The 134,377-nt window shown below is 40.7% G+C and overlaps 2 protein-coding genes across 5 annotated transcripts; both read left to right on the forward strand.

The window, feature by feature from the left end:
• Positions 1-12,772: 12,772 nt before the first annotated feature.
• LOC307103652 (guanylate-binding protein 6-like) lies at positions 12,773-27,694 on the forward strand (the record flags this gene model as incomplete). The annotated part of the gene is made up of 10 exons (XM_079778100.1): positions 12,773-12,977; positions 13,918-14,045; positions 17,751-17,860; positions 18,066-18,262; positions 21,488-21,733; positions 24,029-24,309; positions 25,222-25,434; positions 26,338-26,440; positions 26,758-26,951; positions 27,467-27,694. Exons 1-10 carry the CDS (start codon positions 12,788-12,790, stop codon positions 27,692-27,694), a joined length of 1,890 nt encoding a protein of 629 aa, XP_079634226.1. The 5' UTR covers positions 12,773-12,787.
• A 22,429-nt stretch (positions 27,695-50,123) lies between these two features.
• On the forward strand, positions 50,124-115,404 carry LOC307103643 (guanylate-binding protein 6-like). 4 transcript variants are annotated; one of them, XM_079778085.1, is made up of 22 exons: positions 50,124-50,335; positions 53,448-53,576; positions 56,845-57,040; positions 60,409-60,536; positions 61,841-61,950; positions 62,139-62,335; positions 68,483-68,728; positions 70,587-70,867; positions 71,527-71,739; positions 73,146-73,248; positions 73,587-73,780; positions 74,831-75,002; positions 91,871-92,074; positions 92,585-92,712; positions 107,153-107,262; positions 107,527-107,723; positions 108,080-108,322; positions 110,148-110,428; positions 111,191-111,403; positions 112,151-112,253; positions 112,536-112,714; positions 114,309-115,404. In XM_079778085.1, the coding sequence occupies exons 3-22, from the start codon at positions 56,851-56,853 to the stop codon at positions 114,393-114,395; spliced, it is 3,579 nt and encodes a 1,192-aa protein (XP_079634211.1). In that variant the 5' UTR covers positions 50,124-50,335; positions 53,448-53,576; positions 56,845-56,850; the 3' UTR covers positions 114,396-115,404. The 4 variants fall into 4 exon arrangements, with proteins under 4 accessions (XP_079634211.1, XP_079634210.1, XP_079634213.1 ...); XM_079778084.1 differs by lacking the exon at positions 53,448-53,576 and having other exon boundaries at positions 114,309-115,403; XM_079778087.1 differs by lacking the exons at positions 50,124-50,335; positions 53,448-53,576; positions 56,845-57,040; ... (7 more) ...; positions 73,587-73,780; positions 74,831-75,002 and adding an exon at positions 82,038-82,153.
• The last annotated feature ends 18,973 nt before the right edge of the window (positions 115,405-134,377 follow it).

Below are 134,377 nucleotides of genomic sequence, written 5' to 3' on the forward strand. Positions count from 1 at the left end.
AAGTGGAGCCTGCATAGAGACTGATAGGAAAGCTGGAGGCATAGAAGAGCTGGCCAAGCTCCCACAGACAGAAACTGAAGTTCCAGAGAGATATTTCAGCTGTGCAGGTTTGCCACTGAGAACCCTGGGGTCAAATCCCCAAGCTGGGCCCCCCAGCAGAGAGCACCAGAACTGAGAAAGCTGTACATGTAACCTCTTGCTGTGAAAAACAGCAGAGGTGCTGTCTGCCAGGGAGTGTTTGCTGGAAATGCTGGCACTCTCTTAAAGGACCAAATCACAACATTTTGAGTGCAGCCACTCACATTAGGCTCTGGCAGAGGGAGGGCAGAGTGGACTGAAACTGTAAGAACATAAATCAGGGTTGGGGAATCTGAGGTTAGAGCTCAGAAGGCAGACACCTCCGTTTCATGTGCTGAGTTATTCCCTCATGCTATGGAGGTCATCTTTCCCAGGCAAACTTTTACTATCCTGCCATTTTTGTTTGGGAGAAAAACAGTTGACCTATCCTATTGGAAAATGCCTTGCTTCACCCTGTGGTTTCTGGGGAGCATTAAAAGACTGCGAATAATAATTAACATCCAGATAGAAGCAGTTGTCCCTTCCTATTGGAAAACCTATCACCCAAACTGTGATGATTGCTTGAGCCTACTCCAGACTGAATCCAGTCTGTAGGCAGTGGTGGTTCTCTGGAGGCTTTGAGTCTTTGCCTGATTAAATTAGTCAGAAACATCAGTTTGGGTCCTTGCCAAAAACACCATCCTAGACTGTACAGCAAGTGAAAGCCAGCGGGACCCCAAGCACCTGTAGCTGACACCTGTAGGACCTTTTCCATGGGGGAAAGAAGTACAGCTTAGAACAGGGTCAATCAAAGTGTGAGACTCAAGGCAGACTCAGATTCTGGGCTAAGGAGTCCCCAATCACTGGACAACTGGCACAATGACATTGGGATTGAACCTCATTAGCAGCAAGTCAAAGGGGGAAACCTTGCCACACATGGGACATCAACAATAAAGCCCCAATTACAACAGGAGAGCCCAAATAACACACACAAGGATATTCCTAGAGCATCCAGCTCAGATGAACAAAGAGATTACACCACTGGACTCCTCAAAACACCTTCTACATAAGGCCATCCCACAGAGACTGAGGGGCTTAGCAGTTCTATCTAATACATAGAATCAAATACAAAGAGACAGTTAAAATGGGGAGACAAAGAAACAACCCCCAAATGATAGAAAAGAGGAATCTACAGAGAAAGAACTAAATGACATGGAAGCAAGCAACCTATCAGACATAAAGTTCAAAGCAATGGTTATAAAGATGTTTAAGGAACTTAGTGAAAATTACAACAGCATGAAAAAGGAATTAGAGTCCATTAACAAGAACCATACTGAAATCAAGAATGATATATCTGACATGAAGGACACACTGAAATGGATTAAAAGTAGATTGAATAAAGCAGAGGACTGAATCAGTGATTTGGAAGACAAGGTAGAAATAAATATCCAATTAGAGCAGAAAATAGAAAAACCAATAAAAAAAGCAGGAAGATAGCTAAAGGGGGCTCTGGGACAACATGAAAGATAACATCATCTGCATTACAGGAATACCAGAAGGGGAAGAGGATGAGCAATGAACGCATAATAATCTGGCCACTCAGATATATATATATGAGGCCCAGTGCATGAATTTGTGCACGGGTGGGGTCTGGCCAGCCTGGCCAGGGGGAGGGGACATGGGTGGTTGGCTGGCCTGCGTACTGGTTGAACTCCTGGTTGAGGGAACAATTTTCATATTAGCCTTTTATTATATAGTATATACACTGAGTGGCCAGATTATTGTGTGTTCAGAGTTCATAATAATCTGGCCACTCAGTGTATATGCTGTCTATAAGAGACCCATCTCAGAACTAAAGATATACACAGACTGAGAGAGAAAGCATGAAAAAATATATTCCATGCAAAAGTAACGGAAAAGAAAACTGGAGTAGCAATACTTATATCAGACAAAATAGAATTTAAAACAAAGGCGATATCAGGAGACAATGAAGGCCACATCATAATACTAAAGTAATGATTCAACAGAAAATATAACTCTTGTAAATATACACTGAGTGTATATAAAAGCCTAAGCGACCAAATGACTGAATGACGAGTCCAATGGTTGCTATGATGCACATTGACCACCAGGGGGCAGACGCTCGATGCAAGAGCTGCCACCTGGTGGTCAGTGCAGTCCCACAGCAGGTGCGCCACTCAGCTGACTGCCTGGTGTCAGATGCAGGGCTCACAGCTGGCCACCACAGTTTGGAGACTGCAACAGAGCATCAGCAAGCCTACTGAGTGGCAGTGGTGGCAGGCCCAGTGGGACTGGGATGAGCGGGATCATGTGGTCAAAGATGGCTGCTTCCATGTGGACAAAAGATGGGTGCCACAAGATGGCCAGCTGGGGAGGGCAGTTGTGGGCAGTTGGGTGTGACCAGGCCAGCAGAGGAGGGCAGTTGGAGGTGACCAGGCTGGCAGAGGATGGCAGTTGGGGTAGACCAGGCCAGCAGGGGAGGGAAGTTGGGGGGGACCAGGCCTGCAGGGAAGGACAGTTAGGAGTGACCAGGCCAGCAAGAGTGGGCAGTTGGGGGCAACCAGGCCGCCGCCAGCCCGGATCACATGCACCCCTGTGATCAGACTGGCAGGGGAGGGCAGTTAGGGGTGACTAGGCCGGCAGAGGAGGGCAGTTAGGGGCAATTGGGCTGGCAAGGGAGTAATTAGGCATCTATCAGGCTGTCAGGGGAGTGGTTAGGGGGTGATCAGGCTGGCAGGCAGAAGCAATTAGGGGCAATCAGGCAGGCAGGCAGGCGAGTGGTTGGGAGCCAGCAGTCCTGGATTGTGAGAGGGATGTCCAACCGCCCATTTAGGCCCGATCCTAGTGGGGTCCCAAATTGGAGAGGGTGCAGGCTGGGCTGAGGGACACCCCCCCTGCACCGTGCATGAATTTTGTGCACTGGGCATCTAGTTATTAAAATAATTATGTTAATCAGGAACCTGATTACTTTAAATGAATAAATTACTTAATATTATTTAATAATAATGATATATAATAATATAATATATTTGACTACCTTACCAAGGTTTGAATTTTAAGATTTACTTTCTCTCTTTATGAAGAAAAATTATTTTGTATTTAAGATATATAAGAAGCTCTGTCAAGTAAGTAAATAATAATTATATTCTACTTATATATGCATATTGAATAAATTCTAATATGCTTTCATTTATAACTAATTTTTATAAGTTATAATATTCTGGAATATTGTGTTTTACAAAAAGGATAAGATTCCATATTATTTACATTACACTATAAAGTATCTGAATTTATAGAAATACTAGCAAGAAAAATTGGAAGAAACAACAATTTTATTATAGAGCTGAATAAATAAACAATAATTACATAGTTTTTGTAACTTTTGTTAGAAGTATTGTTAATTCTTAAACTTTTTATTTTTCAGATATAAGGAAGCATTTTTAAAGCAATTTGGTAAATTATATATTTCTCTCCCTACCTGTCGCTCCAAAATTTGGCAATTCTCAATAAGTAGCAATACATTTCTTCACATAAATTCAGTAAGACCTGTTTCTAATTATAGCTATACTAGTGGCCTGGTGCACAGATTCATGCAGATTGAAAGGAAATTAATTAGAATAAATATTTTAATATCACTAATAGCCCTTTTTCTATAATAGAAGTGTCAGAGATGAAATAAAATTAGTAAAATGTATATGAAGATAATATATAAATTGATTAATAAGTAAACAAGAACATGATATAACAACAATAAAGACATGATATAAAAACAACAACAATAAAAACAATGACTGATAAATTGATTAAAGTTATTCTAATATCTCCCTGTATACCACATTAAGAGTAAAAACACTTTCAGCGTGCTTGACTAATTTCCCTTGTGATGAAGTACTTACAACTTTAAGTATAACGTCACACGCTCTTTGAACTTGAGAGAAAGCAACATATAACTGACCATGTCTGAAAACGGGTTCTGGTAGGAATATTCCTACTCTGTCTAAAGTTTGTCCTTGTGATTTATTAATAGTCATCACAAATGCTGGCATCATGGGAAACTGTCTTTGAATTAATTTAAATGGGAGGCCAGTGTCAAAACACATACATGTGATTGGCGCCAGTGATAGTTTTATATGTATCTCACATGTGTGAGTCAATGTTTATTTTTAAAATGCCAGTGCGTGTCATATGTGAATTTCCCTTAACAACATAGCTGATCTGATCAAGATGGATGGCCCCCAGATAATGCCTGATGGGGTACAAATGTCTAGCACTTTGCTTCAAGGAGGGACAAACTCTCATGCCTCTTTTCATTTCTATTTTCTTGCCCTCTCCTGCTTCCCTTAAATCCCTTCTGTTGAAAGCATGCCCTCAATAAATCACATGAACACAAACCCATTACCAAGGCTCTGCATCTAGAGAATCTGACATAAGATTAGACAACTAACCCTGCTTTGTGGTTTGGTACAGGTAAAATTCATGTGACATTTGTTAGTGTGCTTTACAAAAAGAACATATTCTACTATTGTTGGGTGTAGGGTTCTACATTCATACATTAGGCTAAGTTGATCATCATGTTTTCAAAATATTTTCTAACTTTATTTGACATTTTTCTTGTTTTTCGTGTTTTGTGGGTTTTTTTTTTTCTTTTACTTACTGGAATGTATGAAAATCAGTTTTATGTCTCCTACTATAGAAATTGAAAACTTTCTCTGTTCTTTAACTGATTTACAGTATAAATGGCAATCTTTAGACTTAAGTCATGAAACCCAAAATTACTCACTTTAGTCTCCTCAAAACAATTCAAGGACCTTATAATATTTGATCTATATCCAGACTCTTTGGGAATTATACTATATAATGAAGAGGTAATATGCAAATTGACCATCATACCCTCACAAGATGGCTGCTTACAACCAGGCTGGCAGGAGGGTTAGTGAGAGACTACCAAATGACTGAAAGGAGGCTGTGTGGGGCGACCAGGCCAGCAGGGACTTTAGTGAAGGATGACAAAACGGCTGAACAGCAGGTTGCGTGGGGCAACCAGGCTGGTGGGGGGACCATGAGGAGTGACCAGGCCAGGAGGGGGGGGCAGTTAGTAGTGACCAGGCTGGTGCGGGGGGGATAGTAAGAGACAACCAGGCCTGTGGGGGGGGCAGTTAGGGGCGACCAGGCCAGCAGAGGGGGGCCGTTAGGGATGATCAGGCCAATATGTAGAGGCAATGAGGGGCAATCAGGCCGATGGGGGGGGGGGGGGGGGGAGAGCAGTTAGGGGTGACTAGACAGGCATACACGTGAGCAATTAGGAGTCAGCAGTCCAGGATTGTGAGAGGGATGTCCAACTGTCGGTTTAGGCCTGATCCCCAGGTTTGGGCCTAAAACGGCAGACGGACATCCCCCAAGGGGTCCAGGATTGGAGAGAGTGTCTCCCCCCTCCCCAATGCATGAATTTCATGCACCAGGCCTCTAGTTTTATGTTAATTTAATCTGCTCTTTTTTAATGCCAGAGTACATTATTATGATTTTTTAGACAGTCAACACTTATTGTTTCACATATCTATTACAGTTTTGGATCTGCATTCACTTTTATATTGCAGACATCATATTTGGCCTATCATATATGTGCTACCATCACCACTCAAGTTTAGACCATTTTTATCATCTTGAAAGTGAAACCTAGTACACTTTAGCTTTTACCTCCCTGCTCCCCCCACACTTACCCAACCCTAAGCAGCCACCTCTACTCTCATGTCTATGAATTTGGTTATTTTGGGCATTTCATATGAATGAAACACTAAAATACATGATTTTTGTGATGGCTTCCTTCACTTAGCATAATGCTTTCAAGGCTCATCCATAAAATGGATTTCCAACATGGCTCTGAGCATGCCTAGCAACCATCAAAATCTCCACCTGCCTGCACAACATTGTCCATGATCCAGGTCCCAGTTGATTTTTCTACTTTATTCCTAGTGAGCCTGCTACACTGGCTACATTGGACTTGGCTGGTATCTAGGATTTACCTCCTACTTTTGTATATTTGCTCATTCCCTTCCTTTGCCTTAAAATATCTTTCCTCCAATCACTCTTTTTTCAAAAGTTAATCATTCTTTAAGATCCAACAGAAACAAGACTTTTCTATGAAGTCATCTATAAACCATCCTAACCCTTCCTAATACAAATAATTGTTGCTTTTGTCGACACAAACACTTTTTTCTACCATCATTTATTAATAATGATCACTTCTTGCTTTATTTTATATTTACCTCCTTCAAGGTTTAGATTATCCAAAGGTGAGACCCTTACTTTGTTCATCTTTAAATATGCAAAGGCAATGGGTCTCACAAGTATATTACATGTACCATTGAAATGTACCACCAAGTATTGCTGGAAAACAATAGCAGTGCCAAAATTAAAAATCCCAAATATAGACAAGTTATAAAGACTGATAAACTAATATCACACAATATGATTACCTTACAACCCTGAAAATAAGAAGTCTAGTCTCATATTAAAAGATAAACATTCCCATGAGAACATAATCGGTAGTATTATATCACATATTAAATGAGGAAATTTCAATTTTCAGATTTTTTAAAATATATTTTATTGATTTTTTTACAGAGAGGGACAGAGAGTTAGAAACATTGATGGGAGAGAAATGATAGATCCTCCCTTCCCCCAACTGATGGACGGAGTATTATGTAAACTCCACCTGCAGCCAGACATTCCTGAACACCTTATATGGACTGTACATTGAACCACCAATCAGCACCTGCCAAATATCCTAAGCCCCTGATTCCTAAGTCCCTAGGTGCCTAATCATGTACCTTACATGAAACCACCAATCAGCGTGTGCTGAGTGCCCTAAGCCCCGTCCCCTCCTTTCCTTCCCTCAAAAGGCGTGTTCACCAGGGCACTCTCTCTCTCTCTCTCTCCCTTTTCCCCTCTGGAAGGCGGCCCAGCAGGGTGATCTCCAAAAAAGCCTGTATCCTGGTATGCCATGGTCTCCGGCCCTCTGTTTCATCTTATAAGAAACATCAATCAGCTGCCTCCTGCACATCCCCTACTGGGGATGTGCCCGCAACCAAAGTACATGTCCTTGCCAGTATCGAACCTGGGACCTTTCAGTCCGCAGGCTGATGCTCTATCCACTGAGCCAAACCGGTTTTGGCTACAGATTTTTAATTTATGTTATGATATTGTATTCAATGTAACAGCTTTCTTGGAACAAGTATTTCATTTTAGTAATCTACTTATGATAAATCTATAAAAATAAATCTAACATCTAGCTGCTGCTGCTTTGTTTTTACTATGTTGTCAAAGAGCCGATTTCAACCAAACATATTGGTGAAAGTGAAATTAACATTTAAATGTCTTTGAAACCAACTCAGAATATTGTAGGCACAGAAAAATAAGCAATGAAACTCACTAAAAATTGTTCTAATAACACAGCTCCTACCTATATCTGTCCAGAAGACAACAGGTATAACAAAAATACTTTGATTACACAGTTTTTTTTAAATAGTCTATTAGAGTAGAATCTGTACAATTACATATTTTTTCTGAGTTATTATTCAGATGAAAATGCAAAAATGGAAATGAAACTTAATAGACGATAAAACCAGAAAAAGACAATATTTGTGGCACTTGTCAACTTTTAAAAACTTGTTGATGGTTATGATTTCTTTGTTCATTTTGAATGTTCAGTTTTGAGTTGGTATTTTTATGTTATTTCATTAAAAGAAACACTCAAAATATAAACTCAGGACCCTTACAATTTCCCATAGAGCCTCCACAAAGAAAAACAACACAAAACAGTAAGTGGGAGAATATGCTACAAAATACTAGTGATTATCTCTTGATCGGAAAAAAAGGAGAGTTTTATGCACACAGTCATTGATAATGAAGAAGGATAAATTTAAAATAAGAGTTTTTCAAAAAGCCATAAATGAAAAGCAGTCTTAGCATGAAATTAAAACAACAACAACAACAATAAGAATAACCTTATTGCCTTTCAGAAGTACCTCTGAGAGACAGGCAGCAGGTCTTACTGGCTCACATTCAGCCTTGAAGCTCTGTGTTCACTGTGGGGTCAGGGGACACAAGCCCCTTGAGGAGGAGGTGCCAGCCCGGGATTCCCAAGCTGGTGTAGGATAAGCAGGTCCTCCCACCCTGGCCCATCTCATTCCTTCAGGGGGAGGGGAGAGGTGTGAAACATCAGCCAACTTCCCAGAAAAGGATGTGTCCTTTCGATTTTGGTTCTCCTCAACCACACTGAAAACAGCTTCATTGTAATATCCGGCTTGATTTTCAGCTTCTAAAGAGAAGTGTGAGCACCCTGGGGAGCCAGACTCCACAGGAGCAAGGCGAAAGGAGAGAATTTATTCATTTTCTGCTGCTTAGGAGACAGGTAAGTTGGCTCAAAGACTTGGATTTCCTTCACATGTTCCTTAGGTAACATCAACAATAACAATGCATGCTCCTTTGCAGCACACCTGGCTCTGGAGGCAAAAGTCTCCACTGTCAGCCCTGGAGGCAGCTGGCCGATGGTGGGGGCAGAGGAGGGGTGGCCTGCGGGGCTATAAGCTGGAGGCAGCTCAGCCCCTCTGTTTGGATGGAAGGCTGCTGCAGGGCGGAGGGCACAGCTTGTTCCTGGGATGCCAAGCTCCCTTTATGGCACCCTCCCAGGCTGCACCAAGAGCCCTGCCTGGGAGAAGGAGGGGTGCACCCTACATCACCTGCTTGAAGGGGCTGAAGTCCTTTCTCTGACTGAGGAACCAAACCTGTCCTTTCCTGACACTTCCTCCATCTTCCCCTCCCCATCTCAGACATTTCCCTGATGTCTGTGGGACATTGAAAAAACAGAAGGAAGATGATCCTTAACATACAATTTAAACATTAAAACATTCTTTATTGCATTCACTGTATTTGGTATTCCAAAGATTCTATAAAGTGGAATTTAGATGAAATAATTCATTCTCATATATTTTAATCAACTATTAAAAATACCTATAAGGTCTAAGCCAGGTTTTCATTCTGCAGTTTCCAAATGTTTAGACCCTACCAAAAAATTACATCAGTTATTGTTTTTTTAGGTTCAGTTGTTTTGCGGAGTCCTTTGTAAGAATGAAAAAACAGTTTCTTAGCTTTTTTTTTTTTTAAACTTCTGTAAACTAGCAACAGAAAAGTGGGAGGAGGAGAGGGAGCAAGGAGGAGTGAGAAGGACCTGGGAGCTTGTTCTGTGACACACTGACCTGAGGAGCTGTGGGACAGAAGAGAGAATTCAACTTTCTTTTGCAAGCAACTTGGTCCTGAGCTTAAACCTCTCACTTTCTGATTCAAAATGGACTGAGGAATGGAGAGGTATGAACACCTGTAGCCTGTAGCCTGGACTGCAGGGCTCAGCTGCTGGCTTTAGCTTCCCCATTAGGGGCAGTGGTAGTTGTGGGGTGACAGTTTAGTAGCACTTCACATAACCAGGACAGCAGCAAGTGGAGCAGAGAATGTGGCTGCATGGAGAGATGAGAGATTAGGGTCTTCTCCTGGCTGCTTAATGGGATGGGGTGGGGCATAGAGGCAGCTTCTTCATGCATGAGCTCAGTGTTACTCATTGTAATGTGCACCAGGTTGGACTTATGGTCCTATTCTAATTCCACATTAGATTCACTGCTTACACAAAATTTTAAATTTAATTTTTTTTAATTTATTTTTTTTCTCAAGTGCAGACTTGGCTCAGAGAGCTCTGATTTGCCTTTATTTGTTGAGTGGAAAAAGAGAAAGAGGAAGAAAAAAAGAATGAAAGAGAAAAAGGAAGGAAGGAAGGAAGGAAGGAAGGAAGGAAGGAAGGAAGGAAGGAAGGAAGGAAGGAAGGAAGGAAGGAAGGGGCCAGACACAGATGGGCTGCCTAATGATTGTGGCCTCACCCTCAGCTCCCAGGCACATCCTTAAAGGTTGGGAAAGGGGCATGCTGTCCCCTGACAAGGCTATAATTCACTGCTCAGGCTCAAACTTGCTTAGGACACCGCCCGGCTCAGCCTCATTCTTGGTATGGTCTGATAATTAGGAAGGACCAGCACAGCACTTCCTGGAATATAAGAAGTACTTTCTCCGCCCTAACAAAGTCCTAGGTCAGCCATGTCCAGGAATTATGCAAACCCACTTGATATTTTCACATGAATATTTTTAACAGGACATGGAGGATGCAGAATTTGTGAGGTCTTCTTGATATTCTTTATTGACTGTTTTATTAATATACTAGAAGCCCGGTGCACGAAATTCGTGCACGGCGGGGGGTTGTCCCTCAGCCCAGCCTGTACCCTCTCCAATCTGGGACTCCTGGAGGGATGTCCGACTGCCCGTTTAGGCCCGATCCTGGTGGGATCGGGCCTAAACGGGCAGTCGGACATCCCTCTCACAATCCAGGACTGCTGGCTCCCAACTGCTTGCCTGCCTGCCTTCCTGATTGCCCCTAACCGCTTCTGCCTGCCAGCCTGATCACCCACTAACCACTCTGCTGCCAGCCTGGTTGATGCTTAACTGCTCCCCTGTCAGCCTGTTTGCCCCCAACTTCCCTCCTCTGCCAGCCTGGTCACCCCTAACTGCCCTCTCCTGCAGGGTTGATCACCTCCAACTTCCCTCCTCTGCCGGCCTGGTCACCCCTAACTGCCCTCTCCTGCAGGGTTGATCACCTCCAACTGCCCTCCCTTGCAGGCCGGGTGACTCCCAACTGCCCTCTCCTGCTGGCCATCTTGTAGTGGCCATCTTGTGTCCACATGGGGACAGGATCTTTGACCACATGGGGGCAGCTATATTGTGTGTTGCAGTGATGATCAATCTGTATATTACTCTTTTATTAGATAGGATAGAGGCCTGGTGCACGGGTGGGGGCCAGCTGGTTTGCCCTGAAGGGTGTCCCGGATCAGGGTGGGGTTCCCTTGGGGCGTGGGGCGGCCTGAGCGAGGGGCCTGTGGTGGTTTGCAGGCCGGCCATGCCCCCTGGCCACCCAAGCGGAGGCCCTGGTATCTGGAATTTATTTTCCTTCTACAATTGAAACTTTGTAGCCTGGAGCGGAGCCAAGCCTGGGGCTCCCTCTGAGGCTGGCAGCCATTTCTGTTGGGGTTATAATTGAAACTTTGTAGCCTTAAGCGGGTGAGCCCGGCCAGGGTGTGCGGAAAGCTTTGCTTCCCCTGTTGCCGCCGGCAACCCTGGCCTGCTCTCTCAAGCTCCATTCTGCCGCCATTTGTTTGAATTTGTTTACCTTCTATAATTGAAACTTTGTAGCTTGAGTGGAGTCTTAGGCCTGCAACAGCTATGGAAAGCTTGGCTTGCTCTGTTACCTGGGAAACCTTGCTCTCTGTGGCTGTAGCCATCTTGGATTGGGGTTAATTTGCATACTCGCCCTGATTGGTTGGTGGGCGTGGCTTGGCTTGTGGGTGTGGCTTATGTAGCGGAGTGATGGTTAATTTGCATATTACCATTTTATTAGAGAGGATGATTTTTATTGGCTTATAACATAAGTCTATTTTTAAAGTTTGATGCAAACTTCATTTTGAAAAACGAAATAACTATCACATGACTCAGTTTCTCTGAACAAGGGATGACTGTTAAACTTAGTGGCCAAAAGGATTTTGAAGACTTCTAAAAAAGGAGAAAAATCAAAAGCTGTTTCTCTTTTGGAACCCCAAACTCCTTCAGTCCCTTCAGTATCATAAATGGAGCCATAAATATTACATTTTATTGGTCTGTCATATGTCAAACAAACTTGTCCAGCTAAAATCTTGGATTGTGATGAATACTAGTCATACTAATCACTAGTTCTATAGCTGTTCTCAACAAGTAGGACCATGAGACAGTGAGATGCATTGTTGCAGTCTTGTCTTTTTCTGCAGCTGCTAGGGTTCAGGAATCTGGAGAAGGACTGTGCATAAATGAATGAAGAGACTAGAGAAGAAATATGAATTTGGAAGGCATTTTGGGGAAAGCCAGATGGAAACCTTAGTTCTAGTGACTAACCCCCCGAAATCTCCGGAGCCAGGGCTTTTTATTCCCACATTTTTCCCTATAGCAAAGCAGATATACATATTAAAGGTGAGGTTTGGTAAACAGTAAAGGGTTATCAGGTTAGGGTAAATGCATACAGCTGTTCAGCAGCAAGTAATAACATGCAGATTTTCAGCCCTGCTGAAGCCCCAAGTTCCATTAGCCTTCTGATGAACTTCTTGCATAATTATGACCTGCTGGAATTAGCCTCCAGCAATGCATGAAACCTGTGACTTAATATTTCTTGGCAGTGTCCCCAGGTCACTCTGGTCCCAGGTCCTTCCTCAGCATCCTCTTAGTAGCTGGTTAAACCTTAAGTTTGGGGAGAGGTTGTTCACATGAGGTGATGGATTTTCTTCTCAGTATTGACCCTGTCATTGAGTAGAGCCACTTGACTGCATTACAAGATGTGGCTGCTCAGTGCCAGCAATAACATTCAATCTGAGATCCTCATAGCATTGGGAACACTTTGGCCCTTGCATAGATTCACTGTAAGTATAGAACCAAAAATAGATGAATTTTGTACTGCAGGGCTGGCCTATGCTTACTAAGACAGGAACAAAGTAGAACACATCTGTCTTAAGATGATGGCTGCTTTGCACAACTGTTTCAGAGAATAACATGGTAAGCTTATTTTCACTGGGATGTTCTTCTAGGTTTGCAGGTTGCCATGGCATCTAGACCCAACATGGTGGCCCCCATTTGTCTGGTGGAAAACAACAATGAGCATCTGTCAGTGAATCAGGAAGCTCTAGAAATTCTTGACCAGATTTCTCAGCCAGTGGTGGTTGTGGCCATTGCAGGACTGTATCGTACAGGCAAATCCTACTTGATGAATCAGCTTGCAGGACAGAATCACGGTGAGTGGTGTCTCAGGTAGAGGACAATTCTTTGACTCTAGCTATTTCACAGTTTCTTAGTTTTCTTCACTAGTCACATTAAGAAAGAGTGAAATTCCTTTCAATAAACCAATCTACTAATTCTAATTCTTACTAATAAATTACTACCTTAATGAGTATTATCTTAGGCCTAGGCCAATTGTTTTTACTCTAACTATATCACAGCTTATTAGTTTTCTTCCCTGGTTACATGAAGTGAGAAATACACTCCTCTCAACAAAACAAACTTCTAAGTTTAATACTTACCACTAAATTATTACTTTAATATATTCTATTACCATTTTCAGGTTTTACTCCTGTTAAGGAAAATCTCTCCTACTAATGCATAGACTCCTTCTTTCACCTGTGCCAACACTGGGGTCTTGAAATTGTGCCTCCTCTCTTGCTCATAACATGTTTTACTCTCTCTATGGAATATTCCCATGAATGTATAAAGACATTTTCATATCTATCATCATGTTTAAAGATTTTTGTGAGTTCACATCCCATTGTTGTTAATTACCTCTCCCACACCACTTGCCATTTTTATTTTTATCACTTTGATTGGAAAAATATTATCTGAATTTCTTTTTCTTTAGACGTCTCTCTTCTATCCACTTCTATTTGGCCTTTACTGGACCATTCTTTAAAATGCTCTTATATAGTATTCAGTGACCTTTATTAATTCTGATTCATGGATGCACTTCACCTCCATTTTGAGCTCTTGCTGGGTATCATTTTCACAGTTAACATTCATCTCCTCCTTTGAATAGATGACACAAAGTAAAGCATTCTTACAAAATAGAGAAAGTACCATCTTATATTCTGGGGTACTTCCATTCCAGAAAGTCTGATTATGTAGTCCCTTGGCTGCTTAGTTTGTCTATCGTCACTGTGGGTTGGGTCTACCCTTCTTTTATAGGTTTCCCTTTGGGCTCTACAGTGCAGTCTCAAACCAAGGGCATCTGGATGTGGTGTGTGCCTCACCCCTATAAGCCTGATTGCACTCTGGTCCTTCTAGACACTGAGGGCCTGGGCGATGTGGAAAAGGTAAGGCAGAGAGTCAAAGACAAGATGGTTTCATTCTGGATAGTCTCATAACGAACTCTTTAACTTAACTGCTTGATCTATTTGTGAAATCTAGAAATCCAACTATATGTCAGGCAAATTCTCAGTTGTTTGACTCTTATTTCTAGGTAAGGTGTCATGGTACATTGAGTAAATTTTCTTTTATTTCTGGGCACTCATGAATAATTTGATTCAATTTAGTAAACAATTGCTGAGCACCATATTCCCAGGTCTCTAAGTTAGTACTGTAGATACTAGTGACCCATGTAAAAGCCCTGCCTTCAAAGAGTCTTGGTCCTATGGTGAAGTTCACCAAGTACTCACCAAGCATTCTGGAAGACTTTGAGATACCTCTATAAAAGCATGTGGTTATCCTACAACATTTTAAGATGGGTCTTTGATATTTTAGTTTTCTACTAAAGGGTAAAATGAATGATTTCTCCTTTTCTGCTTTTGTTTGAGACTTATTTGGAAATAGTACCTAAATTTCTACAACTTTCTATTTCTACCCAAAGAAGACTTAAAATTTTGTTTTAATTTTAATTTTTTTATTTTTAAAATATATTCTATTGGTTTTTTACAGAGAGGAAGGGAGAGGGATAGAGAGTTAGAAACATTAATGAGAGAGAAATATCGATCAGCTGCCTCCTGCACACTCCCTTCTGGGTATGTGCCTGCAACTAAGGTACATGCCCTTGACTGGAATCAAACCTGAGACCCTTGCGTCTGCAGGCCGACATTCTATCCACTGAGCCAAACTGGTTAGGGCTATGTTTATTTTTATACTAGAGTCCTGGTGCATGGAAATTCATGCACTCGAGTGGTCCCCCAGCCCTGCTTGCACCCTCTCCCAGTGCAGGACCCCTCAGGAGGAGATGTCCAACTGCTAGCTTAGACCCACTCCCTTGGGGATGGGACCTAATCTGGCAGTCAGACATTCCTCTGGCAGTCCAGGAGCCCTTGGGGGATATCCAATTGCAGCTTAGGCCCACTCCTCTGCAGCCACCTCTGTGGAAGGCGTGGCGCCAGGACTCGACCGGCCCACACCACCACCTCGTCTGCCACCTCTGTGGAAGGGGAGCGGGGGAGCCAGGACCACCATGGCTGGCCTGGAGGCGCAGGCTCACTGGCCCTGCCCCCCACCCTCAGGTCATTCTGGCAGGTTGTTCTGAGAGGTCATTTCACTGTCCAATCTAATTAGCACATTAGCTCTTTATTGTAAATTATCCTATCTAATAAAAGAGTAATATGCAAATTAACAATCACACTGTTATACCCACCAGCCATGCCTACCAGCCACGCCCACTAGCCAATCAGGAGAAAGTATGCAAATTAACTCAACCAAGATGGCTGTGGCCATGGAGAAAGTAGGAGGGAGGCTTGGGTTTCCCTGGCGATGGAGGAAGCCAAGCTTTCCACACACCCTGGCCGGCCCAGGCCTCTATTCCAGGCTACAAAGTTTCAATTAGAGAAGATAAATAAATCTAAACAAAAATGGCGGCAGCTATGGAGCTGGAGAGAACAGGAGGCTAGGGTTGCCCCGGCGATGGAGGAAGCCAAGCTTCTGCAGCCCTGGCCTGCCTTGGCCTCCGCTTAAGGATACAAAGTTTCAATTATAGAAGATAAATAAATCCCAACAGAAATGGCTGCCACCACAGACTGAGCAGAAGGTTTGGCTCAGCTCCAGGCTACAAAGTTTCAATTATAGAAGATAAATAAATCCCAGATACCAGGGCCTCCACTTGGGTCCCCAGAGGATGTGGCCGGCCTGCAAACCACCACAGACCCCTTGCCCAGGCCTCCCCATGCCCAAGGAAACCCCCACCCTGATCTGGGACACCCTTCAGGGCAAACCAGCTGACCCCCACCCATATACCAGGCCTCTATCCTATCTAATAAAAGAGTAATATGCAGATTGACCATCACTCCAAAAAACAAGATGGCTGCCCCCATGAGGACACAAGATGGCAACCATAAGATGGCCAGCAGGGGAAGGCAGTTGGGAGGGACCAGGCCTGCAGGGGAGAACAGTTGGGGGGGACCAGGCCTGCAGGGGAGGGCAGTTAGGAGCAAACGGGCTGGCAGGGGAGTAGTTAAGGTGTGATCAGGCTGGCAGGCAGTAGCAGTTAGGGGCAATCAGGAAGGCAGTCAGGAGACCAGTTGGGAGCCAGCAGTCCTGGATTGTGAGAGGGATGTCCAACTGCCCATTTAGGCCCGATCCCGGTGGGCCCAATCCCAGTGGGATCGGGCCTAAACAGGCAGTTGGATATCTCTCGAGGGGTCCCAGATTTGAGAGGGTGCAGGCTGGGCTGAGGGACACCCCCCAGTACTGTGCACGAATTTCGTGCATTGGGCCTCTAGTATCAAACAATCATGCTGACTAAATAACATATTGTGTGTCATAAGTGCCACTTCTTATTATAATCATTTTTTAAATTGGGCTTTGGAATGTAAATCAGCGAATCAGTATTTCACTCTCAAATTTTCTGGGTATTTTCCACTTTTGCTCTGGGGAACAACTTTAGACAGTGTTCATAATAAAACAAAAATTCTGTATTGTGCCGTTATTTAGACCTGTTGTATTTTGTACACACAAATTAACCCCATCTTTAAGGTCTTTCATCTGGTTGCACAAGGCTCACTATCCAGCTTTAACTTCTTGACATGCCCTGTATTCCAGTCAGATCAAATAACTCTACTTTTATTGAAAAGACTTCTGTATGCTGCCATGTCTACTTTTGCTTCCATGGATCTTCCCATCTGCAGGTTACCTTCATTTAATCAAATTCACACACTGCTAAGGCTTTAATTTTCAATCAAGGTGCTGAGGAAGACTTCATGTTATGTAAAATTTTCCAACTTTCAGAGCTCTGGTCTTCCATGCTAGACTTGTAAATTTTAATTTAATACTTCTTAAAATTTATATTTATTATTGAAAGTATTACATATTTTTTCCTTCTTCCCCTCCTATTGACCACGTCTTCCCCCATCTATCCCCTCTGCAGGCCTTTGGCGTGCTATTGTCAGTGTCCATATTTTGTGCGTATATGCATACAAGTTTTTTTGTTGATGTCTTCCCTCCCACCCTTCATTTACTACTATAGCTAAAGTTTTCAATGCTTATATATGTTATATTAATGTAAGCATTGTATAGATATTATCCTCGTTATATTCATTGCTATAGATGTTTGCTATGCTTTGAAATAGTCATTATGAAAGTAATATTTGTCATTTTAAACTGCTTTTTAATTTAACAACAGTGGAAATATTCAGTAGCTTCCCATAAATATTTCTTGAATACATCCCCAGTTATGTTAACTATGGAATATTTTATATAGCCCATGACCAACAAATATATGTAGAATAAATATGTGCTAACACCGTTCATTTAACATAATAGCACACCAGGTGCTGCACTAAGTTACTTTATATGTCATTTATTTCATCCAATCCATTAAAAAGAAAACCCTGTGATGACAAAATCCTTTTATATATGAAAGAAGCATAGTCACAAGAAATGTCTTTGTAATTGTTAAAGCTAATATGTATATTTATGCCCATCTTCAAACTTACTTCTTTGCATGGTGAGCACATTACCTGAAATAAAAGGAAGGACTGTTAGACTTAGTGTCTGAATGAATTTCTATAGGGTAAACCCCCAAATGTCTTGTCCTAATGTACTTCCAGGGAGACCCTAAGAATGACTCATGGATCTTTGCCCTGGCCGTGCTTCTGTGTAGCAGCTTCGTCTACAACAGCCTGAGCACCATCAACCACCAGGCGCTGGAGCAGCTGCAGTATCCTTCCAGGAACCCAACCTCCATGTGTCATGGAGGCTGTGGGGATGGAGATCCAGTCAATTCCTCCTTTCCTCTCACTTAGTTGCCTTTTGTAGACCAAAAGGAACCAGAGTGAAAGAGAGAGTTTATAATACTCTTTCTTTTAATGAGAGAAATGTGGGAATTGTGGGTAGAAAGTTTACTTTCCTTAGCTGGGTCCCAGTTACGTGACAGAGCTGACAGAACTCATCAGGGCAAAGTCCTCCCCTACACCAGATGGAGTAGACGATTCAATAGAGTTTGTGAGTTTCTTTCCAGACTTTATCTGGACCGTACGGGATTTCTCCCTGGAGCTGGAGTTAAATGGCCACCCTATCACAGAAGATGAGTACCTGGAGAATGCCTTGAAGCTGATTCCAGGTAACAGAGCATGGCTGGGCAGTGGGTGGGAGGTACTAAACATCATGTCTGGAGTTGCATTTGTACTTGAGACTAGCTGTCTGCAGAAATGGTGGCTGGGAATGGGTTGAAAAGCTCTATGGACTGGAGTTTAAGTTCACTTAGAAAAGTGGAGCCTAAAGCAGAGTAAAACTACTCATGACCAATTTGTTCTTTACACATTGGAACTGAGAATCCAACTGTAACTTTGAATACAGTGGTGTTAAAGCCTTCTAAAGACCAAACACTTATATTTATTACTTTAGTTTCTGCTTTTCCGTGTTGAGGAAAACAGCTGATCAGATACTTGGTAGGCATAAAATTACAATGAAAAGCCTATCTAATTAAATATCTTTCATGTAATTTGATAGAATTAATCTAAAATGGGCATATAACTTTTTAATGTTATTATACATATGTAATCTATAAAAAAGACTTTATATTCTAATAAACCTGAAGAAATATATTTTGTCTTTTCAATCTATCCTTTTGTGCATTTTTTGACAATTATCAGAATATAATTTTAATTTATATATCATAGATTTTTTTATTTTAAAAATAATTTTCTTTTTGAATTGTAGTTTAAACTCAATATCATTTTGTGTTATTTTCAAATATACATAGCATAGTGGTTAGATAACACATAGTTTACAACTAGATCCCTGCTATATTTCAAGTACCCACCTGGCACCATGAATAGTTATTACAATTTTATTAACTACTAGAGGCCTGGTGCACAGAATTCGTGCCCTGAGGTGGGGGGTGTTCCTCAGCCCAGCCTGCACTCTCTTCAATCTGGGACCCCTCTGTGGGATTGGGCCTAAACCGGCAGTTGGACATCCCTCTCACAAACTGGGACTGTTGGCTCCCAACCACTTGTCTGCCTGCCTGCCTGATTGTGCCTAACTGCTCTGCCTACCAGCCTGATCACCCCCTAACCACTCCTCTGCCAGCCTGTTCACCCCCAACTGCTCCAATCCCCCCCTCCTGTGCTCCTCTCTTCATGCAGGCATCAGTTTTTTCTCTGGATCTATTAATCTATTTCCATTTTGTTTGTTTATTTTGTTCTTTAGAATCCATATATAAGTGTAATCATATGATATTTGTCTTTCTCTAACTTATTTCATTGAGCAGACAATTTCATTCTTTTTTATGATCGAGTAATATTCCATTGTGTATACTGTATTACTACCTATTCTTTATCTACTTGTCTATTCTTGGGCACTTAGGTTACTTCCATATCTTGGCTATTGTAAATAATGCTGAAATGAATATAGGAGTCATATTTTGTTTTGAATTAGTGTTTTGGATTTCTTCAGATATATAACCAGGAGTAAAGTCACTGGGGCATAATGTAGTTCTATTTTTATTTTTTTTGAGAAACCTCCATTCTCTTTTCCATAGTAACTGTGCAAATATGCATACCCACCAACAGTGCCAACATGTATTCTTTGTTGATTTATTGACGAGAGCCATTCAGACTGGAATGAGGTGATATCTCATTGTGGTTTTAACTTGCATTTCTCTGATGATTAGCAATATTGAACATCTTTTCATACCTATATTGGCCACGGTATGTCCTCTTTGGAGAAGTTTTTATTCAGGTCCTCAGCTCACTTTTAAACCAGATTGTTTGTTCCTATGGGGAATAGTATAAGTACTTTATAAATTTTGGTTATTAACACCTTATCGATGTGTCATTGGAGAATATATTCTCCCACTCAGGTGGTTGTTTGTTTGTTTATGGCTTCCTGTGCTGTGCAAAAACTATTTAGCTTGCTGTAGTCCCATTTGTTTATTTATTTTGTTTCCCTTACCAGAGGAAAGATATGAAAAGAAATACATTGCTAAGAAAAATATTTTACTTCCTTTGTTTTCTTATAGTAGTTTTATAATTTTGAGATGTACATTTAAGCCTTTAATCCATTTTGAGCTTATTCTTGTATATGGTGTAAGAAGGTCATGTAGTTTCTTTTTTGTGTGTGTATTTGCCCAATTTTCCCTACACCATGTATTGAATAAACTGTCTTTACCCCATTGTATGTTGTTTTGCCTCCTTTGTCATCTATTAATTGATTATATTTGTGTGGGCTTATTTCTGGACTCTGCCGTGTTCCATTGATCTATATGTCTGTTTTTATTCCTGCACTATGCTGTTTTGATTACCATAGCATTGTATTATAGTTTGATATCAGGTAGCATGATACCTCCAACTTTGTCCTTTTTTCTCAGTATTTCTGTGGCTATTAAGGGTCTTTTACAGCTTCATATACATTTTTGGATTATTTATTGTAGTGATGCGAAAAACACCATTGGTATTTTGAGAGAGATTGTGTTGAATCCATAGATTCCTTTGGGCATTATAGAAATTTTAATTATAGTAAATCTTTCTTTCTGTATCAGAGCTTTTTTCTATTTCCACATATTTACCCATGCTATAATTTCAAAATAATAAAAATATATGAATGGGTTCTATTTACCTGGGCATGTAGATATCTGATGAAACCTTGAAAGAAATATCACTTCTGATTTATATACTCTTGATTTCATGTTTCTATTTATGGTTTCTCAAAACAATGAGAAATAGGCTACACAGCAAAGCTATAAGATGAAATATAGTTCTTTACCTTAAAGAATTTAGAGACTAATGGTGATATCTTAAAATTACGTTTTAGCTACATTTACTCTTCACTCTTCAGAGGTTTTTATTTTTTTAAAAGCTAATGTTGTACACTTCATTTTTAGCATCTAAACAGTTTTCCTTAAATAATCTGGTGTTATTTCTAACATTGCCTCATTAAGTATTGTTTGGGCTCTTCATTTTGATCCATAGCTTTGTTTCCCCAGGGGATCTAATGGACCAAAAACATACGTTTGACCCATGTTTCTGTTATTCATTCTGTAAGCGATATAGACAATATACACAATACTCTACCACTTTTAGGTCTGATAGCAGCAACAGGTCATTGTTGTTGTTTTTTAACCATGTTGATGTGTTCAAAAAATTTTCTCCAGAATTGTGTAATGGTAAATTTGATGTTAAAGAAGCATTTGGATGTCCATGCTAAAAGAGTTATAAACAAGTTATACAGAGAGAATGCTGCAAAGATACAAAAATCCCTGTCATGAAAATCTTTAGATTCCTTGTCCTACATCTGCTCCTACTGTAATACCTGTTTTTGTTTTTTGTTTGTTTTAATCTTTCAGGCATGAATCACAAAGCTCAAATATCTAATCTCCCCAGAGAGTGCATCCGGCATTTCTTTCCAAGACGGAAGTGTTTTGTCTTTGACCGGCCAACAAATGACAAAAAACTCCTAGCCAATATTGAGAAGGTTGCAGACAACCAACTGGATCCTAACTTCAAGGAAGAAACAAAGAATTTCTGTTTTTACATCTTCACCCAGGCGAGGACCAAGACCCTCAGAGAGGGAATCATGATCACTGGGAAACGTGAGTCTCCATCTCACATTTTGTGGGGCCTAATATTTTTTGAATATATTATAGGATGTGTTCTTTAGAATTTCTTTTTGATTCTATATGGAATTATGAGTCATAGATGTTCATACTCCATGATGACAATTGTATACTTATCATACTTTTGGGTGTTTACAAATTTGTCTCCAAAATTACAACCTTTATCAGCAAAATCTGCAGTATCCATACATATAAAAATCTTCTAATCTTAATGAATCACTAACTGGGGATAAAAAACAGAATATGCTGTTTCCTCAGTTGAAGTTCTTTATAATGTACTAGTGGCCCGGTGCACGAAATTTGTGCACATTAAAAGGGAAGTAATTAGAGGAAATGTTTTAATATTGTTATTTGCCCTTTATAATAGAAGTTTCAGAGATGAAAGAAAATTAGTAAAATGTATATGAAAATCTTCCTCTTGTCAGAGTCTGGTGTGTGCTGCAGGACCCAGAGTCAAGTCCCTGCCCAACCGTGTGTGCCTCAGACCCAGCTGGCCCCACCCCCATTGGGCAAGATCCAGACCCGTCAAGCCCTGCCAGGCAGGGGGCATAGCCTCAGGGCCCCCACCAAGCCCTTCTGGGTGGAAGGCACAGCCTCAGGTCCCCTGTCAAGCCCTGCTGAGTGGGGGGCTCAGCCTAAGGTCCCCCTGCCTGGGGTGGGGTGCATGGCCTGAGGTCCCCTGGCCTGGGCCAGGGCAGGGGCATGCTTTGAGGTCCCCATCAAGCCCTGCCGGGTGTGGGGCATGGCCTGAGGTCCCTTATCAAACCCTGCAGGGCTGGGGGCGCAGCCTTAGGTCCTCCAGCTTGGAGCCAGGTTGGGGAGCATAGCCTGAGGTCCACTGGCCTGGTGCCAGGGTGGGGGCATGGTCTGAGGTCCCCTGTCAAGCCCCACCAGGTGGGGGGTGCAGCTACAGGTCCCCTGCCCCAGCCCAGCCCTATGTAGCCTCAGGTCCTTGCTGAATGCTCTTTAAGGCTCGTTCAGGAACTCAGCCTCCACTGTGGGCGCAGCCATCTTGTGTTACTGAATCCCTGCCTCCGCTGTGGAAGCAGCCATCTTGACCGTTATGGCGTGATGGTCAATTTGAATATTCCCTCTTTATTAGATAAGATGAGAGTTGCAAGAAGAATACAGAAGATATTTTGGACATTTACAGCAATTTAATAATGCACATTAGCCCATAAAACTCTGAAAATTTATGGGAATCTTCAGAATTCAGAAAAAAATAGGATCACATTTACCCTGCTTCATCTGTCTACAATTTGCTTCTAAGATTTTCAATGGGAAATTATGTTTTACCCTTTAGTATGTTAGATAAAGGAATATATTGAATTATTTTAGGCTTTAGTATGTTAGATAAAGGAATATATTGAATTATTTTAGGCTTATGGTCTAAAGAAACATAAAACTTGAGAGTCAATGGGACAATAGTGTTAGATACCCTTTAGTATGTTAGATAAAGGAATATATTGAATTATTTTAGGCTTATGGTCTAAAGAAACATAAAACTTGAGAGTCAATGGGACAATAGTGTTACTGGAGGAATATGTTCTTCTGTGGTATTGTGTGAAAGGAATTTCAGGTACCCTGATGTAGGAGGAGTTTTACTCGATAATGGCAAGGTTTATTAAAGTGAAAAGCAAAGTACACTCTCAGGGAGACAGAGAGCTGGCGGGCTAGAGAGCAGCTACTGCCCTGAAGTATTTGTTAAGCTTCCCCATATATATTTGGGTTTGGGAAAGAGCAGGCTTTCTTTAAAACTATCCAATCTGTTTCATGTCTTCTTCAGGGCTTGTGTCCTTCCCCTATGCAATCTTTTCCCAGGTTTTTGCCCTTCCCCACTAATGGTCTGCATTTTGGCTTTTTGCACTTGCTTCTTAGTTCTGCTTGGTTATTTGGCTCCTACTTCACAGGTACTTAGTATAGAAATTTTACCTCTGCGCCATTTTTCTCCCAACCTGGTTGTTGGGTGGACTACCCAGAGTGACTGTAAGGCTGTTTTTTCCTACGTAATCATGCTTTATCAGATTCTGGTTCTATTAGCTCCATGGTCTCTTGTTAATATCTAACTGTGTACTCCAATAATAGTAGAAGGAAGTGGTGTGTTTGTGTGTATATGTATGCATGTGTGTGTGTGTGTGTATGTGTGCATATATGTGTGTTTGTGTGAGAGAGAAAGGGACAGAAAGAGAGATTTAGAAATGTAGTTTCACATAAATGGATCCCGTTGAGTGATAAATTGATATTTATCCCTTAAATTTCCTGTCTTATTAGGTCTAAAGACTCTGGTGGTGACTTATGTGGATGCCATCAACAATGGAGCAGTGCCTTGTTTGGAGAATGCAATGACAACTCTGGCCCAAATTGAGAACTCCAGGGCCGTTCAGAAGGCAGCCGACCACTACAGTGAGCAGATGGCCCAGAGAGTGAGCTTCCCCACAGACACCCTGCAGGAGCTGCTGGACCTGCATGCAGCCTGTGAGAGGGAAGCCATTGCAATCTTCATGGAGAACTCCTTCAAGGATAACAATCAGGAGTTCCAGAAGAATCTTGTGGTAATATGTCTTAGTATTTATTTACATTTTGTGACTCTTCCCTTGAAAAATGAAGCCTAAAAGAGCTTTTCTGACCAAAGTCCTCCTCCCTTACTCATGGATCGAGTAGTCTGGAGTTTCAAAAGGCTACATTTTCTTCTTCCTCTCCCCACCAAACTTCAGGTACTTTATGTAAAAATTTCTCTGGTCTCTGATAATCAGTATAGATATATTTCTGAACTGAATACTTATTTTGAATTCAAGCCTGCCCTGAATACCCAGAAGTCATTCCTCAGCTAGTCACTTTCTTAAGGGACTCTCCCACTCTCAGGAACCAAATGTCTCTTAACAGACCCTCATACCAGGCTATTTTCAACTCCTATGGCTCCTTGTTGTATCATTGTGCCATTGAAGGTGGAATTAACTGAAGTTACAGCTGCAGGGAGCCATAGAGATAAGGGAATTCAACACCAACAGTTTTGATGAAGAACCTGAGACCCAGGGAGGTTGGAAGCTTTTCCCTGGCTCACATGGAATTTTCAGGGATGTGAGTAAAGGAAGCTTTGCAATTCCTGTTTTATTCCATGTCCTTCTCCAACAGAATGCTTTTCTTTTCTTTTTTTAAAAATATATTTTATTGATTTTTTACAGAGAGGAAGGGAGAGGGATAGAGAGCTAGAAACATCTATCAGCTGCGTCCTGCACACCGCCCACTGGGGATGTGCCCGCAACCAAGGTACATGCCCTTGACTGGAATAGAACCTGGGACCCTCCAGTCCGCAGGCCGACGCTCTACCCACTGAGCCAAACAGGTTAGGGCCAGAATGCTTTTCTTATGAGGACCACAGCTAGACTTCCTTCTACCAGATTCTTTGGAATTTTTTCTCCTCTGTTCCTTTCTCCTGGTGACAGCCCTCTATACTTCCCTTGCAGGAAATCATAAAGGATAAGCAGGATAAGTTCTTGCTGCAGAATGAAGATGCATCTGTTAAATATTGTCAGGATAAACTTGAGCAGCTTTCCAAGTCCCTAATGGAAGATATTTCAGCAGGCATTTTCTCTGTTCCTGGTGGTCACAAGCTCTACATGGAAACCAAGAAAAGGATTGAACAGGACTACTGGCAAGTGCCCAGGAAAGGAGTGAAGGTGAGGAATAATGGGAGCATAGGGATCCTACAGATTAAAGTCAAGAAGGTCTCCTGGAAATCGGTCACAGCTTCAGTGTGGGTAATATGGGAGAATGGGGATATCATGACTCTTTTAGCATGGAAGGCCCATTATTTTGTCTTTTTTTTCTATAGAGAATCAAAATGCCCATTCTCAAAAATGAATATAGATTTCTGAAATCCATAAGAGACACAAGAGAAATAATCATTTCCATCCAACAATATTATATTCAGTGAGTCAAAGGCAAACAATTTACAAGTTAAAGTCAGAGCCTTTGTACTTAAGGCTGATCAAAAGAGAAAAGGAAGTCAAACATGTAGACAGTTGCACACAGGGTTATCATACTTATGAACCTGAGATAATTGGCTATGTAGGTGATGGTACAAGTAATAACATTAAATAACAATGCAATTAATATTTATTGAACTTTTACTGTTGAGACATAGTATTGAGCTCTTTCCCTAGAATTTAATTTTATCCTTTATATAGCATTAGGGAGCATCTATACTTTTTTCAACATTTTACACAAGTGAACTGAGAGGCAGAGATGAGTTAAAATGACTTGCCTAGAGTTACAGTCAGCAAGTGGCAGTGGAGAGCAGGAGCACTAACTGGAGGTAACATTTCTCCCTGGAAAGCAAATATATAAAAGCAGAGACAGTGGGTTTGTAGAACTGAATGTGGTTCTCACTGTCTGGAACTCAGAGCAAAGAGTAGAAAGTAACACTGGGAGAGAGACTGCAGGGGGTATGAAGAGCTTGGAAACTGTGTGGAATCATGATGCAATTTTGATCATGAAGGAAAAATTACATGGACATAGTTCGTTTTGCAGCACTGTTTTTCCCAGTGAAAATCAAAGTTTGTTCCTTTTTCTCTCATCAGGCAAATGAGGTTTTCCAGAGGTTCCTGCAGTCACAGGCAGCAACAGAGAATTCCATCCTGCAGGGAGACAACGCGCTCACAGATGAGATGAAGGCCATGGCAGGTAAGTGCAGGGCTGGGCTCACAATGGGTGGCAGGTACCTGCAGTGTCCTTTGACAGCTGTGAGAACAAAACCTCCTGAAACAAGGAGCTTTCTGTCCTTCTGTGGGACACACTCTCTAACTCTGAAAACACCAGGGCACCTCAGCCAGCCAGGGCCTTTCCCATCACACTCCGAAATGTGCTCTTGATGGTGTGGCAAAGGGAGCAATTCAGAGTATTCCACCTCCCCTTCCAGTTCGGCTTGTTCTCAGAGCTCAGGAGGGTAGAGATTAGTCCTCACCTAATTTTCTTCTCTCTCTCAAACCTCCCTGGGGCAGCGGAGCGGGCCAAGAAGGAGGCAGCTGAGAAGGAACAGGAGCTGATGAGACAGAAACTACAGGAGCAGCAGCAGCAGATGGAGGCACAGATGAAGAGCCGCGAGGAAAATATGTTGCAACTGAAGGAGAAGCTGGAGAGGGAAAGAGAGAATATACTAAGAGAGCAGAATATGATATTGGAACATAAATTGAAGGTAAGTCCTGCCGTGGCCTCTGGTACGTCAGGTGGGATGGAGAATGTTACAGCAAGACCATGGAGGCAACACCATTGCCATTTACTACCTGTGATTTGCTAAAGCCTTGAATCTTCCCCTTGTTCCCTTTCTTTGTAAAAATATCTTTGAAATCTTTTTTTTTTTCTGCATTTTGGTTGGCCATATTATTCCAAGTGGGACTGAGAATTAGTATGAGCCGATTCAGGTTACTTCTCAACTGGTATTATGACTGGCACAAAGTACATTTGTCCTCAGGCCAGGCTTAGTATTCTAGCAAAACCCAATAGGTATGTGAATATTTGTAAGACTGTAAACTATGCTTTCTTTCTGTGTTTAGGTCCAAGACAGGATTATTTCTTGTTGCAAAATTATCTTTGATTGTGTAAGAGAGAACAATTTTAAGAGTAGAAGGAAAGAATTCTTAAATATAAAATGTAATTTTTGAAAAACATGGGAATTTAAAACATTTTACTTCTATCCTCACATTTTTTTAGGTTCAAGAAGATTTGCTTAGAGAAGGATTTAAAAAGAAATGTGAAGATATGAATGCAGAGATCACTCTTTTGAGAAATATGATTGATAGTATTCAAAATGATAATAGTCCCTTTATTACAAAAATCATGGAAAGACTTGCCAGTGAGATTGATTCAATATTTTGTACATCTGGTAAATTTTTTGGTAATGTTTTGAGAAGCTTTGGCTCACTATTTAAAGATAAATAGTTCTCCTTTGAAATAAAGTATAGAATGTGGATATATGTTATGGCTTATTTTTGGTGTGTATTCCTTTTGATTTCATTCATCCAAGTCTTAAACATGAAAAGTGCCTACTAAAGGATATCAATGTCTAGCCCTAATTAGATAGGATAAATGCTCATATGCTTTGATATAGCATGTTTACTTAATGAAACATATATGTTTAAATAAACATACTTACAATTAATCAAGTTATCACTTTAAATGGCAAAAGATTGGAAACTACTAATAAATTCATCTATATGAATTGGTAATATAAATTTAACATTTGCATATGGTGGGATATTATGCAGCCAGTAAATAGAGAATTTAGCTCTATTTTTATAAACATACAACAATCTTGAAAATACATTGTAAAATGAGGTACACAAAAAGTGTATAATGTGTTTACAGGAAAAAATGTAATTACTGTGTGCAATCATATGTATGTGTACACATTGAATATCTATAGGAACCCTCAAAGAAGTAATATCAGTTCTTACTTGGAAGAAGTGGGTGGGATCAGGGTAAACAAGTCACATGCTTTTCATTATATGCTCTTTCTTTTGAATCCTGTAAAGAAATTTTATAAATAAATAAATAACAAAGAAAATGTAAAGTGTAATACTAATCTATATATATATAAAAGGCTAATATGCTAAGTGTCTGACCGTTCATTTGACTGGTCATGCCCTGACCACCTGGGGGCAGATGCTTCTACCGGTAGGTTAGCTTGCTTCTGGGGTATGGCCGATTGGGATTGGGTGCCCTGGAGCCCTCCTGCGGTCCCTCCCCAGCCCCAATCGTGCACCAGTTGGGTCCCTCGGCATGGACTGTGCCCTTTTGCAATCCGAGATCCCTGGGAGGATGTTGGAGAGCCTGTTTCAGCCCGATCCCTTCAGGCCAGGCCAAGGGACCCCCACTGGTGCACAAATCCATGCACCGGGCCTCTAGTAATGATAATAATGACAAGGAAATGTAAAAAAAATGGCTATTAGATGATGAAAGCTCTCATGTCTTCTAGAAATGATACCAGCCTGCACAATTAGGAGTTTCAGATTAAGTCAAAGTATAGAAAGTATAAAATTTGCATCCTCATTTTGTTTCCTTTTAGTCATGGTTCTCAATCCATTATATTTGTTTCAAAACTAAGATATACACTTTCCTATCTCTCTTGGAATATCAGCTAAAAAAAAAAAAGAAAAAAATTTCAAATAGAGTAGCTTCTACTTCCTATCCTGAATTATACTTTTCAGCTATTAGAAGCAAATTACCAAACATTAGAACATACACTGGTGAGAGAGATCCTATCATCCTTAAAAGTGCAATGGTGGCCTCTATGCTATAAGTAAGAGCCAAAGAAACATGTGCCATTGCAGAACTGGATGGCCTACTGGTGTTGGGGATGATAAGCCTTGACACATGGAGACCAGTGGTGGCAGTGAAATACCCAAAGCCAAGCACATACAATGATAGTAGTCAATATCATGGTTTGTCTTAGCTCAGGCTGATACAAAAAGTTACCATATATTGTGTGTCTTAGAAAGCAAATATTTAGTTCTGGAGGCTGCTAGTTTCAGATCAGCATGCCAGCATTGGGAGGTACTTGGTCAGAATTTTCTTCCTGATTTGCTGAGGGCTGCTTTCTTGTTGTGTCTTCACATGATGGGAAGGGTTGGGAGGAGCTCTCATGATTTTTATTATAAGGGTAGTCAAACAATAGTGCAAGAGAGAGAATGTAAGGTAGTGAAATATCATTTTTAACCTAGATGTATGGCAGGAAAAAATAACTTTCAAAATGGGTGCAAAATTTATATTCGGAGGAGAGTTTTTCTTGAATAAGTCAAGAAAGTTCTAAATGTTTTAGTTTAGGCAAAAATAAAAATAGCTTAAATATAAAGTCTTCAGTACAATAGTAAATGCAGATCCAAAACATCAGTGGATATGGATACAATAAATATTAATTTAATAAAAACATCATAATAATGTACTCTGTATTAAAGAGAGGAGATAAAATAATTCAGGAAGAGTCTGGATATAGATCAAGTATTAGAAGCCCCTTGAATTGTTTTGAGGAGAATAAGGTGAGTAATTTTGAGTTTCATGATTTAAGTCTAAATATTGCCATTTATAATGTAGTCAATTAAAGAACAGAGCAAGTTTTTAATTTTTATTTGGGAGACATAAAAATGATTTCCACACATCACAGTAAATAAAAAATATAATATGAAAAATGTCAAGTAAAGTTAGAGAATATTTTTAAAAGATGAACAAATTTGGCCAGATGTATGAATGTAGAACCCTACACCCAACAATAGTAGAATATGTTGTTGTTTTTTTGCAAAGCACACTAACAAACGTCACATGAATTTTACCTGTACCAAACCACAAGGGAGGATTAGTTGTCTTATGTCAGACTCTCTAGATGCAGAGCCTTGGTGATGGGTTTGTGTTCATGTGATTTATTGAGGGTGTGCTTTCCATAGAAGGGGTCTAAGGGAAGTGGGAGAGGGCAAGAAAATAAGAATGAAAAGAGGCTATGGTTGCAGGCAAAAATGTCTTCAAGCTGATCCACTGAGATCTCTGTAGCACAAATAGCATGAGAGTTTGTCTCTCCTTGAAGCAAAGTGCTAGACATTTGTACCCCATTAGGCATTATGTGAGGGCCATCCATCTTGAGCAGAGCAGCTACAATGCTAAGAAAAATTCTCCGAAGAAAAGAGCAGCTGTGAGCTTTTTAGCAATGAACACGCACAGCAATAGATGGATGGATGCAAAGGCTTGTAAGATGATCAAACTGAGGCACTAATAGCAAACAGCACCAGTATAAAAATTAATATTTGCATACCTACATTGTGCCATGGTCTATATATGTCTACTACCAGCCCACACTGGTGGGGTTCCTGTCATCCAGGCAGCCAATTATCTAGATCTAGAACCCCTTTGCAGAAATTTAATTTTCAGAGCTCTCTGGGTACAATCTACTACTGACTGAAATCCCTAGAAAGCAAATTCTGGGATGGAAATTTGCATGTAAATTGTTTATTAGGGAAAACTCCTGGGATAAGCACTTATAATAGAATGTGGAAGGAAATGGGTCTGGGAAGGATGGGAAGTTTAGCCATAGTCTTAACAGTTGCTTCACCTATTTCAATGGAGAACTCTGGACTTTAGTAATCCATCTCATTTTCCCCAGTTTTTAAGAGATTGGTCAGAATAATGAACATCCTAGGAAGGGTTGACTTTAGGCAAAGTGACTATTCAGAAGAGAGCTGAAAACATGTGTTTGCAGGAGAGCTTGCATTTCAGAACAAAGGAATCTAAGAAGGTTAGGGGACATGGGAAAGGTGAAAAGTGGTGAGAAAAATGGATATATACTTCATTGAGGTTCAAGAGAATTTGTGTAGGAGTTGTAGAAGAAGGGCTCACAATACAAAAAAGAAACTGTGATGGGCAAAGAATTCAATGTGTAATGGCAATTTTCCTAAGTGAAAATGTTATTGTTAATTCCAAAATTTGACCTTGTGTAGCAGTTAGGGTTCTACAACAAACAAACAAAGAAAACAAAACAGCAAACAAACAAACCCAGAACCAATGGGATGTGTATATACCGTATATATAGAAAGAAATTTATTGAAGGGAACTGGCTGAAATAATTATGGAGGTTATCAAGTCTAAAAACCTGCAAGGTGGGCCAGCAGGCCCAGGAGAACTGATGTTCCAATTCTAGTCTGAAGGCCAGCAAGAGCCAAAGTTACAGAGGAAGCTCAAAGTCTACTGGAGACTCTAGTACACAGGTACCTATTATCCTATATAATAAAAGGCTAATACGCAAATCGACCAAATGGCAGAACAACAGTCTCTATGACACACACTGACAACCAGGGGGCAGATGCTCAATGCAGAAGCTGCCCCCTGGTGGTCAGTGCGCTCCCACAGGGGGAGCATCACTCAGCCAGAAGCTGGGCTCATGGCTGGCAAGTGCAGTGGTGGTGGTGGGAGCCTCTCCCGCCTTGCGGCAGTACTAAGGATGTCCAACTGGGGAGCAGACCTAAGTTGGCAGTCGGACATCCTCCAAGGGCTCCCAAACTGCAAGAGGGTGCAGGCCGGGCTGAGGGACCCCCCAAGTGCACAAATTTCATGCACTGGGCTTCTAGTTTACAAATAAATGCTTCTTTGCAATTCCCACCCAGATAAAAATATAAAACATTACTTTAATCCCAGTAATGTTTCTACTTCTGCTTACCCATGATTAACTACTGCTCTGACTTCTATCACCAAGCAAAGTTTAGTCTGTTTCTTAACTTCATATAACACAACTTCATGTACTCTTTTCTGAGTTCTTTGCTCAATGTTTTGTTTGTGACAGTCATCCTTGTTGCAAGCAGAAGCTTCATTCTCTTCATTGCTCCACAAAACATTTCTCAACCTTAGCACTCTTGACATTTTGGGCTTGAAAATTCTTTTTTTGTGGGAGCTATCTTGGGCATTGTAGGATGTTTAATAGGCAGCCCTGACCTCTAAACACTGGGTGCTATAGCATCTGTTCTGCTAAACAACCCAGTTGTGACAACCAAATATGTTTCTAGTCATTGCTAAATGTCAGCTGGGGCCAAATCACCACCTTTAGGAGTTACCAAGCTTGAATAATTAAAACTATCTCTATAAAATCACATCCCACTCTCATAATAAATATTCCAGAGTCTAAAGAGAAAAGTATGGAAGAAGGTGCCACTTAACAATGCCTAAGGTAGATATCTTCTTTATCTCAAAACTAGAGGCCTGGTGAATGAAATACATGCACTCGGGGTCGGGGGGGTGGGCCATCCCCCAGCCTGGCCTATGCCCTGTCACAGTGCGGAGCCCTGCAATCGATTGCCCCAAAGAGGTAGGCCCCACCCACCCATCCGGGGCTCCTCAATGGATTGCCCCAAAGAGATAGGCTGGAGAAGGGGGTCCCGCCTCTTTGCCGTATGGAGCCAGGAGGTGGGACTCCCAGGACCCCCAGGACCCCTAGGACCCCTAGGACCCTCAGGCAGGCCTCACCGTGCAGAGCCAGGGGACCCCCAAGGCAGGCCTTGCCAGACCCCCAGGCATTCCTTGCCATGTGGAGCTGGGGGACCCCTCCATGCAGTGAACGCAGCGTCAAGCCCAGCCCCGCCCAACTGCACATACAGCATGACAACGTGAGGGCATCACAGCATGATGACCACTTAGGCTTTTATTAGTAAGGATATATTTAACTTGCCCTACACTGTGGAGAAGATAAAAGTAACATAATTGAAACTACTGACTCACTTGTACTTTCTCAGGTCTCAGTCTTTTGTCATTGTTGTTGCTTAATAAATGAGTAAGGAAGTGTGTGCTACTTTATTAAATTTTTTTTTAATATATTTTTTTCATTTTTTTATTATGATATTATATGTGTACATATCTTACCATTGCCCCCCCCCACTCCTATACATGCCCTCACCCCCCAGAGTTTTGTGTCCATTGGTTATGCTTATATGCTTGCATACAAGTCCTTCGGTTGATCTCTTATCTCCCCCACCTCTCCCTCACCTTCCCATTGTAATTTGACCTTCTGTTTGATGCTTTACTGTCTCTGTATCTATCTCTTTGTTCAACAGCTTATAATTTTCTTTATTATCTATAAATGAGTGAGATCATGTGGTATTTTTCTTTCATGGACTGGCTTATTTCACTTAGCATGATGTTCTCCAATTCCATTCAAGTTGCTGCAAATGGTAGGAATTCCTTCTTTTTTATGGCAGCATAGTATTCCATTGTGTAGATGTACCATAGTTTTCTGATTCAGTCATCTGCTGATGGGCACCTAGGCTGTTTCCAAATCTTTGCTATTGTAAATTGTGCTGCTATGAACATAGGGGTGCATATATCCTTTCTTATTGGTGTTTCCAGTTTCTTAGGATATATGTTTTTTATTTTTTATTCAGAATGATACTAAGTAAATAATTTAACCCAGAATAAAATACAAATCCACAATATTAATACAAAGCAAATGTAAGCACACTCTCTAAAGTTCCTTGGTTTGCATAATACATTTCTTGCTTAGAGATAGGGGCTTTGTTTTAGTGACAAAACCATCAAAGACAAACCTAACATATACGGTGATGCTGATAATAACGATAATGGTGATGATAATGACAACAACAATGACAACAAATATAGTATTTACAAAAACTCACCTTCATCAGTTCATGTTTTGTTTATTATTATTGAATTTTGATAATTTTTACAAGGTTACAATACAGAAAAAATTCAAATGTAGTCCTGACTGACATAAAATGGGTACTTTTGTTTTTGTAAACTTTATTGTTGAAAGTATTACATATGTCCACCCATTGACTGACCCTTCTAACCCGCCTGCAGCCCAGGCCTTACCAACCTATTGTTTGTGTCCATGGGTTATGCATATATGCATACAAGTTCTTTGGTTGATCTCTTCTCCTCCCCGCCTCCCAACCCCTGTCTTCCCTCTGAGAGGGTATTTTTGAACATGACTGCATTTAATCACTCAATAAATATGCACTGACCACTGACTATTGACCAATGCTGAGCACTGGGGAAGGCATTGGGGAGGCATTGAGGATTCTATGATCAGCACAGCAGCCATGGTCCCTGTGCTCAGGCATTATTTTTTATCTCAGAGAGAAGACATTAAAACAAGTTATACAAGCAAATGTAATATTTGAATGCCTAATCAGCATTGTAAAGGAAGCATACAGAGCGCTATGACTAAGTGTAGAGAGGAGACTGAATTTGGATTATGCAGTCAGCAATCCTTCTCAGGAAAAATGAGAGGTAAGATGCATTTTTGGTGAACACAGCTAGGGAAAAATGAGGGAAGAATTTCAGACAGAGGAGAGTTTGTGTACAAAAGTCCTGATTGGTGAAGAGTTGGGTGTGTTTGGTATCTGAATGAAGGTCCATGTGCTGAAGCTGAGAGAACATGTGATGAGGAGAGGGGCAGGCCTGATTGTGTAGGAACCTGCAGCCATGGTATTGAGAATGAAAGCTCTTAAGGCTTTAGGACTTTGGGTAGAAAAAAAGTGACAAAACAATTTGTTTTAATAAACTCATAGTGTCTACTGTGTGAACATGTATTAGAACTGCCCAAACTGACCATGCCTTCAGACCTAAAAATAGGTGAACTCGCAGCTTCTTAAAATTACCAGCCTGGTGTTAAAGATTCAAAATGCTATAAATAAGTAAATAAATAAATAAACAGACAAATGAATAAAATACTTAGTGCTATATATTTGCTCTAGAAAACAACAATGAGAGGTTCTGGAACCCTTAAATACAATGTTTTTCCTCTTCTTCTCTTCAAATTTCACACCATTACAGTCATTGTCCCCTACCCCAGCTTTAGTAAAATATAATATATATACTAGAGGCCCGGTGCACGAAATTCGTGCATGGAAGGGGGTTGTCCCTCAGCCCAGCCTGTACCCTCTCCAATATGGGACCCCTTGAGCGATGTCCGACTGCCCGGGCAGTCGGACATCCCTCTCACAATCCAGGACTGCTGGCTCCCAACTGCTTGCCTGCCTGCCTTCCTGATTGCCCCTAACCGCTTCTGCCTGCCAGCCTGATCACCCCCTAACCACTCTGCTGCCAGCCTGTTTGCCCCCAACTTCCCTCCTCTGCCGGCCTGGTCACCCCTAACTGCCCTCTCCTGCAGGGTTGATCACCTCCAACTGCCCTCCCTTAAAGGCTTGGTCCCTCTCAACTGCCCTCCCTTGCAGGCCGGGTGCCTCCCAACTGCCCTCTCCTGCTGTCCATTTTGTGGTGACCATCTTGTGTCCACATGGGGGCAGGATCTTTGACCTCATGGGGGCAGCTATATTGTGTGTTGCAGTGATGATCAATCTGCATAGTACTCTTTTATTAGATAGGATATATATATCACTGTATGAGTTTAAGCTGAACAGTAAGTAGGTTTTAAAATGATCTAATCTAAAGGCTTCCCAGCCAGAAAAACAATCTCTTAGGTCCGTGGTCGGCAAACTGTGGCTCGTGAGCCACATGTGGCTCTTTGGCCCCTTGAGTGTGGTTCTTCCACAAAATACCATGGCTTGGGCAAGTCTATTTTGAAGAAGTGACGTTAGAAGAAGTTTAAGTTTAAAAAATTTGGCTCTCAAAAGAAATTTCAATCTTTTTACTATTGATATTTGGCTCTGTTGACTAATGAGTTTGCCGACAACTGTCTTAGGTTATGCGAGGGCACTGGAAATGCCATTTCCTGGAAACATAATTCATATTGAAACTGAAAGCAGTGAAGAGCTACTTTTATAACAGGCTCATTTCCAAAAAACCAGCTGCCTTTCTGTAGGAACAATCCTTGAGCCTGGTTTTGACGCTCTAAATCCATATCAGAGTGTGTAAAAGTGTTCAGACAATTAAAGCTCTCTCCCTAACGTGTTTTGCACACTCTCTTTGGACTCCACATTCTTCCACTGGGGTGCACTTGCATTTCATGGGCAAAAAATTCATGGAAGTGCAACTGCTGCTTGTTTGGGAACTTGACTAAAACTCTAGAGTGCTACGGGGAATTGAATTTTCACTGCACGCACCTGTTTTCCTGCGGTTCAATTTACCGTAGAGTTTCCTAAACAAAAGTGTCTGGGCACTATTTGCACTCTTAGAGTTGTTCACACACAGCCTCCTTCTTTCTTACAGCAGAATAGGTATTGGGATACCATATTACAAAAAGATAAAAGAAAGGTTTATTATTTTAACATTTGACCTCCAATGTCCTCTTAAAAATTAGTTTGAGAGAGAGAGAAAAGGAGAGGGAGATAGAAACATTGATGTGAAAAAGAACTACCCCCCAAATGTGCCCAAACCTGGGATAGAACCTACAACTGGGTATGTGCCCTTACCGGGAATCAAACCCACAACTCTTCCACGCCTGAGACGTTGCTCCAACCAATTTAGCCATACTGGCCAGGGCTGACCCCCAGTTCTTGATAGAGAGGAAAATGTGTGTGTTTTCAAAATTCATTAATGTCTGTCGGAGAAGAGGGGAGAATACAAGGATGTAATTGTCAGCAAAAACCTCAGCAATAAAAAAATGGTGCCCAGTGCTTTGTTAGGAAAGTTTAATTGCTCCTAAAAGCAAGGTAGTGAGTTAAGGATGGACTAGGATAGGGAGAGGAAGGAGGAACCAGCAAGGTAAAAAGGGGCTGGGCTTCGGTGGGTTGAAGAGCTCATGGTTCCCTTCAAAACCATGATGGGCAAAGAAATCATAGGGCAAAAGATGTCCTCTCCCATTTTCAGTGAAATCTATTACACTCATATAAGCTTTTTGGATAGTCTTGCATTTGGCAACGAGGTTATAGGAGGTGATATACGCAGTTCTATCTCTGATTGAAGTACCATCCAGGAGAGGTCATTTCTGCAAAAGTCATGCTGTGAGGAATGAGACAGCGACACAGCATGGCCTCAGCTAGTCCTTGAAATTCCCCAAATGTTACAGGAAATAATGGGAATCATTCCTTGGTCTGCTTTGCCCTTTGGAAAGCCAGGTAATTGGAGACATATGTTTGAATTAGATAAATGGGCCTTTATCCCAATGAGTAACTTAAGCAGAATGAAGTTCAACATGAAGTAGCAAACAGGAGCTTTGAGAGTGGATTCCTAGGGAAGAGAATGGAGGTTCAGCCACATATTCTTGGACTGTTCCAAGTTCTTTACTATGTCTCATGTGTTCATGTTAGGGGCAGAAATAGAATATTAGAAATTAACTTAAATTTTAATCATGCTCTGTTAGCTATGATTGCTCTTTTTTGATTAGAGAAAACATATTCTAACCTCGCTGAAAGCTGTACGCCCCAGGACATGGAAGCTAACATCGAAATGCGGTCATCCTCCTTCTGAGAACTGCCTGACATTATGGAAAGATTTACAATGTCATAGCACCTAGTCCTGGAGGCACCTGCTCTTTACAACCCCCAGCCCCTATTACCTGTAATCTGGTCCCCTCAGGGTACCCGGAGGCGCACCCTCTCTGTGATTCCCCTCCAGCCCTCATGACCTGTAATGATTATCCCACGCCTACTTTCCCACACTTGTAATTCCTACTTTCCCATGTAATCTTGTCCTTCTACCCAATATAAGCAGTTTGATTGTGGTGGGGTGGAGAGCAGATTTTTGTGGCTGGTCTCCCATACTGCCAGCATCATTGGAATAAAAGCTCATATATGATTCAATCCCATCTCTGCTTAATTGGCTGAAATAGTGACAGGCAGCCCGGACCCCTTGGTTGTCTGGTTACAAAGGGAGTGGAGTCTAAGTAACTAAAGTCAGCCACTGAGCCCTCCACACCTACCTGACTGACTCCAATTATAATACTGGATATGAAGGCTTGGGTGCGCTGTCCCGGTTGCCAATATCCCATATGTGTTGTCACACGTGGTTTCTGAGAGAACTAGATGCTGTTCTGGGAGAAGACAATTGGAAGTCTGTGCCTGGCCTTTCCTGGACTTCAAGCTATGCCCCTTTTGCTTTGTTTGGCTTTAATTTCTAGCCTTTCACTGTAATGAACTGTTGTTCCTCTAGGAATAAATCTATGAATAAAACTTTACAAGAGTTCTGAGTGTCATTTTAGAAATCATTGAACTGGAGGGCTGGTCTTGGGGACTCTTGAATCCAGTTTTTCCTTAACATGGGATTTTCTGGAGTAACTGACTCACTGAAACATGGCAAAAGCATGGTTTGGGAAAAGAAGAATAAGTGGTAGTGTTAGGATGGTTTCCTTGTGCACCAACTGCATAGGCGTTTAGTCTTCTTGTTCTATGGATAGCCATTTAATAGGACGTTTGCTACAACAATCAAAAAATATAAAATAGATCCATTGACTCTTCAATGTATCAGATTTGCCCTAATATGAAATACACGATGTGGAAAGCCCAAAAGTTGTGTTTGTTTCTAGATCTGTCTGCATCAACCTAAAAGGCACGGAAGAAAATTCTTTCTTTGATCCAACATGGAGCTTGATAATTCATTTTCTCTATAGGACCAGCATTCTATTCTATTTCATTTGTTTTGGGATTGTGACCTCTATTGGGATTGAGAATTAATTAGCATCATACTCATATTACCTCTCAAAGAGCATCATTTGACTGACACTTTACAGGGATAGTTTACAGGACTCACCTATTAACCAGCTCCCCAGCCCCAGTGAGAAGATGATGAAGGAATCTTAATAATGTCCAAATCATGGATATTCCCAGTATCTACGTTCACACATATGGAAATATTGGATGACCTTGTGAAAATGTACTCTAAGGTAATAGAGAAGTAGATACACATGCTTAGCTGCTGACCATGATAAATACAAAATCCCAACTCTTGGGATAATTGGAGATTTTTAAGAGTGAACTCTTTTTTTGGAAGTCCAAGAAGAACTGCTTACTGAAGGATTTAGAAAGAAATCTAAGGAATAAAGTAACAGATATATCAACTTAAAGAAAGCAGGAGATTGAAAGAACTAATGCAATTAAAGCTTATTGTCATCACTAGAGGACCAGTGCATGAAATTTGTGCATGGGGGGTAGGGGGGAGGTCAGTCCTTCAGCCCTGATTTCATCCTCTCATAATACAGGACTGCTGGCTCCTAACTGCTTGCCTGCTGGCCTGTTGGCCTGCCTGATTGTCCCTAATCACTCTGCTTGCCTGCCTGATCACCCCTAACAACTCTGCCTGCCTGATCACCCCTAACTGCTTCTGCCTGCCTGCCTGATCGTCCCTCATATTACACTTTTATTATTATAGATAGTTGCCTTGCTCCAAGCTGTAAGGGCCTGCTTGTCATAGAGACAGAAAAGTTTTAATTTTTACTCTTGATTATGGCAATTAACTAACACAGATGGGCACCAAAAAGGTGACTTACCAAAGGGTGTATAGCAATCGGTGCTGTTAAGTCCTCTTCCGTGAAAACATGCATGTCGTGCATTGTATCTGCCTGGCTACATGAAGTTTCTGTCTGTCTTTGCAATCATATGAGTGAATTGTCTGAGACCCCAGCCCAGTCTGGTTTGGTGCTCACAGAATAATAGAGCTCTTTTTTTTCCTAGAAGTTGCAGGATATCTTTCTTTTAATTTTTCCTCAACACTCTGACTATACTTATGTCTCTCACCTTTGCTTTCTCTCCATCCCCCAGCCACAACAGTAACTTGATCCAGGCTCACTTCCCTTGAGTGCATGCCACCAGAACCACGATTCCCAGCATTCCTAGTGCTCCCCGCGCTCTCGGCTTCCACTTCTGGTACAGGGGTCACAGAAACTGAAAGGACTGGGAACTCCAGTGGCAGGGCTGACAAGACTGGACACTCCAGCAGCAGGCAAGCAGCATGGCTGGATCCGTCTGAGGGCAGATCCACCTGCACTGCTCACCCATTGCTCCCCACAGCGGGGCTGACAGGACCAGACACTCTAATAACAGGGCTGAGGAGACTGAGCATAGCCATCTTTGTAATGGAGTGATGGTTAATTTGCATATTACCCTTTTATTAGATAGGATAGTCCCTTGATGAAGGTGGCAGTGTGTTCACTATGGGACTATATGGTACTGCTAAGATAGTTGGTGTACTGAGCACAAAAATAAAATAGGCTTTAGAATTACTGTTAATAAATTATAAAATGAAGCTTCTTCTGTTTTAATAGCTTAATGTTGTGGCTCACTTTTACAATCTATCTTGTGTTTTCTTTATTCAATGGAAATTTTAAAAGTAAACCATAATTTCTAAGAATTATCAGGGACTGTATTAGAGAAAACAAATTGCATTTTGATTGAAATAATTAATTTAAGGAAATGGGAAGAAAGTTAGAAAATGTAATCAAAGACAGACCAAATTTACAATATCATCAAAACAAATAAAATACTTCATTTTATTTTTTAAAAAATATATATATATTTATTTCATAGAGAAAGGGAGAGGGAAGGAGAGAGAAACATCAACGATGAGAGAGAATCATTAATCAGCTGCTCCTGCATGCCCCCTACTGGGGATTGAGCCTGCAACCCAGGCATGTGCCCTTGACCAGAATCAAACCTGGGACCCTTTAGTCTGCAGGCTAATGCTCTATCCATTCAGCCAAACCAGCCAGGGTCAAGTAAAATATTTTAGAATAAATTTATCAAGGAGTAGATGAGATTCATATGAACTACTAAAATGTGGCTGAAAGAAACAAAAATGTGTAAAACTGCATAGATATAAATATATCAATCTTCATAAATGAGTGAATACATTTGATATGATTCAAATAAATATGGCAAAATATTTTTTGGAAATAGAAATATTATTTAAAAATATATATATACTAGAGGCCTGGTGCATGAAATTTGTGCAGAAGGGGGTGTGTCCCTCAGCCCAGCCTGCACCCTCTCCAATCTGGGACCCCTCAAGTGTGGGAGACCCTTTCACATCTCGCGTGGTTCAGGGTTCTGGTTCAGGGTTCAAGTTCTGGAGAAGGGCTGCACGCAAATTAAAAGAGACTAGAAGCAAATTAATTTGGCGATATGGGGGCCAGGCGGTAGTCCAACTCTAGTGGGAGAACTACTGCTAGGTTCTGGCCTTGCTATGCCTTTTATTGAGACTATGGGATACACCCATTACCCTTAAGCAGGTTTGGGATACACCCATAGCCCTTAGGCAGGTAATAAGTGGATTATCATACCAGTAAGGATTTACATGATTACAAGATGGGGAAGTTGCCTCAGTTACCATTGTCTCAATTAGATAGGGAGTGGTTGGCTCTGACCTTTCAGAGCTTCAAGGTTGACCAGCCTTTTACATCTTTTCTATTAGTGAGACAATGGTTGGTTTCTGGCACTCAAGGGATGTCTGACTGCCCATTAGGCACAATCCAGGTAGGGCAGTTGGACATTCCTTTCACAATCCAGGACTACTGGCTCCCAACTGTTCGCCTGCCTGCCTTCCTGATTGCCCCTAACTGCTTCTGCATGCCAGCCTGATCACCCCCTATCTGCTCCCCTGCCAGCCTGTTTGCCCCTGACTGCCCTTCCCTGCAGGCCTGGTCATCCCTAACTGCCCTCCCCTGCAGGCCTGGGTCCCCCCCAACTTCCCTTCTCTATAGGCCCTGTTGCCCCCAACTTCCCTCCTCTACTGGCCTGGTCACCCCTAACTGCCCTCCCCTGCAGGCTTGATCACCCCCAATTGCCCTCCCTTGCAGGCCTGGTCCCTCCCAACTGCCCTCCCCTGCTGGCCATCTTGTGGTGGCCATCTTGTGTCCACATGGGGGCAGTCGTCTTTGACCACATGGGGGCAGCCATCTTCTGTGTTGGAGTGATGGTCACTTTGCATATTATTCTTTTATTAGATAGGATATAATATTGCACTGGAACTATATATATATATATATATATATATATATATATATATATATATATTAAAAAGCAAGAAGTTCCAATGCAATTTTGAAACAAAGATAATAAATGTAGAGGGACTCAACAGTAATCATATGATAAAACATTTCAAAAAATTAGCACAATGGTACTGACATCTAAACATTTAAACAGTAATCAAAGACTTGAAAGTTATAAGAGGGCTCAAATTCACATGAAAATTTAGTACGTGATCAAGTTGGTATTAAGCATTAGTGAAGAATTATGAAATATTATGTAAATAATATTTGGATTACAGGTAGCCATTTGAAAAATATAAAGTTGGAGATTTTCTTATACCTACATAAATTTCAGATGGATCAAAGTGAAACATGAAAAAATTGAACTAAAAACTTAGAAAAAATACTTGAGCTTTTTAAAAAAACAGTTTTGTATAAAGAGACCACTTTTAAGTGTGATAAGAAAAAAGACATAAAAGAAAAGATTTAATAAATTCACTTATATAAAATAATAAAATTCTTTTTAAAAATATGGAAGCTCTGGTTGGGTGGCTCAGTTGGTTGGAACATCTACCCATCCACCAAATGCTGTGGGTTTGATCCCTGGTGGTATACAGGAGGCAGTTGATTGATGTTTCTCTCTCACATCAATGCTTTTTTTTCTCTCTCTCTTCCTTCCTCTCTCTAAAATCAATAACCATATTATTGGGTGAGGAATAAAAATTAGATATTTATATAGATATAGATACAGATACAGATGTAAGTAGATAGCCCAGCTGGTGTGGCTCAGTGGTTGAGCATCAACCTATGAAACAAAAGGTCCTTGGTTTGATTCCTGGTCAGGGCACGTGCAGGAGGCAGCTAATCAATGTCCCTCTCATCAATGTTTCTATCTCTCTATCCTTCTCCCTTCCTCTCTCTCTAAAATAAAAACATATTAAAAACATATTTAAAAAACCTCTAACTAAAAAAAGAAGTGATAGCTGCTGTATTTACACACGAAAAAAATAAAACAAAAAGTTAAATGGCAAGTGAAGAAAACGTTTGCCATTCATATCAGACAAAGAAATAATTTCTTTATGCTATAAGGAGCTCTTCACATATCAGTGAGAAAAAGAGCAGTGACCATATTAAAAAATAAAGATGTTTCTTTACACTTACTGATAATAAGGCGATGTGCAAGTTAAAACTATGAGTTACCTGTTTCACTTCTAGTATTAGCAAAAAATAAAACATTTGCTAGGACAATGGGTTGGCAAGGGTTTGGGGAATCTTCCATATTTCCTAGTGACAGTGCAAATTTTACAATTACATATCAAAAATTTAAATGCACCTAAAGCTCTGACCCAGCAATTCCACATACAGGAATCTATCTTAGATATATTTGCTCTAGAGAAAGATGACATATGTACTAGGATGTTAATTGCAGTGTTATTGAAACTGCAAATTATTGAAACAACTCTAAAATCATCTGTCAGGAACTAATAATGTAAACCATGGGATATATGTATAGAAGAATACTCCACTATCACGAAAATAAAGAAGGAAAATACTACTTTTACTAAAATGAGTAAATTTCTAACATTTATTGTAAAGTGAAAAAAAAAAGATGTAGAAACTATGTCATTTAAATTGTCACATGGAAAAAATAATAATAATTTGTCCCAGTCCCAACCTGCTATTTTCATGAAGTTTTGCCTCCTTATTTACTCACCAGAATAAAATATTTTTTTTGGTCCCTGCAAGTCTATCAAATGCCCAGCTTTTGTACAAACCATCAGGACCAATACAACTGCTCATTCCAAGCCACTTTCCTATATGACCCACTTAATATAAAAGACATTAAATATACCCAGTTATGTCCAAATGGGAGACAGAATTCTGGTTGTAGTCAGTGCTTATTAAATACTTGTCTGACCACTAAATACCCATTGACTTGCAAAAGTGAAAAAAAAAAGATTTTCTTTTTTAAAATGGAAAATATTTTATCATATATCTGTACTTTTATGTTGAAAAAAAATCACATTCATTAAAAATAAATTCATAATACACACAAAACTATAAAAATAACTTTAATTATTTTAGTGACCCAGAAATACTGTTAATTTTAGTATACATGTTGTAGGATTTTTATCTACACCTTATTAATTATATGATTTTTTAAAAGTTAGACTTCTACTCTACATACAACTAATTAAGTTATTCAGACAGACCGTTCCAAGTCTATGTGCATGCAATAAAGAACTTTAGCTTATCTGGAAAGTGATTCAGAGGATTGGCAAGAACTTCTGTTCACAAAGTTCATGAAAACACTCAAATGTTTCTGGAGCTCTTTTTGCTTCCCGACATAAACACTGACTTTATTGGTCAGAAGAACAAGCAGCTGATTTCTTAGAATTAGTTTGCTTTCAAAGTAGCCCTGCTCTTGCTTTCATTTTCACTTTTATTAATAGAATGTTAAGTAACAACATTTGTCCTGAAATTGACACCAGAACCTTGCATTCACAGAAGGTGAGGATGAACTTTAGACTTTATCCTCTGCAAAATATTAATCAGTTTTAGGGAAGGCAAGAGGAGAGACAGGCAGACTTTCCTTCAGATGAGAGTTGCATATTGCCCCCATTTTCACATCTGAGACTGTGTTACTGGAAGCTTGGGAAAGAATCTGAATTTTAGATCAGATTTTAAATTATCTAGTAGACTTTTGGTTAGTATAATAACTTTTACTATAATATTTCACCTTTTAACGCATAACCTATAAACAGAAAAGTTCTAAGCTCAAACACATGCAGCAGATAAAACACACAAAATGAACACATCCCTGTAATTTTTATCTTGGTTTTTAAAAAAGGAGCACTCCCACCTGGCCAGTGTGGCTCAGTATTGGAGCACAGACTCATGAACCAGGAGATCACGATTTTATTTCAGTGCACATGCCCGGGCTTCGGGCTCAATCCCCAATAAAGGGAATTCAAGAGGTCACTGATTGATGGTTCTCTCTCATCACTGATGTTTCTCTCCCTCTCCCTTCCTCTCTCTGAAATCAATAAAAATAACAAAACAAAACATTTTTTTTTTTTTAAAGGAGCACTCCCAAATCCCAGAAACTTTCTTGTGCTCTTTTTATGCAATAACCACTCCATCCTGATCCAAGATATTCACTATTATTACTTTTCTCATCAAAGACTAAGTTTGCCTATTTACCAACTTTATATAAATAGAATAAAATAAGATGTATTTTCCAGTGTGCAATTTATTTTATTCACCATTATGACTGTCAGATAAATCTATGTTGTGTTTAGGTGTAGTTTGATCATTTTCATTACTATTACATATTCCACTATCCAATATAACAAAGTTTATTTAGCTATTTTAGATGGACATTTAGTCATATTCAGTTTGGAGCTTTTATCCACATTGCTACGATGATCATTCTCTGCAAGTTTTTATGCACATGTATCCACATTTCTGCTGGGCCTATACTTAGTTTGAAATGGCCAGGTCATATGGAACTTCAGTTTAACTTAAGTCTATGTTTCCAAATAGTTTTCTTGAAAGTGCTTAAAATAATCTTGACATTTACAATGGTTTCTTACAGAGAAATGGCTTTTCTCGAGTCTTACTAGTCTGAAATTATTTGTGTATATTTTATGATTCCACCACTTCATAGTGGCAGATAACTAATGCAGTTTATGTTTGTTTGGAAATGAAGAAGCCATGACAACCAGCAGAATAATGTGTGGAATGCTTGGCTGTAAACAGAAATGTCTGATTCACCAGGCTCTGCATAATATCCCAAGAAGCAGGAGGTGTAAAATGGCTGGAGAGGAGAGAAGAGAAGGACAAGACAGGAGAAGGAAAAGCGACAGGTGGAAATGAACAGAGAATGCTGATTTTGCCAAACTTTGGTGAAATGTACTAGACATATAATCTTAAGAAAAATTAGCATCACGTTCAAAATAACAACTCCTCTCAGTTACAAGACTTGAAGTCTGCTGGGGCTGACCAGCAGACCCTGAGTGATGGATGAATAATTACTCTGACACTTGTTTCTGTGAAAGAGAGGGCTAAGGGACTGATTTGCTTGAGAAACCAAAGAGCCCCACTCACCTGCCTCCTTAGGCTTTTATTGTAGCAACACCTTGAACTAAAATTAACTTCTAGATGCTATCAGCAGGGTAAGCATCCTTGAGAAGACACATGCGTCTGCAGTGTCCTTTAAGCAAGGATGTCCAAAGACTAAACACAAAGATTCCAGTAAAACACCCCGGGGCTCAGACTTGTTCAGAAAAGTCAAGGCAGGGGTTGCTACCTTTAGCAAGTTCCCCATAGAGGCCCCAGACCTTTTGGAGATTCCTCCTTACAGACTTTCCAACCAAGTCCCGTGCTTCCTCACAGAAGTCCTTCTTAAGGTTTGGTCATATTCTACCATTTGGGAAGGATAATTCCTGGGTACCTCTCCACACACTGACCTAACTGAGGTGTTCAAATTGGGACTGGAGCACCTCAACTTTCATGGAATAAGCCCTTCTACATACAGAACTCAGGACATTCGGGGATCTTGGACCCTTCAGAGAGCACTTAGGAGGGGTATGGATCAAGGAATGCAAAGATGTGTACACTTTCTGGAGTGAACCTTTCTCTGAGATGGTGCTACTTCTCATAAGTCTTTTCCATCAACACATGCTCATTTTGAAGACATTGGAGGTAGAAAAATGATAAGCACAACCTATGTACATCAGAAGCTTTTGCCAGCAGAGCCACAAGTTTAAAAATTCTTTAGCTTAGCTCAGCCAGCTTGGCTCAGTGGTTGAGCATCGACCTATGAACTAGGAGGTAATGGTTTGATTCTGTGGTCAGGGCATATGCTAGGGTTGTGGGCTTGATCTTCAGTGTGCAGTGTGCTGGAGGCAGCTGATCAATGATTCTCTCTGATCATTGATCTTTCTTTCTCTCCCTTTCCCTTCCTCACTGAAATCAATAAAAATATATTAAAAAAATATTTAGCTTAAAATAAATTATCCTTGAAAAATTTTGGGCACATATATTAAAGGGCATTTCCAGCAGTAGACTTTAACAGTCATTGGATATATACTTATCATTAGAGGTCCAGTGCATGAATTAGTGCATGAGTGGGATCCCTCAGCCTAGCCAGACCAGTGGGTCTTGCCTTGGGGGAGGGGCCACAGGAGTTTGGAAAGCGGGGGAGCAGGAAGGGACTGTGGGAGGTTGGCTAGCAGGCCCCAATCAGGCTCCCTCCTCCCTCCTGTATGGGTCCAGGGTGTGGGAGAAACAGATTCGGGGCTGTCAGAGCCCCAGCAGCAAGATAACCAATGGCTAATTCCATGAGGAATTGTGCTCCCTCATCCCTTCACCCTCCTCCCTCCTGTCTGGGTCTGGGGTGTGGGTGAACCAGATTCAGGGCTGTCAGGGCCCCAGTAGCAAGGTCTGGGCCAGTGGGTGTCATAGCTACAGGCTGGTCGTCCTGTCGTCCAGTTGTTCCAGTCGTTTTGGTCATTCAGTCGTAATGGTCACTTAGGCTTTTATATATACTATATAGATTATCTCAAACCAGATGTCAGATGCACTGGAGGGAGGCCAATTTGTTGTTTTAATTTCACAAATTGGAACTTTGACTCAGGAGTGAAGATACTGCACTCAACATAAATTTTGAACTGAAACTGCTTTAAGTTTGTGTTTCACTGAAAAGACTATTATATCAGTAGTTTTATGGTCTTCCACCAAGCTCTATGTACAGCATGTTAAAATGAGACTCTTCCTGTCTGAGAATTCCTACCAGTCCCTAAACCTAGTATATTTGATGCCAAATAAACATACTTTCTAAAACAATTACAGATAAATTAGGAGAACATGCAAAAATTTCATTTCAGTTAAATCCAGTCTCATTAACCTCCATCAGTTTTGGAAATAATTTTAATAGTTTTTTCTTCACCAATATTACACATTGTGACTTAGACTTTTAGAATATATTTTTAAAGAATTTTTTCTTGAAACAATGTACCACTATGGAAATAAAGACTCCTAATATATTTTTCTTCAATAGTAATAGGAGTAATAATACATTTTAAATATTATAAATTAGTTAAAAACATTAAAAATGATGAATAATAACAATGATAAAATAGTGATTTAAAGGTCAAAAGAACTAACTGGTCTTATATTCTTCATGACCTCTCATCCCCCATCATCAATCAATCACTGTCTCAGTAGTATAGGTTCACTATACTTAACCCAGCTTACATTCAACTCTAGTAATTGCCAAGTTAAGTTAAAGGTCTTTTAATAAAGCTCTTTCTGATATTATTGTATATACTTTTAGAGCTATGACAGAATTTTTGGCTCCAAATATTATATTACTCCATATAATAAGATGAGTTTATAGCAACCTAGGTAGTAGACATTACACCTTTCTAGCTGCTCTTGCATCTAGGTGTGGCCATATGCACATGCAATATAACCAGAAGTATATGTATATTACTTGTGGGTTGTCAACCAGTCACTTTTTTCCATCTGACTGTTTGGATATTGCATTCAACCTTTGACCTTGCATATGTATACAATGCCTTTGTGGATATATAACAACAGAATGGAAGGAACCTGAGTCCCTGAATTCCTTTGTAGAACCTAGAATGGGGGGATGTGATATAATTTCTAAGCTGTAGCACCAGCCTCTTAAGTGATCTTGTTCTCCAGTGTTCTCAATTTATTCACTATCTACTCCCGCCATCAGAGAAATTCAATTCAAAATGGCTGAGAATGTCTAGTAATCTTTAAAGTCTCTACCTGCTTGTGCAACATTGTCCATGATCCAGGTCCCAATATATTTTAACTCTGAAAATAGGAAGTCTTGGATATAAATTCATACTAAAAGGTAAACATTTTAATAAAAACATGATTGGTAATATTACCTCAGATATTTGAAGAAATAAAGAAATTTAAAATTTTCAGTTTTCAATGTATTTTCTGATATTGTATTCAATGTAACAACTTTCTTGGAACAAGATTTTCACTTTAGTAATATATTGTTGATCATGCTATACTAAGTAAAAATGACTATCTGACATTGAACTGTTGTTACTTAGTTTTTAACATGTTTTCAAAGAGCCAATTTCAACCAAACAGATTGATGAAAGTGGAATTAACATTTTAATGTCTTTGAAAGCAACTCAGAATATTCTAGGCAGAGAAAAACAGGCAATGAAACTAACCCCAAACAGGCAATGAAACTAACCCCCAAAACAGGCAATGAAACTAACCCCATTGGTTCCATAACAGACCCTTACTTATATTCATCTAGAAGGCAACAGATGGAGCAAGCGACTAATACGAATATACATTGAATTAAACTATAGAGTTTGATTCAATGTAATGCCTTAAAATTATATATTTATCTTTCTGAATTAATTTATTTTTTGAATTACTAAAATTTAAACATGAAGGGAAAATCTTAACAGGACATAATAAAACCAGAAAAGTAAGAGAAAATATGACATTATCAGCTTTTAAAAATGCGATGATTGTGATTTCTTTGCTCATTTTTAATAAATACTCACTTTTGAAATTTTTATAGCATTTTATTTATTTAAAGCAAACACTCAAAATATATAAATTCAGAACCTTTCTAATCCCCCACAGAGCCACCACACACACACACACAAAATAAGAAATGGAAGAATATGTTTCAAAACAGCGATTATCTCTGGGCTGTAAAATTCTTTAATGAAGAATAACTTATGTTAATAACAAGAGTACTTAAAATGAGAGACAGAAATGAAATAGTCTAAAGGAAAAATTAAAACAAACAAAACACCCATATTGCCCCCAAAAGTACCCCTGAGCGACAAGCAGCAGACCCCTGGCAGCCTGCTGTTACAGCTCACACTCTGTGTTCACGGTGGGGTCAGGGGACACAGCCAACTCAGGCGGAGGGACCTGTCGGTGGATTTCCAAGTGATCGGCCCCCCGGGTGCGCCTCCGCACTTGGACCTCTAGTCTCCGCTAACAAACATGAGAACCCTTAACAGTTAAAACCGCTAGAAGCTCGGTGCTTTCGATTTTGACTCTCCCCAGCCCGACCCATAACTGTTTGGCCATAATATTTTCAGGACCTAAAGAGCATAGCCGGTACCGGAGGAGCCAGAAGCAGAAGGAGCGCGCGGGGGAAGAGCAAGGACAGCTGAGAACTGGCCCCCTGGCTGGGGCACACGCTCCAAGTAAGTTCGCTCCTCCTCTTGGTCGTCCGCACACAAGTTCGTAAAACAACGACCACGCGTGTCCGAGGGCGCACCCAGCACAGGAGGCGCGGGCTGGGCAGGCACCGTCGTCGGTGGGGAAGCAGCGGGAGGCGGGTGCGGGAGGGGGCGGGCGCTGGCGGGCCAGGCAGCCAGGCGCTTTGCTCCCGAGTCTCAGCTTTTGCGATAGGACAAGGCAGCTGCAAGGCGACAGCGCGCGCAATGTGTCCCCGGAAGACACCACTTCTCCTTGGGCACCCACTCACGGCGGCACAAAGAGCCCTGTATTGGAGAAGTGTCTCTGATCTCGTTGGCCAATAGGGGCTGAAGTCCCCTGGGACTGATGGACTGAACCTTAACCTCCTTGCAGAGGTATTGGGTGGGATCCATTCCTTCCCCTCCCACCTTCACTGCTTCAGACCGGCCCCTGTTAGACACTGGAGAAAAAAAAAAAAAAGGTGGTCCTCAACCTACGCTATAATATTTAAAAATTATTTTTGTATTAACCATATTTAGTATTTAAAAAATTCTAACCAGCTCTATTTATATAAAACAATTCATTCTCTGTCTCTTTAATCAACTGTTAAAAACTCTAAGGTCTAAGCCAGTTTTTTATCCTGCACTGTTTCTGAATGTGTGGTCCCTACCAAAACAAAATTAAAAGACAGAAATTACTTTACTTTTCAAAATTTTGCTCCGTTTTCTTTCCATCTCCTATAAACCAGCAGTAGAAAAGTGGGAGTAGGAGAGGGAGTAAGGAGGAGTGAGAAACAACTGGGAGCTTGATCTCCTCTGACACACTGGCCTGAGGAGCTGTGGGGCAGAAATGCTAATCCTTTAACAGTCCTTTGCAGGCAACTTGATTTTGAGCTTAAACCTCTCAATTTCTGATTGAAAATAGTCACTGAGGAATAGAGACTAAGGGCCCCTGTAGCCGGACAGTCTGGACTGCAGGGTTCAGTTGCTGGCTTTCGTTCTGGGGAAGCTCAGCTTCCCCCTTTGGAGCCGTGGTAGCTATAAGGTTGTCACATTAACCAGGACAGCAGCAAGTGGAGAGAGGAAAGATTATTCTTCTCCTGGCTGTTTAATGGGATGGGGTTGGGGGTGGTGGAGGCAGTTTCTTCATCCGTGTTCCTCATTATAATTTGCATTAGAATGGATTTATCACTGGTTCTCAATCTTGACTCTACATTAGATCAGATTCACCTCCTGTACTCTCTCTTTTCCCAGGAAGAGCAGACTGACCCAGAGAGCTCTGGCTGCCTTTTATGGGGAGGAAAATAATAAAGGGGAACCCAAAACAAATGGGCTGCCTGCCTAAGGATTGCAGCCTCATCCCCATCCCCAGTCTCATCTTTTAAAGCTGGAAAACAGACATTGGCTGTAAATCACTGCTTAGGCCTAAGCTTGCTTTAGACTCTAGGGGCAGCTTCTTTTCTGGTGCATCCTGAACACTGGGCAGGAGCAACTCAGCACTTCCTGGAAAATAAGTAGTTCCTTCCTTCTCCCTAATGAAATTCTCCGGCAGATATTTCCAGGAGTTATGCAGACTTACCCAAGGGCAGCTTGGTTCTGAGTCATCCACATGGATATTTTTGAACATTTACATGGAGAGTGCAGACATTGCGCGATTTTCTTGTTATTTTTCATTGACATTTTATTAATATACTAGAGGCCCAGTGCATGATTTAATCATGCACCTGGTGCACCAGCGGGCTGTCCGCCGGTGCCCCAGGCCTTCCGAAAGCCTCCGGCACTGCGGAGGCTTTCGAAAGGCCTTGCGCCGGAGCAGACAGGCGGCCAGGTCCCCCGCTTTGGCCTTTGATCGCGGGGGACCTGTCCGGCTGGCTGTCCGCAGGCGCCCCAGGCCTTCCGAAAGCCTCCGGCGCTGCGGAGGCTTTCGAAAGGCCTTGCGCCGGAGCAGACAGGCGGCCAGGTCCCCCGCTTTGGCCTTTGATCGCGGGGGACCTGTCCGGCTGGCTGTCCGCAGGCACCCCAGGCCTTCCGAAAGCCTCCGGCAGCCATGGTACAGACGCTGAGCTCGCGGCGCCAGAGGCGCCGGGAGCTCAGCGTCCTTCTGGCCCAATCAGCTACCCCGGCCACCCTGAGTCCCGCCCCCTGCGCCTCCTGCTGGCCCAATCGTGGGCGTAGCGGAGTGATGGTAATTTACATATTACCATTTTATTATGTAGGATACTTTTTATTGGCCCATAACATATACCCATTTCTTTATTTTGATGCACAAATCAATCTCCCAGTGACTCAATTTTCCCACATGGGATGAATTTTGAACTTTGTGGGCAAAAGGATTTTAATGACTTCTTAAAAAGGAGAAAAATCAAAAGTTCTGAAACCTAAATTCCTCAGTCCCTTTAATATTATAAATGGTTCTATAGATATTACATTTCATTGATCTGTCATATGTCAAGTCGAATTGTCAATTTAAAAACGCAGATTTTGATGAATGCTTGCCATACTTATTACAAGTTTTATAGCTGCTCTCAACAACTAGGACCACGAGACACAAGAGAAGCAGGAAATCTTTGGCTTAACAATTAAATTCATGGCTGTGTCCCTAGGTCATTCCAGTGCCAAGTCCTTCCTCAGCATCATAAGCCTCGCTACTCTCTTAAGATCTGGTTAAGCCTTAGGTTTTAGGACATTGATGAGGTGATGACTTTGCTTCTCACTGATGATGACCCCTGCTTTGGATAGAGCCTCTCTACAGCACTATAAGATGTGGCTGTCCAGTGACGGTAATGACATTCAATCTGAGATCCTCACAAAGTTGGGAGCACTTTGGCCCTTGCAGGGATTGTAAGGGCAGAACAAAAAATAGATGAATTTTTTTATGGCAACATGTTTATGAATTTTTTTAGCCTACGCTTACTGTGCCATGAATGTGGCAGAATAGAAGAACTAAACTCAGAGCCTGCCAAAGTATAGCCTGGATATGAAAACCTTATTTCCAGAGAAGCACAATGTGGTGATTATCACTGTTCTTGTTGGAATGGTGATTGGGGACCCCCCCAGAAGAAGCTGTTGATATTAGCAATCCCTTTTGGTTACTCATTTTGTGTCTCTTTCCTTACAGTTTCCCTGAAAAATAATTAATGATGGACTTTCTACCAGGACCAAATTGTGAGCTTAGAAGCCATCAGGGCATAGATGGACTTTTTAAGGGAAAGGGGCAAGCATTGACAGTTACCCGAGTCTTGCTTTGGTAAGGACGCTCTCCTTTTGTCAGTCTGTGGCTGAGACAACAGACTCCCCCCACCCGCTTTGGGTCCTTTGGATGCCTGAGCGATACACATGAAGGTGACCAAGGAAAAATCCTGTATTTGGAATAGCTGAGATTCTCTTAGGTCCTTTCTCTGCCCATTTGTTTCATGACAGCAGCACCAGAAGAATAAATATCTCAATAAAGGTAAATGCATGGCCAATTATAGCTGATAGTATTATTGTAACAACAGTCTGTCATGTCAATTTTTGTTTTCAACTATATTTAAGAGATCAACAACCAAAAGCCATGGAAATGGCTTAAATGAGAAAGTATTTGTATGTTATTGAAGTTAAACTGGTTTAAATTTAAATTAGGGTGTGATCATTTTAGGATGTTAAATATAATTCCCATGGTAACCACAAATATAATAGCTATAAGATATATACAGAAGGAAATGATGGAGCATTAAAATCTTTAATACAAAAAAGTCAACTAGACATGAAAGAGGGATAAAACTATAAGGCATATAGAAAACAAGTAGCAAAATGATAGAAGTAATTCCTCTTTATAAGTAATTACTCTACATGTAAGTGAATTAAAGTCTACCATCAAAAGATAGAAATTGGCAGAATTTATTTTAAAACAAACATGATAAAACTCTACAAGAGACTTACTTTATATTCAAAAACACAAATAGTATGAAAGTAAAATGGTGGGAAAAGTGGTTTCATGAAAACAGTTACGAAAAGAAAGCATGGGTGGATATACAAATATCAGACAAACTAGACTTTAAAAGTCACAAAAGTTACAAAAAGCATAGAAGGACTTTATATATTAAGAAGAGGTTAAATATAGAAAGAAGTATAGTAAGTGTAAGCATTTACGTACCTAATAACAGAAAACATACAAGGCAAACATTGAATAGAAATGAAAATAAACAGTTCTACTAAACTAGTTGGAGACTTCAATATCGCACTCTCAATAATGGCTAGAAAAATCAGGCAGAAGTTAATTAAAGAAATAGAGGAGTTGAACAATGCAGTAAACCACCTAGGTCTAACAGAGCCTTCTATAAATAACAGCAGAATACACATTCATCTCAAGAGCACATAGGACATTTTCCAGAATAGAACACATGTTAACCAAAAATTAAGTTTTAATAAATATAAAAAGATAGATACCATACAAAGTACATTCCCTGATTAAAATGGATATAGTTAGAAATCAGTAACAGAAGTAAAACTGGAAAGTTAACTAATTTGTGGAAATAGACAACACACTCTTATACAATCAATAGACCAAAGAAGAAATCACTTGAGAAATTGAAAAATACTTAGAGACAAATGATAATGATAAATCAAGATACCAAAACTTATGGGATACAGTGAAAGCAGTACTAAAAAGGGGGGGGGGGGAGTTAAAGGTATAAATATTTACATTAAAAAAAGCTAAAAAATCTAACTCTTTTTTTAATCTAAAGAACTGGAAAAAGGAGAACAAACTGAAGAGAAGGAAGTAAATAATGAAGATTAGAGTAGAGAATAGAAAAACAATAGAGAAAATCAATAAAACCAAAAGCTGGTTATCTGAAGTGATCAGTCGATTGAAAAACCTTTAGTTAGATTGATTTAAAAAAGAGAGAAGGCACTAATACTGAAATGAGAAAGTTATCCACATAGACTCTTTTCCTTGGGATAATCCTAGAAAGGAGATTACTACCAATTCTGTAGGAAACAAAGATAAAAGAGAGTACTATGAACAGTTGCACACCAACAAATTAGATAACTTAGATGAAATGGACAAATTCCTAGGAAAACAAAATCTGCAAAGGCAAAATCACAAAGAAAATTATTTTTGACCTACAGTTGGCAAGGTTATTTAATTAGTAATAAGAAAATGTCCTGACCAAAACAAACAAACAAACAACAAACAAAAAAACATACCCAATGGCTCTACTGTTGATTCCTACCAAGCATTGAAGAACTAACACCAATTCTCAAACAATTTAAAACAATTGAAGAGGAGGAAATTCTTCCTCACTCATTCTATGAGTTAAATATTATGCTGATACCAAAAATACACAGAAAGGAAACCTATTGACCAATGTCCCTGATGAATATCAATGCAAAAATCCTTAACAAAATACCAGCAAACCAAATTTAGTAGCACATTAAGAGAATTATACTCTATGACCCTCCATGACCAAGTGATGTTTATTCTTGGAATGCAAGGATGTTACAACATACAAAAATTGATCAATGTAGTATAGAATAAATTAATGGAATTAAGGGGGGGCACATGATTATCTCTAGCTATGTAGAAAAAAAAAATTTGACAAAATTCAATACCCTTTCACTCAGCAAAGTAGGAATTGAAGAAAACTACCTCCATGTAAAAAAGCCATATATGAGAAACCCACAGCACACATCATAATGGTGAAAGACTGAAAGCTTTTTCTCTACAATCAGGAGCTCGACATGAATGCCTGCTTTCACCACTTTCATTTCAACACCGTACTGAAAATTTTAGCCAGAGCATTTGGCAAGAAAAAGAAAGGCATCCAAATTGGAAAGGAAGAAGTAAAATAATTCCTGTTCACAGATGATATGATTTTATGTGTAGAAAACTCTAAAGATTCCACACACAAAAATGTTAAAAGTAATAAACCAATTCAGCAAAGTAGCAGGATACATAGGCAATATGCAAACATTAGTTGCATTTCTATATACTAACTATGAACAGACTGAAAAGGAAATTAAGAAAACAATTTGTAGGAGTATATGGAGTAATCAATGTTGTTGAGAAAGATTATTCTGCCAGATAAGTGATTGCAAAGCATGATATAGTGACATAAACTCCCTTGTTTTCAAATCCAGGACCTACCACTTGTTCACATATAAATTTGAGCATATCCCTCAATCTTTCTGAACTGTATTGATTACATATGCAAAGTGGGTATAATAAGTCCAAATTTGCAAGGTTTTTATAATGAGCAGTGAGGTCAGCTTTGTAATGCATCTGTCACAGAGCTCAGCAATGAATGAGAATCATTGCTTGAATTTTATTTTTATTATGGAAGTAAAACTTTGGAGGCTGATAGTATCTAGTGTTTCATCACTACCATCAAATGCTATCCTACATTTTGTGCCATAGAAAAGTACAGAGGTCCCACAGGCCTTCTGTTGATGTATACATGCTTTGATTAACCTTGAAGAAGAGAATGAATTTGTGATGTTATTACTACAAAGAAACTATTTTGGGTTTGCAGGTTGCCATGGATTCTGGACCCACCATGTCGGTCCCCATGTGTTTGGTGGAAAACAAAGATGAGCAGATGTCGGTGAACCAAAAAGCCTTAAAGATTCTTTACAAGATTTCTCAACCAGTGGTGGTTGTGGCCATCGTTGGGCTGTATCGTACAGGAAAATCCTATTTGATGAACTGTCTTGCAAGAGAAAAGTGTGGTGAGTGAAGTCCTCTGACAGAAGCTGTTTGCTTAACTCCAGCTGAATCTCAGCGTCTCACTACTTCTCTAGGGTCACAGGAAGGGAGATCCCAAATTTCTTATTAGACACATTTTCTAATTCTAGTTCTTAACAGCAAACTTGCAACTTGACCTTTTTCTGTTCCTTATTCTTACGTCTGTGTTTCTGCTTCCTATAAAAGGAAAATCTCCCAAACTAGTGCTCTGAGACATCTCTTCTAACCCACCAGGCATTAAGCTCTTGAAGTTATGTCTCCCACATGAAATTTTGCTTTCTATTAACTGTGATATTCTTATTAACTAACCAACATGCTTGAATATCTGTCATCTTAAAATTTTTCTCTGGACTCCATATCTCATTATGACTAACACCTCATTTTTTCTTTTTACTCCTCTTCAAGCTAAAATACTTTATCTGTCTTAATTTCCTTTCCCAATTCTACTCTTCCCACCTCTCTTTTCAATTGACTTCTCACTGTTTTTAACCCTAACAGTCCATTGAATGCTCTCATTATATTTACCAATGAACTTCATTTTGTATGAAAATGGATGTTTCTTTAGATCCATCTTAGTTCCCTGTTTGACATCTTATCTCATAGTTGATATCTCTCTGCTCCTTGAAATTCTTTCTTTACTCAGCTTCTGTGGCACCACACTCTTCTGGGTTTCTTTTTATCCCTGTGTCTAGTTCTCTTCAATCTCTTTACCAGCCTCCAACTTTTCATCCACTCATCTGAATTGTAGGTCCCTCCAGGACTTGGCCCTGAGATCTTTTCTCTCCTCTGTTTATACTTTCTCAATTTGACCTCATCCAATCTCTGGACTTTAAATGCCAGTTTTATTCTCATATCTCTGCAATGGATATTTCTTGCCTCAATATCTCTTTTGACATTCAGACTCATTAATCAAATAACTATCTTTTTCTTTTTGAAAGTTTTCCACTTAAAGTAATGTTCTCAATAAAAGTCTAGATCAATCCCCACTTTGAAACCCAAATGAAACCAAACAAAACAAAGCAAAATAACAGCACACTTTCTGCTTTCTCAATCATTTTCTTCCCAGTAGTGTACCAACCTTCTAGTTTCAAGATCTAACTTGATAGCCCTCACTTAGCTTATCTCCCACATCCAATTCATACATCCACCCTCTTGTTACTCTTACTAAATATACCTCAAATCTGTTTTTCCATTTTTATCTTACCATTTTAATTTATTTTTAATCCTCACTGGAAGACATGCTCAGTGATTTTAGAGAAAGGGGAAAGGATAGAGGTAGAGAGGGACGGGAGGAGGGAGGGAGAGAGGGAGGGAAGGAGGGAGAGAGAGAGAGAGAGAGAGAGAGAGAGAGAGACATTGATCCATTGCCTTCCAGTGCTTGCTCCAATTGGGGGATCTAACCTGAAACCTAGGTATGTATGTGCCCTGACCAGGAATTGAACCCACAACTCTTAGGTGTATAGGATGACACTCCAACCAACTGAGCCACACCGACCAGGGCCACACCGACCAGGACTATTTTAAGATTTTTATTTATGAGGCTAAGTCAGTCTAATCTTTTGCCTGAAATCCCCCCCCCCTTTTTTTTTCTGAAGTGTCCTTTTTCTACTTTGACTCTCTCTAATAAATTATCTTCAAAACAAACAAGCAAAGTTTCATCTAGCTACTTTTAATGCCTTTCCTAAGCTTGCATTATTCTTACATAAAATCCATACTCCTCAGAGGCCCACTGTGACCTAGTCTTTCCTATATCTTATACATTTTCTCCATAACTGGTTATGATACAACCATACCAGCCTCCCCGTTGCCCTTGCAAATTGCACGCCTTTTCCTATCTCCAGTTCATTGAACCTGTGGTTCACTCTGCCTGCAATACTTGCTTCTTCTTTACCCAGCTGGCTTCTTTTGTTCAAGGCTCTGCACAAATGTCAGTTATCAAAGAAGTCTTCCCTGCCCATCCTGTCTCATGTTGCCTTTCCATTTAAATTTAACACAATATGAATATATTTTATATAATTATATATTTACTTGTTTTTCTTCTTATATTAAAATTAAAATCAGCAGAAGAAAAAAACCTTAACTGGAGTCTTTGCTGACAAATTTGAGGCAATAAGTATAGTTATGTGTAGAACATAGCAAGCACACAGTAAGTGCTTCTTTAATTCAGTAAGAGAAACATAAATCAGAATGTATATCTTTTAGGTCACTGCTATTTTTATGACTTTAGCCTTCATGAAAATTCTGATTAGAGCACTGTACCTTAGTGTTGCAGAATATATTGTAGACTAGCATATCCAAATCCTACAAAGCCCATGAATATGGTTTACTGTAAAGAGAATCTGACACTGGGAATATAAAATAAGTAATAAGAAAAATAGAGGACAACATACTGAAATTCATGGGCAGGAAATGAGAATATAGAAATAGCATCAACCACACATCAACACCTTTTCTATTCTGGTTCAATGTGGGGGTCTCAGAAGTTCTGTTTTCCCTCAAAATAGAAAAAAAATCAGAATAAATGTGATGTGATAGTGTTTCTCTTAAAGAATGTTTTAATTGTTTCTGGGATTCCTTGAATTAGTTGTGATTCACAGCATCTTTAAAACAAGTAAAAGGTGAGATGCAGCCACAATCTTTTATGAGGGCTTATAAAGTATGCTTATTATTTATTTATTTGTTTGTTTGTTTGTTTATTTGTTATTTATTTATTTTTCCATTCCTGTCTCTCCATCCTCCCATCCATTAAGACCAGATTTCACCTTCCTGGCTCATAAACTGGTTATAAATTACCAGGGTCTTAGCCTTCATTGGCTATAAGACTCCAAAGAGAAGTTGTTTCTGTATATTGTAGCCACTGCTGTATCCCCTGAGCCTTGAACATATCCCCAATGCCAAGAACATAATGGGTGCTTAATAAATAATATTGAATAAGTTGTATGTTCATTCCGCAGACTATTGAAAGGTCTTGATCTAATTACAATATATTCACTTCACTTCTTTAGGGAGTCGTGATTGTTGAATGGATAAAAATCAAAGCTTTCTTATGGGTAGCATACCCCTTTTCTCATCCAGTGTGTGGGTAGGGCCTCAAGACATGAACAGGGATATATTTACATTGCAAAATGGAATTAGCAGTCTGAATAAACCAAACTTATGTGAAAAAGTGTTACTGCTAGTAAAAGTATGAGTAGTTGGATGGTATACAAATTTGGACTCCCTTGAAATGGAGAAAGCACTACTGTATATTGTATCTTAGGGCATTTATAACCCTGTAAGTCTCATTTTGTGGCCCATGGGCTTCTTGGACTCTCTGTTGTCACTCTGTGTTGCACTTCCCATTCCCTTGCAGGTTTCCCTCTGGGCTCCACGGTGCAGTCTGAAACCAAAGGCATCTGGATGTGGTGTGTGCCCCACCCCTCCAAGCCCAACCACACTCTAGTCCTTCTGGACACTGAGGGCCTGGGTGATGTGGAAAAGGTAAGGCAGAGTCACAAACAGATCCTTTTTATTCTGGATTTTCTCCTTATCTTTTCATGATCTTTTGTCATTTAACTGTTGTGATCTACTCTTGAAATGCTGAAATTTAACTATATTGAAGGAGGCAGACTTTGGCCTCTTTGAAACTCATTTCTGGGTTAAATAAAATAATGTGGTATATTAGATAAGATCTTTTATTTCTGAGCACTGAAGTGGATAATTTTACCCTTTGTAACAAGCCTTTATTGAGAAACTGAATTCAAGGGTCTTGAGCTGAATTATACATTGTTTATACTACAATAATTGCTGTCTTCTGCAACAATTTAGGCAACCAAAAATTTTTGGCTGTCTTCAAGGCTCTTCATTATTCTTCACAGGAGTTTGCTTTTGAGCTTTATCTTCTCTACCTACCTTCTGCTCTGTGCCAGTCAGAACAATAACTCTACTTATTGCATTCCAACTCTCATTTTGCTTCTGTAGTTCTTTCTACTTGCAAGCTTCTTTCATTTCTTCAAGTCAAGATTTTATAAATCCTTTAACATCCAGCACAAAATTTTTACAGATGTTTCATATTATAAACCCACTCTTTCTCTAACTCCAGTATATTTTGTTCATCATTTAAAAAAATATTTTTTTTTATTGATTTCAGAGAGGAAGAGAGAGATAGAGACATCAATGATGAGAGAGAATGATTGATTGGCTGATTTTTTATTTGATATAATGGCTGTTGTTTTTACTAACATTCACTATTACTGTGTAACCTTTTAATTATATTGTTGTCATCTTCATTGCATTTGTTTTCAAATGTTTGTAAATACCATGAAATAGATATCTCAAGTGTAACAATTATATTCATCTTTGCTTCCCTATACCTAAGAAAAACATATAACATTTAGTGGTAGTTCATAAATATTTAATTTACTTGGTTTTATTTTTTATTTTGAGAGTTCAATTGTGACTAGCATAGTAGATATTCTATAGTTCACTTTTTGTTAAATGAACATGTGATGTCACTTATGAACAATGAATTGTTCAAAATTATTGTGTTTACTCCCACTTAGAAACAAAGAACACTTTAAGGAAAACATAATTAGAATTCTTTTATAGGTGAGGAAACTGAGATCACAAGAAATGTCAATGTAATTGCCAAAGCTGAGATTTGTCTTTAATTCTGATTTCAAGGTTTTTTTCTTTATACCAAACACACTATGATCTGAAATAATAAATTAAAAACGATTGAACAAATAACTGAATGAATTTCTGAAAATAAGACTCCTAAATGTTTTTTCTAACATGTTTTCTAGGGTGATCCTAAGAATGACTCATGGATCTTTGCCCTGGCTGTGCTTCTGAGTAGCACTTTTGTGTACAATAGCATGAGCACTATCAACAATGATGCCTTGGAGAAACTGCAGTATCCTTCCCAGGTTTATTGAGAAATTGATGGGAATGGAGACAAAGCTGAGTTCTCTTTCCCTGCGGCTGAGTGGCCTTTGGTGGAGCAGAGGGAACCCAGGGCAAAAGACAATGTTTATAGTAATTTTTTTGAGGGAAGTGTACGAATTGTGGGTAGGAAGTTCCTTTTCCTTAGCCAGGTCCTAGTTATGTGACAGAGCTGACAGAACTCATCAGGGCAAAGTCCTTCCCTACACCAAATGGAGTAGAAGATTCAACAGAGTTTGTGAGTTTCTTTCCAGACTTTATCTGGGCCGTACGGGATTTCACCCTGGAGCTGAAGTTAAATGGTCACCCTATCACAGAAGATGAGTACCTGGAGAATGCCTTGAAGCTGATTCCAGGTAACAGGTTGGCTGGGCAGTATATGGTCCAATACAGGGTGGGAGGTACTAAACATTATCTATTATCTCTAATAGTTGCATTTGTATTTTAAGATTAGATAGAGCCCTATAGAATTGGTTTTTGGAACCTAGGTTGCTATTTGTTGGTAAGTTCGAGTAATTATATAGTTAAACTCACCCAAGAAGACTGGGGCTTAATGAAGAATGAAAATTATTCAAAACTGAATTTCACCTAAAAATGGGCAACGGACCTAAATAGAATATTTTCAAAAGAAGACAGAAGGAAGGCCAAGAGACACATGAAAACATGCTCAAAGTCACTAATCATCCGAGAGATGCAAATCAAAACGACAATGCGGTACCATCTCACACCGGCCAGAATGGCTATCATCAACAAATCAACAAACGACAAGTGTTAGTGAGGATGCGGAGAAAAAGGAACCCTTGTGTACTGCTGATGGGAATGCAGACTGGTGCAGCCACTGTGGAGAACAGTATGGAGTTTCCTCAAAAAACTGAAAATGGAACTCCCATTTGACCCAGTAATCCCACTCCTAGGAATATATCCTAAGAAACTGGAAACACCAATCGGAAAGGATATATGCACCCCTATGTTCATAGCAGCATAATTTACAATAGCTAAGATTTGGAAACAGCCTAGGTGCCCATCAGCAGATGATTGGATCAGAAAACTATGGTACATCTACACAATGGAATACTATGCTGCCATAAAACAGAAGGAATTCTTACCATTTGCAGCAACCTGGATGGAATTGGAGACCATTATGCTAAGTGAAATAAGCCAGATAATGAAAGAAAAATATCACATGACCTCACTCATTTATGGATAATAAAGAACATTATAAACTGTTGAACAAAAAGATAGATACAGAGACAGTAAAGCATCAAACAGAAGGTCAAATTACAGCGGGAAGGTTAGGGAGAGGTGGGGAAGATAAGAAATCAACTGAAGGACTCGTATGCATGCATATAAGCATAACTAATGAATGCAAAACTCTGGGGGGTGAAGGCATGTATGGGAGTGGGGTGGAGGGGCAATGGTAAGATATGTACACATATAATATCTTAATTAAAAAATGAGAAAAAATAGAAACAAAAAAAAAAAAGAAAGAAAAACACTATATACCACGTGGCTTACACAACAAACACTGAAAAAAAATATATATATATATATGTATAGTCTCTACCTCCTGGCCTTTAAAATTTCAGTGAAAAATTGCCTGTTAACCTTATAGGGATTCCCTTTTATGTTACTAGCTGTTTTCCTCTTTCTGTTTTCAAGATTCTCTTTTAACTTTTGTCATTTAATTGTAATATTTCTTGGTGTGGATCTCTTTGATTCATCTTACTTGGAACTCTCAGTGCTTCCTGGACCTGGTTGTTTACTTCCTTCCCCAGGTTAGGAAAGTTTTCAGCCATTTAAAATAAGAAAAAAAAAACTTTATATCCTTTTTTTTTTCTCTACTTCTAGAATCCCTATAAAGTGAATAGTAGTGCACTTAACATTGTCCCAGAATATTTTTTAAATATTATTTTTTTTTGTGATGTTCTGATTGTGTGATTTCCACTATTCTTTCTTCTGGGTACTAATCAGTTCTTCTCTATTGTCTAATTTGCTTTTGATCCCCTCTAGTATATTTTGCATTTCAGTTACTATATTTCTCAGCTCTAAATGGTTCTTTATTATTTTTCTAACTCTTTGCTAAAGTTCTAAATGAGTTTCTCTATTCTTCTTCCAAGTCCAGTGAGCATCCTTATGACTGTTCATTTTAATTCTTTGTCAGACAAAATACTTATCTCCATTTCATTAGGGATTTTTCCATTTTTCTTTTTTTCTCCTTTTGGAATATATTTCTCTAGCTTCTCCCTTTTGCTTGACTTTCTGTGTTTGCTTCTATGAATTAGATGAAACAGCTATCTCTCCCAGTCTTTAAGGAGTGACCTTGTGTAAGAATGACTTCTGTGTAGATTGTATGAGTTGGATGTTTTGGCAGGTCAGCTAAAGTGTCTGTGCAGTGCCTGGGGTCCTCTGGATGTCTGGCTGGCTGATGCTTCAGCAGGCACTGGCGGAGTGATTCAGCATGCAGGACTTCAGGGGTTCCTGAGGCTACAGCAGATGACTGAGGCAGCTTGAGATATGAGTCTCTGGAGTACTTTAGAGAGCTGTCTGGTAGGGCCTACAGTGGGTGCTGGCTGTGGTCATTATGAGAGGGGGGGGGCTGTTGGTACTCTGGGTAACCAACTGTCTGGGGCTGCAGTGGACATTTGCTGAGGTGACCCTGGCTGCATGACTCTGGGTGTGCCTTGGGATGGGGAAGCGCACTAGACAGGGCTGCAGCAGTGTTGGCTGTGATAGCCCCGGGGCATGCCTTGTAGGTTTTGCCTGCTTGCTAGAGCTCTTGTTTTGAGCTCTGCCCCCACTATCTATATAAGGAGGGTAATGAAGGGTAACATAAACAATGGTGCTGGCTAGCAACTGTGATCCCAGAGAATTCCCACAGATCCTGGAGAGTTCCTGCAGTTCCTACACATTTGACAGGCATCTAGTCATTAGTAGATTTTTTAAAATGTATAGTTGAAGTGCTTTTAAAATCACTCTGTGTGTTTTTCTGTGTTCCAGAGGAGGCATGTCTGCCTATGTGAGCCCTGCAATGATACCCCTCCTTGCTGCAGGTCTTCCTGTCTTGATAGGGTTGACATAGGTACCACCTTCTCTTTATGATCCCTCTCATTTTGCTGTGTAAAAGTTATTCAATCAGCCCTCATTTTTTTCAGGAGGAATTGCTCTATATGTAGGTGTATATTTGTGTGTGGAGGTGAGTTTAGACGTTTTCTATGCCACCATCTTGAAGCCCTCTCTAGTTCCATTTGTTGCTCTGATTGGGTGAGTTCCTCTTCCCTGTCGTCAAATTCACTTATTTTTCTTCTGCTTCATCTAGTTTGCTGTTGAACTCTTCTACTATATTTTTCAGTTTAGATATTACATTCTTCAGCTCTATAACTTCTGTTTGGTAATTTTTAATATCTTATATCTCTTTGTTGAAGTTCTTACAGTGTTTTATCTACTCTTCTTTCATTTGGTGGCCATCTTTATGACCATTACTTTCAACTTTTTATTGGGTAAATTACTTATCTCAATTTTATTAAGGTTTTTTTTCTGAGGTTTTATTTTGATATCACATTTGGAACATATTCCTGTGTTTCCTCATCTTGACTGACTCTCTCTATTGGTTTCTGTGCTTTAGATGAAATCACCACCTCTCCTGTTCTTGAAGTAGTGGCCTTGTGTAGATGAACCTTATTGTTCAGCCTGCCCTTGCTCTGGCTTGTTTCTCAATTCTTTGTGATTATCCCAGCAGCATATTTTTTTTTTGTTTGTTTTTAATGCTCCCATTAGTTTAGGGTGTGACATGATCTGTCAGTGTCTCAAAGGGTAGACTGCACCTAGATTCAGGCTGATTGGAAGTCAGATCTTCAGGCAGCAGATTTTTTAAAATACAAATAAATGCAATCCTATGGGACTATAAGCATAAACCCCCAGGCCACCAAAGCCAGATATCTGTAGGTATCTGCTGGGCAGTAGTCCCAAAAATTGGGGCTCCAGACAAAAGTATAAGCTTCTTTCTGGGAGATGCTAATAAGCTGTAGCAAGGCAGAGAAAGACTACAAAGATGGTTTCCCCCAAACTCTGTTCCCTAAAAGTGTAGCCTCTAATTGTACCAAATCTGAATTTTGCTCTTTTAGCACAAGCTCCAAGACAAGAAAGTTGATTTTTGTGTGTGTTTTTTTTTCCAAAAATACTAAGGAGGGGGGTGTCTTAATCTTCTATCTGTATAGGATCCTGGGTGTGGTGGTCTGCCACTAACTGTCTCTCTGATTTGTACAGTCTCATGGGACACAGGAACACAAGCACCCCTGGCTAATGGGTCCAGGCAATCAAGGGGTATCCCCCGTGTGGCAGCCACAAAAACCAGGGTACGAAATGTAAGAAGTGGGTCATGGAACACATTTAAGAACTCCCTTCCAAGAGATGCTGGTGCTCTGGAATGTGGCAGAGGAACAATATGAATATAATACCTGCCCTCTGACTTCTCTGGAGAGGATTACAGTCAGCCCTTAGATGTTTGTTTAATTAGAAACCTGCCCCTCAGGCTGCAGCTTGAATGTAAGCTAACAGGTATCTTGCAGAAAGACTCAGCTCCTGGGTCTGTTGTCTTTTGCTGTGCCCTGGCAGTGGTAGAACTCTTTCTCCCTTGGATACAGGCCTGTGGGACACACATTAGCCCTCTGGCCACCATAACCAGGAGATATAGAGGTGTCCCTGGCAGCAACCACGAAAATCAGGACCCCAGACAAGGTTATATGGTCCTTTCTGAAAGATACCAGTAAGCTGGAATAAGGCAGAGGAAGAGTATAAAGATTGTGTCCACCAGCCTGCATTCCTTGAGAGCACCTCCATAGTCCCCTGTAAGTGTGCCAAACCAGAAGCTTGGCCCTCAGTCCAAAATTCCTGGACAAGCAAAGAAGACTCTTCGGAAAGACTGGAGGTGTGTTTCAGTTCATCTCTGCAGTGCCCTGAGAGTAGTAGTGTGCCAAGAACTGTCTCTTCAATTATTACAGTGCCTTGGGACCCAGTAATATAAATCCTCTCGCCTCCAAAGCCAGACTATCATGGATAGCAGACACAAAAACTGGGTCACAAAGCATAAAAACTAGAACACCAGAAATGTTTAGAAGCTCTGTCCTGGAGATGATGGTAGTGTGGAGCATAGCAGAGGGAGAATACAAAGATATTGTCCACTGGAAAAAGAGAAAAGAAACAAAAAGAGAAAAAATGATAGTACCCATTGGCCTTAGGAAGGTAGAGGGAGAATAGGAAGATGGCATCCACCAGATTCTTTCCCCAGAGAGTATCCCAGCAGCTCCTTTCCCCTCAGTCCAATGCTTTAAAATTAGCAAATAATTCTTTTTCTGTTTTCAAAGAGTTTCTGCACTGAGCCCTGAGGTGGGTGGGTCTGCATGTGAACCCTTTAAGAACTCACCACAGCCCCATGTGTCTTATGGGTGTGAGCCCTGCTTGTTTTCAAAGCCAGATGTTCTGGGTCTCATCTCAAGTGCTTCTTTTAAACATTGGCGTGCCTGGTGTGGGATACAAACCCTTCACTCTTCAGGGAGAAGCTCCAGGTTTTGAGTTCCTTCCAGACCGTGGGTCGCTGTGCCGGGGGTGGGGTTTATGGTGAGATTGTACCTCAGCTTTTCTACCCACTTCAATGTGTTTACCATCTCATTTGCCCATTGTAAAGGGATTGCTCCACCAGTTTTTAGTTTTGTTTTTTTTTTTCCCCCAGAAGAAATTGCTTCATACATAGCTGTAGTTTCAGTGTGTCTATGGGAAGTGAGTTGAGGATCTTCCTACATCGCATCTTGAACTGAAACTATTTTTTTAAATTATTTCTGAAAACAGCCAGATTCTTATTTTACTTTCCTCATTATATCCTCCTTTTTATGCTAATTTATTTATTCACTTTGTCACTATTTTAAGTTAATAACTTACTTTAATTAATTGCATTTTTGTAGATGAGTACTTGACACAACCATTTTTTTTTTTTTTTTGGAGTAGTGGTGAGTTTTTCAGATTACATTAGGTAGAGTTTAGTCTATAGATTTTCTGCAAAAAAATAGCTAGTCTTATTTGTAGTACGTGAATTCAATCAATGCCGTTAACTGAACAAGGTGCCATATGTCCTATGTTAATTATTACTTCATTGTCTTTGTAACTTCTCTTTATTTTGTTCCTACAGTTTACTTCGATTAGAGTAGACCAGATTAGAGTAGACCAGAAATTGAAATTTGACCATCATTCATTAGATAAACATCTGGTAATCCAGTCACCATGTTTGATTTTGTGGATACCAGCCATAAATTTATTTTTCTTGGGCATGTTTCCTAAAATTTCTCTTCAGTAACATGTCATTCATATGTGTTTAATTTATAATTTGTATGAGTATGTTAAAGGAGTCTATGAGCAAAGAAATCTCCAAATATCAAAAAACTCCAGTCATAGAAATATTTAGCTGTCTTGTCCCAAGACTGTGCTGACTGTAACTATGCTTTCCTTTTCCTCAGGTTTAAATCCAAAAGCTAAAAATTCCAACATACCCAGGGAGTGTATCAGGCGTTATTTTCCAAAACGGAAGTGTTTTGTCTTTGACCGGCCAACACAAGACACAAGTCTCCTAGCCAAAATTGAGAATATTTTGGAAAGCCAACTGGATCCTAAATTCCGGCAACAATCAGATAATTTCTGTAATTATATCTTCACCCATGCAAAGACCAAGACCCTTAGAGAAGGAGTCAAGGTCACTGGGAATCGTGAGTCTGCTTTTCTAAAACCATATTTCTGAGTGGGTCTCATATGTGTTAATTATTTAATTACTAGAGGCCCGGTGCATAAAATTCATACATGGGGGGAATGGGGTCCCCTCAGCCCAGTCTGCACCCTCTCCAATCTGGGACCTCTTGGGGGATGTCCGACTGTCCTAAACCGGCAGTCGGACATCCCTCTCACAATCCTGGATCTCTGGCTCCTAATTGCTCACCTGCCTGCTGGCCTGGTGGCTCCTAACTGCCACCTCCGCCAGCCTGGTCATGCCTTATTGCCCCCCTGCCAGCCTAGTTGCCCCTCACTGCCCCCCCTGCCAGGCTAATCGCCCCCAACTGCCCCCCCTGCTGGCCTGGTCACCCCCAACTGCACCCCCCCCCCCCCCGCCAGCCTGGTCACCCCTAATTCCCCGCCCCGTCAGCCTGGTTGCCACTCACGCCCCCTCCCCCCACACTGGCCTGGTCGCCCCACGCAGCCTGCTGTTAAGTTGTTTGGTCGTCCCTCACTAACACCCCTGCTGGCCTGGTCGCCCCACACAGCCTGCTTGTTCAGTCATTTGGTCATCCCTCATGAACCCCCCTGCCGGCCTGGTCATAGGCAGCCATCTTGTGAGGGCATGAGGGTCAATTTGCATACTACCTCTTTATTACCCTATATAATAAAGAGGTAGTATGCAAATTGACCAGCCACCACAAGAGATGGCTGCCCCATGTGGTCAAAGATGGCCACCCCCATGTGGACACAAGATGGCCACTATAAAATGGCTGGCAGGGGAGGGCAGTTGGGGGTGATTAGGCCTGCAGGGGAGGGCAGTTAGGATGACTGGGCTGGCAGAGGAGGGCAGTTGGGGGCGACCAGGCTAGCAGGGGAGGGCAGTTGGGGGGGTGGGACCAGGCCTGCAAAGGAGGGCAGTTAGGGGCAACCAGGATGGCAAGGGAGGGCAGTTAGGGGTGGCCAGGCTGGCAGGGGAGGGCAGTTAGGGCAACCAGGATGGCAAGGGAGGGCAGTTATGGGTGACCAGGTTGGCAGACAGAAGCAGTTAGGGGCAATCAGGCAGGCAGGCAGGTGAGTGGTTGGGAGCCAGCAGTCCTGGATTGTGAGAGGGATGTTCCAGATTGGAGAGAGTGTATGCTGGGCTGAGGGACACATTCCCACCCCCCCCCATGCACAAATCTTGTGTACTAGGCCTCTAGTATAGGATAATATGTGTTTTTAGTATTTTGTTTTATTTTATATGAAAATGTATACTTATAAATATTCATACTCCATATAGAAATATGTATGTGCTTTATAATTTTCTATGTGATTAACAAATCCTTTCCCAAAACTCCCTATATTATCACTTATATCTTGGAATCCCACATTTAAGAAGAACCCCACTACTGATAATAAAACCACTACCTGGGTATAAAAACAGAGTATGTTGTATTTCTAGGGGAAGTCCTATATAGTAAGTGTTTTTCTCAAAGAGACTTTTTGGGAGTTTAAATAAATACTTGTTTCTGAGTACCTGAAATCTATCGAAAGCTTAAGAATCTGGAACAATTATTATCTGAATTATCCTTCCCTATTACTTTACTTGTGTAGTATATTTTTATTTTATTTGTGTAATGTGTAATAATTATTCATAGACACCTCTGATTATGTTAGATAAAGATAGGTATTTAACCTTTTTTGTGTTGTCCTGTAGAACACTAGAATAATGAGTAAATGTGAAAATGAAATAGGTGTATGTGTGTGTGTGTGTGTGTGTGTGTGTGTGTGTGTGGTTTCAGAATTATAATCTCAGAATCTTGGATCTCATTAAGTGATAAATTTATATTGATCCCTGTTTTCTATTTTATTCAGGTTTGGGGACTCTGGTGGTGACATATGTAGATACCATCAATAAAGGAGCAGTGCCTTGTTTGGAGAACGCAGTGACAACTCTGGCCCAGCTTGAGAACTCAGCGGCTGTGCAGAAGGCAGCCGACCACTACAGCGAGCAGATGGCCCAGAGAGTGAGCTTCCCCACAAACACCCTGCAGGAGCTGCTGGACCTGCACACAGCCTGTGAGAGGGAAGCCATTGCAATCTTCCTAGAGCGCTCCTTCAAGGATGACCAGAGGGAGTTTCAGAAGAAGCTCACGGTACTTTGTCTTAGTATTTGTCCTTACTAATTCTTGCCCTTCTGGGATGATGCCTTCAGTTCTACAGATTCATCTCAAAGCTCATCTCCTGTTCAGCATAAAGTAGTCTGGATTTTCCAGAGAGGGAGAATATTTACTTCTTTTTATTCAAACTCAGGAAAGATATTAAAGATCTGTCTGATCTCTCAAGAAAATCAGCATTGGTTTCTCCTTTTACAATTCACAATTTAGTGAATTGTGGCATGATTCCTGACCTCCTCAAAGTCATTTCTGAGCTGGTTAATCTCCAGGTATATTTACTCCTATTTCTAGACACTTGATTTCCTTAGCATACTCTCTTAACAGGTAATTATTTATATTATTTTAGTTTTATCATTTTTATCAAAGATAGAATCACAGAATACTACAGTTACTAGGAACTACAAAGAATATATAATGCAATCTCAACATTTCACAGGTGAAGATGAAGCCCAGGGAGGTTAGGAAGCTTTAACAGGGTCTTGTAGAGAGTTTTCAGAGTCAGAAATAAATTTGATTCTTGCTACACTGACTGAATGCTTTTATTAAGAGGACCACAGAGTACCCAGCTAATAAATTCTTTGGAATTTTATCTTCTATGTTCCTTTCTCTGGTGACACCCATCTACATTTCCCATACAGGAAATCATAAAGAATAAGAAGGAGAGTTTATTGCTGAAGAATGAAGAGGTTTCTGAGAAATATTGCCAGCATGTACTTGATCAGCTTTCAATGGCCCTAATGGAAAGTATTTCAGAAGGAATTTTCTCTGTTTCTGGAGGGCACAAGAACTACAGGAAAGCAAAGGAATGGATTGAACGGCGATATATGGAAGTACCCAGAAAAGGAGTGAATGTGAGAATTAAGGGGAACATAGGGATACTACAGATTAAAGTCAAGAGGGTCTCCTGAAAATATGAGAGCACAGCATTAGTTGTGGGTAATATGGGAGTATGGGGATATCATGACTGATTTAGCTTTTAAGGTCCACTATTTGCTCTTTCTTCCTAAGTAGAGTAGAAATGTCCATTCTCAAAAATGAGTATAAGTTTCTGAAATTTATGAGAGAAAACAGAAATTATGCATTTCATTGTCTAACAACATGACATTTAGTGTACTATGTTTTGAGGATTTGTGATGGAAAGCCAGAATCTTTGCACTCAAAACTGATCAAAGTGAGAAAGTCAAATAAATGGACAATTACATACAGTGGTAACATGTATGTATCTGTGACTCTGGGGTACACTGGTGATGGTAATAAATGTAATAAAAACAATACAATTAACATATCAAATTACTACTACTAGTTAGTACTTATAGGCAGAATATTAAGCTCTTTCTCTTAACATTTTAATTTGACCATCCAAAATGTTATGAAACATTTATTTTCTTACCCACATTTTATAGATGTGAATTAGGAGGCACAGGCACATTATATAATTTGCTTAAAGTTGCACATCTAGCAAGTGCCTAGGGAGAATAGCAAAATAGATTAGAGTCTACATTTCACATAGGGCATATCCTATATAATAAAAGGCTTATGTGCAAATCAACCAAACAGCAGAACGACTAGTCGCTATGAGGTGCACTGACCACCAGGGGGCAGACGCTTAATGCAGGAGCTGCCCCCTGGTGGTCAGTGTGCTCCCACAGGGGGAGCAACGCTCGGCCACAAGCTGGGCTGATGGCTGGTGAGCGCAGTGGCAGTGACGGGAGCTTTTCCCACCTCCGCGGCAGCGCTAAGGATGTCTGACTGCCTGCTTAGGCCCACTCCCTGCTGTCAGTCGGACATACCCTGAGGGCTCCCAGACTGCAAAAGGGTATTGGCCAGGCTGAGGGACCCACCCCCTTGGAGTGCACAAATTTCATGCACTGGGCCTCTAGTAGTCTATAAAATCTCCCAGAAGTGGAGGGGATGTAAAGTTTGAAATATTTGTACATGTTGTCCAGGTTGAATGTTATTCAAAGGGAAGAGCCCCAGGTAAACATGCAAATCCATAACAGAACCTAAGGGTTATGGGTTTGTGCCACAGCACATAATTCTCACTGGCTGACCTAGAGCATGTGGAAAGAAGTAGTGCTGGAAGAGGGAGTGGAGGAAGACATGGAGAGTCTTTGGTTACAGTAAAGTGCTTGGACACTTTGTAGAGGATCCTGGAGCATTTTAAACAGAAAGTAAAAATGACACATATGGACTTGTTTGCACAGAACAAATCTCCTCAGTGGAACTCTAAGTTCTTTGTCCCTTCTTGGGTCCTCAGGCAACGGAGGTCTTCCAACGCTTCCTGACGTCACAGGTGCCAATAGAGAAATCCATCCTGCAGGCAGATAAAGCCCTGACCCAAGGGGAGAAGGCCATAGCAGGTATCGGGCATGATGCAACTCTCAGTGTGGTGGGCATTTCCTGCAGTGCTCTCTGACAGATCACATTAAGATCTTTCCAAAAGAACAATTTTTTCCTTTTTCTGTGGAATTCACATTCTGCCAAATCTGAACATAACAAGCAGAGTGTGGTTGTATGTCAGCCAGACAGTCAAGGTCTTTTCCATTACATTATCAAACCTGCTCTTGATGGTGTAGCCATTGGGTGAAATCAGAGATTCTTCATCTCGTTCAAATTTGATTTGTTCTCTGATCTCAAAATGGTAGAGTTCAGGCCTGATTTTGTACTTTCTTCTTTTTCTAAAATTGTCATGGGGCAGAGGAGCGGGCCAAGAAGGAGCAAGCTGAGAAGGAACAGGAGTGGCTAATACAGAAGCACAAGGAGCAGCAGCAGCATATTGAGGCACAAAACAGGAGTCTGGAAGAAAACATAGTCCAACTGAGAAAGAAGCTGGAGAAGGACAGAGATGAGGCTCTGAGAGAACAGACAAGAATACTGGAACACAAGCTGAAGGTAAGTCTGGCCATGACCTCAATAGTTGCTCATGGTCATCACCCTGGTAAATGAGAAAGGAATAGGTGAAAATTAATGCAAAATTAAAAAGAAAACAACTACTGCTATTTACTGCACTTGATTCACCAAAAGTACCGAATCCTGGCTTTCCAAGAGGCCTTTGAGTTTTGTCCACACTGAGACTCTGGAGAGCCCAAGATGACCTTGGGTCCTCCAAGTCCTTGGAGAATATAAATAGCCTCCCCAGGATCCTCCAGGATCCTCTACAAAGTGTCCAACCAGGTGTTTTTAATATAAAGAAAAATTTATATGTACATTCTTACATATAAAATTTTAAGTTCGAGTTTCTACATTAGTGGGATTCTAGGGTGATCTCATGAAGCCCTAATTAAAACAGGTCTTTAATAGATTATCAAGTAGATATTCTAACCAGGTGTTTTTAATATAAGCAGCAACTGGGTACTTCATCAAGATTACTGTCAATTATCCAGAACTCTACTACCAGCAAAGACCCTGATTTGGGTCCATGCTGGCCTAAAACTATCACATATATCTAGATGTAGAAATATGGGGAACTGACATCTTTTAAACCTGCTTCGGTTATCTCCAAGTATGGATAGTTTGCCTAAGTCACCACATAGCATTGGGAGAATTCTCTTTTTTTCTCATCTAAAAGTGTTTACATCAGATTTTTTGATCAGCTTATATGTTACTATTATTATTTCTACAATATGGGGGACCATGCCATTTGTACAAGTGGAATAATGGTTCTCTCCTAATCCATACTTTTGGTTGGACCACATTATTGCATTTTTCTTCATGCCTGGCTAAGTAAGGCTGAAAACTATCCTTCCTCTCACTGATCAGGTCTAACCCAGAAGATATTGTCTGCTTCAAATATTATCCTCTAATAATCTAATAAGAGAGACTACTTTTATGTAGAAAATAAAGAAAAATTTATATGTACATTCTTACATATAAAATTTTACTATTTAGAAATGGGGATTTTCAAAAATTTACTTTTCCCTTTCTCCACACCCGTTATTTTAGATCCAAGAGGAATTGCTTAACGAAGGATTCAGGAAGAAATCTGATGAGATGGAGGCAGAGATAAATCGTCTGAGAAATTTGATTGAAAGTACTAAAAAGGATAAAACTCCTTGGATTTCACGGGCCCTGGACACACTTGCTGATGAAATCTCTTCAACCCTAGCTATTCCTGGTAAACTAATTGGCAAGGGTCTGAATGCCCTGAGCTCACTGTTTAAATAAGATTAGTTTTCTTTAAAGGAAATTATAGAATGTGCATATATGCTCTGTCCTATTTTTGGTGTGTATGGCTTTTAATTTTACTCACGAAAGTTTTAAACATAAAAAGTGCCTACTAGAGGATATCAGTGCCTGACATACATTGATAGATTAAGAGTTGGTTTTATTCATTTAAATTGAAAAACAAGCATCAAATTATAACAGAAGTTGGCAAACTTGGCCTACAGGTTAAACCTATCCTGCTACCTGATATTGTAAATAAAGTTTTATTGAAACACCACCACACACATTTATTTATATATTATCTATGGCTTCTTTTATACCACAACAGTAGAGTGAAGTAGTAGGAGCAAGCACTGTATGACCCACCCAAGAAAGGGTTGTTAAGGTTTAGGAGATAGAAAAATTTTTTTTAAATTGCCTTTAAAAAAACATCAAGAATGTTACTGAAAGTCACAAAAGAAGAAATATATATTCAAGTCAACTCTTGATATAGCATGTTCACTTTTAGGAAATACATGTGCATAAGTATATTACACACACACACACACATACACGCACACAGAAAATCCATTGCAGCATTATTTGTAATGGAAAGATTGCTAATATAAAGTTTAGTACATACATGTACTAGAATTCTAGTAACCATTAAATAACTTGACAATGTAGATTATATATCCTATATAATAAAAAGATAATATGCAAATTAACCCTTATGCCCTCACAAGATGGCTGCCTACGACCAGGCCGGCAATGGGGTTAGTGAGGGATGACCAAACGACTGAACAACAGGCTGCGGGGGTGACCAGGCTGGCAGGGGGGCCATGAGGGCAACCAGTCCAGCATTGGGGAGCAGTTGGGAGCAACCAGGCCAGCAGGGGCGGCAGTTAGGGGAGACCAGGCTGGCAGAGGGGGACAGTAAGGCAACCAGGCTATTGGGGGGGAGCAGTTAGGGGCAACCAGGTTGGTGGGTGGGGGTGCATTGGGGGTGACCAGGCTGTCAGGGGGGGCAGTGAGGGGCAACCAGGCCAACAGAGGGAGGCAGTTACAGGCGATCAGGCTGGCACGCAGAGGCAGAGGCAGTGAGGGGCGATCAGGCTGGCAGGGGATGGCTGTTAGAGGCAACCAGGCAGGCAGGCAGGTTAGTGATTAGGAGCCAGCAGTCCAGGATTGTGAGAGGGATGTCCAACTGCTGGTTTAGAATCAGGCCTAAACCAGCAGTCAGACATCCCCCAAGGGGTTCTGGATTGGAGAAGGTGCAGGCTTGGCTGAGGGGGACCCCCCCGCCCCCAATGCATGTACTAATATAAAAACCTTTAAAATATGTTTTAAGGTGAAAAAATTAGGTGCAAAATAGTGTGTATAATGTAATTTATATGGAAATTACTAAAAACTACTGACATGGGTGGGATCCATAGTTTTCATTATAGCTTCCATCTTTTGAATTTTGAAAAGAAAGTTTGTGTTTCCTATTCATAAATGAGAAATAACATGTAAAGTATGATACTATTAATAAACACTAATAGAAATGTAAAATTGACCACGAGATGACAAATTGTTCATTAATTCTAGAAATGACATCAGACTGTTCAATGAGGGGCTTAAGGCTAAGAATCAGAGCACTGGAAAGCACAAAATTTCCATCCTAATGTTTTCATTTTGGCTTTGGTTTTTTAATCACTATATGTACTTCAAAACTAAGGTATAAAGTTTTTAGTGATTCTTTCAAATTTCAGTGTGAATGTCCTATATTTTCTATTTCTGAATCACAGCTTTAGAATATTAAAATCTGCCCTGGCCAGGTAGCTCATTTGGTTGAAGCATTGTTCCCATATGCCAAGGTTGCGGTTAAATCCTGGTAGGGCACATACGGGAAGTAATCAATGAATGCATAAACAACAAATGGAACAACAAATAGGTCTCTCTTTCTCTCTACAATAAATAAACAAACGTTGACAATAACTGAAGACACCAAACTTGAAATCCTCACTAGATTAGGAAACAAAAAGTTAGAACGAGAATTACTGAAAAATAAGAGCATGTACTGGTGGTGAGAAGGATCCTTTTATCTTCATATATGATCTCACTTATATGTGGAATCTAATGAACAAAATAAACAGATTAATGAAATAGAAACAAAGGCATGGATATATGGAACAGACTGACAGTTGTCAGAGGGGAGGGAGAAGGATGGGACTGGATGAAAGAAGGTGAAGGGATTTGAAAGAAGGTGAAGGGATTAGCCAAAGAACATATATGCATAGATATAGACAGCAATGTGATAATGGCCAGAGGGAAGGGGGCTGGGGGGCTAGATGCAGGTGGGTAAAGGGGAAAAAATAGGGACATCTGTAATAGAGTCAACCATAAAAATAAAATTCAATTCAATGGTGGCCTCTCTACTGTATGCCAGTGCAGGTGGTCCAATGTTGCTACCATTGCAGAACTGGACTCCTGCTAGTGTTGGGGATGAGAGATCCTGATACATGATGGCCAGGTATTGACACTTAAATATCAGAAGCCCAGTTGATGCAGTGATAGTTGAGCACTGAGGCTGGAGTGACAGCCTGCTAGGCCTTACCATGGAAAATTCAGATGATGAGTAGAAAATGGTCAAGAGGGATAGGGAGAAAATAATCAATGAAGTCAAGGGTGATTTATGAGGAGGCTATTGATTTATAGCATCAATAAATTGTTACAATCTTTTGATCTGAGCCAACTTCATACCTCAAACCTCTTACCTGGAGGAAGAAAGAGATGCTGGGTATTCATGAAGAAGGACCCTGGAACTCCAGGAGAAGAAATGAAAATGATTCCTCCTGCCTTCCCTCTGAGGGACCACTGGCCATTTACTCATGTCCCTACATATTGGAGAAACAGGAATATTCAAACATTTAAGAAATACTGACTCAGGATCTAACCTGGCATTGATACCCAGATACTGGATAGATTCATAGACCTCCTATTAAAGTAGGAACTCATGCCAAAACCGGTTTTGCTCAGTGGATAGAGCGTCGGCCTGCGGACTGAAAGGTCCCAGGTTCGATTCCGGTCAAGGGCATGTACCTTGGTTGCGGGCACATCCCCAGTAGGGGGTGTGCAGGAGGCAGCTGGTCGATGTTTCTCTCTCATCGATGTTTCTAGCTTTCTATCCCTCTCCCTTCCTCTCTGTAAAAAATCAATAAAATATATTTAAAAAAAATAAATAAATAAAGTAGGAACTCATGAGTCCAGCTAATAACTGAGGCTTTGACCAATTACAACTAATTGGGATCTAGTATTTATTTCCAATTGGATAGTAAAGTTCATCTGAGGACAGTTTGTCATTTTTCTGCTCATCCCCTAAAAATATGTTTAGGCATGGAATGTATGCTAAATAAGTTTTTATTGTAAAGACAAAGGGATGATGCATACATGACTGCTTTCAATTGCAAGAATTACATGCATGCCTCAAATATTGGAGAAGGTGGTAGGTAGCTTGAATTTTAGAAACTAGGTTAAAGTGATTTATAAGCTGGAAGTATAAAAGAAACTTTTCTGAAATGAATATATCATGAATTAAATAACAAAAGGAAAAATATTTTTATTTAGTTAATTTAATACGTCTCCTCCTCTGTGACCTTGGGTGTTATAGTGTCTGCCTCTGTGAGAATGTTAACACCTCTGTACTAGAGAGTTTAAACTACTTTATCCAGCTGTGATTCCAAGTGTTCAGAAGAAAGAATGGCTTTACTTTTCTCAGAGAAAAACCATACAGTAATTAATATGTGACCAGTAAATGGTACGGTTCAATGGAAAAGCAAACTGTTCTACAAAAATATATGTTCCCATTGAGGGCTTAAATTGAACAGATATTCTAATCTCTTAGACTAGAGACAGACTATGTGGAAAGTTGCTGGGAGTCAATTCCAGCATGTCATAATTATAAGAGTTTTATTAAAAGGTTGATGAAACTTGGGGGCTCAACAAGGGCTGAGTCACATATGTAATTATCTGTTGGAATGGCTGGAAGGCACTTCCCTCAAACCTGAATAGGATGATTGTCTGCTGCCAGACAGCTCAGGGCATCTCAATCTACATGTTATTGCCTCCTGTTGGCCAAACACCTGAACAGCTGTAGGCTATTCCCCAATCTGACAATGCTTCTGTACCCTACCCTTTGAAGTGCTTTATCTCTATCTTGTCTTAGGACAAATTGTGTTAATAAAAAGCAAGGGTCCTGAGTCAAAGGGAGATCTTTAGCTCCTTTAGCTGAAGCTCCTCTGACCCCCAATGCCTTTCAAAATTATCTTTCATCTTTGTACTTTTGTTTGATCTACACACAGCCTTTCTCCAGATTGCTGAACCTTTTGTAATGCTGGGACAAGAACCCCAGCAGAAGGTGGAGTAATGGCTCCCCAAAGATGTCCATAGATAATTGTCAGGACCTGTGAATATGTTTTTTTATGTGGTAAAAGGACTTTGCAGTTGTGATTTAGTTAAGGATCTTGAGATAGGTACATGATTCAGATGGGCCCTTGTAACCACAGGGGTCCTTATAAGAAGGAGGCAGGAGGGTAAAAGTCAGGGGAAAAAAGTCAGCTGACTACAAAAAGTGAGAGAGATTGAAAGATACTGCATTGTTCTCTTTGAAAATGCAGGAGGACCAAAGAATAGAATGCTCCTTCAGAAGCTAGAAAAGGTAAGGAAAGATTCTCCCTAAAAGCCTCTAGAAGGAAAGCATCCCTGCCAACCCATTTTTGACCTTTGGTTTTCAGAACTGTAAAAGAATAAATTTGTGTAATTTTTAGACACTAAGTCTGTGATAATTTGCTTTAGCAACTATAGGAAATGAATATATCATGAATTAAATAACAAAAGGAAAAATATTTTTATTTAGTTAATTTAATACATCTATTAAATATTAGAGTTATTTATTTGGACTGTTTGCTCAATTCTCATTATGTACCTACTGGGGGCCCAGTGCACAAATTCATGCACCTTGAAAGAAACTGTGGGACACAAGGCTGCAGTGGGCACAGGAGCAGGTCTAGGCCCCTTCTTTGTGCCCTCACCCACATGCCCCTGGTCCAGTGTCTGCCTGCAGCCCTGCTCCCACTGCCACCACTCCCACGCACTGATGGCACCGGCCCTGCTCACACCCACTGGTGGTGTGGAGCAATTGGGGCCAGCACTGTCAGTGAGTGTGAGTGGGGGCTGCTGCCCCAATCAGGGGCGATTTGGGCTGGAAGCCACTGCTTGCACCCACTGATAGCACCAAGTGATCAGGACTAGCACCGGGCACTAGCAGTGGGTGTGAGCGGGTCCAGCACCAGCAGCAGGTGCCAATGCCAGAGGGGACCGTGGTGTGTGGGAGCAAAGAATTTTTAGTAACCATCAGAGGCTCACCCTGATGATAGCGACTAGAGTCCCACCTTGGTCTGGCGCCCCCACTCACCTGCTCCACCATCTCACCATGGCCGATGCCCAGCCATGTTCCGCACTCTGCTGCCGATGCCCACCATGGTCTGTGTGAGCCCCCTGGTGTTCAGCGCACATCATAATGACTGGTTGTTCAGTTGTTTGGTTGTTCCACTGTTCGGTCTATTTGCATATTAAGGTTTTATATATATAGATCATTTTCTGAGCTCTATGAAGAAAGGAATAGAACAGATAAAGCTCTTTTCTTCATGGAGCTTATAATATACTAGGGGCCCAGTGCACGAATTCATGCACCTCGAAAGGCACTGTGGGCTGCGAGGCTGCAGTGGGCACAGGGGCAGGTCTTGGCCCATCCTCTGTGCTCCCACCTGGCCCCTCCTGCCATTATCCCTGGTCCCCTCTCTGCCAGCAACCCTGATCCTGCTGCTGCTCCCACCCACTGACAGCGCAGAGCAATTGGGGCCGGCGCCAGCTACAGGTGCAAGCAGGGCTGGTGCCATTAAGTGGGTGCAAGTGGAAGCTGCTGCCCCAATTGCCCCTCAGGAGGAAGGGGGGGTAGAGAAGCCCTGAGGGGCTATTGGAGCCAACAACCACCACTCACATCCACTGACAATGCCAAGCAATCGGGGCTGGTTCTGGGCAATTGGTGGCTCCGGTGCTGGCATTGAGTGTAAGCAGGGTGGTGCCAGCAGCCGGTGCAAGTTCCGGGAGAGACCGCAGCATACAGGAGCAAAGAATTTTCAGTAACCACCAGAGGCTCGCCCTGATGACAACAACCTGCACCCCGCCTTGGTCTGGCACCCCGCTCACCTGCTCCACCATCCTGCCTTGGTCAACACCTGCCATATTCCACACTCTGCCTCATGCTGCTGATGCCTGCCATGTTCCATGAGTGCCCCCTGATGGTCAGCATAGTGACCAGTTGCTCGGTTGTTCTGCCGTTAGGTCTATTTGCATATTAGCCTTTTATTATATAGGATAAGGACCTTAAAAAACAAATAATACTATATAGGCAGTAATATGTAAATTTAAAAAATTCTGACTAGTTATTAAGATCTTTTGGAATAAGAACCAACAGTCTTTCTTAACTTTAGTTTCAGTCTAATTTATACTTCCTAGAAATAAAATCACATACTTCTTTAGGGGATACTCATTATTGACCAAGGATCCAACACATAAATATTAAAGCACAGTAAAGCCCAGGGTGGGCTGTTGTGAAGCATGGAACTTGGTTGGAAAGTTTATAAGGAGGAATCTCTGAAAGGTCGGGGGCCTTTAGGGGGAGCTGCCCAAAGGTGGCAACCCCTGCCTTGACTTTTCCAAACAAGTCTGAGCCCCTGGGTGTTTTACTGGAATCTCTATGTTTAGTCTTTAGACGTCCTTGCTTAAAGGACACTGCAGACGCATGTGTCTTCTCAGGGATACTTACCCTGCTGATTGTATCTAGAAGTTAATTTTAGTTCAAGCTGTTGCTACAATAAAAGCCTAAGGAGGCAGGTGAACGGGGCTGATTGGTTTCTCAATCCAAGCAGTCTCTTAGCCCTCTCTTTCACAGAAATGTGTGTCAGAGTAATCATTCAGTCAATGCTCAGGATCTGCCAGTCAGCCCCGGCAAGTGGTTCACTGTGTGAGGATTGAACACAACGACGAGGCAGAAACCTTGAAAACGAAAGTAACTGCACAGTAAGTAATTGGAGCCAACTTGGGATTTCCAAGTTTGAGGGGATTGTTCCTCAGCTAAGGTTTCACAATGGAATAAAAGCTGTCCACAGAACAATAGCAATATATCACAGTGCTTAAACAGTTATTAAAAGCAAGTGGTGCCTCTGTTACAGAACAACTAAAGAGCCTGTTACAGGCTGTTATAATTTACAGGTAGGATCAGGCCTAAACGGGCAGTCGGACATCCCTCTCACAATCCAGGACTGCTGGCTCCCAACTGCTCGCCTGCCAGCCTTCCTGATTGCCCCTAACTACTTCTGCCTGCCAGCCTGATCACCCCCTAACCACTCTCCTGCCAGCCTGATTGATGACTAACTGCTCCCCTGCCAGCCTAATTGACCCTAACTGCCCTCCCCTGCAGGCCTGGTCACCCCTAACTGCTCTCCCCTGCAGGCCTGGGTCTCTCCCAACTGCCCTTCCCTGCAGGCCAGGTCGCCCCCACTTCTCTCCTCTGCTGGCCTGGTCACCCCTACCTGCCCTCCCCTGCTGGCCTGATCACCCACAAATGCCCTCCCTTGCAAGCCTGGTCCCTCCCAACTGCCCTCCCCTGCTGGCCATCTTATGTCCACATGGGGTCAGTCATCTTTGACCACATGGGGGCAGCCATACTGTGTGTTGGAGTGACGGTCAATTTGCATATTATTCTTTTATTAGATAGGAAGATAGAGGCGTGGTGCACGGGTGGGAGCTGGCTGGTTTGCCCTGAAGGGTGTCCCAGATCAGGTTGGGGATTCCCTTAGGGTGTGGGGCAGCCTGGGAGAGGGGCCTGTGGTGGTTTCCAGGCCGGCCACGCCCCTGGTGACCCAAGCGGAAACCCTGGTATCTGGGATTTATTTATCTTCTATAATTGAAACTTTGTAGCCTTGAGTGGAGCCAAGCCTCCTGCTCGCTCCGTGTTTGCAGCAATTTTTGTTGGGATTTATTTATCTTCTATAATTGAAATTTTGTAGCCTTGAGCAGAGGCTAAGGCAGGCCAGGGCTGAGGAAAGTTGGCTTCCTCCATCGCCGGGGGCAACTCAAGCCTCCTGCTCTCTTCAGCTCCGTGACTGCCACCATTTTTGTTGGAATTTATTTATCTTCTATAATTGAAACTTTATAGCCTTAAGCAGAGGCCAAGGCAGGCCAGGGCAGGCAGAAAGCTTGGCTTCCTCAATTGCCAAGGAAACCCAAGCCTCTTGCTCTTTCTGTGGCTGCAGCCATCTTGGTTGGGTTAATTTGCATATTTGCTCCTGATTGGCTGTTGGGCATGGCTCTTGGGTGTGGCAGAGGTACAGTCGATTTGCATATTATTCTTTTATTAGATAGGATAATCCTTGGTTCCTTGGTGCTGGAATGCTAGACCTTAATTTCTGGGAACAAGTGGGCAGGAATTTAAAGAGAAATCATGCCCAGGGAAAACGAGTGCCCTTATCATCAATAACTATGTGGGCTCTTGTTCCAGCTGCACTATGCCCATTTCATATTGAGGATCAAAAGCCTACAGAATGCCAGGAGGGTTTACCACCATCCCCTCCTCCTCCGTCAGAGGAACCCTTTCCCAATCCTCCACCTCCAGTGTGAGAAGGCTCATCAATTAGATCCTCAATTATGGGATCATGTGTCAGGCAAGCTATGTTAGGAGAGCTTTTGGCTTGCCCAGTTATGCAAGATTAGCGAGGTAATCAGATACATGAACCACTCTCCTTTAATACCTTTAAAGAAATAAGGAAAAGTGTTAGAGAAAATGGGGTTAACAGTCCATTTACAAAAGGACGCCTTAATGCCTTGTCTGAAAATTATCCTATGTTGCCTTGGGACTGGCAGATTTGGGCCAAAACAACTCTGGATGCCAGTCAATATTTATTATGGAGAGCAGAATATGATGAGATCTGAGAACAACAGGCTGTTTGTGGGTGTTCACTGGCGACCCCACCTTGGAATTCTCTGGGCCATGTTCTGGCTATAAGTCCCAGTCAATGTAAAACATCTTTTAAAAGATCTATGGAAAGGACTCTGATTTACTGAGTCTTATCTGTAGGTTGTGTGCACCTGTAAATATTGTACATAGAGTGTCTCTGTTGATTGTTGTTTTGTGTCTTTGTTTGGTTTAATTTGTTTAGAGATGGGGCATATTTCACTTTGATAGGGGCCCCAGCTACTTGTGGCAGGCTGAACACGTGGCAGGTATTGCAGGAACTTCCCAGCAGCTGCCAAGAATTTTTAATCTTAGGGGCCCTTCCTACTCTCCCTCTCAGGCATCAGCCACTGGAAACTCTTAGCTAGAGTTACAGAAGTCCTTGTCTGTCTGTAATGTAACTTGGTTACTAATTGATGTTCTTTGCTTGCTTTCTTATATTTGAGGGACTTAGTTTGCACTTCGTCATTTTATGAACACAGGGAATCCTCTGTCTCTGCTGTTTGGGCTTTGTGTCACACAGAACCCATTTGCTGTGCTGGGTTAATGTGAGATAAGATTCTAAGGCTAATATCCCAGTCCACCCTTTTGTGAGTACTCATTCATATACTGCAGGTTTTTTTTTTGTTGTTGTTGTTTCTGTCTTTAAGATCTCTTCTTAAGTGAAAGATTTCATATTGTTAGTCTATTAAGAAAGAAAAGTATGGGAAATAATTATTTAAACTTCCCAAGTATTTATCTAGAGGGCCGGAGTTGCAGAAGTACCCTTAAATAGGCTGCAGAAGTGGCAGCAGTGGGGTGGGGGTGGGGGACACTCTCCTTGTAAAAAAAGAATTTTTAAAAATTGTACTTTTACCCTAAAGCTGTTAAAGTCCCAGGAGTTACTACAGTCCTGGGAACAAACCCCAGGACCTGCTATCTCCCCAAACACACCCACCCTTTCTCCAGCCACCTGAGAGTTGTCAAGGTCATATTATCTCCGTTATGCTTCTTAAGAATATGAGTATATTTTCCATTGGAAAAATATGCCTATTTCTGAAAGTAAAGCGGGGGGGGGGGGGGGGAGGTTTTTTCCTGTACTTGCCCTGGAAGCAAAGGTTTTACATATATACTAGAGGCCTGGTGCACGTGCTGGCGGGGGTGGGGGGTCCCTCAGCCCGTCCTGCCCCCTCTTACAGTCCAGGAGTGCTCAGGGAATGTCCTACTGATGGCTTAGGCCCACTCCCTGCTCCCTCTATGGGAGGCCACTGGGTGATCTGGGAAAGGCACCGCCCCATCACCCTGCTGCTGCTGCCACTGCTGGCCCTTGATCCTTGCTTCTTAGGGCTGGCCTTGCTGACCTGCCCCCCTGGCCCCGCCCACTGGTGGGTGGGGGGCGATCTGGGGCCAGGCTGGCTGGGGGGGGCCTGTGGGAGGTTGAGGCACAGCAGGTCACACCCTGTCCAGCCTCTGCGGAGGCATGGCACTGGGACCAGCCCTAGCCGCTCCTCTGTGGCTGCCTCTGCAGAAGGGGCAGCACTGGAATTGGGATCGTGCAGCCCCCTCTCCTGCTACCATTGCAGAAGGGGCCGTGGCGCTGGACCGGCCTGTATGGAGGACTCTCCCGTGCCAACTCTGTGAAATTGGCTGCAGTCCCGCCCTCTCCCACGGCCCTGGCCTCTTGTGCAGCACGGGGCTCTCCTGAGGCTTCTGTGAAAGGGGCAATGGCGTTGGACCAGCCTGTGCTGTTGCCTCTCCTGCACCATTGGGGGGTCCCCTCTGCCCATCCTGCACCCTCTCCAATCTGGGACCCCTTGGGGGATATCTGACTGCCAGGGGGATCGGGCCTAAACTGGCAGTTGGACATCCCTCTCACAATCCTGGACAGCTGGCTCCTAATTGCTCACCTGCCTACCTGCCTGGTCACCCCTAATTGCCCCCTGCTGATGGCCTGATAACCCCTCACTGCCTCTGCATGCCGACCTGATTGCCCCTAACTGCCCCCTGCTGCCAGCCTGATCACCCCCAACTGGCCCCCTCTGCCAGCCTGGTCACCCCTAACTGCCCCTACCTCCACCAGCCTGGTCGCCCCCCCTGCTGGCCTGGTTGCCCCATGCAGCCTGCTTGTTCAGTTGTTTGGTCATCTCTCACTAACCCCCTTGCTGGCCTGGTCGTAGGCAGCCATCTTGTGAGGGTGTGAGGGTTAATTTGCATATTACCTCTTCATTCTATAGGATTGTCTTTTTTATAACAGCCATTCTGACAGGTATTAAGTGACATCTCATTGTGATTTTGATTTGCATTCCCCTAATGATTAGTGATGTTGAGCATATTTCATGTGTATATTGGCTGTCTCTATGTCTTCTTTGGAGAAATGTCTATCCAGATCCTCAGCCCATTTTTTAATAAGGTGTGTGTGTGTGTGTGTGTGTGTGTGTGTGTGTTTGATGTTGAGTGGTATGAGTTCTTTATATAGTTTTAGTATTAAACTTTTATTAGATATATTATTTGCAAATATCTTCTATTCAGTAGGTTGCATTTCATTTTGTTGATCATTTCCTTTACTGTGCAAAAGCTTTTTAGTTTGATGTATTTCCATTTGTTTATTTTTGCTATTGTTGCTTTTGCCTGAGGAGACATATTAAAAAAAAATATGGCTAAGATTGATATCAAAGAGTTTACTGCTTATATTTTTTTCCTAGAAGTTTTATGGTTTCAGTTGCTACATATAAGTCTTGAATCCATTTTGAATTTATTTTTGTATATGGTGAAAAAATCTTGTCTTTTTTTTTTTTTTTTTGGCATGTATCTGTTCAGTTTTCTCAATACCACTTACTGAAGAGATTATCTTTTCTTTCAATTCTTTAAAATTGTTCAGCATTTGGCTTATCTATTTAGTAAGTTAAATTTTCATCAACATTATACAGCAATGTATTCTATAAATGCCAAACTCGATTTTATTAGAGAAAATTCTACCAATATCTTTAATGCAAAATACAAGCATGTATCATTTCTTAAAAAGGAAAAAAATGTATATTCACATAGTTTAGATATACTTAGAGTTATTAACTGTAGAATTATGGATTCTCACTGCCCTGAGCACAGTTTGAAATAGAAAAGAAAACTGAACCTCTTTTTCAAACGTTATGCAATTTCTGAGAAATCAGGTCAAATACATCCACCAGGCAATACCCAGGATATGAACTACCCAGTCAGTGAGCTTGCCTCCTTGTCTTTCAGTTTCTGTTAGTGATATTGGGAAACCAACTTCTAATCCTCTGCTCTCTCTGTGTGTGAGGGTGTTGGAGGGACTATAAAGAAAAATAAAATCCCCAGGATTTGGTCAGGAAGAAGTTTATCACAAACCAGCACAGCTAAACTGAGAGACAGAGTTAGGACTCTTTACAACAACTCATGAAGCAGCTTTGTTACCAGCTCTAAAAGATCCCTGCTGTTGACGTTATAGTTAAGGTAAGATTGGGGCCAGGGTGGTAAAAGATCGTGCAAGCGTCAGGAGGTTTTAAAAACATTTTATTTAGGATAGGCTGCAGCTGAGCCTGGTGTGGGATATCACACTTCATTAAAAACAAAACTGAGGTGCCGTCAGACAGGAAGCAGCATTCATTAAGCTGCATTTGCTTCCTGCTGAGCTAGACAGAAGCATGTGTAGAGACTAACGGGACGGAGTTTGAAATGTCTTAACGCTGTTTTTCTTCCTTTGCCAGTTTATGACCTATGGGGATCATAATTGCCACTTCAATTATCTTAATTTTTTTATAAACCCTGATTTAGTTTAAACGTCATCCTGAACATTTCAACAGCTATAACTATTATTTTTGTGAGAAAGAGCAATGAAAGATATGCAATGTAAATAGCTTGCTTACATCATTAAGGCCAAAAAAGTTAAAAACTAAAATGAATAGTAAAGAGTTGTTTTCATGGAAACAACTATATATTTTTAGTCATAGTCTTGTACATTGTTTGAAGGTAAATTTCTTCCTTTAGAAATAGCATGAATCAATTAGTGTTGATTTCTTGGCACCCACTCTTTCTTTAAGGCCCTTTATGTTGGATTCTATTTCTACTAGTCTAATGCCTCTGTTATTACCATCACTTTCTTCAGCAGTTGCCCCTCATTACAGCCTGGTAATTTTGTTTACTCCTCAGAATTCTCTCCTCCTCTGAATTTCTTATCACAAGCTCCATGCATCTCCTCCTTCAGTTCCCATTTGTCTTCTTGATAAGAGCCTTTTCCTCTTCCTCAAAATTCAAACCAATGAACAACACAAATCAAAGTGAAAGCAAACAACAATTTTAAAAATAACACTACTAGAATTTTATGGCTGAAAATAGTGATATTTTCTTCTAGAAACCCCATCACTAGCAACTCTGAGGCTTCAAAAAAAATTTCTTGGCATTTTCCTTCTTTGCAGGTTTTTTTTTTTTTTTTTTTTTTTTTTATGTTCCTACAGATCTGGCTCTGTGTATGTCTCCTCTCTCTCTCTCTCTCTCTCTCTCTCTCTCTCTCTCTCTCTCTCTCTCTCTCTCTCCTCTCTCTCTTTTAAACTAGCGGTACTGTTGTATCGCAAATCAGTGAGCTGGACAAGATGCCTAATGAGCCAATTAGTTAGGAGTCATCTTTATTGAGCGCAGGTATAGAGCAGATTACCTCTGTCAAATTCTGAACACCATATATCGGAAGTCTCCAGTATTTATACTTTTCGAGCCTCTTTGTTTGCAGATATTACAAAGGGCTCTGTGTGAGTTATTGTTACAGACAATTGTAACCTTGAATACATAATGACTTTGTACTTGGCATAAGAATATGGAAATTATCTATTACATTGGATGGCTAGCTTGCAAGGTCAGACAGCTAAGTTTATCTTTTTCTATTATTTGAACTAAAAACAAAGTCATTTTATAGAATAACAGACTGTCTTAAAGTGACAGTGTTACAGAAAACCGGAGAAGAACCAAGCAATACTTAGAGAGATGGAGTTACATTTATTACGTGTGGGTCCAGAGGAAAATATCTCTCAAATTCTGGCCCCCAACATGGAGGAACTTTCCCTATTTATATGTTTTTACCTTCTTTGTCTCCCAAATATGGGGTGTTTTCGGCCCCCTTTGCAAGTTCTTAAAGAGCCCCTATGTGCTGGGGCCTTGAGACCTCAACCAAAGGCCTGGCCTGGCGCCAGCACTGATAATTTTGTCCGGGGAAGGTTTAATGGCCTCTCTGAAGTGGGAGTAGTCTTATTTTCCTTATTATTTAAGCAAGCAATCATTTACAGAAGCCAACTAGCAGGGTTAAAATTTCAAACAGCAGTTTTTATATAAGAAGGATGCTTCAACTGAGTTTATAATGACAGAGTTTAGAGGACTAGAGACTATCTAATAATAACAGAGAGTTTCACACACTAATTTCATACAGGATGGAGGTTACTATGCTTCAGTACTACTGACATAAATAGACATTAATTAACTTATTTATTTCCATTATTTTGAAAACAGGCTTAGAATGTTGAGTAAAATGTGATATCATTCAGGTAGCCAGTTGCAGGGCTAGGATTGGAAATCAGGTGTGCTTGACTTTAAAACCAACCAATATAAGTATGTATATGTGTGTGTGCATGCGTGTGTGAAATGCATTCTTACATTGTTTTTATTTATAAAAGGTAATGGGCCTCTAACAGTGTTAGGGAGAATGCATCTCAGAGCACACATCACAGGCTAAGCTATAAAAGGCAGAGCAATAGGTAAGTATAGGACTTGAATACATTTAATTTGCAAAGATTTTGGAGACAGGGCTTTCCCAAAAGTGTTAAAAATGTTAACCAGATAACAATTGGGAACAATCTGTAAAACACTTTATTAATATAGCTATACAGATTGAACGTTATTCATTGGAGGTCTGAGAAGTCAGACAAAGTTGTTCTCTCTCCCATTAGTGACCACATCCCGAAATGCAGTATCTTGTCAGCCCCCATTATCCACAAATAGATGTAGATTGTGTACCTTCTGCTTTCCTAGCTAATTGTTGCAAATCATCACTGCCAGTCCCCTTATTTTTCTAATCTAAAAATATTATGACCCCTGCTATATACAAATCCAGACAAACAGAATTGCACAAGATAAGTTGCTAATATTGCAACTGTACCTGGCTGATCTCCAGGGCACTGGCTCTAAGGAAGTGGGGAGAATGTGTCTTTATAATTTTTCAAAAGCAGTTTTTACAGTCAACTAATAAGGAAATCTAGTTGCACTCGTAAGATTTCAGTGAAAGAAAAAGTCAAGCAGATGATGGGTTTTTAGCTTCTGTAGTAAATAATCTATACTTATAATAGGATAATATGGAAATTGGTCAGGACACTGTCACATAATGACCTATCAGCAGGCTGCATTCCTGCCCATGCGTCCACCCAGAGACATGAGGCTCGTGTCCCTGCCCCTAGCAACAGGCCCCTAGACGTGAGGCTCAAATCCCTGCCCCCTGCACCAGCCCAGGAACTTGAGGCTCATGTCCCTGACCCCTGGCAAAGGTCCAGGGATGTGAGGCTCACGTCCCTGCCCCCTGCACTGGCCTGGAGGCATGAGGCTCGTGTCCCTGTCCCTCTAATTAATTCCCTTTTAATGTGCACAAATTTTGTGCACCAGGCCACTAGTCACTTACAAAATGAAAGAAAATTGTTCTTTATGAGAAGGCAAGGCAGAAGAGCAATCATTGCTTAAATCTCAGCTAGCTTAAACATGTTTTATCAGGTTATAAGAATTGATGCCCCCAAATAAATGGTTAAGTATTATTTTAAAAGTATTTTCAGCCCTAGTTGGTTTGGCTTGGTGGGTAGGTCCCAGGTTCGATTCCAGTCAAGGGCACATACCCGGATTGCAGGCTCGATCCCCAGTAAGTGGTGTGCAGGAGGCAGCCAATCAATGATTCTCTCTCATCATTGATGTTTCTATCGCTCTCTCTCCCTCTCCCTTCCTTTATGAAATCAATAATATATATATATATATATTTTAAAAGTCTTTTCAGTTGAGCATTGACCTATGAACCAGGAGGGCATGGTTTGATTCTTGGTCAGGGTACATGCCTTAGTTTCGGGCTCAATCCCCAAAGGGTGTGCAGGAGGAAGCCAATCAATGATTCTCTCTCATTGATTTTTTTCTCTCTTTCTCCCTCTCTCTCCCTCTCTGAAATAAATAGAATTATATATTTTTTAAAGTATTTTCACTCATTTTCTCATTCATAAAATGATCATGCCTTAAAAGTTTTGATTGAAAAAGGCACACCAATAGCTATATAAAATGATTTTAAACAACTATGATTTGTTCAATAATGCTATGTAATGACCTGCCAGGATTTATAATACACTTTGTCTGGACGTACCTCTACATTACAGAAAAGCAAGTTTAGATGGGGTAAAAGCAAGAAATGTAATATAATAAAGAGTGCTCATAAAGATTCCATATGGGGATTCAGGGAGATAAAAATAAGACACATAAGCAAGCCAAAAACCAGCGGAGGAGAGTCAGATTCAAACTAGCAATAGATGAGATTCAGGGGATGGTTTTCCATGAGCCCACCACATATTTAAGAAGCAGTGGAGTACCCTATAGGAGACCTCTGGCAGACTTAGGACTTATTTTCCTATGACCTGCTTTGCTGTCATTAAATAATAATAATAATACTTTCTTTAGAAACTTAGGCCATGCTGGGTAGTAGAATGTCCCCAGGAAGCAAAATGACTTTCTCTGCTTAGAGACTGGAAGTTCTAATCCATCCCATCTATTCCTTTGCAAACAAGGTCTCAGCGTGGACATGGCCTCAGAGATCCACATGCCAGGCCCAGCGTGTCTCATTGAGAACATCGAAGGGAAACTGGTGGTTAATCAGGAAGCTTTGGGGATCCTCTCTGCCTTCACCCAGCCCCTTGTCGTGGTGGCTATTGTGGGCCTCTACCGCACTGGCAAATCCTACCTGTTGAACAAGCTGGCTGGAAGGAATGAGGGTGAGTGACACCAGCTAAGCTCTGCCGAGTTGTTCTTTTCACCCACACTCCCAGCATAAGCACAGAGATATGAGGAGAGAAAGTGAGAGATGGGCAGGAATATTGAAAGATAATGTTTGGGCCATAACTGGCTAATTATTTTCAGTGAGGTAAAGGACAGAGGTCTGTTTTTGAAATATCACCTCTTTTTCTTTTACTTAATAGCTCCTTAGAAAAAGCAAAATGTTTTCCAATCATAAGGAGGAAGACATCAATAAAACAACATATATAAAATTATAAACTATTAAAATTTTAGTAGCATAATATTCTTGTTTAAAAAAATCATCAAGTTTTCAAGCTGTGGTACCTGATACTCTTATTTTCCCATCTCTCTATTGCAGTTCAGATCAATACTGGTTCTTCTTTGCTCCATCTCCACATCTTGCTCTCCTTAAGCCCTAGCTCATTTGTCAAGAACATCTCTTATTTCCAGATCCCTCATGTGTTACAACCTCTCCACTCCTTCTGCAGGCTTCTCTGTTGGATCCACGGTGCAGTCTCACACCAAGGGAATCTGGATGTGGTGTGTGCCTCATCCTGCGGAGCCAAACCACACCCTGGTTCTGCTTGACACCGAGGGACTGGGAGATGTAGAGAAGGTGAGGAACAAGGACTCCTTTTTGATCAACCTTCTCATCTCTGAATATTCTTTACAGAGATTTTTTTTGTACTTCCACTTGAACAGAGTGTATCTTTATTTCCCTTTCCATATTTAATAGTCAAAGTTTGGAAACCTGAAGTGAGAAAAATATTTCTAAGCCAAAGTCACGATGGAGAGACTCCACTAATGTGGGGCTAGGCCTTTAACCAAAATGCAGAAAGTCGGTGCAAATAAAATCACTGTCCCAGGTCTGATCCTGCAGAGACTAATGATTAGTACCCAGCTCTGGCTCAGAGTTCACATTGGGGCTCTGGCAGCTGTAGCTCTCTGACTTTGTCAAGAGTAAATCTCCTTAAATCTTTGATTTTCCTTTGGTCTTACTTATCTTATCATTTGAACATACATGAGCTTTTCCCACCTCTTTGCTGGTAAGTGTTTATTTAACAACCAGCCTCCTGGGGGTGGGGAAGTTGAAAAAGCCTTGCCTTGTAATACTTGCCAATAATCTAAATGCCCCACCATAGCTGAGTCCAAGCTCCCAAAGTGAAGTCAGGAAACCCGGGGTTTGGAATTCAACAGTCAGCTCCTGTGGGCTGGTGTGAGCTGGCTCTAGCACACAACTGGATCGTTCCCTTGAACTTCCCTGTTGTTTAGTTTTTGTTTTGCTTTTGATTTACTACGAATTCCTATGGTCAACCTCAATTTGTGCTTTAGTTTCCTCATTGGTAGCATGGAGATAGTTATAAACCTATCCCACAGCGTTGTTTTGAGTACTAGATAAGATAATGTAGACTGCCTTGTGTATGTATAATAAGTACTCAGACCACACTATCCTGGGCAAAGTGCTTGATTTTCAGAATCAGCCTGGAAGCTTGCCCAGAGGGTGTCTGCGGGAGGGCCATGCATCAGAACTCCAGAGCTCAGAGGGGTCTGAGCAGATCACCCTCAGCAGTGAATCTGAGGGTCGGATTATTCCCTGAAAGAACTTTCAGCAGAGAGCAGGTTTCGGGCCAGACAGCATGGCCTGGGAAAGAGGTGCAATCCTCCCCAACTCCCACAAAGAGGAGGAGCCCCTTCCCCCACTTGTGGAATGGCTCTGATCTGGAAATCTGCCCCCGGAACTGGACATCTGGCCTGGTGGAAGCCTTGGGAGATGCCTCTCCTAGGGGGAGCCAGCTGTGCTGAAAGATTAGAGAGCCAAGCAGGGCTGGGTTTCTTTGGTTTGTTTGTTTTTATCCCCTCCTGCTTGAGGTGGTGATAAGGAGGTGCTAGTGACCCAGGCAGAGATGTGTCATTAAGAAAGTGCCTGCCTATCCCTTCCACAAGCTAAGAGCACAGAGCCCCAAAGCCAGTCTGTTTAAATCATCCTAACCAGGACCCCTGCTCACAGAGTCCAGTTCCCTGGGGGAAGGGAAAGCAGTCCTGAAGCTGACTCAGCCCCTGGGCTAGGGAGGCCCCACCCACGGAGTACTTGGGGATCTGCCCTGCAGGGCTTCAGTCAGGTTGCCCAGGGCTAGGCAGGGACAGCAACTCACCAGAGAACTGCCAGGGAGGCCAGAGGCCACACACCAAGTGGCCAGATCCAACAACATTGGAGTAAAATCCAGCAAGCTCCACCAACAGCAAATGCAAAAGTTTTTTTTTTTTTTTTTTGAGGGGTTTGGTTTTTCTTTCTTCTCTCTCTCTCTCTCTCTCTCTCTCTCTCTCTCTCTCTCTCTCTTTCATATTCTCTTATTGCTATCTTTCATTCAGTCTATTTGTTTTCTCTTTCTCTTTACTTTTATAAAATTTTTAATTTAAATTTTTTCCTTTCTCTTTTCTTTCCCAGTTTTCTTTTCCTATTCTATATTTTATTGTATTCATTATTATTACTTTTTAGGTTATTATTTTATTCATTTTTTTCTATCTTTTATTTTTATAGTTATCCTGTTGTATCGTAAATCAGTGAGCTAGATACAAGATGCCTTAACAAGCCAATTAATTAGGAGTCATCTTTATTACGTGCAGGTTCAGAGCAGAATATCTCTGTCAAATTCTGAACAAACAAAGGAAGAAGCATTCTCTTTTTATATCTTGTCAGTTCTTTGTGTATGTTACTTTTGCAGATAACTTGTAACCTTGAGTATATATCATATCTATACAGACAACTTATAACCTTGAGTACATATCATATCTAACAAACACCTGGCATGAGAATATTATCAGTATCAGCATATCAGCCCCTTATGTTAGATGGCTAGCTTGCAAGGTCAGACAGTTAAGTTTATCTTTTCTATTATTAAAGCTAAAAAACAAAGTTATTTTACAGAATAAGAGACTGTCTAAAAATGACAGAGTTTACAATGACAGAGTTTACAGAACAAGGGACTATTTAACAATAGCAGAGAATTTCAAACAGTTTTAAACAGCAGTTTTTCCAAAAGAGGGATTATTATGCTTCATTACCCATTGGTTTTATGTATAAGAGTCAAATCATTGACTCTTGTGGGTTATTGTTGGGGAGGGAGTTATAGTGACCCCTGAGAACTATAAGCTTGATGGAATTAATTTTCTGTTGAATAAAGTTAGTAAACCAGTTTATAGGACAGGATCCCAGACTGAGAGCCAGGAGTACATGCAAGAGAGTCTTAGCTTTAGTGGGTCTGATGAAGAGTCCTGGATTTTCTATTCTGCTGGTGCTGCCTTAAGCCGGATGTGATGAAGCCACATCGGGATCCCATCGACCTTGACTGCGTGGGGGTGGTCAAGATGATGGTGTGTGGTCTTCTTTAGGTAGGAGTTAGTCTTTGTGTGGTAAATTTCTTAACCCCAGAGTCACCAGAGTGGAAGGGACGAACCGGATCAGAAGTTAGTATAGGCAGCACGTCTCAGGCGTGCTTCTGGACTGCTCTTTGGGTGAACTGTAAAGACTGTAAGAACTTGAGTAAAGATTGGTTATGGATTTTAGCTTTCCTAGGTTGGGTATATAGTACTTATCTTTTAGAAGTTCTGCAAGCTGCCGAAACCGGTTTGGCTCAGTGGATAGAGAGTCGGCCTTTGGACTGAAAGGTCCCAGGTTCGATTACAGTCAAGGGCATGTACCTGGGTTGCGGGCACATCCCCAGTAGGGGGTGTGCAGGAGGCAGCTGATCGATGTTTCTCTCTCATTGATGTTTCTAACTCTCTATCCCTCTCCCTTCCTCTCTGTAAAAAATCAATAAAATATATTTAAAAAAAAAAAAAAGAAAAGAAGTTCTGCAAGCTTAGCATGGTTCCATGTAAGCTGGTGAGGTGGGTAGGTCAGGGTCTGGAAGGGTCACTAGAATCTGTAGAGGCCCCCACTAGTTTTAGGGCAGCCCCCCGAGGCTGATTCATCCACAGCTTGGTTCCCTCTTGCTTTTGGGGAGTCCCCTTTCTGGTGTCCCTTACAGTGGACCAATGCTACTACCTTAGGTAGCCAAATGGCTTCCAGTAGTGCCAGAATCACTTCTTTATTTTTGATGTCCTTCCCGGCTGAAGTCAAGTCTCCATTCCTTGTAAATAGCACTGTGTGCATGAGCTGTTGCAAACACATGCCTGCTATCAGTATAAATTGTTACTGATTTGTCTTTTGCCCACCGGAGAACCTAAATAAGGGCAATTAAGTCGGCCTTCTGTGCTGACGTCCCCTGGGTGAGTGCCTGAGACCAGATGGTTTGGCCTAAGCCCCTTATCTATATACATAGAGGTGGAAAGAGTTAGTTACATTTGGTAGTGCCAGTTGGCCCATCGTCCTTGCTCTGCTCATATCTGCCTTACTGCCTAATATATCCCCTCAAGGATTCTGGCTCTGAATTCTTTCAGGGAAAATGGATGTCGGTGGGCTCCTCTGACTACTTCCATGCTGAAGGGGAATGGAGTTTTCTTTCAGAGCCAAGAGATCCTTGCTATCTGTCAGGGACAGTGAGGCCTGGGCATAGAAGGAGGTGGGCTTGTGACCTGGCAGAGACAAACTGTATTATAAAATTTAGTATTATTGAGCAATTAGAATAGCAAGAGTTACAACAAATGGTCTGGTGGAAGGGAAAGAAAACATTTCAGCTCTAATAACTTTTATTGAAATAGAATTTTTATCCTTAAAATTACCCTTATGTATTTTAAAAGAGCTAAATTAAGACCAATTTATCTATTGCATTCAATTTGGCCTGATTGTTTGCATAAATATAATAAGAATGGTAACTGACAATTTTTGCCAGAATTTCATGATTGAATCTTAATGTGCACCATAGGGCAGGGAAGCCAAGCCATCCGGCTGCCGTCAGGCCTGCCTGCGGTATCTGCTGAGTTGGGTGAATTCCTCTCCTGCAGTGGCTCTACCAGGGCCCATTCCCTAGGCTTCAAGGCCCATCTCAGTAGCCCTCCTACTCCTCACGGCCTAGAGTGTGTGGGCGTCCCCGTGGGACACAGAGGTGCCCTAATTGATCTCCTTCTACTCTGACCAACCGCCAGTGGTGGTAGGGTATGGGCCTGATGCTCCAGCGCCATCTATTTTCAGGGCTACCAAGCAGGATACCAGGCTTTCTCTGTGGCACTCTTATTGGCTTCAAGTCTTCAGAGTTCAGACAGGGCTCTTTAAAGCATGATACTCCAGCCAAAGTTTTCAGTCAATAAAACCACTATTGGAAACCAGTCTTATTGAATTTATGCAAAGAAATACATTTCCTTGATTTGTTTATTAAGTATTGCTAAATTTTGGAGGGATTATATAAAGAGAAAAATATACTGACCTGCTTTAAGATCTGATTTTCCTTGCTTGTTCTTGCTATGGACTTTTCAGAGTAATATTTTTCTAAATGTATTATAATAAAATAGTAACTGCCTTTAAATGACAAAAAAAATTTAAAATATGTAGCTCCCTTTTAGAATAGCTAATATCTATAATAATAAAAGCCTAAGCGACCATCGCAACCAGATGGACGACCGAACAGGCTGCGTGGGGCAACTAGGCTTGCAGGGGGGTTGGTGAGGGACAACCAAACGACTGAACAAGCAGGCTGTGTGCGGCGACCAGGCCGGTGGAGGTGGGGGGTTAGTGAGGGGCAGCCAAATGACTGAGCAGCAGGCTGCGGGGGCAACCAGGCTGGCAGGGGGGTTAGTGAGGAACAACCAAGCGACCAAACAACAGGCTGTGTGGGGCAACCAGGCCTGTGGCGAGGGGGGGGGGCAGTGAGGGGCTACCAGGCCAGCAGAGGAGGGCAGTGAGGGGTGACCAGGCTGGTGGGGAGGGCAGTTGGGGTTGACCAGGCCAGCAGGGGGGGAAGTAAGGGGTGACCAGGGTGGCAGGGGGGGCAGTAAGGGGCAGCCAGGCAGGCAGAGGGGGCAGTTGGGGGCAACTAGGCCATCAGGGGTGGTAGTTGGGGGTGACCAGGCCAGCAGGGGGTCAGTTAGGGGTGATCAGGCAGGCAGGCCGGTGAACAGTTAGGAGCCAGTGGTCCTGCATTGTGAGAGGGATGTCTGACTGCCGGGTTAGGCCCAATCTCGAGGATCAGGCCTAAACTGGCACTTGGACATCCCCCGAGGGATCCTGGATTGGAGAGGGTGCAGGCTGGGCTGAGGTGACTCCCCCATGCATGAATTTCATGCACCCGGCCTCTAGTATGGCTATAATAATGACACTTAGTGTGGGAAACTGGACACTCCCAAATACTACCAAGGTCTGTAGATTAGTACAGGTCTATAGTAATTGCTAGCAGCTGTATTCAAATCTGTAAGAGAATCAAAGGTTAATATAACATATTAACATATAGAAGTACAATATTGGCACTGTGGCCACTTTAGGCAGCCAAATTTTCTGCTACTAAACATGACAAATGGTAGGGCTATACAAACATTTTAGGGAGCTGACTAAAGTCTATTTTTGACCTTCCCATACAAAGAAAAATTGTCCATGACTTTTTAAAGCCATGTTCATAAGAAGAAGGCATCAGCCAAGTCCATCATGAAGGGCATTGCTCTAATGCCATGTAGGGTGATCTATGCTCTTGGCTATAACCGGCACCTGGGAGTCACCTTGCACAGTTTTCTGCAAGCCACTGTCAGGTCTTGAGTGAGGCGGTCAGTTCTTCTCTCTAGCTGCAAACACAGTCTGTCCAATATTCCTAAAATGCATTCTGGCATGGGAGAAAGCTGTTTGCTGCACCCAGGCAGCTTAACCCCTACACAACCGGGCTCACACCTCTGCCCAGAAAACTGCAGTCTACAAGTTCAACATGCACCCTCCGGTCCTCCTAACCCAATGGAGTCTTGGCCAGTCCCTCAGTCAGACTCCTCCTCTCCGGGACAGTCTGAAAGTCCTGAGCCACTTTCAGCTCTTTGGTTCAGGGAGACTGCCTTCCCTCCGCCCTCTCAGGCTCCTAGCTTGGCTCCTAGCAGTGAGCCAAATATTGCCGGGGCTTCAGGGAGAGACAAGTTTGCACATAGCAAAGTGCCCCTGTGGCGGCTTGGGCATCAGGCCCTTGCCTTCCCACCTATCCTCTTTCCTGGCAGAGACCTCAGCCTCCTCTGCAGGCTCCCTTGCCAAAATGGGGCATCTAGCGCCTCCCTAACCGGGTGTCTTGCCCACTCCTTGGTCTAAGGGGTTAATTCCATTAATTGCTTACTGTACCAGCAGCTGTTTTTGAAGTTTTAACCCTTTCAGTATATTTGCAACCAGGAAATTTTTACCAGCTCTATTGCCAGCTGCTTTCACAGATCCCAGGGCTCATTACTTATCTCCCTTTGACCAGCAAACCAAACTGCTTAAGTGTTTTATTGCAGGTTGTAAAACACTCATAATTCATTGGGCAGCAGCTCGGGTGTCAGGTCACTGCCTGGCATCCCCGGCTTCTTGCTGCAGCTTCTGCTTCTCTGGGTGGCTGCAGGCCAGTTAGGCACCCAGCCCCTCCACCTTCTTTCACCTGGTTTCCCAGGGGCTGAGTCTTTTATCTGTATAGCAACCAGCTCTAAATCACCAGGGTGGCTGTGGGCTTCAGCTCTACCTCTCCACTACCTGGCTCCTGGGAGTTCAGTTTTTCCCGAGCTAGGCCTGCTCCTGTCCTGGCTGTTTATTTTATTAGTTCCCCCTAAGTACTTTGGCATAACTATTTACCCTCTGTTTAGGGATGCAGAATGTAAATTATTTACTTTGCCTGGCTTACTGGCCTGTATTATTTAATCAATTTTCTTTTAACCTTTTTTTTTCCTTTTTATTACATATACAACCTTTACAAATTTCATACTTTCAAACCTTTATTCTATATCCTTCAAAAATGCATATCCATGCCTCAGTCCTTCTATTATGTATAACTAGAAGCCCGGTGCACGAAATTCGTGCACGGAGGGGGGTTGTCCCTCAGCCCAGCCTGTACCCTCTCCAATCTGGGACCTCTCGAGGGATGTCCGACTGCCCGTTTAGGCCTGATCCCGGTGGCCTAAATGGGCAGTCGGACATCCCTCTCACAATCCAGGACTGCTGGCTCCCAACTGCTTGCCTGCCTGCCTTCCTGATTGCCCCTAACCACTTCTGCCTGCCAGCCTGATCAACCCCTAACCACTCCACTGCCAGCCTGGTTGATGCTTAACTGCTCCCCTGCCAGCCTGTTTGCCCCCAACTTCTCTCCTCTGCCAGCCTGGTCACCCCTAACTGTCCTCCCCTGCAGGGTTGATCACCTCCAACTGCCCTCCCTTGCAGGCCTGGTCACTCTCAACTGCCCTCCCTTGCAGGCCCGGTGCCTCCCAACTGCCCTCTCCATCTTGTAGTTGCCATCTTGTGTCCATATGGGGGCAGGATCTTTGACCACATGGGGGCAGACATATTGTGTGTTGGAGTGATGGTCAATCTGCATATTACTCTTTTATTAGATAGGATAGAATGCATGGGTGGGGGCCAGCTGCTTTGCCCTGAAGGGTGTCCCGGATCAGGTGGGGGTTCCCTTGGGGCGTGGGGCAGCCTGGGCAAGGGGCCTGAGGTGGTTTGCAGGCCGGCCACGCCCCCTGGCAACCCAAGCAGAGGCCCTGGTATCTGGAATTTATTTTCCTTCTACAATTGAAACTTTGTAGCCTGGAGCGGAGCCAAGCCTGCTTGCTCCCTCCGGCCAGCAGCCATTTCTGTTGCAGTTAATTCACCTTCTATAATTGAAACTTTGTAGCCTTAAGTGGAGACCTGGGCCCAGCCAGGGTGTGCGGAAAGCTTTGCTTCCCCTTTTGCTGCCGGCAACCCTGGCCTGCTCCCTCAAGCTCCGTTCTGCCACCATTTCTGTTTGAATTTGTTTACCTTCTATAATTGAAACTTTGTAGCTTGAGTGGAGGCTTAGGCTTGCAACAGCTTGTGGAAAGCTTGGCTTGCTCTGTTACCTAGGAAACCTTGCTCTCTGTGGCTGTAGCCATCTTGGTTGGGTTAATTTGCATACTTGCTCTGATTGGCTGGTGGGTGTGGCTTGTGGGTGTGTTGATGGTATGGTCAATTTGCATATTACCTTTTTATTAGGTAGGATTCTTCACTTTTAGAAACCTTAATTTTTCAATGATTACCAAAAAGTAAACAGTCAGCATTTCTTAGGTTAACATTTATGAATACACTTTACACATACTCTTACTTTCAAAAAAATATACCTTCAACAAAATACAAGAGACATTCTATGATAAAACTAACAGCAGGTAAATTAAAACTTGTCTAGTAAAAACTGCTACATTCTTCCTTATGCAATTTCTAGTATATTGTATTGGTCTAATTTAGTTCAAAAATATTTCTTTTTGAAAGAGAGATATATTTCTTAAAACTTAAACCAGTTGTAACATTAAAGATATTATATCTTAAAATTCCTTTGCTGAATATTCGGACACAGCCCAAGAAGTACCCAGTAACCCCACCCTGTCAGGCTCGGACAATGAGATTTTCTTTATGTGTATTGGAAGAGTTAAAGAGAATAAAATGGGGCAGGGAAATATTTATTGTGCTTTGCCTAAAGCTTGTGGCCTTGAGTTCAGCATAGCTCAGATAAGCAAAAATTAATAAAAACCTGTCTATTTCTGCCCTTCCCATTGACACCCCCCCTTTTTGCATTAACCATTTACTCTGTCCTTAGCAGGGGAAACAAGGCAAGTGGTCTAAGATCCTGTATAATTAGGTTGTTTTACACGTAAGGACACATTCTTCTCTAACAGTTGCTTTCCCTCACAGATTTTTCCTTCTTTACTCTAAGCCTCTAGAGCAGTGGTTCTCAACCTGTGGGTCGAGACTCCTTTGGATGGTCAAATGACCCTTTCACAGGGGTCGCCTAAGACCATCAGAAAACACAGATATTTACATTACGATTCATAACAGTAGCAAAATTACAGTTGTGAAGTAGCAACAAAAATAATTTTATGGTTGGGGGTCACCACAACATGAGGAACTGTATTAAAGGGTCACGGCATTAGGAAAGTTGAGAACCACTGCTCTAGAGGATCTCAAATCCTCCTCCTAATTACTTTTGATCTCTCTGACCATCCCTGGTCCCCTAGCCTAGGGCTTCTCTATCTCAGCAGGCTGAAAGCCTATTACCCTACCTAGCGAATCCCACCGCCTCTACCCTGTCTCACACCCACTCTGGAGCAGTTTTCAGCTCTCTTCCTCCCCCAGTCAGAGCAGATGCTGTCCCTAATAGAGACCTCCTGTAAATCTATCAGGAAGGGCAGCAAGTTGCAGGTCTCAGGACCACATGATTCTCTGCTTGCTAGAAGGGCTGGAAAAGGAATCCCACAAAGCAGTTCATTATGAAAAGTTAGCAGAAATCACCCAGGAAAGTCATAAAAATCTGGCAGTCTTTCTCTCTCGCCTGACACAGGCCATGAGAAAATGTACTAATCTTAACCTAACAAGCCTCAGCAGGGGAGAAAAGGGTAGTGGTCTAGCCTTTGTTTAAACTTCTCTGGGCTACAACCTTTATAAATGTGTACCTTTAAATCAACCCTAGAATTCCAAAATTTCAACCTAATACAGCAAAATCATAAAACAGGGAAGAGCAAACCAAAGCCCCCACTGTACAAATATAGACAGAAATTTTATTAGCTAAGTGAGCTGATTCCCTCCTTGACAGAGAGCAAATGTCCCTGAGAAAAATAAATCTCAGCAGCACTGCTTAGGACTTTTGCAGTTTGTCATTGCGTTCAGCCTTAAATAAATCAAATCTTTTAGCCAGATGTGTCAACAGAAGTACCGGATAACACAAAGTAGCTTTCGCTTTTATGCAGGCTCTCACACTTACATTTATAGACCAGTTAATGGACAGATAATTATGCCGAGACAGACAGACAAACTTCTGTACTCATACTCTTTCAGTAGACAAGCACTCTTGGGAGTTAAGCAGATAACTGGAACACTGCCCAACTCCCCTGATGGATGTGGGGGCACCCCTGGCACCCACGCCCCAGGACAAGCACTCTTGGGAACTAAGCAGATAACTGGAACACTGCCCAACTCCCCTGATGGATGTGGGGGCACCCCTGGCACCCACGCCCCAGGACAAGCACTCTTGGGAACTAAGCAGATAACTGGAACACTGCCCAACTCCCCTGATGGATGTGGGGGCACCCCCACCACCCATGCCCCAGAACAGGATTCTCAACGTCTCAGTGAGAACCTCACTGGAGAAGTTACAACTGTGTCCAGTCCTTCTCTCAGGACAAGAAGACTAGTCAAACAGGCAGAAAAGTGAACTCAAAATTCCTTAATCAAATTTGAATTCACTTACCTCCAGAGGCTTTTCCCGATAACTCCAAAAGAATGCAGGGGCAAGTCAGGTGTCTCTCGTCTGGCTGTCACAACCACTGAGAAGCATCTCCAGGGCCCCGGAACTTCATCAGGTGATACCTTCCATAGAGATGCTCAGGGCCTGGCATCCAGGCAGGGCAATTCGTCCATTCCAGGTGTCTGAGACCAGGTGCCAGTAGGCACCTCTCTCTTATCTTGCTGGGGCCTCCAAATGTTGTGTTGTAAATCAGTGAGCTAGATACAAGACACCTTAACAAGCCAATTAATTAGGAGTCATCTTTATTACGTGCAGGTTCAGAGCAGAATGTCTCTGTCAAATTCTGAACAAATGAAGAAGCATTCTCTTTTTATATCTTTTCAGATCTTTGTGTATGTTACTTTGGCAGATAACTTGTAGCCTTGAGTACATATCATATCTAACGAACACCTGGCATGAGAATATTATCAGTATCAGCCCCTTATGTTAGATGGCTAGCTTGCAAGGTCAGACAGTTAAGTTTATCTTTTCCATTATTTAAGCTAAAAAACAAAACAAAGTTATTATACAGAATAAGAGACTGTCTAAAAATGACAGAGTTTACAATGACAGAGTTTACAGAACAAGAGACTATCTAACAATAGCAGAGAATTTCAAACAGTTTTAAACAGCAGTTTTTCCAAAAGAGGGATTATTATGCTTCAATCCTATTTCTGGTCTCGTCCTTCTTTGCTTTCATATTCTCTTTTTTTTTTCTCCTTTATTTCTTTTGGACTTGTGTCTTCTAGTATTCTTTCATGCATTGGTGTTTTTTATTTGTTGTTTTTTTTGTTTTGTTTGTTTTTTTGTCTTTTTGATATGGTTGTTTTTATTGTTGTGGTTGTTTTTAAAAAAATATGAAAATATGTTGTTTTGGTTTTGATATTTACTGCTGTGTTGCTGACAATTACCTGAAAGAGAAGTTGGGGTGCTTCACTGGGCTGGAAAAAGTTTAGCTAAATCAGAAAGCAGGTCTAATTAAGCAAGTTTAATCTATATCTATAAAAGGCTAAATTGACTCATGCATGTGCAATACATATAAAGCTCTCGCTGGTGCCAATCGCACTCATATTGTAGATCACGCAGGGAGAGAGTAAAATATTTAACTGTGGCAGTGTTTGACTGTATTCTGCGCAATGAGAAAACATGAAGTCATTTTCAAGGTCCACCATTTCTTACTTGTTTTCACTTGGGTCAAGTTTCTAAGCTAAGTCTCCATTTTCTGGCTAATGAAAAGAAAATGGATTTCACCGAGTCTCCTATCTACCTACTCCAGGACTTCTGTGAGGATCAAATGAGAGGAGACACAGGAAAATGCTTCACAGACATTTGGTTAAAGTGTAAAATGTTTGCACCTGGCTATAAAGCAAGTCGTGTTCCTGGGCTGAAGAAACTCCAGGGAGAGGAAGCCAGGCATTGCTATGTGACGTCATTACCCAGTGCCCATAGCCACCGTTTCCAGGCTGGGCTGGGCTTGGGCCACATTTTGTGCCATGGGTTCTCAACAGCATCAGCTGCGATTTGGTGGGTTGTTACTCCAGGTTGGTGGTGGGGCCTGTGTCCCACTTGGGGGAAGCTGAGTGTTGCTTTGTGGGTGCCAGGTCGTGGTGCTGTTTCTCGGTAAATGGCTAATGCACATCACGGCAGCTCCTGTGTTGAGCATCTGCCCATGGTAGTCAGTGTGCATCATAGTGACCGGTCAGACAGTCAGACACTCAGCATATTAGCCTTTTATATAGAGAGATATACATAATCCAAGGACACAGATAATAGTGTGGCTAAGGCTTCGGGTGGGGCAGGGTCTGGGTGGAGGGGGGAAGTGGGGTAAAATAAGGGACATATATAATATTGACAACAATAAAAAATAAACTTTAAGAAAAAAAGCATCTAATGAGCCGGGATCCAGAGAGACAAGTCATCCCAAATCTGAGGAAAATGCCATACAGTACATAAAATTCATGTAGACAAAAATTTTATTTTACATAGAGTTTAATGCATGTTTTATAATTGATTAATATTTATAAACAAACAAATGCTAGTTTAATCAGAACAAACTTTCTTTTTTAGAGTAGGTAGACTTTTCCTAAAAATTAATGTCCTTATATAACTTGTTTGGAAAAAAAAACTATACTATATTTGCCATTTTGTAAATATGATAGGATAATTAATGCTACATGTTATACAAACCTCCAAATTTCAGTGACTTTTTTTTTACAATTAAATGTCTTTATTGCAAAGCTGCATATATTTTTAAATTAAAATAGGACATTTATGAAGATAATAAAATATTAATGTTGACTTAGATTACCATATATAATGATGACAAAAGTCTGAGAAGTCTGAGAAATGTAGGTTGATGAAGACAATTTGAGTCAAAGATACAACTCTTTACAACATTTTTTTCACTGCTGCTAAGAGAGATTGGAAACATTCTGTGACTATAGAGAAGCCGGCCTTTCTTGGTGAGTGCAGCAAGTCTTGTGTTCTTTACATGTGGAGGGATCGTCCTGCAGGAGCTGAGCACTGTGTACAGCATGTGGAGGAGGAGGAGTCCAGCCCAAGGATGCACCACTGGTCTCAGGGATCCTCAGGTGGAGGCAGAGGCAGGTGGCACAGCTGGCAGCAGGAGAGGCCTGAGTGGAGAGGAGGGAAGAACGCTGCTTTAGGACCCAGGTCCACCCCTGAGGAGGGGGCCAGCCAGGCGGGTTTGGAACAGCAGCTTGTGAAGTGGAGATTTTCACGGCCTCTTCCAGGGAACTGAGGGTCTTTAGCATCTCCACCATCTCCTCCTCTTTTCTGGAGCATTTGGATCTCTCTCCCTTCAGTTTGTGAACCAGGGATGTAATTTCCTGCTTCAGCGTCCAGTAGGTTGTGGTCACCTTTCTGCAAGTGTCAGCAAGGCTGGGTATATTTAATGACTCTTTCTCACGCCTAGTATTGTCTAAGGATGACTCTATCCCCGGCACTTCTCTTTAGCCATGCTCAACTTAATGAGTTGGCATTTCTCCTCCACCTGTCCGGCCAGTGCCTTTGCCAGGTGCACTTCACGTCTTTTCTAAGGTCGACTCTGAACAGACAGAACAAATTTGATTATAACTATGAGACCCACCAAGAAGCCGATGACAGGTAGACACACCAATATCTCCCATTGGAGGACATAGACAGGGAGGCATGGACTCTGGCCATTGGGCAGCAGCCCCATGCCCTCCTCACCCAGCTTCCCAAGAATGGGCTTTTGAGCCTAATTCTATGGAGGACCACAGCGCCTCCATAGACCATCAATACAGGAGTGCCGGGTCACCATGGAGCCTCCAGACACAACAGAACCAATGACACCCCAACATCCCACCTGGAATCAGCCAGCAAGGGCTATCCTCATTGGTCATCAGTGATATGGTTGAGATAGAGGAAGATTTGTAAACACAAATGCCAGATGTCCAATTACATTCAGTAGTCATCACCATGTATGTTTTTGTATCAGTAATAAATTAAAGTATAGTGAAAATAGCATAAAAAATTATCAATGTTAATGACAGAACTATTCTATTCAAAGTTATATGTTTCTCACAATCATTTTTGTTTGTTCATTTAACATTGTAGGTCAGGGGCTTATTTTTAATGATTTCTCGTCTGGGAATGCCATGAGACATGACTTACATTTGTTTTGACTTCTAGGGTGACCAGAACAATGATGCTCAGATCTTTGCACTGGCAATACTATTGAGTAGTACCTTTGTTTACAACACCATGAACAAAATTGACCAGAGGGCTATCGATCTATTGCAGTATCCTTTTATGATCCAGGATGGCACCAAAGCCAGAGAAAACTCTTCTATGCACCAGCTGTGTTTATGAACCTTTTGAATCAAACACAAAAATAAAAACATGATAAACATTAAAAGTACAAGAAAAACAGCCCTTATACTTACTGATGTTATGAAGAATTGGTTACAATTAAAAGAGAACATAATGATATAGGGATGTAAGGATTGCAATATGGGCTTAGATGCAGTCCTATTTCCAACCAGTTTTCCTTAATTATATCTCAGTTATGTAATAGAACTGTCAAATCATCTCAGGACAGTATCTCCACCTGATCTTGATGGGGTTGAAGATGCAGCTGATGCTGTGAGCTTCTGTCCAGACTTAGTGTGGACTGTGAGAGATTTCTACCTATCCCTGGAAGCAGATGGGAAACACATTACAGCAGATGACTACCTGGAGAACTCGTTGAAGCTGAAAGAAGGTAACAGGGACTTCAGTTTTGGAAAGAGAGAGAAAAGTAACATAAGTATATCTCTGTATGTAAGTGGTTACATTTATAGTTTCCTATATTTAATCACTTGGTTAAACTGCCAAGTAAATAATGAACACTACTAATTTAAAGTGAACTATTAGATTCAATATGAGATTGTATTACTCAATGTTCTTGGAGCAAATTACTTTCTTTCTTCCTTACCATGATGGGTTACCTTTTAATGTTTTGCTTAGAGTTTGTGGAGATGTATTGAAATAGATAACATCAGGCAAATTTATTCATGGGAAATACATTAAAATGAATGCTAGTTCTATACTAAATAAAGCCCTTTCTTGCTTCTCCAGACACTGATGAAAATCATCAAAATTTCAATTTGCCCCGTCATTGCATACAGACATTCTTTGCAAGAAAAAAATGCTTTGTCTTTGACTCGCCCACTCACCGGAAGAAGCTTGCCCATCTTCCAACACTGCATAACGATGAACTGGATCCTGACTTTGTGCAACAAGTGGAAGATTTCTGTTCCTACATCTTTCACCATTCCAAGACAAAAACTCTTTCAGGAGGCATCAAGGTCAATGGATCTCGTGAGTATCTTCCTTAGGATTTTCCTTCAACTCAACATAAAGAATGGGGCTTTTAAAAGTTTCTCCTTTCACTGTCAATGTTGAAAATCCTTCATCAGTTACGACCAAGAAAATTATATGAATCACATTATTAAGTTCCAGTGAGTACCCAAAACATTCCTACTGATTTTTTTAGTAATGCCTCTAAAGTAGTATAAATTAGCAATATCATCTGACGAAAGGTCAAGTTAAAGAGTTCTATTCATAAGTGGTCCATTGTTGGACTAGACTAACCACATGAGTTGACAACATTTGTTCCATGAATATAGTGGATACTTATTATATGTCACAGCCTTAGATAAGCACAAGATAACATATAGGTTCTCTGTAAAAAATGAAACTTACTTGAAACAAACATTAAACAAACAGGCTCAAGTTGTCTAGAGCTTTAAAGGAAATCTAAGCAAACATCTTGGACCAGATTTTTTTCTAAAGACACTATGCCTCAGAACTCTATGAATTATTGCTATACTCCTGAGCAATGATTTTCAACCCATGGTGTGTCTCAATAATTCTTTTTAAAAAATATATTTTATTGATTTTTTACAGAGAGGGAGAGGGATAGAGAGTTAGAAACACTGATGAGAGAGAAACATCAATTAGCTTCCTCCTGCACACCCCCTACAGGGGATGTGCCCACAACCAAGGTACATGCCCTTGACCAGAATCAAACCTGGGACCCTTGAGTCTGCAGGCCAATGCTCTATACACACAGCCAAACTGGTTAGGGCTCAATAATTCTTAAAACATGCAATACCTGACTATTTAGTCAGGGGCACTGACTTCTTTTCCTTCAGAATGTCAAATAAAAATATGACAACAGTTAACACAACAATAGCCAGCCGGTATGAATTATTCTAAATTATACCTATTTTTTTGTCAGATCGATAATAAAAAAAACAAACATATTTTAGTGTGCAGCAGAATTTTAGTAATATTTTATGTGTGCCATGAGATGAAAAAGGTTGAAAATCACTGTTCTAGAGGGATGGTGAATGCCAGTGATGGGCAACCTTTTGAGCTTGGTGTGTCAAACTTCGCCAAAAAACTGAGCATAACTCGGGTAGTGTGTCACTTTGAGGAAAAAACATTATTTCGCAAATGTTTCATCCTCAGGAGCAGCAAATGTTTTATCCTCGGCATGCAGCTGCCTCAGCGGCCGCGTGTCATCAGAAATGGCTACGTGTGTCAGTGCTGACACGTGTGTCATAGGTTCGCCATCACTGGGTGAATGCAAGCAAAAGTATGCAAGGGATAAGGAAGACAAATAGGAAAGTTCTAACAAAGAGTAAAGGCGAGCCAGTCTAATTGGCTCACTTTGTGTTTTCAGCTAATACTGATACTAGCTATACATAGTGAAGTGGCAGAGAAAAGAGAATTATGAAGGAAAATGAAACCTGAGGAAGAGGGAAAGAAAGGAAAGAATAAAGAGGCAAAAAAGGCCTATCACAGTCTAATAAAATGAATAGGCATAACTTTAACCATTTCCTCATATCTCAATAGAAAAAGGATGGCATGAGGATGATTACATAGATCTTGATATTTCTTCTTTGAACACTTTCTTTTCCCAAAGAAAGATCTGGTTTCTTAATCACACAATTTTCAAAAAACAAATAAACAAACAAACAAACAAAAACAACCACATATTTGAGCCACTTGAACATTATGCAGAATACTGAAAAAGCTCAGGGAATGCATTGTTAAATTAACTTTCTCAGAACTATCCAATTTTAGAGCATGCCCTCTTTTTCTGCAAATAATGCAAGCATCTCTTTCCTGTGTGAAGGTCTAGAAAGCCTGGTGCTGACCTATGTCAATGCCATCAGCAGTGGGAATCTGCCCTGCATGGAGAATACAGTCTTGGCCTTGGCCCAAATCAAGAACTCCACTGCAGTACAAAAGGCCATTGCCCACTATGACCAGCAGATGGGCCAGAAGGTGCAGCTGCCCACAGAAAACCTCCAAGAGCTGCTGGACCTGCACAGGACCAGTGAGAAGGAAGCCATCGAAGTCTTCATCAAGAATTCCTTCAAGGATGTGGACCGAACGTTCCAGAAGGAATTAGAGGTAATTAATATCCTTTGCTCTAGCTCCTGGCACTTACATGTAATACAGGTATTGCCATGAAATACAAAATGGAGGCTTAAGAAAAGCAGTTCTTACTAGATTGGAAAATAATGACTCTTACTTATATGACTCTCACTTTTATTCTGAAAACAAGCAAACAACATAAAACTACTCTGGGTCGTATGGATTTTAATACTTTCACACACACACACACACAACTCACCATGTTACACCCATGGACTAATTTTTTAAAATTAATCTTATTCTTTAAAAATTGCATTTATAAAGTATTAATTAACTTTCTTTTTATATTAATCAAGTACACAGAATTGCCAAATGGTTCTACTAAAATGTCATGTCTCCAGGTTTAATAGCATCCACTCAAAACATTCTAGCCAGTTATTCCACTGCGCCTCCTTGTTGGGAATCCAAGGCACAGGAAAATACAGAAACAAGAAATGGTTGTAAATGAGGAGGTTGTATACAAAATTAGGGCCTGAGGTTAGGTATATGTAGTCTGAAGATCACATCTAAAGCAGAAATATCAAGAGAAATGGGTTTCAGGAGATTTGGAACACAAAACTAAAGTCATTTTTCTATACCATAACATCCTTGGACCTTTCCTAGGCTTGGTTGGAAGGATATAGTTTTGCTGTTGTTCTCTAGTTTCTAGAAAATCAATAGAGACTCTCTCTGAGAATCATTTATAGAAATACTGAAGTATTGCTAACATATTTTCCATGGGCCTTTGTCCCTTTGAAGACCCTGCTGGAAGCAAAAAAAAATGACTTTCAAAAGCAGAACTTGGAGGCATCATCAGATCGTTGCTCAGCTTTACTTCAAGACATTTTTGGTCCTCTGGAAGCATATGTGAAGCAGGGAGTTTATTCAAAGCCTGGAGGGCACCGCCTCTTCATTCAGAAGAGAGAAGAGCTGAAGGCAAAGTACTATCAGGAGCCCAGGAAAGGAATACAGGTATTCCTTGTTTCATGCATTAATTGTGGGAAATAGTTGGGGGTTTGGAGTGGGGAAGGGCTTCTTTCCAAATCCAGGGAAGACATGAAGAAAGTATTTATACTCTAATGATAGCTGTAGAATTAAACTGAACTATCACCAAAATTGTACTGCAACCATAATCATTCATTGCAACAAAGGGACTTTTTTGGTTACAGAGGACAGAATTGCAGTAATTGAAATGAATAGGAAAAAAGAGTAATTCATTGGCTTACATGAAACATTTAAATTTAGTTGCAACTACAGCTACATTCAGGAATTTAAACAATGGCATCAATTTTCCCCTTCCTGTTTTTCTTTCCAACTCCCACTTAGTTTTCTGTTCTGTTTTCCTACTGGCTTCATTCTCAGGCATGGCAGCAAAGAGGACACCAACATCTCCAAGCTTAAATAGTTCTTTTGCCCTCAGTCTCAGAGGAGAGAGAGCATTTTCCCCAGCATCCATATCAGTCTTTAAAACATCCATGTTGAGCATTTCTCACCTGCACCAAATTCTTTTGTACCGAGTGAACTTGGGGATGCTCTGATTAGCCAGACCAGAGTTTGTGCCCACTCCTGTGACAGAAGAGGCTTGATTGACAGTTCCACTGAGTGCAGGCTGAGCAGTTCTGGGGAGGAAAAGATGCTGGGAAGAACAAGAAATAAAAAGGTTTACAACATCCCACTCACCATTTTCTACTTTTAACTGCATGGTTTTGGGGTTCCTAGGCGGAAGAAGCTCTGCAAAACTATTTACAGTCCAAGGAGTCTGTGAGTGATGCCATTCTACATACAGACCTGGTTCTCACCGCGAAGGAAAAGGAGAGGAAAGGTGAGAGGAAAATGGAAGAAATGCAAGATAGAACTTTCTGTACATTTTCCATTAGTTTGGCCTGGTTTACCTGGGATCTTTAAACTAGAGCAAGAATGGCAAAGATGACTTTTAGCTCTTCAAGCTTTATCTGAGTAGGGTGTGTAATGTCATCTGAAAAGGCAAAATGACCCGAGGGAATTTTCTCTATGAAGCAGTAATAAGCAATGAGCAATAAAAGCAGGAGACAGAAGGAAGGGACACTTTAATCCTAGAGGAGTATGTTATTTTCTTCTTTCTCAGAAGCATATTTGAAAGCAGAGGCTGCAAAGGCTAAACCAGGAAGGTTGGAGGAGATTAAAAGGCAGAACCAGAAAATGATGGAGAGGGAAAGACAACATCAGGAGCAACTGAGACAAATGAAGATAAACAGAGCCCAACAGCTGGCACAGCAACGGATGGCTCTGGAACGTCAGCTCCAGGTACTCATCCGTTATTTCATCTCATCATTTTAATCAGACCTCCCTCTCTGTATTGGTTAGAGCATGAAAAGTGACAAAGAGGGAGAGACAGCATAACTTTATGGCTCAGGGAAAGGACTCTGGAGTCAGACAGCCTGTTAAGAATCCCAGTTCCCATCTTACTAAATATATGGTTTGGGCAAGTTATCTGTCCCTTAGTTTCTACTTGTGGAAAATGGAGACAGTATTCTTTTATAGGGTAATTTCATAATTAAGTGAGTAAATATTTGTGTTTAGATTAGTGCTGAGCACAGAATAAGCACTGTACTTTGTTAAATAAGGATACTTCTAACTCACAGTAGTTAGTCTTTTTTGTTAAGTGGTTAATTGCTATAGACAATCTTTTCCTTTGGTCATAGATTACTTTGTTAAATTGATTTAATATTATGTCCCTGACTTTGCCTCAATTGTCACTGGTTCTGAGGCTTTTAAACTTGCAGAGTTTGTTTCATCCAAGCCCTTATTATCATCATCACTCAATAAGCAGTAGTTCCTACGTAGCAAGTACTGTACAAAGTACTTTAAGCACATTCTCTCATCTAATCTGTTCATTGTGAAGCAGAACCATTATGTCCCCATTTTTCTCATTAAAAACATTAGGTTCCAAATAGATAACTAAATGTCATTGTCACACAGCTTAGAAAGTTATCCAAACTGCCTTCCCAGAGAATGAGAACTGCAGTATTTTTATTTCTGCAAACCTAGTATGAATTATTATGTGAACACTTCCCCAGTGACCAGTCTACCTGTATGTCCTAGTTTTCCAGAAGCTCCAAGACATTTTTGTGAATACAGATCTACACTGAAGGGCAGGATGGTCAACCTGGGATTCTTGCTCTCCTCAGTCTTTCATCCACTCTGCCCTATAACTGTGGAGACCGGAAACAAATTCCCTGACCTAAGGCTCAGATGCATCACCGGATTGTGGTTGTCACTTAGACACCCAGGTGTTGTATTTGCCTTTCCTCAAAGAATTAGATCTGACATTCCTCTGTGTAGAAATGAAAACTGAAGTCAAGATGTGACTCAGGTTGCCCAAGGAGGAAGGGGAAAGGGACCTCAGGATGCAATTCTTGAAACACCAACCCTTGAGGAATTGAGAGATGGTGATGTTTCTGCAGCTAGAGAAAGAGATATGGAGAATTATTCAGGTAGGAAACCAAACATGAGAGTTAAAATGGGCATGAATAAAAAGGAGAATTTAGGGACTGTCCTGTGTTACTGATGGCTTAAAATAAGTGAGGCTAAACACTAGCCGGTTTGGCTCAGTGGATAGAGCAGACTGAAGCGTCCTAGGTTTGATTCTTGTCAAGGGCACATGCCAGGTTGTGGGCTAGATTCCTAGTAGGGGGCATGCAGGAGGCAGCCGATCAATGCTTCTCATCGTTGATGTTTCTATCTCTCTCTCCCTTTCCCTCCCTCTCTGAAATCAATATGTTTTTTAAAAATAAGTGAGGATAGTCAATGATTTTGGCTTATCCTCCCCACCCTGCACTCCCAGTGATGTGGACATTACTTTTTGTTAAGCTCTTTAGTTTTATTTGTCACTTTTCAGGAAGAGGCAGCCAAGCAGAGGGAGAGAGAAGAGGCTGAAATAAGAAAACTTCGGAATGAGTTGCAGCAACTACGGCAAGCAAAATAATGAAATGATGACTGTATCTTATTCTAAAGCTAAACATCTGAACTTCTTTTCATGTTCACTTTTCACTGAAGATAGAAAGAAACAAGAAAGTATAAAATGTGGGACAATTACCATTTAAATAAAAGTTATAATAATTATATCAAACTTTTGTATTGTTATAAAGTTATCTTTGTAAAGTTGAGGTAATGAAGGCATTAGAATTAAATGAATTGTCTAAGGGCAATGCCACAGAAGGCATTTTGAAGCTAGACACCCACATTCATAATCAACTTGTGATACTCTTTCTGGTCGTAATTAGGAAAACATAGAATATTGAATAATATGTCAAAATATAGGGATTAAGGCTACAGTAATGAAAATAAAAAGCATAGTTACAAAACAGTCTTAAAGGATTTATACAAAAAGCAGACAAATAAATCTCCAGAAAGAAGTGGAGAAAACATGGTATTGATTCTTGAATAAACTGATTATAGATAGAACAGAAAGTCCAAAAAATAGACTGTTGTGAGAATTATATAATTTAAAGATGGACTTTTTCCTAGGTTAAGACAAATGGATGGTCATTTGAACAAAGATAAAGTTAGTAGACCTGGACACAGTAAAAGACATCCAATTTGATGAAAATATTGAAACATAAAAACCATAAAAAATAATTTGAGGGAACCAAATGTATGTTTTCATAAACCTACAGAGGGGAGGCCCTTTGTAAAAGTGACTCAAAACCCAGCTGACATAAATTAACAAAAATAATGTTAAATGTGACTACATAAAAAAATTTTTTATATCCTTACTTTTGTCAAAATAAACACTACAAACAAAATTCTTTAAAAATTGGTAAACTGAACTTGGCTAGCATGGCTCAGAGGTTGAGCATCAACCTATGAACCAGGAGGTCAGGGTTCGATTCCCGGTCAGGGCACATGCCCAGGGTGGGGCTCAATCGCCAGTGTGGGGCATGCAGGAGGCAGCCAATCAATGATTCTCTGATGTGTCTATCTCCCCTCTCCATTCCTCTCTGAAATCAATAAAAAAAATATTTTTTTAAAAATTGTAAATTGGGAAAAATATTTGTAACTAATGTCACAAATAACTAATTTCCCCAATACTTGTATGTAAAGTTCTCTTGAGTGGAAAATGACAAACAATGTTATAAATAAGATACAGAAAAGAAATAGTGTTTAAGCATATGAAAAAATACTCTGCTTTAATCATAATAAGAAAAGTACACTGAGAAATCATTTGTAGTCCATTATCTTGAGAAAAATTCACAAGTTTGACAGTACATTCCACTGTCAAGTTTATGTAGTAATGAACACTTTTATCTTGTTATGGAAATTGTTTAAACATCAAAAGAGAGAAACCTGATGATTTCTATTGAAATTAAAGATTATAGACATCTCACGTAGTAGAATTTATACTGATACATTGCCTATGGCAAGAGAAACAAAGGAAAAAATAAACAAATAAATGTCATCAAAATAAAAGGCTTCTGCACAGCAAAAAAAACCAGAATCAGAATGAAAAGGGAACCCACTGTATAGGAGAACATATTTGCCAATGACACATCAGATAAGGAGTTAATTTCTAAAATATGTGAAGTACTTATACAACTCAACAAAAGGAAAGCAAACAATCCAATTAAAGAATGGGCAGAAGACCTGAATAGACGCTTCTCCAAAGAAGACACAGAAATGGCCATGAGACATATTAAAAAAAAATGCTCAACATCACAGATCATCAGAGAGATGCAAATTAAAACAACAGTGTGGCACCACCTCATATCTGCCAGAAGGGCTATCATCAATAAATCAACAAACAACAAGTGCTGGTGAGGATGTGGAGAAAAAGGAACCCTAGTACACACTGCTGGTGGGAATGTAGACTGGTACAACAATTATGGGAAACAGTGTGGAGTTTCCTCAAAAAATTAAACATGGAACTGCCATTTGATCCAGTAATCCCACTTCTAGAAACACACCCTAAGAATCCCAAATCACCAATCAGAAAGAATATTTGAACTTGTATGTTCATATCAGCATTATTTACAAAAGCTAAGATCTGGAAACAGCCCAGTGCCCATCAGTAGATGAGTGGATAAAAAATTGGATACATTTACACAATGGAATACTATGCAGCAGTAAAAAAGATATATTACCCTTTGAGACAACATGGAAGGATTTGGAGATTATTATGCTAAGCAAAATAAGCTAGTCAGGGAAGACAAATATCACATGATCTGACTTACATGTGAAATCTAATGAACAAAATATACCGATGAATAAAATAGATCCAGAGATATGAAAGCACTCAACAGATGGGTAAATATCAGAGGAAAGGGTGGGGGGGGGGCAGGAAGAGATTAACCAAATAATTTGTATGCATACCAGGTATATGCATAATCCATGGACACAGACAATAATGCAGTGAAGGCCTGGGGAGAATACAGGATCAGGGAGGAATCAGGAGCAGATTGGAGGTGGTCAATGGGGTGGGGGCAGGTAACATCTGTAATACTTTCAGCAATAAAGATAAAAAATTTAAAAGACATTAAAAAATTACAAACTATTATGTGTATTCTACCAATAATTCCACACTTATATGAAGGGAAATATATAAAAATTTATTCAATGGAGGCAATGTATGGAATTGAAATTAGAAATAAGAAGAATATCAATCTATAAACAATAGATAAACCAAAGAAAAGTAGACACTTGGAATTATCAGTATTGTTAACTTAAGCCATTTTGCTAGGTGTACACTATAATATCAGAATGATGTTAATTAACATTTATTTTGTAATTTACATTACCCCTTTTCTAATGTTTATGGCCACTTGAATATTGTCTTTTTGAAGTGCCTAAATCCTTACCCATTTTTTTTTCTACTGAGTATTCTGTCTTTGTAGAAGTTATTTAAATATTCTGTATATGGATCATTTATTATTTATATGTAGCTTCTCACATATGTGGCTTGCCCTTTTTCCTGTATTATGGTGTCTTTTGATAAAATATCTTAATTTTAACACAGTCAAATTTGTCATTTTACAATTGTGTTTAGTACATTTTGTCCTAAAAATCTTTCCCTGCCTTCAAATATTTGAAAATATGTTTCCATATTATTTTCTAAAGGCTTTGCCTTGTGTTTATATATGTATAAGGTAGGAGTCATTTTCTTGTTTTTCCTGTGGATATCTGATTGGCCCAGGACCACTTATTTAAAAGATCATCATGTCTGCCTATAACAATTTTGAGTGATCCCTGGCTGGCACTCCAGCTCCTGGATTTGGGAATGATGCCGGATGATATTTTAAAGGAGCTGCCAACATAGCTTTAGCATTACAATTTGTTTAGTTCATACCTAACCTTTTGTTTCCACTGATTCCAATCCTCCCATTTAGGAATTTACTGGTATATGTAACTCTTTCTTCAACTAAATAGTATATTCCATTGAAAGTAAAGATAATTTTATTCATATTTATATTATGTTGAAATTTATTTGTACCTATATTTCCAGATGGAAACTCAGAGATGGAGAATAGAATGAAGAACAGATAAAGGAATGAATGTGTATAAAAACATACATTTACAAAAACATTCACTGTTTAAAGCAATAATAATATTGTTCACCGAGTTTAAAATATCTAGAGAATTAAAAAGCAGGATAATGAAACCAATTAAGGTGAGTAAAGGTTAAAATAAGATCAAAGTATCTAATATTTCTGCATTCTCTCAGAGGGGTATAAACATACAGATTAATTTTGATAAGTCCAAATTATGAACAATGTAATGCCCAAAGTAACCACTAGATTAATTGAACTAGAGTAAGTAACTTCCACACAATGGATGAAGGAAGTGGGTACAATGATTAAAAATGTTAAGTCCAAAACAGGAATGAAAGGAGAAAAGAAGAAACAAAATAGGAAGAACAAACACAAAACACATAAGAACATATTATATTTAAATCCAAAATTAGATTAAATATAAATATTGTAAATTTGCATAATCCAATATGGTGCAAACTAGCCATATTTGGCTGTTGAAGACTTGCAATAAGACTAGTCATGTTGAAATGTTCTGTAAGTGTGCAATATGCATCAGATTTCCCAGGCTTAGTAAAACAAAGTATAAAATGTCTCATTAATAGCTTTTTCTGTATTGATTATATGCTGAAATCGTATCCTGGAACTTACTGGGTTAAATACAATACATTGTTAGAATATATTTCACCAGTTACTTTTATTTCTCTTAATGTAGTTACTTAAAAAATTTAAATTAGATATGTGTCTTATATTACATTTCTATTGGACAGAGCTGGTCAAAATGCTCCAGAAAATACCAGCATTGTTTGATTGGATTAAAAGTTGAAACAAAATTCTATGTTGCAGTAAAATAAAGGAATAGAAAAAGATGTATCACATAAATATTAACCAAAAGAAAGCTGGGGTTGCTGTATTAATATCAGACAAAATAAACTCTAAGGCCAATAGGATTAATAGAGATAAGGATAGTAATTTCATAATGATGGATGCTTCAATTTGCCTAAAATATATCAAGTATTTAAATTTGTGTTACATTTAAATTTAAATAGATGCCTACACCCAATAATAAGGCTTCAAATTTATATACGGCAGAAGCTGAGAAACAGAGGAGAAATCGCAATCATAGCTAGAGATTTGGAAATTGTCTCAGTAATTGTTAGAAAAGGCTAACAAAAATATAAAGCTAAAAATTGTGAGCAATAAGATTAACAAAACTGACCTAATGACTATCCATAGAACACTGCACCCAACATTTGCAGGGCATATATATACATATATATTATGTATATATATATATAATTATTATTATTATTTTTTCAAATTCTAAATCTTTATTGTTGACAGTATTGAATGTGTCCCCCTTTCCCCCTATTGACCTCTCCCAGCCCACCCTGCCTTCCACCCCAGCTCTTCACCACCCTATTGTTTGTGTCCATGGGTTATGCATATATGCATGAGTTCATTGGTTGATCCCTTCTCCCCCCACCACTTCACCCTCCCGTGTTCCCTCTGAGGCTTGACAATCTGTTGGATGCTTCTATGTCTCTGGGTCTATTTTTGTTCATCAGTTTATTTTGTTCATTAGATTCCACATATGAGTGAAATACTTATCTTTCTCTGGTTTAGTTCACTTCGCAGAATGCTCTCTGGGTCCATCCATGCTGTTGCAAATGGTAAGAGTTCTTTCTTTTATACAGCTACATAGTATTCTATTGTAGAGATGTACTATAGTTTTTTAATCTACTCATCTGCTGATGTGCACTTAGCTGTTTCCAAATCTTAGCTGTTTTCTCTGACCAGGTAAAATAATGTTAGAAATCAGGCATTTAGAAAAATTTACCATAAATATAAAATTTAAGAAATATGTTTCTAAATAGCTCAAGTAGAAATTACTATAAATATAAAAAAAATCTTTTGAACTAAATGAAAATAAAAATATTACATTTGAGCCCTACCTGGTTTGGCTCAGCCAATAGAGCATCAGCCTATGGACTAAAGGGTCCCAGGTTCGATTCCAGTCAAGGGCCCATGCAGAGGTTGTGGACTGGATCCCCAGTAGGGGGCGTACAAGAGGTAGCTGATTAATGATTCTCATTAACATCATTGATGTTTCTATCTCTCTCTCCCTTCTCCCTTCCTCTCTGAAATCAATAAAAATATATATATATTTTAAAATTCTACATTTTAAATGTGCAGGATTCATTTAAAACAATATTTATAAAAAAGTGTAGAGTAATACATGCATATATTACAAAAAAAGATAAAATTAATATGATAAATAACCATCTCTCTCTCTCTCTCTCTCTCTCTCTCTCTTTCTCTAGACAGTTCAGAGTAGAGAAATATGTGGTTTTAATAAAACAGATTTTAAATTTTGAATCCTACTTAACTATTTGCTAGCTTTGTATAGCCCAGAGGCTTTACATAGACATATTTCATACCTTCATATGGAAAATGTTTGGAATTATATGAGTTCAGTCTCCACTTTCTCTTTCAGGAATATGAATGCCTTCTCAAGGAGGGATTCCAGGAACAGAGCAGGAAACTTCAAAATAAGTTGAGATATATCCAGATGAGAAGCAGAGAATCATTGTCAATGTGTAACATACTCTAAAAATCCCAAGAATATAACTTCCTAATCAGCTTCCCTCCCCTCCCCTCAAGGAACACTTGAATTAGCAATGTCAGAAAGTTAAACAATTGCCACAAAACTAAAATTAAAATCATGATGCTTGCAATTTTGTTGAGCCATAAAGTTTGCAAAGATGAAATAAACCACAAAGGCAATGTTTTCCCTACAGAGTGATTCAATTCTTGCTGAATTATAGTAATAATGATTACTATGATTCTTACATGGATTCTTTATTTAAAAGCATGGTTACTGAGTCTAGAAATACTTGAGATTGTATAATGGGATACATTTTACAATGAGGAGGTTATCAGGTGGATTCTGTTCAGGGCAGACTGGCTCTTCCTCACATACATTACCCTTCTAGACATCCTAAGCCCCATGCTATTGCTCAAGGGTTTCCTTTGGTCTTGGGATAGAGTGGGAGTGCTGTGAACCTAGGGCAGTGATGGGCAACCTTTTGAGCTTGGTGTGTCAAAATTCGCCCAAAAACTGAGCATAACTCGGGTAGTGTGTCACTTTGAGGAAAAAACATTATTTCGCAAATGTTTCATCCTCAGGAGCAGCAAATGTTTCATCCTTGGCATGCGGCCGCCTCAGCGGCCGCGTGTCATCACAAATGGCTACGCGTGTCAGTGCTGACACGCGTGTCATAGGTTCACCATCACTGCCTTAGGCTCTCCTCCTGCTTTTTCATTTTCTTTTCTAGAAGCTGCTCTACTTGGGTATTTTTTTCCATCTTGTCTTCTAGCTCACTGATGCGGTTCTCTGCTTCTTCTAGTCTACTCTTGATGCTTTCTATTGAGTTCTTTATAGCAGCGATGTCATTTTTCGTTTCTTCTTTGTTCTTCTTCATTTCCTCTTGGTTCTTACTCATATTGTCAAATTTGTCTTCCATTCTTTTCAGCCACCTTATGACCATTTCTCTGAATTCTTTCTCTGATAGGTTGCTGGCCTCTATTAGTTTACTTCCTTTTCTGGTGATGCCTGCTTTTCTTTCTTATGCAGGCTGTTTCTTTGTCTCACCATGGTCTCTCTTCTCCAGATGTCTGGTTATGTAGTTCTCTCTCTCTTGCGTTGATTTAAAGGCACAAAATACAACACAACCAGGTACAACACACAAGGCACTGAACAGTGATGTATTCACGATATTAATAATCTCCAATAAAGGTGACCACCAGAGAAAGGTAAATTAGGGGATAGGAGAGAAAGAAGAGTAAAAAGGAAGTAAGAAAAAAAAAAGGAATGTGAAAAAGGAAATTGGGGAAATGAGAAAAAAGAATAAGAGAGACTAGAATGAGACTAAGAGAGAAAAGAGGAACAAACTGTATATATGGGGAGAAAACTCCAATAGAACAACCACTGATCACAGCAAATGCCAGCAACAAGTACCTGGTGATTAATACAACCTACAATACCAACTAATATCAAGCGAGGTAAGGGATAACAGAAGTAAAAAAACAAACAAAAACACAACAAACAAACAAAAAGAATAAGCAAAATAATCTCACAAAAAAGCATAAAAATTCGATATAATCAACATTCAAGCAAACAACAACTAAAGGACAGAGAGAATTTTTTTTTTTTTTTTTTTTTTTGTTAAGACAGTGAAGAAAGAGGTGCAGGGGATTGGAGATTAGATATATAGGTAGGGTGAAATTTCAGCTGGGGGTAAACAGAAAGAATAGGGAAAATCTAGAGCAGGAAAGGGTTAAGATAAACAGGACACCAAAAGGGGAAAGGTTAGGCAGAGAGTGATGGCATAAAGGTAGAGTTGAGGTAGAATAAAACGATGGTGAAGGAAAGGCGAAAATAGACTGTAGAACACTAATCCCAAAGTAAAATAAAGAGAAAATAAAATGACACTTTTAAAAAAATATAATAAAAAAGACCCAAAAATAAATATAATAAAAAAGGTAAAATAGTAGTAGTAATAATGTTAATTGCAAATAAAAATGTAATAATTAAAAAGGTAAAATCAAGTAAGGAAAAAAGAAAAAAAAAGTTTCTTAATTAAATGATGCAAAAAATGAAAATAAAAAAATTAAAAATTTATTAAAAAAAAAAAAGTGCCGTAGTTAAGGTCATTCACTTCCTCTGTTGTTCTGTTTGGCACATCTGTTTCCCAGTCCGGACAGTGTTGCAGTTCCCTGCATTTCACTGCTCCTCAGTGTTGTAATTCAGTCTTGATTTTTAAGCAGGGGGTGTCTTTATTTCTGTGTTCCTTTATTTTTTATTAGACCAGAGTCAATTTGTGATTCAGCATCTGGTTGGCAGTGTTTCTGGGTTGACTGCCAGGACTCTAAGGCCCGTCTAACCTTTTTTCCTGTATGGCACTCAATACCGGTTTGCAGAGGCTGGTGGGCAAGTTCAAGCCGACTGCACACCCCTGAAACTCCCAGTCTATCCCTCCGCGTCAGATCAAAACCGGTTGCTCTTTAGATATTCCCCCCTGTTAGCAGCTCTGAGGCCCCCTTCCACAATCACGGATCACACCGGCCCCAACAACCACAGACCTCTCCTGGCTCAGACCTCCTTGGTCATCCAGCTCCCACTGTGTGCGCACGCGCGGGCGTTTCTCTCTACGACAGGGGCTAGAACCTCACCCTATCCCTGGAGAAATCTGACCTTTCCGTGGTGGAGTGAAGATTGCCTTTGAGTCCAAGCATTCGCGCCTCCTGGGATCGGTGCTCTGGGGCAAACAGTTGTTGGGCAGTCGCCACAGTTATGGATTTTCAGGCCTCAGATAAAGTCCACCTTCCCTTTCAAGATGGCAAGATGTCGCCGTCCGTGCCCATAGCTCCGGGAGGGGACCCAGCCGCCGTGGGGGCTTCCCTGTCAGGGGAACCCCGTCCAGCAGTCCCCCACCTTCTCCTGGCATTCAGCTGTCCCTCAGCTTGCTAACAAACACTCCCAGTGCGACCCTTAGCTGTTCTCTCTTTCTGCTCCAGGACCAGGCTGGGAACACATCTGCCTACTCTGCTGCCATTTCCTCCTCCCTTTACTTGCTGAAAGTTTTTTGATTACTGCTTCAATTTTCTCTGCAGTTGTCAGCCTATTGAGATTTTGTTATACTTCCTGATTGAGTTTGGGAATGTCGTATTTTTATAGGAATGCATACATTTCTTCATTTCTTCTAGGCTGACACATTTGTTAGAATAGAGTTGCTCATTATATATATATATATATATATATATATATATATATATACACACACACATATATATATATATACCTCCACTGAGTGGCCAGATCATTATGATTTCTGAACACATAATAATCTGGCCACTCCGTGTATATCCTATATAAAAAAAGGCTATATGCAAATTGTCCCCTCGACCAGGAGTTAGACCAGCAGGCAGGCTGGCCAACCACCCATGTGCCCTCCCCCTGGCCAGGCTGGCTGGACCCCACCCATGCATGAATTCATGCACTGGGCCTCCAAAAAAAAAATTATATATATATATATATATATATATATATATATATATATATATACACACATATTATATATATATATATATATATATATATATATATATATATATATATATATATTATAATACACACACACACACACACACACACACACACACACACACACACACTGAGTGGCCAGATTATTATGATCTCTGAATGCATATTTTTTTACAATTCTTTGTATTTCTGTGGGGCCTGTTATTATTTCACCTCTTTCATTATTTATTTATTTACTCTTTGATCCTCTCTCTTGCTTTTTGGTGAACCTGCCTAGAGGTTCATCTACTTTGTTTATCCTTTCAAAGAACCAGCTCTTGGTTTCATTGATCTTTTGTATTGTTTTGTTTATTTGTTTGGTCTCTATGTCATTTATTTCCACTCTAATCCTTATTATTTCCTTCCTTCTGCTCACTCTGGGCTTTTCTTGTTGCTCTCTTTCTAATTATTTTAGTTGTAAAGTTAGTTAATTTAATACCAGTTTTTTTGTGTGTTATTTTGAGGTTGGCCTGTAGAGTAATTAACTTCCCTCTCAGGGATACTTTTCCTGTGTCCCATAGATTTTGGATTATTGTGTTTTCATTGTCATTTGTTTCCAGGATGTTTTTTATTTCTTCTTTGATCTCTGTATTAACCCAATCATTATTTAATAACATGCTATTTAGCCTCCAAGTGTTTGAATTTTTGTGATTGTTTTTATTGTAGTTTTTTTCTAATATTATGCCATATTGATCTGAGAAGATACTTGATATGATTTCATTCTTCTTGAATTTGGATAGACTTTACCTGTGTTCTAATATGTGGTCTATCATTGAAAATGTCCCATATGCACTTGAGAAGAATGTATATTCAGTAGCTTTGGAGTGGAATGGTCTGAAGATGTTGATTAAGTATATCTGATGTAGTGAGTCTTTTAAGATTGCTGTTTCTTTGCTGATTTTTTGTTTAGAGTATTTATCCAGTGATGTCAATGGGGTATTAAAGTCTCCTACTATGATTGCATTGCTGTCAATAACTCCCTTGATATTTTCCAGAAGTTTTTTTTTTTAATGTATTTGGATGCTCCTGTATTGGGTTCATATAGGTTTACCAGAGTTATAGCCTCTTGTTGAATTGCTCCCTTTAGTATTATGAAGTGGCCTTCCTTATCTCTTATAATGGCTTTCACTTTGAGGTCTATTTTGTCAGATATAAGTATTACTACTTCAGTTTTATTTTCATTTCCATTTGCCTGAAAAATGTTTTCCATCCCTTCTCTTTCAGTCTGCATGTGCTCTTGTTCTAAATTGGCTCTTTTGTAGACTGCAAACATATGGGTCATGTTTTCTTATCCATTCAGACACTCTATATCTTTTGATTGGAGCATTTAGTCCACTTATGTTTAAGGTTATTATTGATAGGTTTGTAGCCATTTTTATTCTTTACTAGAGGCCCAATGCATGAAATTTGTGCAAGGACCGTGGAAGCCACCTTTGCCTCAGTACCCGCCTGCTGCCGCCATGGCCGGGGGCCTCTGCCACCTCTGCCTCAGTCCCCGCCCACCATGGCTTTGTCTGGAAGAATTGTGGTCTAATTAGCATGCTTGTGTTCCTTCTTCCCTTTCTATTACTTCTTTTTACAACAGTCCCTTTAGCATTTCTTTCATTGTTGGCTTGGTCGTGATAAACTCTCTTAACCCTTTGTTTTTCTGCAAAGCTCCTCATTTCCCCTTCAATTTTGAATGATATCTTTGCTGGATAGAGTAGGCTTCAATTCAGTCCCTTGCTTTTCATCACTTTGTATATTTCATTCCATTCCCTTCTTGCCTGATGTGTTTTTGTTAAGAAATCATTTGATAATCCAATGGGAGATCCTTTGTAGGTAACTCTCTGTGTCTCTCTTGCAGCCTTTAAGATTCTCTCTTTGTCGTTAATGTTTGCCACTGTAATTATGAACTGTCTTTGTATGAGTCTTTCTGGGTTTGTCTTGTTTGGGACACTCGGTGCTTTTGCAACTTTTTTCTTCCCCATATCTGGGAAGTTTTCTGTCATTATTTCTTCAAATACTTTATCTAATCCTTGCTGCTCTTCTTTCCTTATGGAACCCCTAATCTATGTATGTTACTTCATTTTATGTAGTCCCAAAGCTCCTTTAGGCTTTACTCCTGTTTTATAATTGTTTTTCTCCAATTGCTCCTCAGATTGGGCTTGTTTCTTTACTATCTTCTAACTCACTACTTCAGTCCTCCACTTCGCCTTATCTCCTGCTGAGACCTTCCATTGTGGTTTTTATTGTAGTATATCACTTTTAAATTCATCTAGATTTTTGATTTTCTAGTTCATCTGGTTTATGAACGCTATGACCATTACTCTGAATTCGTTTTCTGACATATTGCATGCCTCAATTTCATTTAGTGCCTTTTTTTGGGGGGAGGATTCTTCATTTTCACTCCTTGGGGGTTGTTACTTTGTCTCCCCATTTTTCTATCAGTGAAGGGTCCAGATACCAAGTTGCCCAGGGACTAAGCCATGGCAGCTGGCTGGGGGCGAGTTTCATGTACCCCAAGAGTCACAGGAGAGCTCAGGTGGCCACAATGGGTTGGTAGGAGTTCCGTGCACCAAGAGTCATGGGCGAGCTCGGGTGCCAGAGTGCGTGGCCACAGCGGGTCGGTGGGAGCCCTGCATGTGTTGAAAGTCATGGGCGAGTCCAGGATGCATGGGACATGTGTTGCTGTGTCGGGTTAGTGGGAGGAGGATACACTCTGGGTCTCACAGGGGCCTGCAGTGGGATGGCTGGAGTCTCGGTGTCTGTGTGTCTGCAGCTGCTATAGCAAGTCTTTGTCCAGAGTGGTTGTAGGACCCCAGTTTCTGTCTGAGGCCAGTCTGTGTAGTGGTTAGGCTGAGCTCCTAGTCACAGCAAATCTGCCCTTCAAGATAGCATGGTTTCTGTGCCAGGACCTGCGCCAGGAAATCTTGCAGTGGTAGCAGGAGCTCCCCACCCAAGACAGCCCTGTGGACCAGCCCCTGAAAGTCATGCAGGATATAATGTCACACACACACACACACACACACACACACACACACACACACACCATTTGCTCTCTCACTCTCACATTGCTCCCTCACTCTGATATTCTCATTTTCAAATCAAGAAATTGTAATTTCATAAGAGATAAGTAATGTTTCTGAGTCCTGCCTTATGGAAGAATAGCTGGTCTGTCTATTCTACTCAATGGAGTTTAAGGTGATTTCCTTTCAGCCCTATCTGGTATAAATTTATCTCCACAGAAACCCTAATGAATAGGAAGACTTCGTGACCATATACACAATTAATCATGTAATTACATACCCAGGCTGCCTGTATCATCCTGTTCTCCAAGCTCCACTGTGAGTCATTGTTGAGTCCAGATGTCCACTAGAAATATAGTATGGACCAGAACAGGCCCTGATCTCCTCAACTTACCATATTATCTTGCCACCAACTTTTGGAGAGTTGTACTAAGTTCCCTGATCAAACATCTGCCATGATTCTGAATCATGTAGTAAGCTTCCCAATGGAATTCACTCATCTTTCTCACCTTCTTAGATACATATTTGAGAGGCCACACTGCCTAGATCAGAGTTGAAAAAAAGTGATATAATTTCCAGGAAGCCCGTGGTGCATGTTGGTGAAGAGGAACCTATTAAAAAATAAGTTTAAAAAATAAGTTTCAAAAACTAATGAAGGATTAGTATAGGTATTGAAAAGGGAAATAATTCTGCAAATGCAGGAAATGTTTTACATTGTATGAGTTTAGTCTTCGTTTTCTCTCTCGGGAATATGCATGGAATCTCAAGGAGAAATGTCAGGAAAGAAAAAAGAAGAAAATCAAGATGAGATAAAGAATTTGCAGGGGGAAATGAAAGAAGCAAAATGTATCATACTCTAAAAACCCCAGGAATATTACTTCCTAACCAGCTCCATCCCCTCCACAAGAAACATCTTGACTGAGCAACTTCAGAATGTCACTAAACTAAAATTAGAATTATGATGTTTGCAATTTTGTTGAACTAAAAAAGTTTGGAAAGATGAAATAAACTGCAAAGACAATATTTTCCCTAATAGGGTGATTCAATTCCTGCTGAATTATAGTAATAACTAGAAGCCCAGTGCACGAAATTCGTGCACAGCGGGGGGTTGTCCCTCAGCCCAGCCTGTACTTTCTCCAATCTGGGACTCCTGGAGGGATGTCCGACTGCCTGTTTAGGCCTGATCCTGGTGGGATCGGGCCTAAACGGGCAGTCGGACATCCCTCTCACAATCCAGGACCACTGGCTCCCAACTGCTTGCCTGCCTGCCTTCCTGATTGCCCCTAACCGCTTCTGCCTGCCAGCCTGATCACCCCCTAACCACTCCGCTGCCAGCCTGGTTGATGCTTAACTGCTCCCCTGCCAGCCTGTTTGCCCCCAACTTCCCTCCTCTGCCAGCCTGGCCACCCCTAACTGCCCTCCCTGCAGGGTTGATCACCTCCAACTGCCCTCCCTTGCAAGCCTGGTCCCTCTCAACTGCCCTCCCTTACAGGCCGGGTGCCTCCCAACTGCCCTCTCCTGCAGGCCATCTTGTAGTGGCCATCTTGTGTCCACATGGGGGCAGGATCTTTGACCACATGGGGGCAGCTATATTGTGTGTTGCAGTGATGATCAATCTGTATATTATTCTTTTATTAGATAGGATAGAGGCCTGGTGCACGGGTGGGGGCCAGCTGGTTTGCCCTGAAGGGTGTCCCTGATCAAGGTGGGATTCCCTTGGGGTGTGGGGCGGCCTGAGCGAGGGGCCTGTGGTGGTTTGCAGGCCGGCCACACCCCCTGGCGACCCAAGCGGAGGCCCTGGTATCTGGAATTTATTTTCCTCTACAATTGAAACTTTGTAGCCTGGAGCGGAGCCAAGCCTGCTGCCATTTCTGTGGCAGTTAATTCACCTTCTACAATTGAAACTTTGTAGCCTTAAGTGGAGGTTGGGCCTGGACAAGGTGTGCGGAAAGCTTTGCTTCCCCTGTTGCCGCCGGCAAACCTGGCCTGCTCTCTCAAGCTCCATTCTGCCGCCATTTGTTTGAATTTGTTTACCTTCTATAATTGAAACTTTGTAGCTTGAGTGGAGGCTTAGGCCTGCAACGGCTATGGAAAGCTTGGCTTCCTCTGTTACCTGGGAAACCTTGCTCTCTGTGGCTGTAGCCATCTTGGATGGGGGTTAATTTGCATACTCGCCCTGATTGGCGTGGCTTGGCTGGTGGGCGTGGCTTATGTAGCAGAGTGATGGTTAATTTGCATATTACCATTTTATTAGAGAGGATGATGAGTATGACTCTTACATGGATTCTTTATTTGAAAGAATTGTTACTGAGTCTAGAGACACTTGACATTATATAATGAGATGCCTTTTACAATGAGGAGATATCAGGCAGGTTCTGTTCAGGGTAGACTTGCTCTCCCTCGCATACCTCACCCTTCTAAGACATCCCAAGCCCCATGCTATTGCTCAAGGGTTTGCTTTGGTTTTGGGATAGGGTTGGAGTGTTGTGAATTTAAGGCAAAGCTGAAGGAAGTAAACAAAGCCATGGGACACATGATCATCACTCCTGCCAAGTAGTCTATGGCTCATGGGCTGGCTGCAAATAAGGGAGACCTGGGACAATGGACTGCAAGGTGCAGACAGAGTACAGTTCTTGATTGGGTGGTGGCTAATGGTCTGTGGGCACAGATGGGACTCTGGATACTGGTAGAAGAAGTACTTACCTCTGTGCAAAATGGATTTATGTGTGGATGCTTCCCCCTCCCTGTCTACAAAATGTTTCTGGGTAATTACTGTCCTGTCCACAGGCCACTCACCTCTCTGCCTTCTACTCTCTTTCTTTAGTCTGTTTCTTCCCACAATTCAGAAAGTGAATTCTACAGTAGTAGAAAGGGAGTTTTTAACTCAAATTTGAAAAAAAAAAAAAAAATATATATATATATATATATATATATATATATATATATATATATATATATATATTGTCATTCCTCTGTGAACCATCACTATAATCCTCCAAAACTTAAACTAGACTCTATTGTTCTCTCTGCCTTTCTGCTTTTGTGTAGGAACAATATTTTGAAGAAAAAAATGAATGTTGACCCTCAAATCATACCATATGCAAAACTAAATTTGAGATGAATCATAGTCTTAAATATTAAAGTGAATATTTAAAAGAAAGCTTTTGAAAAGGATAACATAGAAGAAATTTTTATAATCATGGTGGGAAAGGGAATTCTTATGCACTGATGATGAGACTGAAATTGATGTCACCACCATGAAAAAGCTTATGGAGTTTGCTCAAAAAATAAAAATAAAATGACCATATGATTCAGCAATTCTACTTCTAGGTATTTGTTTGAAAAAGAAAAAGACAACACTAATTCAGAAGGATATGTGTAGACCTATAATCATTGCAGCTCTATTTATAATAATCCGGATATAAAAACACTCTCAGGATTCATCAAGAACTGAATGGATCAAGAAAATGTGACATATATAATGGAATATTACTCAGCCATAACAACAAAAAAAGGAAACCTTGCCATTTGCAACAATATGGATGGACCTTGAGATCATATACTAAGTGAAATAAATCAGAACAGAGAAAGTTGAATACCATATGATCTCATATATGGACTCAAAAAAATGAGGCCATTTATACCCTTTGTCTTGAGGTATTATATATTCCAGAGACCCTTGATTCCTGGTCTAGAGCATGTGGAATGTTGTTTTGCTCTCACGTTGGTATTTCTTTCACTCTTCCCCCCATTCCTGTTTTTCTAAAAATCAAAAGAAAGTAAACAAACAAAAACATTAACTATCTTTAAACTGTATTTACTGGTGTGTGAAATGCAAATAATATAAGCTACATTATATGCATGTGCTGAAGAATACATTGAATTTAGTTAATAACACGTGTAAAGAGTTTAGAATCACAGGAGTGTTTTCATTTACTAAGTATTTGATGATTTTGACACCAGGGACCCAGCACACGTGGAGTTTGGACCCACATGCTGCACAGCAGAAGGAAGTGCTAGACCATTATTGCATTTTCCTATTCTTTTTGTCCCTCTCTTCCATTTTCATTTTACTGAGCTGAATAAAATGAAATTGAATGCTTATGCAAGTATTCAGGAAGAAATTGACCACACATCAAAACAAGACAATCTGATAGCAATCAGTGACTAGAATGTACAAGTAGGAAATAAAGCAGTGTCATTGGAAATTTTGGACTGGCGGTCAGAAACAAAGCAGGGAAACAGCTCATGAAGTTCTGCGAGACAAACAACTTGTTCATCACAAACACATGCTTCATACAAACAAACAGATAACTATCTATACAGACATCAGCAGGTGCTAATATAGAAGTAAATGGACTATGTAATTGGAAGCAGAAGGTATATTTCCTTAAGAGATTACTCTTCCAGGTATTTTTAAAAATACATATACAGTGGATTATTGAGGCATTCTGTCTGTAACTACTCTCAAGTAGTTCAGACAGAGAAAGAACGTATGTGGTAAAATAACATTAAGGGAATTTTGTACTTTTGGCAAAGTGTATGAGGAATGGGTGTTAATTCTTCTTTTAAGGTTTGGTAGAAATCACCATAGAAGCCATTTGGGCCTGAGCTTTTTTTGGTGGTAGTTTTCAACCTCTTTACTTCTTGTATGTCTATTCAGATGAGCTATATCTTCTGGAGAGTTTCAGTAGTTTGCTTCTTTCTAGGAATTTGTCCATTTTTAATCTAATTTGTTGCCATACAGCTATTCATAGTATTGTCCTATAATCTTTTTTTTCCTGTCAATAGTAATGTCCTCTTTTTCATTCCTGATTTTAGTAATTTGAGTCTCCTTTCTTGGCCAGTTTAGCTAAAAGTTTGTCAAAATTGATGATCTTTTCAAAGGACCAGCTTTTGCTGTCACTGATTTTTTTTCTATATTTTCCCATTATCTATTTCATTAATATCATTTACATAAATCTCTATTTTTTTGCTTCTGCTTGCTTTGGATTTAGTTGGTTCTTATTTTACAGTGTCCTAAGGTGAAAGGATATTGATTGAGATATGCTGTTTTGTTAGTAGTTCTCCAGGGCATATATATATATATATATATATATATATATATATATATATATATACTGAGTGGCCAGATTATTATGACCACCCCATCAGTACTTTGTTGGGCCACCTTTTGCCTTCAATACTGCAGCGATTCTTCTTGGCATTGACTCCACGAAATGTTGAAAGGTGATGGGAAGAATCTGACACCATGCCTGATGAATAGCACTGTCCATTTCTGTGAGATTTGATGGTTGTGGAACCAACTGCCTGATGGCTCTTTTAACTTCTTCCCACAAATGCTCAATTGGATTGAGATCTGGTGATTGTGGGGGCCACCTAAGCAAGGTAAAGTCTCCCTTATGTTCTTGAAACCACTCCTGCACAATACGGGCACCGTGGCATGGTGCATTGTCTTGTTGGAAGAAGCCATCTCCATTGGGATATGCTATCAACATGATAGGATGAACTTGATCAGCAACGATACTTAGGTATGTTGTGCTATTCAAACATTGTTCCACATGAATTAAAGGGCCCAAATCATGCCAGGAAAACATGCCCCAAACCAAAACACTGCCCCCACCAGCTTGAAGGGTTGTACTCATGCATGTGGGGTGCATGCTTTCATGCTATTTCCACCAAATTCTCACTCTGCCATCTGCATGATGCAACTGGAAATGTGATTCATCGGACCACATGACTTTTTTTCCAATGCTCAACTGTTCAATCCTTGTGTTCCTGTGCAAATTGGAGATGTTTTATCTTGGTAACTGCAGACAGCAAAGGTGTTCGAACAGGCCTTCAGCTTCCATATCCCATATGATGCAGTGTATGGCTAATTTGCCTACAAACGTCACATGGTCATAATAATCTGCCACTCAGCATATATATTTCTCCTGTATAGTAAAGAGGGAATATGCTAATTGACCATCACACCCTTACAAAGATGGCAGCACCCACAGCCAATAAGGAGGGAATATGCTAATTGATTGTCACGCCCTCAAAGATGGCGGCAACCACAGCACAAGATGGCGGCGCCCAGTCCCCTCAGCCCCATCGGGGCAGCAGGCGAGTGGCACGGCCATGCCCACCCCCAGGAAAGTATGGCCGCTCTGCGCACCTGCCTCCAGAGTCTCCCAGCCCCTCAGCCCCCCAACTGCCCAGGGCTGCCCAAAGCTCAGGTAACCAGGGCCGGCCAAGGCTTTCACTGCCAGCAGTGGCAGCAGCAGAGGTGTGATGGGAGCATTGCCTCCCCCTGATTGCCAAGTCACCTCCCACCCCTGAGGGCTTCTGGACTGTGAGAGAGGGAAGGCCGGGCTGAGGGACCGCCCCCTCCAGTGCATGAATTTTCATGCACCGGGCCTCTAGTATATATATATATTTCTCAAACTATACTTCAATATGTTCTATGTCTCTATGAATATTTCTATTTTATTCTTTAGTTTATTTTATTCATTAGATTCCACATATAAGTAAAATCATATGGTATTTGTCTTCCTCTGACTGGTTTACTTCACTTAGCATAATACTCTCCAGAACCTCGAAAGGGAAGGGGGATTGAGAGATTAGGTGGAAAAGATGAAGAGTTTAAGAATAAAAAACAACCCTCACATATATAGACAACAGTATGATGACTACTAGAGGCAAAAGCTGGTGGAAAGGTAGAAGAGAAAAAAGGAGGCATAAATGGTGATGGAAGGAGATTTGACTTTGGGTGGTAAACATACAATATACAGATGATGTATTATAGAATTGTACACTTGAAACCCATATAACTTTACTAATCAATGTCACTCCAATAAATTCAATAAAATTAAAAAGAATATGCTAAATTAATTCCAGTGAAATTTATGCTAAATTAATTCCAGTGAAATATAGAACAGTTACTCCTATAACTAACTCTATTCCCCCTTACTTTAATTTAGTGCTATTATTTTTACATATATAGTACAAATTATATCTATATATGTAACAACCTTAACAATACATTTTGATAATTATTAACTCATATGATTTTCTATCTTTTAGAAAAGCTGAAGCAGAAAGAATAAATGTATAGGCTTGTTATGTTAGAGAGTGGGAATTTTTGAGCATGCTTCCTCCTAGTGGACTTGGCCATAAATCCCAGATGCCACTAACAAAATAGCCTTACAGGATAAATTATTGTCAGTTTTCTTGAGAACAGGAGGCCAGTAAGCCTTACAAGATAGATCACTGTCAACTTTCCTGATAATGGGATGCAGTTACTTAC

This window comes from Cnephaeus nilssonii (genome assembly GCF_951640355.1).
Source record: "Cnephaeus nilssonii genome assembly, chromosome: 7".
NCBI lineage: Eukaryota > Metazoa > Chordata > Mammalia > Chiroptera > Vespertilionidae > Cnephaeus > Cnephaeus nilssonii.

Coding starts and splice junctions, on each gene's coding strand:
- LOC307103643 (XM_079778085.1), top strand. CDS start 56,851: ATGGATTCTGGACCCACCATGTCGGTCCCCATGTGTTTGGTGGAAAAC. Junction 75,003..91,870: donor TTCAACCCTAGCTATTCCTG/GTAAACTAATTG, acceptor TTTGCAAACAAG/GTCTCAGCGTGGACATGGCC. Junction 107,263..107,526: donor AGGGCTATCGATCTATTGCA/GTATCCTTTTAT, acceptor ATTATATCTCAG/TTATGTAATAGAACTGTCAA.